The sequence below is a fragment of the Cheilinus undulatus genome, linkage group 20 (assembly GCF_018320785.1).
Source record: "Cheilinus undulatus linkage group 20, ASM1832078v1, whole genome shotgun sequence".
Lineage (NCBI taxonomy): Eukaryota > Metazoa > Chordata > Actinopteri > Labriformes > Labridae > Cheilinus > Cheilinus undulatus.
Window position 1 is genome coordinate 3,499,332 of NC_054884.1, and position 144,179 is coordinate 3,643,510.

A 144,179-nucleotide genomic window follows, 5' to 3' on the forward strand; every position below is an offset into this window, starting at 1 on the left:
TCCATGTTTGTAGTGTCAGTTTAGTTAGACTTGAGCATAAATCATCAAACAGGGATCAGTAAATGTCTTTTCAGTGTGTGACACCATGAATTACTAGAGAAGATGACCGCAGCGTGACTGCTCTGCCTCCATAAATCTGCCTGCTCTCTGCTACGCTATGAAATAAAAAAAGCTCATGACGGCTGCTGACGGCAGACAGGAAGTCACATTTCACCGGAGCTCTTCAGGAGCAACAACGGTCCCAGCAGGTTGCTGAGAGGGGATTGAAGAGCCTTCTGGTTCAGGAGTCAGAGTTATGACAAATATCCCGAGACAGGGGTCACTTTCTGAACACGCCAACACCAGGAGACACGCTAGAGACTTTTGACTTCTTATTGTCACCAAAACAAACAAGCATACATGTTTGGATGGCCTTTCTCTTAACAAAGGAAATGATCATTTAAAAGCTAAATACTCTATTTACTCTGGTTTTCTTTGGACTCTATTAAAATAGTTTCGATCATCTGAAACATTTCAGCGTGAAAAATATTCAAAAGAAAGAAAAGAGAGGAAATCAGTGAAGGGGATAATATTTTTTCACAGTACTATTATTTTACACCCAACCACCCGTCTACAGTGAAGACAAAACCACCAGAAACTGGTTTACTGACCCTGGTGTTACTGTGTTTGACTGGCCAGCCAACTGGTCTGACCTGAACCCCATAGAGGATCTCTGAGAGATACCAGACTCAACAAACCAGATGAGCTGAAGGCTGCTATCAGAGCAACCTGGTCTTCATGACACCCCAGCAGGACCACGGACTGATCGCCTCCATGACCCGAACAGAGAAGCAGGAGTTAGTGCAAAAACAGGAGCATCATTTTCCAGAAGGTCAACATTTCTGTGTAATAAACCCTTTAATGGACATTTTTTGACCTTTTAAACTCATGAGTTTAAATTCTGTCTTATATTTTCAGTTTTCAAACTCGGGATTTTTTTTTATTGTATTTTTTTTTACTTTTAAACTCAAATTTTTCTCATTTTTTGACCTCATGAGTGGTTTTGTGATCTTGTTAATTCACGATTTTGACTTTGAGTCATTTTTGATCTTTTAAAATCATTTTGAATTTTAACTCATATTTTGACCAATTGAAGTCATTATTCTCACTCTAATGTTTTTTTTTTTTTACCTTTTGACCCTTTAAACTCATGATGTTGACATTTGAGTCATTTTTTTAACCTTTAACCCTTTAGGCGCCACAGTTTTTTCAAGAAAATATTAAATTTTGATATCAAGATTTCAAAAGGCTGTAGCTTGAAAATGGTCAGAGATAAAGGCATACTGTAAATGGGAAAAATCTTCAGTATGACCTGAAGTTTGTGATGGGAGTAAATTCACTCATCTAATTTGCATATTTTGACATCAACCATGAACACCTCTGCTGCCTCCACCGGCACTGGCTGTGCGTTTTCTCCCACTGCTTCTACCATATCTGCCGCTATTCGCGGTGTTTTGACCACACCTGCTTCCCCACCACGTCCCCTCCGCGGCATTCACCGATTACTCCCACCCCGGCCACTGTGAGGCAAAGCATCGGCTGCGGTATGTGCTGCTTGTGGACTGTCATGGCGCACGGACTCGCTGTCACTGCTCACAGACGCACTGTCAGTTTCAGTCTCACTGGACGACTGAATGTCATCGTCAGAGGGTGAATATTCTTCTTCGGTGAATACGCGTCAACGGTGAACAGACTTCCCGTTACTCTGAGTATTCTTGCTACAATTTGTTGTCTTTCTCTCGTCTTGCTCCGACTAAAACCACTACTACCACTTCCTCGTCTCCTCAACTGCTTTCAAACTCTCTCCCAAACTTTGGATAGAAACACACCCACAAATGCTGCTGGGATTGAAGTTACTCATGTCCGCCATCTCCTGGTGTAAAGTAGTAACAACATTAGGCACCATATTTGCAGCAATAGCCTGTTTAATTCAGCAATGTTGCTTGTCGCAATTTTGCGACTTTGGCGCTTAAAGAGTCAAACTCATGATTTTGAATTCTATCTCATATTTTGACCTTTTAACCCTCAGGCATCATTTTCATTTAATACCCTTTAAAGCCATTAAGGACAAAAATGTCAACTTCTAAAAAACTGCTATTAAAACTTAACAGATTAATACTTTTTCTGCTTTTGTGCATAAATCTCTTAAACAACTTCAGCTGTGCTCAAAACCAAACATTCAATCATTTTGCGGATTTTAACCCTTTAAATGCCAGTTTGATTACTTAAAGTCAATGTGGTTTTTTATAAAAAATGACCTCATGTGGGGAGTTAGCCCCGCCCCCAGGAAGAAAGTCCCTCCCTCCTGTCGTGATCAGGAGAGCCACATTGATTCAGGATAAGCCACATCCATTTCTGGAGAGGGAGCATGGTCAGGGGCGGAGTCAGAGAGCTCATTAACATTTAAAGCCACACACTCAGAAACAGCTGGTTCTGAGCAGGGCTGAAACAGTTTCTAGACATGCAGAAATCCAATACTGGAGTGTTTTTCAGAAATAAACTTCACAGGCATGTTTTGGGGACCTCTGAGACCGATATAAACTTGTTTTAAGGGGTAAAATATGTGACCTTTAAACTGTCTGTCCCCTCTAAATCACAGATCAGGTAGTGAATTCTGTGCAGGATGTGTTTTATCAGCTATCATAGTGTAGCAGGATAAATATCTTTATCATGATAGGAATAATGAGGCTGTAGGAAGTACCCAGCCCTTTAACCATGGAGATGTGTGATCCACAAAGACAACCACCAGAAATATCATGGAGTCAAAGACGCATATCTGTCTGTATTTTTGTTGCAGCTCTGCAGATGTAGATTTGACATTTTAGTGGAAGTTAAAGTAAAAGTAATTCTGTGCAGTGAAATCAAACTCTCATAATAAAACTGAAATGATTATTTACCCTCTGAAGGTTTGTTTTGTATTCCAGGTGGACTGTTGTTAGTTTTCTACTAGATTTGTTTTCTTTTGGGCCAATTTAGCTGCTAATTGCTCAATTTTTCTGTCAAGAGCAGCAAATTTTTTGTAAACACATGCATTTATTCACGATGGTCCTGAAGCTCATAAAGCCGAGCTCATTTATCCTTTAGTCTTTGAAATAAGCAGTGAGAGTGTGCAGTGCATGTGTAGCATCTGGTTATGAGTGTAAGGGTGATAACTGCTGCTAATGACCCAAAAAGAACAAGTGTTCTCTCTGACTTTAACCCAGACATTTAAACCCGCTGTAACACGGATGAGTGAAGTGGTCTATAGAGGGGAAGTATGGAGTGTGTCCCAGCACAGGGGTGTGAGTTTATTCTGAGAGATCTGTGCTCTCATTTGAATTTCACAGCGAGATATGCTGCGGTTGGAATATTTGCATTGACAAGGCTGTGAGAATGAGACTTTCCCTTGTTTACCTCAGGATTATTTGTCACCACGGCGACTAGGACCAAGCAGAAACGCCAGAAGGAGAAAAAATCTTTCATGCAGGCTGAGAGATTGGCCCAACACTTCTCAGACAATTCATCTACTTTTTTAAAACCTTGAAGTCAGCCAAAACATGATTTTTTTTTTTTTTCACCTTTAGACCAGGGAGAGACTGAACCACCAGAGACAGTGGGGGTCCACAGGCTCTGGCACTCTTATTTTTAGGGCTCCAGGCTGGAAATTTAGGGGACCAGTCTCTTGAATATTGTTTTGGGGGCTTCACTGCATGTTCATGACAATCTTATTTTGTCATGAACATGCAAGTAGAAGTCCTTACTATCCACATCAGAACAAAATTCAACAAATGTGCCTTCTTTGGGTCACAGTGGCCTGTAATCCTGAAGTGTGACAGAAATTCTGCAAATTCCTATTTTTTCTAGTTTGTGACAGAGGCATGGCTGTTCCTCAGTGGGAAACTATATGAAATATAAAAAATTGGCTAAATGTGAAACATAAAATTTGAGGCCTAACCTTCAAAGTGAATGCAAAACCTGATGAAAATCTTGATTTTATCCTGCCATGGCCAAGGAATAAGAAACACTAGTTTTATGGCTTTTTATGAGTTTACAAATTTGCATATTTTCCCGTAAGGATTTCATTGTCTGTGAGTAGATTTCACACTGACACACACCTGGATTTTTTTTTTCATTTCAACCATTCTGACTGAAAGATCTTATCACTAACTACACATCAAAACCATTTTAGTTGCAAAAAGATTCTTTTTAATTGGTCTGCAGCCATGCCAATTACTTATACAGCCACCAGAAGCCAGTATGTTTTATCTGGGTGGGTGGGGTGATGTGAAAATGGGGCAATTTTGTGATTGACTTAGTTCTTACAAAACTTCAAGTAGTTTGCTACAGAGAAATGGGAAATTACAGGGAAAATATTTTTTTCACTTTGTTTTACATGAGAGGTCAAAAAACGTGTTTATAATGGAAGTCTATGGTACAAACTTTGTAGTTAACAAACCCACGTAACAGTCAAAATACAGTGGATATGGATGAAACTCAAAGATATCAAAATTTATGCAAAAACACACTCCCTGAACTAATTTTTGTGGCAAGGTCACAATCACACCAAAAGTTATTTCATGATGCACTCTGAAATACACAGATTTCCCTTAACAGGGCATAAAGGTTAACCCTTTACCCACTGACCCGGCGCTGTGTTTTATATGTCCAGAGTATTATTACCGTAACTCTGTCAAAGTTTGTCTGATCAGAAAAACTCCAATGGTGTCAGAAAGCTGAGAATTGTGGGCATGCGCACATATATGGTTCATTACGGTACTCACAACCATATGACATGGGCATTCATAGCAAAACACCGAAGTATGCTGAGACCGCTACACGGATTCTCAACACTGTAACTCCTCGAAAGTTTGCTCAATCTAAAAAATTCCAACGCTGACAGAGAGCTGAGAATCTGTGCTTTCCAGCAATATATGATGTGTGGTATATATATTATGGTAATATCGAACAGCACCGCGAAAACGACAGTTTGGGCAAAAGACGAGTGAGAAAGGAGAGTGAAGGAGGAGAGTAAAAGGAGAGTGAGTGAGAGTGGTGTTTAGTTTCCAGATAATAGTGTTAGATAGTGGCATTTGTGCATGTCTGTCATGTGCAATAACAATATGTTACTGAGAATGTTGAGAATGCATTTTTCCACCTTTATTTGCACTAATTGTCTCCTATGTATATAGTTATCTTTTGCACTGTGTTTTGCACACCCAGAGTCCTAGACTCCAAAAATGACTGCTGATTGTTCTAAACATGTATAGGTTCACATTTCAAATGTCAAATCAAAACTTCATGAGCAATAACAACATTTCTTCTCATAAAAGCCATGAAAAACAAATCTGTTTTTGTGTTTTTCTTCTTTTAAACTGCTGACAGTTCCATATAATGTCCAATAATCATTAAGCAGATGTTGAACAGTCAAGTTCAAGTACTCCTGGGAAAAGTGACCAAAGCTGTCAGACTTAGGGCATTTCCTGACTATTTTACAGCTATAATAACAAAATATGTCCAAATCGACATTTTTAGACTCAGGAGGTAAAGGGTTAACCAGTGATTGGAAATCCAGACACAGTCGTCTTTATACTACAACCACTGAGACACATTCACTGCACTCAGGTAATTGGTGATTTCACCAATAGTGATGCTATTTGAAAGGAGGTGACTTCATCAGCAGTGACTGTTTCTCCAGCTGATGAGTCTTTAGAGGCTTAGAGAGGCAGAATAAACCGACAGTGAAACAACCATAGCCTTCTGTTTCAGCTCTCCAGCTAAGTCCCTTGACCTCTTTCCTCTATAACCGATCAGAGCTAACTGATTTATCCCGGGACTGACAATATTTACAGATCATAAGACACCTGTGTGACAGCAGTCAACTGTGTGCTTAGCAAAGAGAGGGAGATAAGATCGCACCCCTGGGGGTTTTGAGTCAAGAATGATGTCAGGGACATGATTATTCCTCCTGACATTTGAAGGCTGAAGATAAGGTAATCCTGGAGACAAACAGGTTCAATACTGTGGACGGTAAACAAGACCCTCAGTGGCACTGAACCAGACCTCATTTACTTCCTGTGAGAGTGACTGCTATCTGCTGCTTCCATCTGAAGAGGTAATACCCTGGTGGAGTTCAGTCAATAGAATCTGCACACTGAAATCATGATCCTGATGTGATAGCTTTGCTTTTCAGTCATTTTGTTTTATCTTGAATTTGTGGCCTCTTCAATCTTCAGTCAAAACAAATGTAACGTCTGCTGGAACTTTCCTCTTTGTAGTCCATACATCTGTCGTCTACATCTTTCAACTTTTACCAGTGAAGCTGGGACAGACTGTGACTAGAAATCTCTAGTTTCCTTGGAAAAGGTGCTGCAGGTGAGCCTGAGAGTGAATGAGAGCTGTAGAGTATCATATTATAGGCTAATGAGCATAATTTGACTGTGGGTCTCTTTTATTTATGAAAAAACTGAGATTAAATCTGTAGCTCTTCTGTGATCTGAAGAATGAAGACATGATTAAGTCCTCTAACAACCCCATAAAAGTACTCTATTTTAAAGCAGAAGTCCTGAAGTCAGACTTTATCCCTACATAGAAGTAGGCCTGTGCCAGTATTTCTATAACATTTATGGCAGGGGTTTTAAAAATCAGCCACAGAAGGGTCCAGATTCTGGATTTAGGTTGAACCTGAGGGCCTAACAGGGTCCACATTAAACCAAACTGTCAACCTCATTTTCACCAGGAATACATCATTGGGAAAAAATTAGCACTGATGATAAATGATTTTTAGATTTTAAAAAGTCCAAATGATAAGTTAGTCATAAGTCAAAATTAATAGCGCAAAAGGTCAAAAAACAAAATCAAATGTGAATATCATGCTTTAAAAGGCAAATATATCAAAAAGAAAGTCACAATCATGTTTTTAAGGCCAAAATATAAATTGAAATTTAAAATTGTGAACCTAAAAGGTCAAAATATGAGATAAAAAGTTAATTATAAATAGAAAAAGCCAAAATATTAGACAAAAGTCAAAATATTAAATTGACAATGTCAAAATATGAGATTAAAAAAAACAAAATAATAGATTCAAAAAGCCTAAGTATTAGCTAAAAGTCCAAATGATAAATAAAAAAGGTCAAAATATGGGATAAAATATCAAAATAATAAATATTAAAAGCTCAAAACATAAGATAAAAGTCCAGATAATAGATAGAAGTTATAATTGTGCTATGGAAAATTTAAAATATGAAATGAAATCACAAATGTATTTCGCATATTTTTTAATCTTATTATTTTTACTCTTTATATTTTTCACATTTTTATGACTTAAGGGTATTTGATATAATCAAGGTTAAGTTTACATTTTTATACTGGAGGAAATCTGACCTCATATTTTAGGGCCAGTTAGAGAATATGATACACCCACAATTTATGGTCTTTAAACACTGGGTCTGCTATTTTCAGATGCGTTTTTTTATCTGTAATCTGAAACTATGTTGAAAGTGAGGTTTCGATACGAGAGAGGGAGAGAGATGGGGAGGGGCTGGGCGGGGACGAGCGACGAGAGAGAACAAAGCAACAGGCGCTGATCAGAATCATCAATCACCAATCTATCGCTTATATTTCCACGGTTGATCTCCACAAAATAAATGAGCAAACTACGGTGTTTAAAGGAGGTTTCAGTGCGAGCGAGGAGGGGTCGGGCAGGGGGTGAGCACGCAAGTAGGAAGCAGCGGGTAGCTTTGAATCATCAATCACCCATTTAGTCCAGCAGGACTTGGCACCTGCCCACACTGCCAAAGGTACTAAAATCTGGTTCAGTGACTGTGATGTTACTGTGTTTGATTCTGACCTGAACCTCACAGAGAATCTGTGGAAGATGAGAGACACCAGACCCAACGATGCAGATGACCTGAAGGCGGCTATCAAAGCAACCTGGGCTTCAGTTACACCTGAGCAGTGCCACAGGCTGATCGCCTCCATGCCAGTAATTCATGCAGAAGGAGGCCCAACCAAGTATTGAGTGCATAGAGATGAACAGAAGCCTGGCATTTCTGTTTAAAACATCCTTTTTTTATTGGTCTAATGTAACATTTTAATTTTCCAAGACACTGAATTTTGGGAATGAATGTTGAGTGAGTGTGTGCTTAAACTGGTTGGTCTGTAGAGCAGAGAGGGGAGACGCTGGCGGCTCATCTCTACATTCAGATATAAAACTAGAGAAAACTTTACAAAGCTGACAAACTTTATCTGAGTGTTGGTGCTGGGACACAGATATGCTTTCTAAATCAGAGGACCCTTTAAAAATGGACCAAGGGCCCGAGGTTTTGACGTCCCCCTTCTATGAGAAACAAGACAGCGGTGAATGTTAAACCTGCAGAGGTGGGAGTAGAGGGGAGTTTGCGTGCTTGAATGTGACAGTGTCTCAACCTCGCGCTGAACACAAACAAAACTCTCACAGTCACAAACAGACTACATCCACAAACAGCAGGCTCAGATAGGAGGAGAACAGAGTTAATGCGCTGTACACAGCGCCTGAAATCTCCAGTCTTAATTACCCTGGAGCCCAAACACCACATATGCAATATAAATGTGCAGAGGGGTGAACAGAGGGCAGCCAATCAAAACTTGTTTTTGTCGACATTTTTCACAGAAAATGAGCCAAGGCCAATGAGTATGAGTCTGGAGAATAATTTATAGCAGCATTCTTCTTTTGGTAAGCAGCTAAAAAGGGCCCCAAAGACCCAAATAGGATTAATTAATCTGATCATGTTCTTTCATGAGATCTTGTTCTTTTCCTCTCTAAGTGCATCAACGATAAACCATTAGGAATGTAAACGTGGATGATCTGGGTTTAATGTGAATAGATTACCTTCATTATGAGGCCCATTTTAGTCACACTGATACTGGTTTAGTCAGTGTCAGAGAGCTCAAATGCATACCTTAGATCAGGGGTGTCAAACTCAAGGCCTGGGGGCCAAATCTGGTCCGTGGTACAGTTATACCCGGCCCACCAGATCCTATCACATTTTCATTAGAACTGGCCCACCAGTATGAGGTCTGCAGATTTCCTCCAGTATAAAAATGTAAACTTAACCTTGATTTATAATATCCATGTTGAGTCATAAAAATGAGAACGAGTAAACAGTAAAAATAATTTGATATAAAGTCATGAACATCGGAGAAATTTGTCTTATTAATTTGTGTCTATATTTTCAATTTTTCATCTCACAGTAATGATTAAAAGTTATGGTTTTAACCAGTTATTTCATATTTTAATCTTTACATCTTACAACTTTGACTTTCTATCTCATATTTTTACCTTTTAGATGCATAATTTTAAATTTTGAATCATATTTTGATCATAAGTTTGGCTTTTATCTCACGTTTTGACCTTTTTCAACTCCAAACTTCAAATTTTATCTTATTTTTTTTACCTTTAACACTAATTATTTTAAATGATATTATATTATTTTGATCTTTAAAAATAATGGATTTGAAATTTAAACCCTAAAATTGACATATTAAACTCAAGACTTTGAGGTTTGTCTCATATTTTGATTGTTAAATATCATGATTTTGATTTTTATCTCAGTTTTGCCGACCATTTCAACTCCTAACTTTGACTTTTATCTCTTTTTTTTTCTTTTAGCTTCATAATACTAAATTTCATACTCTAGTTTGACCTTTTAAAGTCATGATTTTGAAATTAATCTCATTTTTTTGACTGTTAAAAATCATGGTGTCAGTATTCTATCTCATATTTCACCTTTTAAAAACATCATTTTGACTTTTGATGTCATTTTTTTTACCTTTAAAACTTATAAGTTTGATTTTATCTCAGATTTTGAGTTTTTAACTCATCGTGTTGACCTTTTAAACTCAACATCATGTAGGTTGACACTCAGTGGTTAAATATGGACCCTGTTAGGCCCTCAGGTTAGACCCAGATTCAGAATCCGGCCCCCGCTGTGACTGAGTTTGACACCCCCGCCTTAGACATTCAGTGTGTTGAAAAGATCTTCACCAAACCAGCTGAATCAACACAAAATGAATATGGAAAGAGGGAAAAGTGCAAGTGTTTGACTGTTTTTACGATGCATAAGCAAAACAAAGCTGAGCAGCTGAATTTACAGGACTCGTTTACGGCCCAGAGTGCCGAGTGCTCTCTCTCTCTCAGCCGTCAGCCGAGTCCCAGAGGAGCCGCTGCTGATCAGCGTTTCAGTACAACACATGCTGTCCTGGACTCTGTGCATGCATAACGACGATAAAACCATTACGCAGAGAACATCTGATGGTGTCATTTGGGCTTCAGCAGACAAACTTTCCTGGTTAATTCCCTGCTATAACACAGGAGTACTCTGCAGGGTGGCGGCGACGTGGCGGGGTGTTGACTTTAAAAATGAAGAAATGCTTTGTGAGAAGGATTTAATCTCATTATTGAGTAAAAGTTTTATTTATTGCATATTCCCAGTGGAAACAGGAAAATATTCAGCGATAGCCCTAATGAGCTGCTACCCACCCAGAGACCAGATTATCTGTGCTTTGCAGAATAAATACACCCTGGCCTAAATCTATTTCAACACACGTCTGACTGAAGTATTCTCTTAATTGTGAGCAGGATCACAGGGGGAGAAGTACAGGTACACTAAAGCACAACAACATACCCACAGTGTTTGGTTGGCAGGGAAAATAAGCGGGAGTCCTCCTCCTCCTTCAGTCTCTGCTGTCAGGATGTCTTTGATCAACACTTCTATCTCTGGAGTGTTTGGAGGAGCTGTGCCCCCCAAAATAACACACTTGTGTGGCTCTGGAAGCTTGATGTGAATGTGTTCTGCATAAAAGCAAAGACTGAATCAAAACAGAGCCGAAGAGTCGCTTTTTAAATCGTTATATTACATCAAAAATGTTGCATGACAGTGCAGCACAAAGCAATACTTGAGAGTAATTATTTCCAATAAAGGTAAATGAGAGCTGAAAAGTGGGAGCGTTAGTGATCTGGAGGCCCCAGGTAAAAACTTAAATGAGACCCGTCCCCTTTGGGAGTGGAGCCACGAGCAGAATCTTCAACTTAAGGCCATTTTTTTCCTTCATAAACCGTCAAACAGCATCCATAATTGTCACAAAAACAGCAGGGATGCCTTTTAATTCCCACAGCACTGAGATCGACCTCGCCATTGAAAGTGGACGCCACAGACAAAACGTGATGCACCCACTGCAGCCAACAGCAGGACGGACTTACACTTTCCAACCACCTGACCAGTTTGTGCTAGTCGTCTCACAGTTAGAGAAATGATGATCACCTGAGTGCAGTGACTGTGTCAGTGATTATAGTGTAAAGACACCTGTGTCTTTAGTCCAGGTCCAGTCACTGGTTCATCAGTATTCATGGCTACCATTAGACTATGAAGACAAAAGAACATTCCAAGCAGCAACTTAGAGAAGAGGTTATTGAAAAGTAGAAGTCTGGGGTTGGATACAAAAACTTCTCCAAGGCTCTGAACATCCCTCAGAGTTCAGTTAAATCCATCATGAAGAAATGAAGGAACATGTCATACGTGTAAATCTGCCAAGCTTCAGCAGCTGAGATGGAGAGACTCTGCAGACAACAACTGTTTCCTGGGTTCTTCACCAGTCAGAGCTTTATGGGAGAGTGGCAAAGAGAAAGGACACTGTTGAAGAAAACTCAGATTCAATCTGGACTAGAGTTCACCAGAGGGACTGTGGGGGACTCCGTGGTCTAGTTGGAGAAAGATCTTTGGCCTGATGAGACCAGAATGGAGCTTTTTGGACATCAGACAAGACTCTAAACCGAGGTTAGATAGTTTTGGATTTTTCATTAGTTTTAATTTTTATTTAGTTTTTATCTTTTGTTTTCATTTAAATTAGTTTTTACTGCAGTTTTTTTAGTTCAGTTCAGTTTTTTGTTTTTTTTTTTTTTTTGCAAAATTGCTTCCTTTAGTTTTTATTAGGCAATGTGGGATACCTGCCAGGGGCGACACCCAAAAAGGCTCTTCACCTTTCACTGTAATTATTCAACTCTTATGTTGGTATACAACTCAAGACCTAAAATGACCATTGTGTGAAGTTGTCTTCAATCAAATCAGGCAGTTTTACTCTCCAGGCTCGGGTGTTCATGTCAGTATGCTAGTATCAAACTACTGGAGGAGACTGCAGACCTCATACTGGTGGGCCAGTTATTGTTAAAATGTGATATGATCTTGCGGGCTGGGTATAACTGTACCACGAGCTGGATAAGGTCCCCGGGCCTTGAGTTTGACACCCCTGAGTTAAAGGGTTAGACATCTAAGGAGGTGAATACATTTATCAGCACTGTAAATAAAGGAAAGTTATGCTGCATGCCCTGGATGTCTGTTTGCTAAGTTTTTGAGTTAGGTAATGAAATGTTAAATATTTATCTCCTCATTAAATGTCGTTGAACATTGAGGTGATCAAACCTGGTGCCGGTCCTAACAGATGTCAGTCCTCTTCCTGCTGCGTCTTCACAGCCCCATTCTCCACCTCCATGTCTGCCATGATCCCATTTCTTATCCAGGCAGCTGGATTTGCTACATTCAAGTCCTTATTTTCACTTGGCATGCACTCCTGTGATGAAGAAGCTTTATGACGGCGCCTTTGCATGGTCCAGCCCTTGTGTCTTAAATTCACGTTGCTGCTGGCTGAGGGAGCTCTGTTTCTGTTCATGTGGTCCCTGCAGATGCAATGCAGCAAATTCACAGTCACTCCTGAAACAAGCTCTCATTTTACACTAAGATGCTGCTGAAAGCTAACAGACAATACTTAGTACCAGCAGCTCAAATCAATCCTTAAGCACACATCCATTCATTGAGTTCATATTTTCCTGCATTAATCAAAGTAAACACTCTAAAACGCTGCTACATTCTTTCAGCACTTCCCATCACTCATTCATTTTATTGTTCTTTATCTCAGCTGCTGTGAGAAACAAATCTGTTTACATCTGCTGCTCTGTTTCTTGTTCTTGTTCGTTTGCTGAAGAACAATGAAGAATAATTAAGAGGATGTTGTCAGACCCCCCCTCAGAGGTACAGAGTCAGTATGATTAATTAGGTTTTGATTGTCTATGAAGGACACAGAGAGATTATAATGAGAGTACACGTCGTTTACATCGCTGTCTTTAGTCAGGGAAAACACATTTAACATCAGTTTGATGCTGCATTGCTCAAAATTATATTTTAGTACAGTTTTGGTCATCACAGATCCATGGAAGAGGATTTGGGCCACTGAAAAAAAATGAGATGCATTTCTCTTTTTTTACCTGTGAGAAAACAGTCAGAATTCTGAGATTAAAGTCAGGGGTGTCCAAACTATGGCCCGCGGCCCATTTTTGATTGCCCCCCCAAATATTCTTGAAATGAAATGAAATATGGCCCTAAACAGAGCATAAAGCTTGTACTAGACTGTTTTATTATTCTTAGTTTCAGCAGAAGGCAGCGCTACAACACTAACACTGTAAACAAACATTCTGACACAAGTTTATATGCTGTTCTTTTCAGGACTAAATTGAGACAACACTTTAAATAGTAGACAAAATGGCAACCAAAATAATAAAGATATCTTGATTTATAACACCTTAATGGATTACAGCAGCAAAGTGTAGCACCAATGATGTGACAATGTTACATCGACCCCGGGTACTCTGTAGAAAGCGAGGACTTGAACTCAGTTGTAAAAAACCGTCAGTACAGTTCTCCCTTTTATCCTGGGAAGGAATTAGGAGGGAACTTCACCAACTTCAACAGCAGATTACTGCCACATACATTTGTCTTGTGGTTTGAAAATTTGCAGATGTAAAGTATGGACACCCAACATTGTGACTTTATATTTATGTTTTAAAAATCTAATCTAATCTCTAGTCTCTTGAGGATGCTCCAAAGGTTCTCAACAGGGTTAAAGGTCAAGGGAGGATGGGGGCCACACCATGAGTTTCTCTCCTTTTATGCCCATAGCAGCCAATGACACAGAGGGATTCTTTGCAGCATGAGATGGTTCATTGTCATGTATGAAGAAAATTTTACTTCAGAAGGCACGGTTCTTCTTTTGTACCATGGAAGAAAGTGGTCAGTCAGAAACTCTAGATACTTCGCAGAGGTCATTTTCACACCTTCAGGGACCCTAAAGGGTCCTACCAGCTCTCTCCTCATGAATCCGGCCCAGAACATGACTCCGCCCCCTCTTTGCTGATGTCACAGCCTTGTTGGGACATGGTGGCCATCCACCAACCATCCACTACTCCTCAGTGTGTAAAGGCCATTAGTCTAGTTTTTATCATGGAAACATGGAACATTTTTACTCATAGTTTTAGTCGATGAAATTATCATCGATCTGGAGTCCTACATGTCCTTCAGTTTAGGGAAGCTGTGGCTTGATTGAGAGCTAACATGGTGAATCATCTGGAACATGCACATTGGTGTGCATGTGTGATCAGATCTCATGCCACGAGATCTCGCAAGATCAAAACGTCACGAGATTTCTCATTTAGGTGGAAACTGCCTCGCCGGATCAATATTGCAAAGATATGAGGAGCAGAAGCTGTCAATGACAGAAAAAAAAACCAAACCGGGAATTATAAAGATCAAAAATCCAATCCATTTTATTTATTTAAAACATTTTAAAAACAGTTCACCAAAGTGCTGCACAGTGAAAACAGAAATGGAGCACAAACACTGTAGAAATAAAATCATCAGAAGAAAGGAAATAAAAGCAGGCAAGAGCACCATATAAAAAAAAAAATTATAAAATTATATGCAAACATAAAACAAAGAGATTTTTTTTTGTGTGTGCTTTTATTTTTTTTTTTGCAGTGTGTACCATATACCCCATATTCACAATAATATATATATTTCTAACATGAATGCGATGGATAAACAAATCCAAACCAAGTTTAGATTCTTGCACAAAGAAAACAAGGAACAACAACAACAACCACAAACAAAAAGCAAAAAAACAAGCAGAAAACAAACAGCAAAAACAAACAAACAAAGAAAAAAACAAAAAACATGGCATTCACACTCATCTTAGCAGCTCATGACACATTGTCTTCATATTACATTAAATTTCCTGTCCATTTATAAGCCTTTTGTAGGTATCAGTCACATGACAAGCACATTTCATTCTACTGTCTAGAAAAAGGGACAAGAGTAATGAGTGTCAAACATCTCTTTGTAACATCACTCCACGATAACCCTCACTCTCTGCAAAGTGTTTCCAGATAGGAACCCCAAATAGATCTGAGTTCCTTTACGTTGTTATTAATTCTGTATATTAACTGTTCAAATGAAGCAACCCTTGCCAACTCATCCCTCCATTCCCCAAAACTGGTTTTGTCTGTTGATTTCCAATGTCTCAAAACAATCCTGCTCCCCGTTGTTAAAGTCAGTTTCACCCAGGAACATATTTTTGGACATAATCTGGTATCTGCTGGAAAGGCACCTAGAACACATAATGCTGGACATTGAGTGAGCTCTGTATCCAGTATGTTGTTAATACATTTAACAATAGCTGTCCAAAAGTCCTGTACCTTTTCACATTTGTACAGCATATGAATCAATGAACCCCGTTCTTTCTTGCATCTCCAGCATCTATCATCACCCCTAAGTCCCAACCTTGACATTTTTGACATTTCCTATTGATTATTTTAAATAAAACTAAACGTGTCTGCATGTCTCGGGCTATGGAGTACCATGACTGTATTACTTCTTTCCAAATTTCTTCGTCAATAATTATTCCTAGATCTTTTCCCCATGCCTGTTTCACGCCCTCATAATTTGGAGGTTGGTGCTTTCTAAGTTCCTTATAAAACCTCGATGTCCCACCTTTAAGCATTCCCTTTGATCTCATCAACTCCTGAATACCACTAACAGGGGCAAGATTCTTTTTTCCTTCAACTTTTAAAATACAGCTTCTAATTTGAAGAAACTTCCAAAAATCTTTCCTTGGTAGATTATATTTAGAAACTAATTGTTCAAAAGAGAGTAGATGTTTTCCATCAAACAAATCTTCCATTAACATCACCCCTGCTCTCACCCAATTTTCCCACATGATAGATTTTTTACTGTTTTTCAGATATTTGTTCTGCCATATTGAGGACCCTTTTGTAAGATGAGGATTTAGCTTACAGGTCCGGTGTGCTCTTCTCCAGCTCTCTCTGGCAAAAGCCAGGACAGGGTTACTAAAAGGTATGTCACTTCCTGTCTGAGTGAGAAAAGCTTGTATAGAAAAGGGTTCCACCATCTGTTTTTCAATCGCAACCCAAGCAGGGGCTAAAGTTTCAGGAAGATTTGATTTACCTATTTGACTAAGTGAGAATGCATAATGGTACCAGTCTAACCTTGGGCATCCCAGTCCACCATCCTCCTCTGAGGCAAATCATTTCTTTCTGTTAAAAGATGGTTTTTTGCCCTGCCACAGAAAACTCCTGATAGCTCTGTTCAATCTAGCCAGGAGAGAAGGTGGAAACTCCAGGGGTAGCATGAAAGTTAAGTAATTAACCTGAGGTACTACTATCATTTTTAAAGTATTTATTCGTCCTGGCAGAGAGAGGCCCAGTTTTGACCAATTCAGTAAATTACTTTCAATTTTTTTAACAAGTGTCATTAAATTTAAATTCATAATGTTTTCTAAGCCTGGGGTAATTATAACTCCTAAGTACACCAATCCAGATGGAAGCCACCTAAACTTCCAGTCACTATGAAGATTGGGGTGACAAGTTTTAGACAAAGGTATAGCTTCAGACTTAGACCAATTGATTTTATACCCAGATATGCGTGAGAAGGAATTAATCAGTGACATAGTTTGTGGTACTGTTATTTCTGGGTTGCTAGACAGCATCAAAATATCATCTGCATATAGAAGTAATTTGTGTTCTTTATATCCTGAAGTTATGCCTTTAATATTTCTGTTACCTCTAATGGCCAAAGCCAGGGGCTCCAGGGCTAGAGCAAATATTAGGGGGGACAAGGGGCAACCTTGTCTGGTCCCACGTGAAAGTTTAAAAGGGCTAGATATATTACCATTTGTTAGAACAGATGCTCTGGGACATTTGTATAGCAGTTTTACCCATTTAATATATGTATTTCCGATCCCAAATTTCTCAAGTATAGCAAACAAATACTCCCATTCGACCCTGTCAAAAGCTTTCTCTGCATCCAGAGAGAAAGCTGCCACTGGTTCAGAACTATTATGTGTTTGCAAAGCAAGATGTAGTAGCCTGCGAAGATTATCTGCTGATGTCCGCCCCTTGATAAATCCCACCTGATCTGGATGGATCAGTGTAGGTACACACCTCTCTAGTCTTGTTGCCAAAATCTTGGCTAAGATCTTTGCATTGACATTTATCAAGGAAACTGGTCTGTAACTCCCACCTAACTGTGGGTCTTTACCCTTCTTGTGAATTAATATTATTACTGCATCCCACATACTTTCTGGTAAGCTTCCTCGCTGAAATGCATCTTGAAAAACAGAGAGAAGCTTTGGTGCCAACAAGTCAGAAAAAGCCTTATACAAATCTGCGGGTAACCCATCACCCCCAGGAGCTTTCCCAGCACTGAGATCTCTGATTGCTTGTTGGATCTCTGTTAGGGTGATGCATCCCCCCAGCCCATCTCCATCTGACTGAGACAACACAGGTAGATCAATCCTTGACAGGAAGCCATGAAATTCACAGCTATCCAAGGTACCCTGTGAGGTATACAATTTCTGATAGAAAAATTAAAATAAATCATTAATCTTGGTATTATCTGTTATAATTTCCCCTTCTTCATTCTTTATCCCCAGGATCAATGTTTTTGCCGCTTGTTGTTTTATCCTTTGAGCCAATAACCTTCCCGCCCTCTCTCCTTGCTCATAATATTTTTGTCTACATCTAAATAATGAGAACGCTGCCTTTTTTTTGTAATATAGAATTTAGCTCAAACTTCAACTTACTTAAATTTGCAAAGACAGTTAGATCCCTATTACAGGCATATTCATTTTCAAGGTCTTTTATTTCTATTTCTAGTTTAGAGAGTCATGCAGATGTCTGTTTCTTTAAGTAAGAAGAATGCTGTATTAATCTTCCTCTTAAATATGCCTTAAAAGCATCCCAGACCAGCCCCTGATTATCTACGGTTCCTTCATTAAACTGCCAATATTCTAGTATTTGTTGTCTAATAAAATCACCCGAGTGGCTATTTTGAAGCAGTGATGTATTGAATCTCCAATGAGAGGCACATTTCATATTCTTATTCTCAAATTGCAGTGACAAATCCACAGGTGCATGATCAGTAATTGCAATATTACCTATTGATGTCTGTTCCACTAATGCCACAAGTTGCTTTGATATCAAAAAGTAATCGATTCTGGAGTGAGATGCATGGGGATTAGAATAAAAAGTATATTCCCTTTTTTTGAGGGTGTAAAAGCCTCCAAACATCAACTAGACCAAGCTCCTCTGAAATTGTATCAATAGCTGTCTGGGATTTCTGAATGGACCTAGGTCTGCCTGCGTCCCCTGATCTGTCCAACGCCTGGTCTCTCACTTGGTTAAAATCGCCTCCAATTATTATATTAGTATGACCCATATTATATATATTTGTATGCAAATCATAAAAAAACTCAGTAGAGTCTGTGTTAGGGGCATATATATCCACCAATATGTACCTTTTTCCCATTAGTTCTATGTCAAGGGCAACCCATCTCCCCTCTGCATCAATTTTTTGATTATATATTTTTGTAATAATACTTTTACTTATTAAAATGGCAACCCCACGTTTATTAGAAGAGAATGTGCTATAAAAAACCAGACCCACCCAATCCATCTTTAACTTTTGAGATTCTTCTGAGTCCAAATGTGTCTTCTGTAAGAGAGCTATATCGGTTTTCTTTTGTTTAAGATACATTAGAAGTTTTCTTCTTTTAGTAACATTAGCCCCCTTCACATTCCAAGTGACGATTCTTAACCTTCCTGACATCAAACTTTTAATAGGATAATGCTTCCACTCAGAGGTGACCATATACCATTCTCCTTCAAGGTTATGCTGTATTCGAAACACAATATTTTCTTGTGCTGCCATATAGCCAAGAGAATAAGAATGCCCTAGACACTGGGAAAATAGAAAAAACAAGAAATTCAAAAAATAACACACAGTAAACAGCGCAGACCAGCCTATGAGTCCTGGTGAGCTACTGCTTTGAACAAAAAAGGTAAGAATAAAAACACTAACCATAATAGGTCCGTGGAACTAAGTGTGCCCGACAGCCAAACACGTCCCGCCTCTTAAGTATGAACTTATACCCCAATAATTGGGCCTATCAATTGTAATGTCTAGAATAAAAAACAAAAAAATTAAGTGAGTTGTGTGCAGCACAGTGCAATTATGATATCATCCTCATTCTCTGCCTGTATCCGATACACATACTGTACAAAAATAATTAAGCAGACAATGCTATACCTTGTGTTTTTTTCCACCTTGTTATGCTCATAATTATATAAATAAGGTTTTTTTTAAGTTGTCATGATAAATAAGACATTACAGAGATAATAGTAATATTAATAATAATAATTACATGCCCATATAATAGTGCCTGATGTGAAAAGCAGTCTTAGAGAAAATAATGCCCTTTCAAATGGGAGATTAAAAAAAAAAAGACTATCCAATAATTGTGTGTGTGTATATATATATATATACATATACATAAACAGAGAAAGTACCCAATTCTCACCAGTGTCTTTAGCAAACAAAGAGATTATAATAAACCATAATTTATCAAGTTTTTTTTAAATTCTGAATTGTTGAAGGAGGGTAAAAGCAGAGCTCTGAGGGCTGAAACTTGAGAGGATTATTGTGGTCAAGTGTCCGACCATTACTATGTTTCTACTGATTTTAAACTGATGAGTCTGTGACAACAGGAGCTGTAGTCAGCTTACCTATAAACTGAACTTTCACACATTTACCAGTGCATTAATGATGATTTTATATGAATGAAATTTGTGTCAAAAAAGATTCAAACAAAACTTTTTCAGTATCAAACAAAAATTAGCATAGGATCAAAAATTTGATCCAAGCAAAAAAAAAAAAAAAGTTCACATCAAGAGCACAAATGTGAAAAAGCAACCAAATTATTAGTCTGTGAATTTTGAACATCGACCTTTTTGTTAACAGTTCCTGTTTTTCTCTCTCAGTGATCAGACTTTTGCTCTCGCTCCTCGGTTTTGCGTTGGGTAAATCTGTCAAAAACAATGCATCTGTATCTATTCTGCCTCTCAGCTGTAGAAAGCAGGGACCCCAGGTTTGGCAGTGTTCATAGAATACACTACCATGGTTTGATCCCAGATTTAGGTAAGAGAATAAAAGCTTGGACTAAAAGTAAAGACTAAAATGTGAGGACTTTTTATGGGCTAAAACTAGACGTCAAACTGAAAAGGATAGAAATGACAAAGATGTGACTAAAACTAAAATGCATTTCATTTAAAGACTAAAACTGAGATTAAATTAAAAAAAGCTGCCAAAATGAACACTGGTCAGAACTGAGAGCAAAAACTGAAGAAATGCAAACAAAGGATCAGGCAGCACAAACGCAAAAGCGAGAGGCGAGAGCAAAAGTCTGATCACTGAGAGAGAAAAACAGGAACAGGAGACAGATGTTCAAAATTTAAAGACTAATCATTTGGTTGCTTTTTCACATTTGTACTCTTGATGTGATTTTTTTTTTTTTTTTTTTTTTGCATGGATCAAATTTTTTTGTTTGATACTGAAAAAGTTTTGTTTGAATCTTTTTGACACAAATCTTTCAATATTTTTAAAGTTGAGCACCTTTTAATTTAACAAGGTTCATACATTTATACATGAGGTCACAAATTGGGATGTTTGTCCACTTTGACTTAGAGAGTGTGACTGGGCATTTATGCACACTGCTAACTTTGATTATCTTTATTTTAAGATGCAACTATTACTCTGAAATGTCGTATTTTTATGATAATCCACTAGCTATTGGATTTGGACTGTCGATAACCTTAAATGCAGACAGTTTCCATGTTTAAAGCTTTTAAATCGTGAATGACCCAAACTTACCTCCATTCATTTAGACAGGACGTTTTCAACCAGGAAAGACTGAGACCAGCATTGTTTGGGCAAAGTACCCGTACGGGTTGAAGCTATCAGTAGGACTTGAACCCGGGTACACAGGGCACAACCTAACCACTGGGCCATCTACGCGTCCTTCTTAAAGAGGCAGTGCACACTGACCTTACCGGAGGCTAATGCCGCTACTATTGCCAACTACCTCATATGACCCAACTTCAAAAATACAGAAATATCCCTTTAATCTGGGCTCTGAGAGGGCCTGAAGGCCTTTCTCTGCTGCCTCTGAACCTTTTCTCCAAGTTCCATAGCATCCAAAAGCATTTTCCCAGCATCAACAGCAATTTGAATCCTCTTTGATTTTCTCCCAGTTTCAGCACCAGTTTATCCCCATTACTAACAGGGCTCAGACCTGGATCTGATCTGTACTCATACAGTATATTCATATCTCCTCTCAGTCTGGTTTTCCTGATCAGATGCTCTTAAAGAAGCCCACATTTCTTGGCTGAATATTTCTAATCATGATGATCTAAGTCTGATAAACACAAATAATCCTGCAGAGCCACCAGGCTTTAATCTGCAAAGTTTCGCTCTAATCATATCTTTTAGTTTTTTCTTTAACTGCCTCACTGTGACAGCAGTCTTCACTGCAGCTTTTAAATACACCGACGGTAATCTGTGTTTGGTAGATTATTTCTTTGTTTCTTCCTGGTAATACATTGGAACACCTGTTTTTTCCCCCAAATTATTATGCAAGTGATATATTTCTCTGATTTTCCTAAATAAAAGACGCAAATGACAGTTTAATTTTCAAGTCATCAACAGTTAAAGCATGATTCAGATTTTATTGAACAAACCTCCCAATGATGACTTGCACAACAGAGTTCAAAACATTTTATAGGTTGTAAAGAACTGAAAATGGTCATTAGATGAATTTGCAGCATTAGGAGGTCATATTTACTGAAATCAAAGCTATTTCAATCAAAAACATCTGAACAGGCCAAGTTCCATGTTAACACAGGAGCCCTTCTTTGATATCACCTTCACTATTCTTGCATCCATTGAACTTGTGAGTTTTTGGAGAGTTTCTGCTTGAATTTCTTTTCAAGATGTCAGAATATCCTCCCAGAGCTGCTGTTTTGATGTGAACTGCCTCCCACCCTCATAGATCTTTAGCTTGAGGATGCTCCAAAGGTTCTCAACAGGGTTAAAGGTCAAGGGAGGATGGGGCCCTCACCATGAGTTTCTCTCCTTTTATGCCCATAGCAGCCAATGACACAGAGGGATTCTTTGCAGCATGAGATGGTTCATTGTCATGCATGTAGATATTTTTGCTATGGAAGGCACGGTTCTTCTTTTTGTACCATGGAAGAAAGCAGTCAGTCAGAAACTCTATATACTTTGCCGAGGTCATTTTCTCACCTTCAGGGACCCTAAAGGGGCCTACCAGCTCTCTCCCCATGATTCCGGCCCAAAACATGACTCCGCCCCCTCTTTGCTGATGTCACAGCCTTGTTGGGACATGGTGGCCATCCACCAACCATCTACTACTCCTCCATCTGGACCATCCAGGGTTGCACGGCACTCATCAGTAAACAAGACTGTTTGAAAATTAGTCTTCATGTATTTCTGGGCCCACTGCAACCGTTTCTGCTTTTTAGGGGGGGCTGAATAGTAGGTTTATACACGACTGCAATCCTCTGGAGGATCCTACACCTTGAGGTTGGTGGGACTCCAGAGGCACCAGCAGCTTCAAATACCTGTTTTCTGCTTTGTAATGGCATTTAAGCATCTGCCCTTGTAATCCCATGAATTTGTCTGTCAGAAACCTTCCTCATTATGTCTTTATCTGCACAAACCCGTCTGTGCTCTGATTCAGACACAAATTTCTTCACAGTATGATGATCACGCTCAAGTTTTCCTGAAATATCTCATGTTTTCATACCTTGTCCAAGGCATTGCACTGTTTCAGAGAGATCCTTTTTCTTTCCCATATTGCTGAAACCTGTGGCCTGCTTAATAATGTGGAACGTCCTTCTTAAGCAGTTTTCCTTTAATTAGGCTCACCTGGCAAACTAATGATCACAGGTGTGTTGGAGAATTCTTCTAGCGTGACAGTCTTATTGACCAATCACATCTCTGGATCATGAGTGACTATGAGCTGATCATGAGATGGGAGGAGGGAGACAGACTGACCAACACTTCCCATTATAAACAAAGTACTTTCTGGATGTGAAGAATATCAGATTTCCTCTTTTTATTGTGTTTTATTGATTTGTAAAGCCCCGTACGGCTTCATATACCATCAGAGCTGCAGCTGAAATATTATAGAGTAAACATCCCTTTGGCAAAACTATGATTCAGTGTCCCTCCTGCACCTTTCAGCACCTCAGAGAAAAGTTAAAATATTCACTGTTAGTATAGAAGTCTGCAACAGAATATCATTTTCATATGAGCCATGGTAAAATACAGTTATTTATTTTGTTTATTTAATAATTCCAGCCTTCTACATGTGCAAAGATCAGAGGACCTCATCATTGGGCTTAATGGGACACAGCCTGAACCTCTACAGGGGGTCTGAGGGTTTCTTTCCCAGGATGCTTTTCAAATAAACTCGCTCTATTTTTATGCTTTTTTATGAACTCTGAAAACTGGATTTGCCATCAGAGTGGCCACTGAATATTTGAGATGTACATTTGAAGTAATATTCGTCGCTTGAATATGGAATTTTTGTGCATCTCTGTTTCTACAAGCTCACTGAGGCTGCCCTGGATTAGAAAATATTTAATTTATGGGGGTAAATGGGGGTTATATGTATATCTAGATTTATGCACCAAGTGATAATTTAAACCTTAATATGCATATACAGTCATATTTTTTTATTAACTACTTGTTTTTACATCATAGTTGACTCTGGGTTTGTAACACATGATGATTGCTGATGGCAGATTTGGTCATGATCATGAAAACCTGGTCTGTTGAATGTGGTTTGCCACGTCTCTCCCTTCAACGTCACATTCTAGCTGCGTTGTCCAGAATGGCGTCACAGACAAAGATCCAACCTTACGTCCACAACTCTCGTAGCACTGAGAGCACCCACACCTCAGTTTCAGCATTTTTATAATCAACGTTTATTTAAAGCTGGCTTTTGCTTTCTGAAATATCTAGCACTGTGTGCTTATTATCTGTTTTTCATGAAAGTCTCACCAAAAAAGCATGAAAACAACATAAAAGAGTCTTTTTCTGGCATTAGCAGCAGCTCTAATCTGAGCAACCTAGCATGAAAGAGTCGGTTCTTCTTGCTGAGCCGCGCCAAATGATCTGGATCAGTGAGAGGAGCTGCAGTTCCCATCTTTAAGATGTATTTTTCTTTTGTATTTATCGTCCCATATTTTTTAAATTTAATGACATTACTGCAGCACACATATTCTAAAAGCCCAGGTTTTCCTGAAAAAGTACGTTTACAGCTTGATTGGCTCCACAGGGTTTATGTTTTACAAGATTTTTAAAACTAGAAAAGCACTCAGAGAGCGCAGACCTCTGCCATCAGCTCTATCTCCCAATAATGAAGAATCCTTTAAAAACATTCCTGGATCCAGATGGTGATCCGGATCACTCCCAAAATCAAATACACCAATTACTCTGTCCCCGGTGGGGTGGAGACACAGTGAGGCAAAGCACTGGCTTCACTACGTGTGGACTGTTGTGGCGGAAGCACCCAACCAGACGACTGAAAGTCATGGCAGAGGGTGAATATTCCTCTATTCCTCCCAGCATTGTGAGTATTCTCGCTACAATTTGCTGTCTTTCTCTCTGTAATTCTCCGACTCGTCTCCTCGACTGGGCGTGTGTCTTTCAAACTCTATAAACTCCAAAACTTTGAATAGTAACACACCCAGAAATGCTGCTGGGATTGAAGTTAGTCAAGTCCACCATCTCCTGGTGTAAAGTGGTAACAGCGCAGACCTCCGCCATTAGCCCCATCTCCCAATTGTAAAGAATCCTTAAAAAAATTCCTGGATTAAGACAGTGATCTGGATCAGTCCCAAAATCTAATCAGTTCTTCCTTATGCCATGTCTGACATTTCCTGAAAATTAAATGAAAATCCATCCACAACTTTTTGAGTTATGTTGCTAACAATCGAACGAACAAACAAACAAACCTGCCTGATCACATGACCTCCTTGGCGGAGGTGAAAATAAGTCCAGGAGAGACACAATGGTTAAAAATAGGGGCCATCAAGTACATTTGCACAAACTCAAAGTTTTGGGGTTTATAGAGTTTGAAAGACACACGCCCGGTCGAGGAGACGAGTCAGAGTGTAACAGAGAGAAGGACAGTGAATTGTAGCGAGAGTACTCACAATGCTGGGAGGAATAGAGGAATATTCACCCTCTGACATGATAGTCCACACGTAGCGAAGCCAATGCTTTGCCTCACCATGTCTCCACCCCACCGGGGAGGGAGTAATCGGCGAATTAGATTTTGGGAGTGATCCGGATCACTGTCTGGATCCAGGAATGTTTTTAAAGGATTCTTCATTATTGGGAGATAGGGCTGATGGCGGAGGTGTGCGCTCTCTGAGTGCTTTTCTAGTTTGACATGCTCACCTTTCACCTTTCATGACTTTCTTTCCTCAAGAATTTCATTAAAAGAAGAAAAAAAAAATAATGGAATTGAAAGAAAAACAAAATTGGAACCCAGTTTTTAAAATGTTATCTATTTTTTTGTTTTTGTGACCAAAATGAAAAATGGAAAAAGTCTTGTTTTTCCTTTTTTTTCACTTTTGGTCAAAAACAGAATAACCAGGAGATGAATCTGCCAGAAAGTACACTGACCAGAGAGGGAGCGATGTGCTCTGCAGTACCATTCGTTCTATGTGGAAATCGGAGGTAAGGGTTATTCCAGTGATTTACAGCGTATGTTGAACATCCAAATGGATACAATTTTCAGCGTAAATTAAAAACTTATTTTTCCAATTTGGTGCCATAAAACTGCATGCCCCACATGGATTGAATCTTTCAAATTCCTTGCCTCTTTTATTCTGGATTTTTTTTTTACGTCTACAAGCCTTGACTAAAATGACAATGTTACCATTAGACGGAGTGGCCCTTTAATTGCTTCAGATGAAAAAGCAGACTGGCGCCGATCAGATGATGCATTTATCCGTTTCAGTGTCACATGACTGAGATCTGCTCGCAGTGGCTGAAACTTTCCTCTGCAGTCGGTGTGAATAAAGAGGCTGTGATTGGTTTGCCATAAAAACGCATTTTCTTGTTTAAATGTGCTGAAGATGAAAAATGAAATAAACATTTCAAGTGCGAGAAGTTTAATTCACAGCTTTATAAAATGAGCCTAGATGGAAAAATGGGATCTAGCACTTGAATGCAGGTTTTTGTAAGTAAGTAATCTCAGCTCAGTCAAACGGGGCTGAGAGCAACAGAACCTTTTCTTGCTTTCTGGCTGACAGACAGTTTATGTGCTGCCAGTAAATTGGTTTATTTATGACATCGGAGACTGAAGCGAGATGTGGGTATGAATTCTGGCTTCACTCGACTGCGTAAGCCTGCGTTGATTTCTCAAGAGTACACGAGTACAAAGCTAGCAAGCTACACATAAAAAACCTTCAGATCCCAAAGAGAGATGTGTGTACAAATTCCTCACATTTTCCAGGCTCCTGCGTTCAAAACCTCCCGGATCGAAGAACAATATTTCTTCTGAGGATAGTTGGGTTAAGAATGCAGCAGCAGAGCGATGTTTGCAGCCTGTCTTCTGCTGCTGTGGGAGTTTAATCAATGAAAATTTAACACATCGATTCCTACCTGAGACTCTGCTTACACACACTCTCTTTATCCTTTGTTTTTATCACAGTGGAAGCTGCGGTTTGATCCGCTGGCCACGGATGACAACGGTATCTCAGAGGAGCTGCACAATCTCAGAAAACACACAGAGAGCTTGGGCTTTTCACTGTTTTAAGTGGTAGCAGTGCACAGCATCGCAGTATTGACATGCAAATAGTATTTTTATACAGCATGAAGTTCTTTACAACACATGAAACACATCAGCAGTTTTTATGTGTGAAACAATTCTCTGTAGTTTCCTTTTTCATTATTTTCTGAGTGCCGTACATCTTTTCCATACAATAACCGTAGAATATAAAATCTAAATTTACAGAGGACTTTAAAATGTCAGTGCAAAGTTGAAGATCTATGTTACACACAATAAGGCCGAAGATTCTCTCTATTTCCTTTTCAGGTGACAAAAATGACAATATCTTTGTAAACCTCCATGATTCTGGTCTCCACAGCAGACCTCAGCCCACAAGAAATATCCATCTTTGAAACTGGGAAAGAAAAGCTGGATGTTTTAGTCATGTGTTCTTAAAAACACAAAGGGTACTGATGTTTGGGTGAGTTTATTTTATTTCAGTATTTTTTATCTTTAAATGATTTTTTTTAAACCAATCCAATATAATTTGGCTTTTTTTTAAACAAAGAAATATTTAAAAAATATTTCTTTAATGTCAAAGTGGAAACAGATTTCTACAAAGCAGTGTCAAAAAACTAAAAATATGTACTGTAAAATAAGTGACTGCATAAAAAATCGCCTCCTTCAAGTCAGTGTTTATTCCTCAAAAGTCCAGACACAAATCCTCTACTGGATTAAAGTCTGGGCTTTGACTCGCCCACACCAGAACATTCTCCTTGTTGTCTTCAGACCATCACTGTGTAGCTTTCTCTCTGTGCTTTAGGTGAGCGTTTCCCAAATGGTGGGATGGGACCCTAAAGTGGGTCGCGGAACAGTTTTCAGTGGGTTGCGAGTGTGTGTCTAGAAAGAATGGCGGTAAAAGTCCATGAAGAACATGCAACTGGACCATTTATTTTACTCTGTTTTATTGTGATAATGGGTAATTATTAGTACTGTTACTCAATTTAAAAAATTAATCAAGTTAATCACATTACTGCACTGTGATTAATCATGATTAATCACAGCATTTTTTAAAAATAGTTTAAGTATGTTTTTAGATTTTTAAAGGGGACATATTTGACCCTTTCAGACAGGTTTATATCGGTCTCAGAGGTTCCCGAAACATGCCTGTGAAGTTGGTTGCTGATGAAACACTCTTGTAAATTATTTTTGCATGTCTAACACCCCCTCTGTTTCAGCCCTGCTCAGAACAAGCCGTTTTTGTGGCTTGAAATGGTAATTAGCTGTCTGACTCCGCCCCTCTCAGGAAATGGATGTGGCATTCCTGGTGTTACAATGTTACACTTTCATCCAAAGTCAGGGACCAGACTGGGATTCGAACCATCAGCATCCAGCATCTCGGCCAATTAAAGTGCTGATCTGAGTCCTTATCGATACTTTTTATAGTTTGGTGGAAAGACAAAATGAGGGCAAATATTTAAACTAGAGTGGTCTAAGCTGAGTAGAGCTTGAGTTTAAAAGCTATGATTCAATCTGTCACATCTATCATATACTCCTCAAATATAAACACAGATTTACACTGTATTTATTCAAGTTTCTCATCAAAACTACATTTTCCCCATTTTTATGTGACATTAGAACACATCATAACATATAGAATACAATTGCCTAATTTACTGATGTAACCTGAACGCATCGTATTTTTTTTTTAACCCAAAGATGTGCTTTGCCTGAAGGTGGTATTCAGGACTCGTTGTGCTTCGGTTACTTATTTTACCTTACATTTTTCTATTTAATTGATCTTACTTTGTAGAAATCTGTTTCATTTTGATATAAAATTTATTATTTTTTGTAATTTTTGTCAGTAAAACAAATTATATTGGCCATCATTGATTTACAAATTCAATAAAAGGGTTAAACATTCAAGGGAACAGTTATAGCACCGTGCATTCAGTATGTACATCTGCTCATTAATGTAAATACCTTATCTGCCAATCTCATGACAGCAAATATATGCATTTATGCATGTTGTAGACCAGGTGATCTGCAGGGGTTAAAACTGAGCATCAGAAGGAGGAATAAAGGTGATTTAATTGACTCTGAATGTGCTTTTGTTGTCTGAGCCAGATGGGCTGGTCTGATTTTTTCACAAACTGCTGATCTACTGGGATTTAACGCACAGCCATATCAGAAAATGGTCAGGCAGGAAAACGTCCAGCTCCCTGGGCTTGAAAGCCTCGTTAATGGAGAGGTCAGAGGAGAATGGTTGACCTTTAAGCTGAGTGAAAGGCAACAGTGAGCATCTGTTACAACCAAGGCATGCAGAAATGCATCTCTGGATGGACAACACGTCAACCCTTGAATGGGGGGTGGTGATGCATCAAAGTGAAAAAACTAGACAATAGAAGATAAGAAACAACATGAGAGCATGCCTCCATCCTGCTGCTATCAGCGGTGCTGGTTGTAATGGTAGAGCAGTGGTGTTCAACAGGTCAAGCCTCAAAACCCACCATCTTTAGGATAACAAATCAGTAAAAAAGATTCAACTGCTCGTATTTTACACTAAAGAATGATGCACATTGGACCTGATATAGAACAAAACGTGGCTGCATGTCTTCTTGGTGGCTTCACAATCATTATTTATCCTAAATGTCATAGTAACGCCATACTCTGCTAAACTGACAGCACAAAATCAAACTTTACATTTCTACGTCTTTAATGGCAAAAGTAATCAGCATGAGCTACGCTACCCCCTCCCTGCTACCCCCCAAAGACAACGTAGACTTTGATTGAACTTTCTTTTTTCTAAACAGTGAAAAAGTCTCAGAACCCGACTTGTCTGCTAGACCTTCCAGTTGAGAACCATGTGAATTTTTTCTAGATCAGTCCTCTCAAAAAAAAAGTTTAAAAAATGCTACAATCTGAATTGAAGAAAGCTCTCACGCCATTGCTTGCCCTTTGACCTTTTGTTGACCTCAGAAGAAAAGACCAAGTCTGTTTTCTGTCTCAAATCTCTGTCATGGTTCTTACAATGATCCACAGACCGCTGTGGCTGATAGATTTGGTAAATTTACCTCACAATGAACAGAAAAACAGCATTTAACTGACTGTTAACTTTCAATAAAAGCAGTGACACCAGCTAACAACAGACTGGACTGAGATGAACTGCTCTGTGATTTTATATTGTTGTGTTAGAGGGGTGGGGTCATTCTCCAGTGTGGGTTCATGACATCATGAGTCCACATATTGGCCCCGCCCACATGAAACCCAGCCAGGAAAGAGGAGAAAAACTTTGTAACAGTCTAAATCCAGAATTCAGTCACATGTAGATCTCAGTGTTTTCACATTTACAGCAACCAGATTCCAACATTTCTGTTGTGTCAAGACAAAAACTTTGGATTTATTGTTTCATCAGCATCATGGAAAATGCAACAAGAGCTTTATTTGGCACCAGTAACACAGCACAAGAACTGCACTGGTGAAACACAACACATTTGTTTGGTTATGTCTGTTGTCACCAGACTGACACTCCCAGCCTGCAGCCATCAGCTGGTGTTGTTGGCATTTCCAGTCTGGGCGACTGAAAATGGACAGGTACAGTGTGTGCAAAGCACGGCAAATTCATTGCCAAGTTTTTTTTTTTGTTTGTTTGTTTTTTGAAGAATAAGTTCCAACTTTCCTGGAGCATGGCAGCTGGCCACCTGATATCAGACTGCAGGTCCTGTCAGTCCGATGAGCGCTGCTAGCTAAGCAGCAGCCACAGGACTGACGACTGACTGACATGTACGGATGAATCAGGACTGAGCTTTTGACTCTCAGCACATTAGAGATGATTTTCTATTTTCTATAAAATGGCAGCGGGAATTTCATTGATTATCATGAAAACAGACAGATTAGCTTGTCAACATGATGCACTGTTTTGATGTTTCAGTTGGTTTAAACTGGACAGGGACTGTCCGATATGGTGACTAATTAGTGTTCAGTGGTATCTGTAGGGACTCTAGACTTGGACCGTATGGTAAGCCAGCCTGGTACTCTGCAAGTGGTAGAAGAAAATCTTGGTTTGGCTCTTTTGCGACTGTCCCAGGCTTCCACTTGGTAAAGGAAAGTTTATCCTGCTCTAGTCAGTCTGCCACAGGATGGAGAGGTTGACCATGGGCCAGTTGTGACAGACTCTTTGGAGTAGTGTGACAGTCATTTCCTTAAGTTAAATGCCAGAAAAACAAAGGACGTGGTCATCAGTTTCAGTAAACCCCACAGCTACCTCTCCAACCACAGTCAAGGGCACGGGTGTGGAGATCTTAAAGGTAGCTGAGGACAGTGACTGATAAAAACTGGACCCATGACAGACTGAATTATTGTCATGTTGACCAGACTTTTCTCTTGCTCTTTTGTCCCATGTGCAATCAATGCAGTAAACTTGCACAACCCTTGAATGCACTTTCCATGAGGCGTTGATGATAAATAAGGTATTTTCTCACCTGACAGTCCAGGGTTTCAGTTTGGTTTGGGACTCAAATTGCAACCTTGTTGGAAGTTTCAGGTTACCATTGCTTAAAAGGAACCGCACCATAAGTTTGTGGTGCTGCCTTTGTTAAACAAAGAGCAGCAAAGACAAACAGAAGACGACGGCGGTCTGGAAATCCATCTCCTTCCGCCAGTCTTTTTTCCCCACATAAACAATGAAGCAACACCAAATATATGCTGTTTTAGGATTTCTGCTCTTGTTTTGGGGCGTTGTGAGCAGCCAGCAAAGCAGCGAGCTGTCTAGCATGTCATTGTTAACATGAGAAGAATGAATCGGTACCGAAGATAAAGAGCGAGAGAATACAATGAGTTGCTATGGCTACACAGACACTGCTGAGCAAGGTAGTGACATGTTAGATCACATGTATAAATCCCTAAATTTTTACGCTTTGTGCCACTTCCTGCTTTTGGTTCACAAGTTGGTCCGCTTTGTGTTCACACCTCAAACGAAATACACCAGGATTCGTTTAAAGGTGAACCAAGACCGCCTGTTTTTAGGCAGCCCATAGTCTGTACTAACCTGACACGCCAGATGGATTTGTTTCACACATCCATCTTGTAAATCTGGTTTATTGGATGAACATTCTGTCTGTCACATCTTTACGGGCCAATCAGAGCAACAAAACATGTGACATAGCCGCTACCGAGGAGTAAACTCCATAGAGAACTGTATAACGCAAACCATGGTGACTGTCGACATGCCAGTACACGACTTTTGTTGTTTTTGAAAAGAAAACAACTCACTGCTGTTCTTTGTTCTTCTTTTAACAAAGAAATGTCATGAACTTCTGATAAAACCGGCGCTTTAGCAGCATCCACGCTAATCTCTTCCACCATAATTGCACCCACCTCTTCTTGCTGCTTGCTTACGCCACGACTCCGCTGCGCCCCAAAGTACTGCCCCTCATCGCTGATTGGTCCTGTCACTTTCTAACCGGGCCCAAATGGTTCAGGCGAGGGCTTTGCAAGATTGATTCACCAGTGAGAAACACAGAAACAGGCGAATGCTTTCCTTGCTTTGCAAGGTTAGCGTTGATGATGAATAAGGTCTTTTTTCACATCTGATAGTCCTGAGGACTTGGTTCGGTTCCAGACTTAAATTGCAACCTTGTTTCACTTCCTATAGTTTGGTTTACATTGCCAATGGTCAAATGAACTGAACCATAAGTTTGTGGCGCTGTCGTCCCAAACAAAGAGCGGCGAAAACAAATAGGAGACAGCGAGTGAACTGGAATATCTGTACCCGTACCAAAGAAAACGAGGAGCCAACATGTAGGCAAGAGAATACAACATGAGGTACTGACATGTTACATCACATTTATAAATCCCTAATTTTTTACACTTTGTGCCACCTTATACCTTTGGTTCACAAGTTGGTCCGCTTGGCTTTCACACCTCAAACAAACAACACCAGGATTTGTTTGGAAGCGAACCAAGACCCCTGATTTTAGGCGGACCAGAGTCTGTGCAAGTTTGTCTGAGCTTTCTCACTACTCCAAACGAACTGGACTATCCAGGAAATTGGATCAGTTTGTTTAAAGTGGACCAAACAGCTCTGGTGTGAATGCGCCTTATGAGAATTGGAGGATTCTGTCTGAAATCAGCGTTGGTTACCTGCTTCTACGATGTACCTTGTTAATGTAAACTGAGTTCTCTGTCCTTTTACCACTATCTGCACACCAAATACCCCACCGGTCAGTCCTCGTCATTTATACACATTTTATGAAACTGTAGCCCATCATGCAAATTCTAAGTTACCATGCCAGATACTTCTCTTGTCTTGAGTGGCAGACAATGTCTTTTAAATTCATACCACTTTTTCTGAATAATGCATCCCTACATCAACAGCACTTTGTGGTGCTGATGTCTCCTTTTGATCACCATTGATGGTGCTGACAGGAGCACATGGACATAAGAGAAAGCTAACAAATGAAGGTAGAGAGATGAGTGCGTCTGCAGCGTTTCAATGAAGTCTCTGTTGTCCACACATCTGCATCCTCTGCAGAGTTCCAGCCTTCATCGTCTTCTTTGTCTCAAATGTGGTGAAGACGACGTCTGCTGCTGTTGGTTTCATCTCCTGCTTTCTCCTCCAGCAACTGCTCAGTCAAATCTGTCAGACAGACAAAGGACAGGCTATTAATACCAGGGCTTGTAAATACTCTGCACTCTCTCTCATACACACACACACACACACTCCTCACTGTTGGCATAACATGTTCCCTTTGGAAACAGCATGCTGAAAGAAATAGCAGCCACACTCATCAGTCCCTGTGTGCATTCAGAAAAAAAGGCACAGCTTTTTCTGAATGCACACAAATAAATGCAGCAGAGTCTGGACTCAGTCACAGCGTGATAAAAAGAACACATTTAAAGGGAAAGCTTGGCGGTATTAGCCTGAACAGAGACAAGAGCCTACGGTGTATTTGATTCCAGTGCCAGCATCAATCACAGTCATGTTTGTTTAAAAGCATCATGTAACGGCTCATGAAGAACCATGTCAAACTGATTTTTCCAGAGCTGTGCTTAGCCAGCGACATGCGAATGATTTAAGCCCAGTTTGGGATAAATTTGCACCCCCGTCCCACTCTAAAGGAGAGGCAACTGTAGCTGCTCACAGTGGAGGGTACTCCAGTAAAAGTCCAGTTACTCTGGTTAAGACTGAAGTAAAAGTTAAAGTACTGGTTGATAAATCTACTCACGTAAAAGTAAAAAGTATTTAATTTCGGGGTGCACAGATGGTCGAGTGGTTTAAGGTGCATCCCGTGTACTTGGTACTTGGTCTATCCACTGTCCTCCTCTATCCAATAAAGACACAAAAAGCCCAAAATAAAACTTAAAAAAAGTATTTATTTTCAAGTTTAATTTAAGTACTGAGCTGATACTAGAGCTGAACGATTTAGCAAAATAACCTAATTCCTTTTTGTTTTCCAGTATTGCATGAGTGATTTGACATGCAATCATTATTTAAGTTCCTCATCTTGTGCATTTTTCAGCAAATAAGCAATCAATTATGGATGCACGATATTGGATTTTTGCAGATATCCGATATGCCAGTGTTTACAGATTTATTTTAGCAGATACCGATATTTAAATATGCTTTTCAGACAAGAAATGTCAGTCCTTTCGGACACACTTGAAGGTTTGAGGATGACCAAGGACACAAACTTTAGTGCTTGAATAACACTTTACAGTTTAAAAGTTTAAAAAATGAGAAAGAATAAAAAATACGTCAACTGACACAGGTCAGTTGGTTCAGCCTAAAATTTATTAGAATATATGGACAAAATTTAATGTCAATATATTCTGAAAATCACAGGAAAAATGTTGGTTTTAAATTTGGGAGAGATTTTGATTTCTGCTGATACCCATATTTGCCTTTTTAAGCCAATCTCTGCCAATACCAGACTGATAATATGGTGCATCCCCAGTTCAATAAATGATTCTATATTATAGCCAATACAGTATTGAACATATTAAACAGAGCCTTCTTTCCTGTAGGCCACTATGTTAACATAACATTGTAACTATCCACACGCCGGTCTGTCATTTACCCTCCCTTTTCCTAATTGGTGAACGGAGTCCGCTCCTGCGAACGGGGACGCCCCAGAATGACGTCACGCTCGTCATGAAAGAAGCCCCCGTGTGTCTGTCTGTGGAAGCCGGTCGCTCACAACCGGACCTCGCGGTAAAATTTGAATTTGATTTGGGTAGTTTAGGCCCTCGTTTAAACACGAATTCGCCTCCGGAAAAACCACCAATTCAAGTCAACTTGTATCTGCTCAACTACTCAACTCAAGTCTGTTCAACCTCAGGAAAAGGTGCAGACAGGAGGAGACTGACACAGATGCTGCCGACTGACAGCTGACAATGAGTTAATGAAAGAGGCTGCCACTTTTTTTATTGCATGACTGCATGGATTCTTTGAACTGAACTGATTTTTTCTTGCTAAAACTGACCTCTATTACGTTTATTAAAATTAAAACAAAAGAAAACTCAAACCACTAAAAACCGTCACAACATGATGGATGAATCAATATCAATAACATTCAGAAAATATTCAGACCCCATTCAGTTTACTCAGTTTTGTTGTGTAGTACGGAGCCCCTTAAGGGACATAGGAGAAAAAAAAATTTAAGCGAGAAAAAAATGAATTTTTAAGGGACATGAAAAAAAATTTAAAATTGGGAGAATTTTTTTTTTTTTTAACAGTTTGCAAGATCTCACAAAAGTATTGCGAGATCTTGCAAAAGTAGATTGAAATGACGTAGCAGTAACTACTTCCGGGTCAAACCAATCAAAAAAACGGAGGGCGAGCATCCGTGGGGGAGATTCATTGAATTTTACTTCAAAATTGGACTAAAATTTAAAGAAATTCAATCCATGCTTAGTTGCAGGAATGCTTTTTGTCTTAGAGAAAGGCATTCGAAGGCATTTTGGGTGAAAAGGGAGTCTTTCATCATAAAACTTCTGACAAAACATCGGACAGCTGTGCGGTACAGATGGGTGTGTGCCAAACACAGAGAGCTAATATTACGAGTAAGTAAAGAAAACGTACAAATGGGTTTGAAAGAGATGGACCCGGGACGGCATTCAGTAAGACAAGTGAATGTCTCTAAATTTTAGGCCACTTTTGAACTTCAGTAAAGTTATAAAGATATTCACCAGCCAGAGTAGGGTGGGTCATACTTTTCCAAAGCCTTGAAGGGGGAAAAGTCCCTTTTGACAGGGGAAACAAAAATGGATAGTGGACTGTGATTGGCTAACTTAAAAACTGACCTAAAACACTGCATGGTGGGAGTCATATGAGAAGGGGTGAAGTGGAAACTGTAGAAATAGAAAGGTCTGGACCGGTATCTCCATTAGCATATCTACTTTGTCAGCACGTTGGCTGACTTTTCATTCCACCTCTAAATTCACTGTTTGTTTTGTTCAGTTCTGTTTTGACCACACATGTGCCCTCATGTTAATCTGTATCACACATTTTGCACACAGCACAGCATCTGCACGCTGAGCTCCGTTGGTTCTCGTCTATTTCAGATGAAAGTGGGTCAGATGCAAATGCATTCATTCAGTCAGTATTTCCCTCATTCACAAGAGTTCTTCTCTGCAGTGCAAAAGGTAGATAAACACTTCATTCAGATGCACAAACTAGAGTCCATGGTAAGGTTTCTCAGCCTCACATCAAACCATCCTTAATCTCACAAGAACTAGATTACCACAGTGATTTATAAGGGACCTGTTCGTGGACAAACAAATAGCAAGAGCTAAAGTTCAAGCAGGAGGAATGTTTCTGCTCATTCTTCGGTCACCACTCATTCACATCTCTCCCTTTTCCGTTCTTTTTCTCTTCCCGCTCTGACGATCAGCTGATTATGGGCATTCACGCCCTTCAGTTCATCAGATTCTGCCACAACCTTGTTTGACCAATCATCATGCACCTGTCAGACTTTAAATCTGTCATTCTCTCTTTCACAGTCAGCCTGTCGTTCTGTGCGGACGCTGTAACCCTCCTCCACCCCAGCCACCTGTGTTCAGTGAATCAGTGTCTAGTCCAGATCCTCACAGGTCCCCTGCTCATCCTGCATAGCTCGGTCTCCTCCTCCATGCCACCTCATTGGTTCCTGGGCAGCGTCTCAGAAGTCTACTCCCCATCTAATCCTGCATCTCTCAACACCACCACCAGAGTCTAGACTCACTTCCCCTTCAGTCATCATGGTGGAGTCTAATCACCAAGGACTTTGCACAATTCTCTTTCATTAAGTTTGTAAAATAAATTATTGTTAAAGTCTCTCCTGATTGAAATATTGTGTATAAATTTACTCCGCTGGGAATAGAGTCACATTGCCCTGACTAGCCGAGCCCACAGAATTGGCTGGGCCCCTGAAAACCCCCCAAATGGGCCCTCCAGGGTTGTGACTTATTGATGATTTTCAGTGCGTGTGTGTTTGATCAGTGGCATTGGAGCTGGCTGTTTCACTATTGTTTTGCCCATTTCTACAAATTTTTTTCCAGTTTTTACCACTTTTAACCTACTTTTGCAATTTTATTTGCATATTTTTGCCTCTTTAACCCATTGTTGCCACTTTTTTAACTGCTTTTCTGCCCAGGTTGCACAGGTGACATCCTATCACAGTACCACGCTGGAATTCACTGAGCTCCTGAGAGCGAGCCATTCTTTCACAAATGTTTGTAGAAACAGTCTGCATGCCTAGGTGATGATTTTATACACCTGTGGACATGGAAGTGATTGGAACACCTGATTTACATCATTTGGATGGGTGAGTGAATACTTTTGGCAATATAGTGTATATCAAAGTCTTCAATGCAATATAATGTATACATTAAAATGTTTGTTTTTAGTTTTAGATTCCTGAAGAAGTTGTAGGTTAAAGTTTTCTGAGTTTAGCTACATTATTTTATACTCTTATTTATGTTCCAGTCTGCTAACATGTCAGTGTATCGCTCTGCTGCTGCAGAAAGCTGTATGGTCCTGAGTGTGGTGTATGTGAATCTTGGGTAAATGCAGGTTTTCTGAGGATTGGTTGTAGGAGAGTTGGAGTTGGAGGCCTGCGTCTGCTAGCAGGGTGTTCAAACTAAAGAGCAGCAAAAAAACTCCAAGTGTTCTACTGTTAGCATTCACAGGACAGCAGAAGGCAGCAGTCAGCTACTTCATGATGAAGTCTGGGAGCAATCTAAAATTTCAGACATCCTCGTCTGTCACTGTTTTTCCACACTGCAGAAAAACAAACACGGTTTGTGCTCAACAGCTTCTCCAGATGGCGTCAGCTTTATTAAGGCTGATGAGCTAAAGAAACATTTAAGTGATAAATTTAATGTTACAGGCAGGATTCAAGCTTATTTCTGACTTCTACTCTGAGTCCCTCTGGAACAGCTTTATCAGTAAAAATGAATAAATACAGAACATCACTCAGTGTCAAGCAGATTCATTTAATTGCTTTTATACCAGCTGTCTGAGGCTCATCTTAGTTTTAGTGTAGCATCGGTAGCATCAGTCCATTCTGTCTCTCTCCTGCTCTGTCAGTCACTGTGACTGTGGATGTGCACGCAGGGACCAAGAGGATGAAGGCATCTTATGCAGCCATTCTTCTCTGCAAAAACTGCTCAAGCTCTGTCAGGTTGATCAGGGATCAGGTGTGAACAGCCCTCTTCACGTCCAGACACAAATCGTCTATTGGATTGAGGTCTGGGCACTCCAGAACATTCACATTTAAAACTGTCTGACTGGAAAATAAATCTTCTCCAAAGCTGTACTTCTCATGCAGATTGTCCACCAGGATTTTCTTATATTTTGCTACATTCATTTTGCCCTCCACCTTTACAATCATTCCAGGATCACCGGCTGAGAAGCATCCCCACATCGTGATGCTGCCACAGCAAGGATAGCGTGTTGGGGTGATGTCAGTATTTGGCGTCTTGTCTGATGTCAAAAAAGGTAAATTTTGGAACTTTCTTCCTCTTGACCATGGAGTCTCCTGCATGCCTTTTAATGAACTCTAGTCCAGATTGAAACCTGAGTTTTCTCCAACAGTGTCTTTCTCTTTGCCACTCTCCCATAAAGCTCTGACTGGTGAAGAACCCGGCCAAATTGCATAAAATATAAAGAACATAATATTTCATTGAAAATTCTTAAACATATTTTTAAGTATCTAATGAAAAATACCCAAAAATTTCTTTAGATAATCCTCACATTTCAGTGAAACTCGGGTATAAAGCCTTAACATTATGATTGAAAAAACTCCCTAAAAATTCCATGCAAATACCTGAAAGATTTCACACAAATTCCCCAAATATAAAAGCAAATTCTCCCATAAAATTTCTTGCAAATTCCAGAAATTTACTAAAACATTTTCCAAATTTCATGAACATGATGGAAACATCCAAAAGCCCCTGAAATTTTCCTGAAAATTTAAAAGGACACCTCCCCCCTCAAAAAATCACTCCATTTTCCTCTAAATTTGGTGATAAAATTTCCATATTCACATGAAAATACTAGAAAGAAAAAGAGAATTGAAATTAATTGAATTACACAAACATAACCTCTAAATTTCCATAAAACACCTGATGACTTCCAAGCAAATTCCCTGAAATATCCAAACAGCAAATGATCCCATCATTGGACATTCTGGACAATCAACTCATCTATTCTGACACCAGAAATGATTACTGTGATCACGGGAAGCCAAAATATAATGTCCTCATATGTGGACGCAGGGTCTTAGGAGGACATGGTCTCCCACAGTCCTTCTGGTGAACTCTAGTCCAGATAGAATCTGAGTTTTCTTCAACAGTGTCTTTCTCTTTGCCACTCTCCCATAAAGCTCTGACTGGTGAAGAACCAACAGTTGTTGTCTGCAGAGTCTCTCCATCTCAGCTGCTGAAGCTTGGATCTCCTTCAGAGTAGTCACAGGTGTCTTGGTGTCCTCTCTCACTAGTCTCCTTCTTGCACGCTCACTCAGTTTGTGAGGACGGTCTGATTCAGGCAGATTTACACATGTGACATAGTCCTTCATTTCTACATGATGGATTTAACTGAACTCTGGGGGATGTTCAGAGACTTGGAAATATTTCTGCACCCATCCCCTGGATTCAATGACCTGTTCTCTGAGTTGCTTGGTGTGTTCTTTTGTCTTCATGGTGTAATGGTAGCCAGGAATACTTATTAACCAGTGTGTTCACTGCACTCAGGTGTTCAACATTTCACTAATTAAAGAGGGTTTTTTCTTTCAAAAGCCATTTATATTAACCATGATTGATTTATAAATTCAAGGCCCGTGGTGCAGTTACACCCGGCCCTCGAGATCATATTTCTATTCTAACTGGCCCACCAGTATGAGGTCTGCAGATTTCCTCCTGTAGAAAATGTAAATTTTACCTTGTTGGTTTGAAATATCCTTTTTAGTCATCCACATTTGAAAAAGGAAAAAGAAAAAATATTCATTAAAAAGCCAAGAAGCCAAGAAAGTCATGAAATTAGTTTTTATTTTCGTGTCAAATTTTCAATTTTGCATCTCAAAATTAAAACTTACACTTATGATTTTGTCTTTGAATTTCTTATTTTGACCTTTTAGAATGACATTTTAAAATTTCAAGTGACCTTTTCAACTCATGATTTTGAATTTTATCCCACATTTTTGCCTTTTTAAACTCCTAACCTAGACTTTTAATCCTGTATTTCGCCCTTTAAAAACTCAGATTAAAATTTAGAACCTATGATTTGAATTTTATCTCATATTTTTACCTTTCATACTAATGATTTAAAATCCTATGTCACATATTGACCTTTAAAACGATTTTATCTCTTTTTTCCTTCTAAACTCATGATTTCAACTTTTTATCTCATATGTTTACCTTTAAAATCAGATTTTTTTAATATCTTATTTTGACCTTTGAAACTAATTATTTTAACTTTGATTTCTTATTTTTACCTTTTAAACTCATGATTTCAAATTTTATATCGTATTTTGATGTTTAAAACTTGTGTTTTTTTTATTTTATGTCATATTTTGACCTATAAAACTTATTTCAAATTTGTTTTTAATATTTTTTCCTTTTAAAAACTTAATTTTGAATTTCAATTTCATGCTTTGATATCTTAACTAACACATTTGTCTTTTTATCTCAGATTTTGAGACTTTATAAATGTATAATTAAGATTTTTTTTAATGTCAAAATCATCTATCATCAGTTATGTTTTTCCATATTTCATTATGGTTGAATGTTGACCCTGTCCCTCAGGTTAGATCTGAATTCAGAATCTGGACCCTGCTGTGATTGAGTTTGACACCCCTGGTCTAAGGGGTTAAATACACGTATGCCTGTAGCTGCAACCTCATTCTCCTTAAAGGACCCTGATTGGTCTTTTTGCTTTTAAAGGGCATGATTGTCAGAGGAGATCTGCAAGATGGATCTGCCTGCTGACACAAACACGTCGGGAATCTTTAGATATTTCTAATTTTTTAAACTCTTTTCAGTTGTTTAATCTGTCAGACAGATCTGGTGTCTAGGTTTTTTCTCAATAAAACTTGCATTGGGTTAGTAACTCTTGCCCTGTAGTAGGAAGTTATCACAAACTTAGACTGATTTTTTATCCTAAATGTATTGAACTTTTTGTTTCTGTTTTTAATAGTGAGGCTGATTTGACAGAAAAGAACCGATGGTTTTTAAATTGTGTGCAGAAATCTCTGCAGCACAGAGGTGCTATTTGTTCTGCAGAACAGCTCCACCAGCTTTTGAAACCTTGCATGTGTGTGTGTGTGTGTGTTTAGTGAATTGGTGTCTTTATGACTCATTGCTACAGTTTGAGCAGGTTTAAAAGCCAGACAACCTTTTTGTGAATCAGACCCACAGGTGGAAAAAAAAAAAATCTGTGACCAGAGACAGCAGCGACCTCGCTTTGCTTCACGCTCAGACTGACATGGGTGAAATCATCCGCCTGAATTTATAAAAGCAACGAGGCATTTCTTCCTGCTTCCCTCACGTTCTGAAGAAAATCCATCATAATATATTTATAATATATCATAATGTATTCATAATGTATGTCGGCTAAGGGTGCTGAGTTTATGAGACTGTTCTGTTGAACCTTCAGTCTGAGTGCAAATCTTTTTTAGCTTTTTTATCAACAGAAATCTCATCCAGTTCCTCCACACTGTGTTTACTAAATAAACACTGCTAAAATCAGTGCTGCAGTGTTGGAATTCACTGATAAATCTGCAGCCAGCTTGTATGACTCATTAAGCAGTGGTACCATTCATCATGCAAAGAAAAGGAAAAGAGACGATGAAGGAGGCAGCAAAAAGAACATTTTAACCACAGCAACCTTTCACATTCTTAAGAGACTCATAACTATAATGTTTAAGTTTATTCACTCTTTATAAGCAACAGATTCAACAAACATGGGTGTCCCTGTGGGCAGTTTTATTTCAGTTTCTCCCTGCCAGATCCAACTTTACAGAACAGCACCATCTTATGCTCATAACACCTCAAAATCAATACAGTTCAATAGCATTCACTCGACTGTCCCCTGGTGAAATTCATCTCAGACTTTAAAGGGGACATATTTTACCCCTTAAAGACAAGTTTATATCAGTCTCAGAGTCTCCAAAACATATCTGTAAAGTGTTGCTGAGAAAAAAACACTCCAGTATTGGATTTTTGCACATCTAAAAAGTCCTCTGTTTCAGCCCTGCTCAGAACGAGCTGTTTCTGTGTCTTTAAATGTTAATGAGTTGCCTGACTCCACCCTCTTTCCAGAAAATGGGTGTGGCTTAATGGATGTGGCTCACCCATAGACTGTGCGTTTGTCCAAAGAATTGGACAAACGCCATGTGACGTCAGTCGTCTGCTTACAAAAGGCGGAGTAAAACGGCTTTTGAAGCCAATCAGTGGAGGCTACCATATTGAAATCACGGTCTCAACCGAACTTTGGATCAACCTAACAGCCTGCCCACCAAGCGCGACTTTCACAACTTTCTTCCAAGCGGGGACAGCCAACCGAGCCTGGGGGTGGGGCTAACTCCAGGCCGGGAGCACATATTTTTGTTAAAAAGCCTGAAAAAGAGAGTTTTGCATAATATGTCCCCTTTAATCTCCCATGGCACATCAGAGGCAGTTTCATCCCGCCTGTGTGTAGCACTGAAAATACCAGTGATGGGTGAGCTACTTGAGAAAATACAGAGAGCTAAGCACCGAGATACTCTACAGATATCCAGTCAAGGTTTGCAGGACAGTTTGGCTCTTTGCCAGACGATCCAGAACAGACTGCACGCAGCCAGACTCCGGTCTCATAGGGCTGCCAGGAGGCCTAACCCTAACCAAACACCAAACAAGAGTCAATGGCAGAATCAGCTGTTTTGCATTGGCAGAGAAGATTTGGCAAATTTTTCATGGGCGCAACCCACATGCTCAGCTCTGCTGCTCATCCCACAAATGCATGTTCCTTACAATATGTGTGTATATATGTGTGGGGGTGTGTGTGTGTGTGTGTTGTGGTGGTGGTGGTGGTGGTGGTGGTGGTGGGGGTTGCTTGAATTGCTGATTGCTTTTTCTGTTTTTTTTAATCTTCTGTAAAGCACATTGAGTTTACGCCTGTATGAAATGTGCTTTACAAATAAAGTTGATTTGATTTGATTTACAAATGTAGCTCCATTTAAAATGAAAATAAACAGGCTTTCCAACATATATAATTTATCGCCAAGAAGCTCTGTTACACCAGAGAAATAATCTACCAAACACAAATTTCCTTACATTTTGTGCTAAGTTTAGATTAAGTCAGAGATCCTGGGTGCGCTGGTCTCATTTTAAAACAGGCTGCAGCCTGAAATGTTACAAGAACGTTCAACAACCACAGAGTGATCTTTTCACAGTTTACCTAAAGTAAGAAGTGGATGAATGACTAGGTACAATTCAGAGAATCAGCTGATCTAAAGCTTTGTATTCACAAAACTTCAGCATCAATTTAGTTTCACGTCCATCACAGATAGACCAGGCTGACGGAGCCTCAGGCTCTGCTTTGTGCTCTTTAAATCAGGTCCAGTTAAACATCAGGAAACTTAATTTGTGGCCAGATACCAGTATCCACAGACTAGGACACAGCCTGGATCACTGTTGAAGTATCCCTGATTGAAGCAGATATTAGTCCATTTTTTCTACCGATTTCGGTGCTCCTCACAGAGACCTACGTGTTTTGCAGCCTGGAGCCGAGCGGTCGCTGACGTGACGTCAGTGCCATCCCCTGTTGTTGTGTGTGTAGCTCCACCTATCTGGGACGGAGAGGTAAGATTGGTACTTCTACAGAAGGGTGTCCAAAACTGGGATGGTACTGGTTGGGTTTTTGGTACTCTTTCCAACTGTTGCTTTATGGAAACGGAAAAAATTGTTTGTTGAATTTGCAACATTAGGAGGTCATATTAACCAAAATCAAAGCTATTTCAATCAAAACAGGCCAAGTTCCATGTTAACATAGGAGCCCTTCTCTGATATCACCTTCACTATTCTTGCATCCATTGAACTTGTGAGTTTGGAGAGTTTCTGCTTGAATTTCTTTGCAGGATGTCAGAATATCCTCCCAGAGCTGCTGTTCTGATGTGAACTGCCTCCCACCCTCATAGATCTTTAGCTTGAGGATGCTGCAAAGGTTCTCAGTAGGGTTAAAGGTCAGGGGAGGATGGGGGCCACACCATGAGTTTCTCTCCTTTTATGCCCATAGCAGCCAATGACACAGAGGGATTCTTTGCAGCATGAGATGGTTCATTGTCATGCATGAAAATCATTTTGCTACAGAAGGCACGGTTCTTCTTTTTGTACCATGGAAGAAAGCGGTCAGTCAGAAACTCTAGATACTTTGCCGAGGTCATTTTCTCACCTTCAGGGACCCTAAAGGGGCCTACCAGCTCTCTCCCCATGATTCTGGCCCAAAACATGACTCCGCCCCCTCCTTGCTGTCGTCACAGCCTTGTTGGGACATGGTGGCCATCCACCAACCATCCACTACTCCTCCATCTGGACCATCCAGGGTTGCACGGCATTCATCAGTAAACAAGACTGTTTGAAAATGAGTCTTCATGTGTTTCTGGGCCCACTGCAACCGTTTCTGCTTGTGAGCATTGGTTAGGGGAGGCTGAATAGTAGGTTTATACACGACTGCAAGCCTCTGGAGGATCCTACACCTTGAGGTTGGTGGGACTCCAGAGGCACCAGCAGCTTCAAATACCTGTTTGCTGCTTTGTAATGACATTTTAGCAGCTGCTTTCTTAATCTGATGAATTTGTCTGTCAGAAACCTTCCTCATTATGCCTTTATCTGCAGGAACCCGTCTGTGCTCTGAATCAGACACAAATTTCTTCACAGTACGATGATCACACTGAAGTTTTCCTGAAATATTGAATGTTTTCATACCTTGTCCAAGACATTGCACTACTGAGTTACAAGACATTCAATGTTTATAACACTAAAGTTAAATTTGCATAATAATTTGGAATGCAGTCGTAGCATTAAACCATAATAGTTACTACTGCTAAATAAAGAGAGTGAGTCAAATGTAAAAACAGTAGGAATACCAGCTCACAGTCTTCAGGTCAGACTGGCTTCATCTTCATTTAATGACCCGGAGTTTAACAGGAATCTGTTTTCCATCTTAACTCTGAAAAGTTTCTTTAGTTCAGGATTAAAACAAAGTTTGAATCGGCCATCTTAGTTTCTGCTTGGATGGTCGGCTTTGTCTGCTCATCGCCTTGGATAGTGGGCTAACTCCCTCCTCCTCCTCCCTTATTTGCAGTATGAAATCTCACATAAGTCATGTCCCACTGGGCACAAAGAGAAGAAATGAGCCCTCACTTCCTGTCCTTAGTAGCAGAACGCTGAGGCTATTTCACACAGTGCTGTAAGAGAATCAATGTGTGGTTATGCTTCTCTAGAGGCTGGAGCATCTTTAAGGGCAGGGGTGTCAAACTCAGTCACAGAAGGGGCCTGATTCTGAATTATGGTCTAACCTGAAGGCCTAACAGGGTCCACATTTAACCAAACTGCCAAACTAATTTTTCACCAGTAATATATTAATTAGCTGAAAAGTCCAAATGATAAGTTAAAAGGCTCAAAATCTGATATAAAAGTCAAACTTATTTTCCTTTTTTCAAAAAGTCAAAACATGAAATTAGATGTTAAAATAATGCTCTAAAAAGGCAAATTTATAAAAACAAGAAAGTCACAATCTCCTTTTCAAGACAAAGATAAGGCTTAAAATTGAAAATGGTGCATTTAAAAGGTCAAAATATCACATAAAAAGTCAAAATAATAAATTGAAAAAATCAAAATATGAGATAAAAAATCAAAATAACCAATCAAAAATGGTCAAAATATGAAATAAAAGTCCAAATAATAAATTGGAAAGGTGAAAATATGAGATAAAATCAAAATTATAAATTAAAAAGGACAAGATATTTGATAATAATTTAAAAAAAAAAAAAATCAATTGAAAATGGTCAAAATATAAAATAAAAGTCCAAATAATAGATTGAAGTCAGAATTGTACAATGCAAAATTGAAAATATTGAAACACAAATGAATTTGTTGCCCCACATTTCTTTTTATCTAGTTTTTTTTTTTTGCTCTTTTTTTTAAACATTTTTATGACTCAAGGATATTTCATACCATCATGGCTGAGTTTACATTTTTATTCTGGGGGAAATCTGCAGACCTCATATTTTCAGCCCATTTATAATAAGAATCGGATATGATCTTGCGGACCGGTAGTAACTGTGCCACGGGCCAGATTTGGCCCCCGGGCCTTGAGTTTAACACCCCTGTTTTCGGGGATAAGATGCCGACTGTGTTTCTCGTCATGTTTAGAAAAAAGAGACCTGAATAACTTTGCTCTCCATTCCTCGGTCCAGCCGTTCATCTGTCACCTTTTGACTTGGGATTGCAATGCATCTGGCCATGAGCCCCGCCATTAACGTCTTTCTTTCATTACCCACTCCATCCCTTCTCATTTTCTCCGCTGTCTGTTCCGCCAGGCCTCCTTCGCGCTCACAGTGACAGCCAAACCACCTCACAGCCCACTTGGCAGCAGCCTCCAGGCGATGAGGTGCACATTTGCCCCTCTTTGCCAAGGCTCCATCATCAAAAGCTCATCAAAGACATGAGTGGATCTCAATATGCTGAGGAAGTAAGGGTTCATTGACTGTGAGTGGTTGCTTCCTCCATTTCCTGTAACCCCACGGACATAAATTATTCAGGCAGTTCAAAAAAAGATGCAACCTTTGCTTTCCTGCCTACATGCTGCATTCTTATATTTTTAAAGATTTTTAAGTGTTGGTGAGAGCGCTCCGCTACTACAGGGATTCCATTAGTGCAAAGTTAAGCACATGAGCAGTGCAGGGGTGTAACTCCAGCATGTCAGTGCCAGGATAAAGATTTACAAGGTAATTATTCCAGTTATCAGAGTTGTTCTTGCAACTTGCTGCACACCCTGGACCACATTTGAACATGGAGTGCAGCCAGTTTGGACTGAAACGTGTCTTTTGAGATCCAACAAGATAAATGATTGCTATTTATTCAGACATGAGTTCGATATTTGCAGAATGTCGGGGTAACAAACAGAGTTTGGCTTTAGGGCTTGTGAGTCAGTGCCGCTGGTCTTCAAGCTGTTGCGGCTCCTGCTTCTTGCCTGCTCCGTCTCTGGCAGGACAGACAGGCCTGGCTTATCCTCCCTGGCTTAACACACTGCACACTGGCTGCTTCTTATCTTAGCTTTGCAGCCCTCTGGGTCCTCATCCCCACATGCAATTACACCAGCAGACACACACCACTAATAATGACCGTATGTTGATGCTGTGTGTGCACACATCCTCTGTTGTTTGAATTGTGGATTTCTTTTCAGACGTTTGCCTTTATTGTACATTTTTAAGTTAATATTTTAAAGCACAAAAGTGGTGACAGACTTTACTCATTATAATGACCCGTACTTGCATTCATCTCAGATCTCGTCCCTCCTTGCTGATATTTGTAAATGGATGAGGGAACGTCACCTTCAGCTCAGCCAGTCCTGCTGTGAAACCTCAGATCAATATCCAGCCTGGATCAAATAAACTCCTGCCCACTAAGTCTGCCAGAAGTCAGGGTGTCATGACTGATGAGCAGCAAACCTTCCAGGTTCTTGTGGCCTTGATTGCTCGGTCCTGCCAATTTGCTCTCTATAACATCAAGAGGATCAGACCCTACCTACAGTGGCCGAGAAGGGTCACAACACATGCAAATGCCACAACACTTGCATATTCAGAAAACACCTGGATCGATGTTACAACATGTGCCCTGCAAATGCCGAAACACCCTGTAAACTCAGAAAACACCCACAAACTCAGAAAATACACGCAAACTCAAAAAAACACCTGGATCAATGTTATAACATGTGCCCTGCAAATGCCGAAACACCCTGTAAACTCAGAAAACACCAGCAAACTCAGAAAATACCAGCAAACTCAGAAAATACCAGCAAACTCAGAAAATACACGCAAACTCAGAAAACACCAGCAAACTCAGAAAATACACGCAAACTCAAAAAACACACACAAACTCAGAAAACACCAGCAAACTCAGAAAATACACGCAAACTCAAAAAACACACAAACTCAGAAAACACCAGCAAACTCAGAAAACACACACAAACTCAGAAAACACCAGCAAACTCAGAAAACACACAAACTCAGAAAATACCAGCAAACTCAGAAAATACACGCAAACTCAAAAAAACACCTGGATCAATGTTATAACATGTGCCCTGCAAATGCCGAAACACCCTGTAAACTCAGAAAATACCAGCAAACTCAGAAAATACCTGCAAACTCAGAAAACACCAGCAAACTCAGAAAACACACAAACTCAGAAAATACCTGCAAACTCAGAAAATACACGCAAACTCAGAAAATACACGCAAACTCAGAAAACACCAGCAAACTCAGAAAACACACAAACTCAGAAAATACCTGCAAACTCAGAAAATACACGCAAACTCAGAAAATACACACAAACTCAGAAAATACACGCAAACTCAGAAAACACCAGCAAACTCAGAAAACACACAAACTCAGAAAACACCAGCAAACTCAGAAAATACACGCAAACTCAAAAAACACACAAACTCAGAAAACACCAGCAAACTCAGAAAACACACACAACTCAGAAAACACCAGCAAACTCAGAAAACACACAAACTCAGAAAATACCAGCAAACTCAGAAAATACCAGCAAACTCAGAAAATACACGCAAACTCAAAAAAACACCTGGATCAATGTTATAACATGTGCCCTGCAAATGCCGAAACACCCTGTAAACTCAGAAAACACCAGCAAACTCAGAAAATACCTGCAAACTCAGAAAATACCTGCAAACTCAGAAAATACCTGCAAACTCAGAAAATACACGCAAACTCAAAAAACACACACAAACTCAGAAAACACCAGCAAACTCAGAAAATACACACAAACTCAGAAAACACCAGCAAACTCAGAAAATACACGCAAACTCAGAAAACACCAGCAAACTCAGAAAATACACGCAAACTCAGAAAACACCAGCAAACTCAGAAAATACCTGCAAACTCAGAAAATACACGCAAACTCAAAAAATACACACAAACTCAGAAAACACCAGCAAACTCAGAAAATACACGCAAACTCAAAAAACACACAAACTCAGAAAACACCAGCAAACTCAGAAAACACCAGCAAACTCAGAAAATACACGCAAACTCAAAACACACACAAACTCAGAAAACACCAGCAAACTCAGAAAACACACAAACTCAGAAAATACCAGCAAACTCAGAAAATACCAGCAAACTCAGAAAATACCAGCAAACTCAGAAAATACCAGAAAACTCAGAAAATACCAGCAAACTCAGAAAACAACTGCAAACTGCGAAAACACCTGCAAACTCAGAAAACACTCTTAAAATATCAAATTTAAAACTCTAATCATTGCTTTCAAAGCAGTTTCCAAAACTGCCCCTGTTTACCTGGACTCCGTCAGGTCTACACTCCCTCTAGCTCGCTACGCTCAGGGTCAGTGTGTTTTCTGGCAGATCCATTTCCTGGTTGAAACCAGACTCAAAAAAATGGGAGAAAATCACATTATTCTGTTTTTTGTTTTAACCAAAAATGGAAAAACGAGACATTTTTGTTTGTTTTTTCAATTCCGTTATTTTGTTTTCTTCATTAAATGAAATACTTGAGGAAAAGGAAATCATGTGACCCGTTGTTGAAAGTGAGCTTTTCAAAATAAAAGCCTCCATGTGAAACAAGAGCCATCTATTGTGTCTAAAGGACAATTGAATTCCTCCAGTGTGACATTTTTGTCAAAACTGAGTTGGTTTTGGTCCTTGATTTGAACAGTGGGTCTTCTATTTCCTACAGACTTGATGAGGAGTCAGAATCAATAGTAGCTGTTTATAGGAGTATGGACACAATGTACAACAGGGGTCAAGGCACTCTAAACAGCTGGAATGATTACCTCCAGGGGTTTGCCTGTCAGGATGTCAGTGATCCACATGCACAGTGAGGCATGAAGTCCCAGGTTCCTGAGCTTTGTAGAGAGCCTGAAAGGAACAGTGATGTTATCAGAGAGCTGTATTCACTGAACACTAATGAACAAAAGCTCCTTTTCAGATATTCCAGCATGGAGGATTGTAGCTGTATTTTTCTGCACCTCTACCCACCACACCCTATTCTAGATTATAATTTTCCAACTAATGTGTGGTCTGAAACCATGGCTTAGACATAGGAACCAACAATATAGTGATTTTTTTTTAAAATACAGTTTTTAAGACTATTAAAGTTACAGTTTAGTTGGCTTCTCTGCAGCCAATTAACACTTTGCACACAATCAATGGGATTACAACTATATCAGCCTCAGCACTATCCAGAGGTTGGGTTCAACTTTGACTGGTCGTCAGTCAGTCACAGCATTCATATAAAGAGACAGACAAGCAGCTCAGCATTCACACCTGCAGTCAATTAAGAGACAATTTTTGAATTTTTAAGCCATATTTTGACCTTTTCAATTCATAGTTTTGAATATTTATCTTATTTTGACCTTCAAGATTCACAATTTTAAATTTTTAGTAAGATTTTGACCTTTTAAACTCATGATGTTGAATTTAATCTTCCATTTTGACCTTTTTAGCTCCTTACTTTGACTTTCAATTTAGAATGTGACCTTTTCAATCTTTCAATCAATCTTCAATCTTGAAATTTGAGTCATATTTTGACCTCTGAAACTCAACAGTTAAGAATTTATACACTTTGATGTTTCAAACCTATGATTTTTAATTTTTAACTCAAGATTTGACTATCAAAAATGCTGATTTCCAATTCTATCTTATTTTCGTTTTCATTTAAAAAAATGATTTTGACTTTAAATGCCATGTTTTGACTTTTTGAGCTACTAGGTTTTACTTTTCATCTCAGATTTTGAGCTTTTAAACTTTTTTTTTTTAATAACTTTTTAAAATCTCTAAAGTATTTATCAGTGCTAAGGTTTTTTCCCCTCATAATTCATTGCTGGTGAAAATGAGGTTTGTGGTTGAATGTTGACCCTGTTTGGCCCTCAGGTTAGACCACAATTCAGAATTCGGCCCCTGCTGTGATTGAGTCTGACACCGCTGATGTAAAATAAGAACATGCTGCTCAACGCAGACAGACCCTGCCTGACTGGGATTTGAACCACAACCCTTCTTTCTAAGAGGCAGTAGCGCTCATCCCTTCACCACCATGCAGCCCTTTTAAATATATAAAACTGTACAACTGTGCAAAATGTGAATAAACAATGCAATGATTGTCAAATCTCATAAACCCATATTTTATTAACAACAGAACATAAACAAAATATCAGATGTTGAAACTGAGACATTTTAACATTTCATGACAAATATCAGCTCACTTAGAGTTTGATGGCAGCAGACTTAAAAGTAAGTGGTACCAATGAAAAACATCTGGAGGTCAGCAGGTCAGTAGCGTTTCCATTACCCGTTGAAATGCCCAAAATCTAAATAGCACAATAAAAACTGGTACTGGAAACACCTGAATCTCGAAAAACCTCTCTGATATGGCTAAAAAGTTCTTCTGCTCTGACAAGGAGGTTTTTCAGAAGTTTTGATATAGAAATAAATCACAGAAGTGCAATGGAAACACTTTTTCCACATTTACACGTCACGGGATGTAGCGTGTGGAGTCATGTGACCACTACACATACGTGTGGACAGAAGAGATGAGACTTTTCTTATCATACTTAAACCCTTAAACATGGCTTTGGCCATACATACAGACCTTTCCTCTGAACTATCATCCGTTGCCTTCGTCTTTTGTTCAAGGTTGTCATGGTAACCGCCGTAGATGTAATCATAACCGTACCAACACGCAACAGGTTTTAGCGTCCAGCTTCCTCACAGCGGAGTCACGTGAGATTTTACGAGAAATGCCCGAAACTCCCTTCAGTGGAAACACATTCAAAGCCTAATTGTACTTAGGCGAAATTAAAGAAATATCACTTTTATTTTGCGGAAAACTGTAATGGAAACCCAGCAATGACATGACTTTCTATCTGCAAAAATCTGTCTCTAAAAAAACTGGAACAAATTCAGAAAAATGTTCCTCAGTGTGAAATAGCATGGTTTATAAATATCCCTCCATCTACAGTCTGATATCAAACGATTCAGAGAATCTGGACACATTTCTGTGCTAGTGATGAGGTCAAAGGTCAATAATGGATGCTGGTGAGCTTCTGGCCCTCAGGCGGCACTGCAGTAAAACCAGTCATCATTCTGAGCTGGGAATCACTGCATGGGCTCAGGAACACTTCCAGAACCCGTCAACACAGTGTGCCATCCACAAATAACAGTTAAAGCTGGATCATGCAAAGAAGAAGCCATACGAGAACAGGAGCCGGAAATGCTGCTGTCTTCTCTGGACCAATCAAAATTTAACATTCTTTTAGGGTATCATGGACGCCGTGTCCTGCAGACTGAAGAGTGGAGGGGCCATCCAGCTTGTTATCAACACACAGGTCAAAGCCTACATCTCTGATGGTGCTGCTTTAGCAACTATGGTGAGGGGAAAAGTAGATAGATGTTTAAGAACAACATATGCTCCCATCCAGATAACGTCTCTGTCAGGAAAGGCTGACAAATCTATCACAACAGCATGGCTTCACAGGAGAAGAGTCAGCGGGCTGAACTGGCCCATTTGCAGTCCAGACCTTTCACCGATAGAGCATAGAGCATCAGAAAAGGAAAAGCACGGCAAAGACGACTGAGGACTGTTGAGCAGCTAGAACCCTACATCAGACAAGAATGGGACAACATTCCTCTCCAAAAACTCCATCAGCTGCTCCTTTCACTTCCTAGATGTTTACAGACTGTTGTTAAAAGAAGTGGGGAATTTTTTTCATGAAATTTTAAATTTTAACATCTGCTCTATGAAGGGGTGTCAAACTCAACCACAGGAGGGTGATAGGGAGGGATTCTGGATTCAGGACTAACCTGAGGGCCTAACAGGGTCACCCTCTTAACCATAAACTGTCAACCTTGTTTTACTGGTAGTAAAATATGGGAATAAAACTCACTGATGATAAACAACATTTAAAAAGTTAGATAAATAAGTTTAAGGGTTCACAATCTGAGAAAAGTAAATTTATTAGTTCAAAAATGACAAAACATGAAATTAACATTGGAAAATAATGTTTTTAAAAGGCTAATATATTAGAAAGAAGTGACAATCATGAGTTTAAAAGGTCAAAATATGGAATAAAATTTGTAATCTTGAAATTAAAACTGAAAATATGATTCAAAATTTTTTAATTGAGTCTAAAAGGTCAAACTATGGGATTATGACATCAGAGTTTGGAGTTGAAAATATGAGATAGGATACAAAATAATTGGTTAAAAAGGTCAAAAGATCACCTAAAAATTAGAATTATGAAATTAAAGCTCAAAATATTATATTAGAAATTGGCGCGCCGGTAGTCCAGTGGTTAAGGCGCATGCCATATACACAGGTGACCCGGGTTTGAATCCGGCCCGTGGCACTATTTCCTGCATGTCTCTCCCTGCTCTCTCCCCTGTCTCCGACTCTATCCACTGTCCTATCAAATAAAGGCAAAAAGGCCAAAAATAAATCTTAAAAAAAAAAAAATTATATTAGAAGTCAAAATTATGAGTTGAGATACTCAAAGTATGAAATTAAACGTCAACATCCTAAGTTTGAGTCCTAGTTGTGAGATGCTAAATTGAAAATGTGAAATTAAAACACAAATAAATTTCTTTTCCCACATTCCTGACCTCTTATCTAGATATTTTTACTCCTCACTTTTTCAGATTTTGTGAATTAACAAGGAAATCTTAAATCATCAAGGATAAGTTCACATTTTATACTTGAGGAAATGTGCAGACCTCAGACTGATGGACCAGTTAGAACAGAAACATGGGATCATCTTGGGGGCCGGATTAAACTGTTCCACGGGCCGGATTGGGCCCCCGGGCCTTGAGTTTGACACCTGTGTTCTATTGTGAATTAAATATGTCTTTATGAGATTTGACAATGCGTTTTGCTGTGTCTACATTTTACATAGCAGCCCAACTTTTCTTGGAGTTGGGTTTGAATATCTTCATATACATTTTTATGCAAGTTATAAGTCATTCTGTCTTTGTATGCTGCCCAGTTCAGCACCACAGAGTCTCCTTCCCTTACTCTGCAGGCGCCACACACACATCCCTCCCTGTGAGACCTGAGGACCAGTGAGGTCTCTCTGCTGTCAGACTGTCGGGCTGATACCAACTGCTGAAAGGCACTCTTTTATGATTTTATTGTTTTTACTGGTTTTACGGCTTTTATTTTTCTCATTCTTAGCCATCATTGTTTATTCTGTTTGTTTTTCAGGGGCCATTCTCTTGCTTTCATATAGTTGTCGTATTAATGTCATAGCTCTGAGCAGCTGTTAAGTGCATGAGCCGAGACTGACGTCATAACGCTCTCACCTCTGTCTAGAGATCAGACGAAGCGGTCTCCGTCTCACAGGATGCCCCGGCATTGTTCAGGGTTTGTTCTAGAAGAGAACAAAGAAATGTGCAAAAGGGTTTCTGGAAAAGCTTTTTAAAGTAGAATAGGAGGAAACTCATGATGCCGTCAGCACAGGAAGATGGGACAGAGCTGAGGTTTGTTCAAAGGGAAACCAAGTGCACTCCTTTATCCAGTCCCATATTTCAGAGCCACTCGGTCTAACTCTGGCACATGAGTGGAAAATCACATCACATGTCCGTGTGTAGGTGGTTCCTGCACCATTTATCCCAGGGAGATACCTCAGGGTTGTTGGTGAGACTCAGTGTAGAGCGGTTTCTGCCCCTTATCTGTTAGTTTTCATGAATCCCGGAATGACTGAACATCTCAGGTTTTACTCAAAGTTGAAGCAAGGCCTTGTTCTGTTAAAAATGTCACCACAGGTCCAGCTATGTTGCAGAGAGGTACCCAAGGGTGCCGAATCTGGATTTTAAATGCGTACAAAATATTTGACTTGTGCTTCGCCTTTCTTTCAAATATGTGCTCATGATACCGGCCTCCAGCAGTGGTCATCAACTTTGTAAGCTCCCTTAAACTATTAAAATAAAACTACTCCAAATACAACAGAGGCTGAAACAGTTTCATCAGGAATGACTTTATGTTTCATCCATTTTTAAAAATCCAGCTGTGAGCCATCATTAGAGAATAAAATTCACGTTAAACATGAATTTATCAGTTCATTCTTGATCAAAACTGACACTGTGGTAACTTTCAGCTTTCAGGAGAGTTGGGAGTGCAGTTTTTCTGCCTGGGGTTTCATTTATCACAACACAGCACCGACAACATGACAGCCACAGAAGTATTTCGCTAAAATATCTCAGTCGCCCCCTTGTGGTTGGCTGCGATATAGGAACTGATCTCACTCTGACTTGCTAAACCACTCTGGCCAATTTAGAGTGACCAGTTAACCTAACGAGCATGATTTTGGTGGTGGGAGGAAGCTGGAGTACCTGTAAAAGAACCCACACATGCACGGGGAGAACATGCAAACTCTGACCAGGAAGTGAACCGGAGACCTTCTTACGCCGTCGAAGGGCGTATGGGTCGAGTCAGAATCTGGTGCAGGCACAAAATACGTCTCCGCTGAGCCAAGTGATGGTGAAGTAAATCAACACTTTGCTGGAGAAGTACAGTTAAATTCAAAAGAGTGAGGAGTACGAACATTACACTGGTGTCGGCCATCTTTGTTTTGGGCTTCCCGTCCACGCATGTGTTATAAGTCTACTCATACATGGATATTTACTGCAGCCGCAGTGCGCATGCTCATTTTCAGACAGTGCCGTTTTCCCTGTTTACATGGAGACGGAGACGAGGGCGCTTTGAAAAACTCCCACTCTGGAGCCCGTTTCCAAAAGGTTCCGTTTTCAGGCACCAAAACACCGTTGTCGTGTGAACAGACAGCCAAAACACTACAAAACTTTTGCATTTTCACTCGAAAATGTTGTCGTGTAAATGGGGCATTATTTCATACCTATATACACACACACACACACACACACACACCTGTGTATAGATCAATAGATAGATAGATAGATAGATAGATAGATAGATAGATAGATAGATCAATAGATAGATAGATAGATAGATAGATAGATCAATAGATAGATAGATAGATAGATAGATTGATCAATAGATAGATAGATAGATAGATAGATAATACTAATATTATAAAAGTCAATGGATGGCTCTTGTTTGACAGGGAGGCTTTAATTTTGAAAAGCTCACCTTTCCTCATGGGTCACATGATTTCCGTTTCCTCAGTTATTTCATTAAATGAAGAAAACAAAATAACAGAGTGAAAAAACAATAATCAGACCCTTTTTTAAAATGTTGGTATTTGTTTTTCCGTATTTGTGACCAAAATTAAAAACCAGAAAAATGACCTTGTTTTTCCGTTTTTTTTTCCCTTTTTGGTCAAAAACGGAATAACTGAATAACGACGGATTCTCCTGATTTTCGAGTTTGGTTTCAACCTGAATCTGCCAGAAAATAACTGACCAGTTTCCCACTGTCCTCACATGAGAAGATCTGTTTTTTAAACCACTTGTTGCTGAGGTCCAGTGTTCAGTTATTATAATAATCAGGTCCTACTAACCCTAAATAACGAGGAGAAATGAGAAATGCACAAATGGAAGCTTGGGCCTCAGGAGGGAGAATGTCATATTAAAGCTCCTGACCTCCTCATAACCCCGCGTTAAACTCAGTCAAACCCTCGCTGAGCACTCGTCAAAACCATCCTCTTTAATCCCTAGATTTCTGTAACTACATTTTTTTATCATGCTCCTATATTAGGAGTAATACTACTTAATGTCAGTTCACTAAAGCCGATTAGAGGCCACAAATGTCTTCATAAATGTGGAAACAGTCGAGCTTTCCTCCTCTGTGCTCGACATACCCACTCCGTACCAGTCCTGACTTTTTCATTAACCGTGTTCAGTCTTTAAGTCCACACCTGTTGACCAACTGTTCCTTAGATTTCTGATTCCACATCGGGAAGATTACAGGCCAGGTTTACTGGTTCTCTTTGATCCTCTCTCCTCCGTGTGCGTCTTCATTTCATGGCTTTCCCCTTGGCTATTCGTGTCAAGGTGGAAGAATATAGCATGGATATCTTTATATCCACGTGTCAGGTTTCACTCCACCCCAGGCACACGAGACTCACCAGCAGACAGCTCTCCTTTCAGAATAACACGGCCCGTATTTCTAATCATCTTCCTCTCTTTATTCTAACAGGTGGCTGAACAGAACACAGACAAGTGTTGTCTTTATCTAAACACCAATGCTGTTATTTTCCTAAAAGTGTTTGTTGACTTATTTATGATGTCTAGAGCTGCAGTGATATCAGACTGAGCTGAGGTTTAGAAATGTGAGAGACGACAGACACAAGGACATAATCCTCCAGATTATGGGCTGTTTTAGACCCTTTAAACGGGGGTGGTAGCATCCCTACATCACGCCTCAGCACCCCTAAAAAGAAGGGCCCTACCCAGCCAGGTTTTTAGACTCTGACTCTTTAGACTTCAGGTATCTTTTATTCGTTTTCCCACTAAATTACAGAAAGATTCGCCATGGTCATAGCCATGTTTGTGCCTTACGGCCATATATTACACCTGAGAAAGGGGACACCCCTCCTCTCTCTACATTTGGTTTAATCCAAAAGCCATTCTTGAAACCAGTTTCAGTGCCTACACCAGAGCGCATTCAGACAGAAACCACCATGAGCAGTGGGCTGCAGATTACATTAAAACATGGAAACAGGAAGTAAATCAAACACCAGCTAAAGATTTTAGCCTCCCCTCATTCATGTGGTTTAGCCACCTTTTATCAATCAAACTTTATTCGTACAGCACTTTTCATACAAAACAATGAAGCACAAAGTGATTTACACACTGACAGATCATCGTACCTCTCCCCATCCCACTCCCCACCCCCATTAACCCACTCTAGAGTGCATGCACAGCACTGTACACAGCAAATATTATTCCCCCAGAAAACCTTAAATAAAGGGAAATTTTGACCTCAGATGTTCATTGCCAGTCACATTAATCAGTTTGTTTCCACACTTATACAGTGGGCTTTAATTGTCAACTTCTAAGTTTGTCTTTATATTACCATTGTCATTATTTGCCACTTTTAATCATTTTTTACTGCTTTTAGCCCACTTTTGTTATTTCTTTTTGCTACTTTTTTTTCAGTTTTTGACTCTTTTATCCTGCTTTTTACTACTTTGCAATTTCTTCCCCATTTTTGCCACTTTTCATCCATTAAAGCTGCCATATGCCATTAAATGCCACTTTTTTCCCCCAAATTTTTGCCACTCTTTGATGCTTTTGCCCATTCTCCTACGTTTTGCTCCCCTTTGCCCATTTTAAACAATTTCTGCTCATTTTTTGTCATGTTTTTACCACTTTTTGATAATTTTTGCCACCTGTAACTCATTTTTTGTCACTTCTCACCCAAATGTTGCCACTTTTTGCCCTTTTTTTTTGGCCCTTTTTCTGCCCCATTTTCATCACTTTTCACTCTTTTTTGCTGCTTTTTGCCCAATTTAGTCACTTTTCACTACTTTTTGTCATTTTTTTTTACCACTTTTTGACCATTTTTTTAACTCATTTTTGTCACTTCTAACCCAAATCTTGTTTTTTCACCACTTTGGATCATTTTTGCCACGTGTAACTTATTTTTGTGTCACTTCTAACCCATCTTGTTACTTTCTGCCCATTTTTGCCACTTCTCCCCCATTTTTTGTCACTTTTTATTTTGTATCCGGCTTTATATGCCAATTTTGCCCCCTTTTACCCCTTTTTGCAGCTTTTTGAACATTTTGCCCCTTTAACTTATTTTTATTGCCACTTTCACCCATTTTTGCCACTTCTCACCATTTCGATTTTTGTCTCTTGCAAAGGTATTTTTCAGTAATCTGTCTCTTTGGTTGAGCAGGGTTGAGTAACACTGATGTGGAGAAATAATGAATAGCAACAAACAGGATAAACCCCATGATCCTTTGGTGGGGGGAGGCGGGGCCTAATCAGTGTCTAGCCAGCCTTAGAGAGCAGCGGCATTAACGGGATCACCAGAAAGCATTATGGGAGATGTGATTGAGAGGATTACATCTCATCCTGCTCATATTCATAATGATTTAACAATAGCAGCTTCCTCTGAGGGCACTGGTGGACTATTTAAGTACATGTCTAAACCTCTCCTCTGACTGAGCAGCTCTTGTTTGGTAAATTCATTGACAGTTAATTTGCATCAGATTTGAGTTGAATGAGTGAAGAGTCCTCCATGAAGTGTGGAAGCACGATGTTTGCTGAAAGGAGTCTCAGCGTAAGTCAAAAAGAGTGATATCATTCACACCTCTTATTTTTTAGGTCACAGAGTTGAATAATTAGAACAAATCTGTCCAGGGCAGTAGTGCCGGTCTTCCTTCTGCTTGGTTTATGGTCCGGCTCTGTTATGTACACACTGACAGGCTTTTATCACTGTTTGCCCATGCTGCTGCCTGGAATGCATTAGAGCGCTTTAAAACTGAACTGTTTGGCTGACATCGGACATTTTCCATTAGTCTCTGTAATAAAAAAAAATACTTTAAAGAGCTTTTTGACCCCAATTATTGTTTTTTTCCCCTAGTTTTGGCATTCAGCGACAGTAAAAAACAGATTTAAGAAAAGTAAGAAGGCAAGTGTGGAGTTTATGTTTTTATATAACATTTTAATGCATGGGCTTTCAGCTGAGTAAGATACCAGAGCAGCCCTATTTTTAAAACCAACACCAACCACACGTGGGCATCGGGCCCATGGCTGGTGGCGCCGCCCCGCCTGCTCACGCTCATTGGTTGTCATGGGCGCTCTGTCAGAGGCACTATGACCTAGAATCATATAACTCTATAAAACTATATAAAATATAAAACATGTTTGATATTTTTGATTCAGGGCCTGGAAGGCTTTGACTTTGAGAAGCAAAGAATCGCGTTGACACCACACACATGAGGATTACTCAGACAAATAATCTTTTGCAATGAGGCTCCACTTGGACACGACCCCACAATCGGGGGGGGGGGGGGGCAAATCTTGCCTCAGATCAGGCTTAAAATCCTGTAGTGTGAGGCCGACCTTAATGGAAGACGACCAATACCACGTAGAGCTAAATCCATGTTTTATTAATCTGAAAATAATAATAATAATAATAATAATTGAAAAAAACTTAAATTTGAAACCAAAAGTTTATGGTTTGAGCCTGAATTTAAAAAATAAAAACACTAAACTGAAAATAAAAATAAGCATAAATGACTTAAAAAAAAAAAAAAAGAAAAAAATAACACCTCAAATGAGTAAAGAAAATAAAGTATTTAACTAAAACTACACAGCTGAATCAAAAGTATATTTAAGTTGAAAAAAAAGTCACTTGTGCCATTTCTCTAAGCAGTAGAGACACAACATCTTGCTATTGAAAGGCAGCCCCTCCCACAATGCATTGCATGTAAACATTGCCCTCAACAAATATGGTGCTACCCACCAAAAAAAGCCAAAGTACATGATAAAAATGGATTAAAAATGGACAAAAAGATGCTTATTATCGGATCTAACGCCGTGGATTTAATCTTTAAAGACCCTGAAAAGTCAGCGACGTCCTGGGCTCGCTAGAACGGCGTCCTTAACGGCTACGGAGACAGCGATGGTAGCAAATGAACGGCAAAATGACAAAATGACAAATTGACTTATGGTTCAAAAGTTATTAACGTTTTTATAAACGTGTCACTTCTCGTTATTTACGGCAACAATGTCCTCAGAGACCCCGGGAAGTCAGCCAAGTTCAGGGCTCACGAGTGCCGGCCTAAGTCCACTCTGGCTCAGACAGCGATGGATTGTGTGTTCTGACTCTGGTGCCTCTTGACTTTCTAATCTCTTTGGAAGTGGTTCAGGGCTCGTTGGTTGCCATTCCTATTATCCGTCTCTTTAATTCGTCATCAGTTTTCTTCTCGCGGCCATGTCTCGGGAGGTTGGTTCCAGGCCCATGGACCTTAAACTCCTGAATCTGGTCAGCTGTAGTCACAGGAACATGGAGCTGCTTGGAGATGGTCCTACAGCCTTTACCTTTAACATGCTGGTCTATCATGGTCTTTCTGATCTCCTGGGACAACTGTCTCCTTAGCTTTCTGTGCTCCATGTCCAGTGTGGTTCCATGATACCAGACGGCACAGTGACGACTTTTCAGCCTTTAAACAGGCAGACTGACTGATTACAAGTTTGGACACACCTGTGAGCTAACTACAGGACACACCTGAGTTTAACACATTATTTTACATCTTTTTTAGCTGTACCATCATTTTAGTCCAGGCTAGTTTCATTAGTTTGATTTTTTTTAAATGATTCAGCAAATTTGTTTTTATTATTACTTTTTTCAGATTGAAGTTATTTCAGTGGACACTGTGGGGTTTCCTTTCTCCTGCAGGAGGGTACCAGCTATTTTGTCCACTTGTGAAACCCTAATGTTTAGACATATCCACCTTTCTCCAGTCAGTTCTGTGGTAAACCTGAGATCCAGCCTTCCTGCAGCACTGATGATCAGTAGAATTAAAGAGCAGAGCTTCTGCTGAGCCCTGCCGCTCTGTGGGCTTCACTGAAATGAACAAAGCCAATGTAGTCTCTGTAATGAAACAAATAAGCTCATGCTCTTCAGTCCTTGGGGTTTCGCTTCGCCGTCAGCCCTGTAGTCAGTAATCAAAAAGGCTCTTCCTGTAATCCCCACCCCCATCCTCCAGCAACAATGTCCGTGATCAAGTGTAGTTACATGTGTCTCTGTTTAACTTAATGGTAATTGCAACCACTTGTTGACCACTTCTCCCATCAGTCCACCACAGGTTGTAATCATTTGAATGTTAAGGCACTTAAGAGCCCTAAAGAATGTTTGTACACTTGTTTAGTGGCATCCCGTCAGACTCCTTTCATTAACACATTGTGTCTCCATCTTGATTGTAGAGAGGAGAAAATAAATGTTCCGGCACTCTCTCTCCTTGTGATTTATCTCTGCAGGAGTGTTTCCTCTTAGCTGCCTGGTTTATACGACTTCAAGGTCTCTAAGTAGAGAAATGCTGCTATAGTTTGTAGTAAAAATAAAATCCATGCATGCCAAGCATGCATTAGTCTCTTGTTTAGGTTTCTATGTATGATTAGAAAATTGCACGCCAACTCTGCAAGCTCAGGGAACATGAATGGATGACACTTTCCACATAGACTGATGGCATTTGAATTATGTTTGCACAGTGGTGTAGCGTACATGTTTGTCGTCTGGTGCATCACAGGTTTGGTCTGATCAAGCTCATGTTTAACCCTCAGGCATCACTAGGGACATTTTTGTCCATTTGGGCTAATTTTTCCTCCTTCTCTGCTCATCATGTTGGCTGTTTTAGTGCTTATGGTCTAACTTTTTGCAACAAAGTTTCTTTTGAGGCAAATTTTTGAATTCAAATTTCAATTGCTTTAATAAGTCAGGGGAACACTGTGAAACAAATTTACTACCATTAAATGCCATTAAGGACAAAAATGTCCACTGTTTGGTGGTTTTGGGCAGAGCTGAAGTTATTTCAGAGATTTATGCATAAAAGCAGAAAAATATCTGTTTGGTTTTAATAGCAGTTTTTTGGAAGTGGACGTTTTTGTCCTTAATGGCTTTAAAGGGTGGTAAATTAAAGTGGTTCCTGAGGGTTGAATGTCAGGTTATAATAGCCTTCTCCCAGACAACAGTTTAGGATCTGGCAAATCAAACTCAATCAAAGCAATACAAATATTTCCTCATAAATTAAAAACCAACTCCTGATTGTTACTTGAGTTTATTTCATTTTATACCTCTGCTGCTTTAATGACCGTGATGTCAATCTTCGTAACATTTCCTTTTGCAGCTGTTTGAATAGTGTAACACAGCCATCATAACTCCCTGAGGAGGAAGGCAGTGATATAACATAAGCATGCCTTGTTAATAAAAGATAAAGCCTGCTGTCATTGAACCAAGCATCTTTGAAGTGGCTGACTGTGCCGATGATGACTGTGAGACTCAAACGATATGTTTGTGTCTTTGAACGGCCTGCACCATCTGAAGTGGTGTTACAAGTAAAAGAAGCTGTGCTGACAGGAAGCAGCTACAACCACCAGATCAACGCACAGGCACCGTGGATGACCTCGGGAAATACATGAGGAAGAGACTGCCTTTGACACTGCTTGTAGCAAAGTTCGGTGGATAAACCTCTTCATTTAAACTTTGTAAATGCAAACTGTGGCTTTTGACTGGAGGTTAGTGTCTGGCTGAGCCTGAGACTGACTCAATGGGCCAGTGGTCAGGAAGTGGGTCAGGCCTCTCAGGCCCAGGCTAGGGCAGAAATACAAAAACGTCCCATCAGACTCAGCAGCATGATAACTTCAGAGCAACTTCCCTTAGTGCAGTAGATTATCAGACTCACTAACCAGGTCTGCTTGTCACATTTCCTGAATATAGGAGTCTTAAAAACTCCACAAGCATGTTATTCACTGTTTCTGACAATGCAGAGGGACCTGGATCATCAGAGGACCTCCACTTCACTCCAGAAGTCAGACGAGCGCCGCCATATCTCGTCTTCTAATCCCGGAAGTCACTTGAACTGAACATCATCATCAACATCATCATCGCCGCCATGTTTGTCACATAGGGAAATACAAGTAGATGAAAAATATGAGACTTTTCAGACTAACAAGCACAAAACAAGAAAGTAGGTTATAATACACAATGATTTGTTGCTAGAATTTGTTGAAAATGCATAACTTGAGGAACCTAATGAGAATCACATATCAAATCACAATACCAGGGGAAAAATCGCAATTAGATTATTTTTGCAAATCGTTCAACCCCATTTTGACACTTTCTGCCCCTTATTCCCACGTTTCACCCATTTACTGACAGTCTTCAACCCCTTTTCACTACTTTTCCCGTCCGTTGTTGCCACTTTAACCCACTTTTAATTATTTTTTTCTCCTTTTTGTGCTTTTTGTCACTTTCCCCCCATTTTTTCCACGCTCTCTGGACATTTTTGCAACATTTTTGGAACTCTTAACCCATTTTCCGGTACTTTTTGCCCCTTTTAAACAAATTTGTGACACTTTTTTGCCCTTATTCTCACATTTTACCTGTTTAATCACAGTCCTCAACCCCTTTTCACTACTTTCCTGCCTGTTGTTGCCACGTTAACCCACTTTAATCATTTTTTTTTCTCTTTTTTTTATACTTTTTGTCACTTTCCCCTCATTTTTACCACTCTCTCTGGGCATTTTTGCAACATCTCTGAAACTCTTAACCCATTTTTTGATATTCTATGCCCCTTTTAAACCATTTTTGATACCTTTTGTCCCTTTTTACCAGTTCCTGACACTCTATAACCTTTATCTGTTCCTTTTTTCAACATTTTTGCCACTTTTAATCATTTATTTTTACTATTATCAAATTATTTTTCTATTTCTCAACATAACATCTCCTCACTTGCGCTGTTCTGGTCTGCATCACTCAAAAAAAATTAAAAAGCTCGTTCCATCTACTTTCTCAGGCATCTTTATGTCGGTGCACCCTTTCACATGATAACATCACCAAAAAACGCCGTTCTATTTTCAGAGAGGGGGTATAGATTTTGAAAAAGGCTGTTTTGTTCTACAGCATAAATAAATGAAACTAAGCATTACTGCTTTGATAAATGCTTCTATTCAAGATAAATATAAATAAATGGTTATCACAGATTAACTTTACAGTGGACTATGAATTTACTATGTCTCCCTATGTCACTAGAAAGCCCTGCCCTTTGACCCCCCTCAGGAGCGGCCTTGTGAAAACCCTCCTTCTAAGAGGATGGATGTGATTCTGCCTCTTACTCGGTTTAAAATGAGTTGACATTAAAAGCATTCATATGATTCCTACAGTTTTCATGAAGCCGTTCAGTCACCCTCTGAGGAGTCATTTGCATTTCTCATGCTTTTCTCTCACATTTGTTTGAGGCGCTTCCTCACCTTGTCAACCACAAATAAGCATGAAATAAAAATGTATTCATGACTTGTATTATTCCTCACTTCATTATCACTGTTTAGTACATCGTTTTAGAACAGCAGAGGAGGTGACTTGTTCGTCTCAAGCTGGGAAGACAAAATCCAGGGTCTCAGACGTTCATAGACTCACTGTACACTCTTCTGAAGATCTCTACAACTCATTTAGATAAAAATAAAAAAGAGCTTCTCTCTGGGCAAATAACAATGACATGGGAAAGATCCCTGAGTGAAGGCCCCCCTCCCTACTGCAGGGCAATGACCTGAGCGTGTTTACTGCAGCTCTAGGATAAACCCCTGACTTCCACTGGGAGGGTAACCACATCAGCGAGGATCTGTTTTTGCTTATCTTAAACATCAGCATATGCACTCAAACTCATGGGCATTCAGAAAGAATTCAGACCCTCTTTACTTTTCTCAGTTTGGTTACGTTGCAGCCTGATGATACAGTCAAACACATGAAAAGGACAGTGGATAGAGGAAGAAGACATGCAGGAAAGGAACCGGACCGCTTGAGTACATGACCCGACCACCAGTGCCCCGACCACCACTGCCCCCGACCACAACTGCCCCCGACCACCACTGACCCGACCACCACTGCCCCCGACCACCACTGACCCGACCACCACTGCCCCCGACCACAACTGCCCCCGGCCACTACTGCCCCGACCACCACTGCCCCCGACCACCACTGCCCCCGACCACCACTGACCCGACCACCACTGCCCCCGACCACCACTGCCCCCGACCACAACTGCCCCTGAGCACCAGTGCCCCCTCATAGTCTATAAGGGTTCAAAGAAAAGCTTGTCCATCACAAAACAAGGGTCACAGACTGTTAAAGGGAAGAAGCTAGCCTCCTCTAGACTCTGGACCAGTGGTTCTCAACTGGTGGGTCAGGACCCAAAGGTGGGTTGTGGAGCTGTGGGTACATTCAAATACTTTCTCGATATTTTCACACGTCTCATTTTCTTGCAGTGAGCAAATCTCTCAAGATCTCTGGAAATTTCCAGGAATGTTCAGGCTTCATCATTTTCTATCCCGCTTGTCCGTTGGGGGGTGGAGCCTAACCCTGACCAGGGATAAGGTGACTATAGTTAAAGTGTTTAAGGTGTTAAAGTGTATAAGGCAGATGGTAAAGAGCTGATTTATTCCACATGATCAGGTATGTGCTTAAGGAAGTTGCACATTTGCCCTGTGTGTATTTATTTTTTTTATTTTAAGTGCTGATAAGATTGCACACAGCCCTGTTACTCAGAATTTGCATACACAGACATGTTTGTGCGTGTATTAATGCACAGAGATAGCATGCATAATGTAATGGTCCTGAGGCTGGACCAGTTGAGAACCAATGGTCTGGACCAGTGATAATGCATGGCTCTTTTACGTTGTAATTTGAAACATTATTCCACCAGGAAATCTTAATAAAGGGAAACTTTGACCTCAGAAATGATCCTCAAGCTCATTCCTCAGCTCGTTTCCCTCACTAATACAGTAGGCTTTAACTGTCAGACTTAAAGATCCTGTAAACTGAAAATAAACCTGTTTAGGTTTGTCGTATGACAGATTACTGTGTTATGAACCCCCAGGTCAAGTTGCAGTCAAATAAAACATCTCTGAGTTAATACCTGATTTCCTTATTTTCACCATTTTTCCACTTAAAAGCCATTTCAGCCACTTTTTATTCTCCTTTTATGACTTTTTGTGCCCATTTTTGCCCCTTTTAGCCAATTTCTGCCACTTTTATGTTCTCTAAAAATTCAATTTCATCACTTTTTAACATTTTTTGCCATTATTAACCCATTTTAGCATTTTTTGAACCCATTTAATCATGTTTTTCACATAAGTTATTTTCATTAAGAGAAGGCTGTTTACTTCACAAATGAGTAAACAAAGATATTTGTTTCGTTGATAAGAGTGGTTATTTTTTCAGGTTAAAGTATGAAATGTGGACCATGGTTTTGCTGACCTCCAGGGTCCCCCAGTTTTGCAGGGTCCCAGAAAGCTCTCCCCTTTATCCTCACAGACAGCCTTGTCTCCACGTGACTATTCTTGAATGTGCATGGCTGTGTTCAGCCACCTTCAGGTACAGTGGGGGTCCCCGGTCTCTGGCACCTTTATTTTTGGGGGTCGCGGGCCGTAAAGGTTGAGAACCCCTGCTCTAGAACAGACGAGGTGATCCTCAGACATGCCAGCTGTTCACCGTAGGTTTTGGTGTGTGGCTCTAAATGTGTGCCAAATATCTGCCTTGTTTTCCTGTGTGTGTGTGGGTGTGTGTGTGTGTTTCGTTCCATGTGAAGGTAGTTTCTACCAGTGTGGCTGCAATCAGCCGTACATGTGTTCACTATCTCCCCAGGTCGTCTCCTCTCCTTCATTCTTTTCTACATGCGTGTGTGTCTCTATGTCGGTCTGCCGCTCACATGTATGCCATAGAAAAGCCTGTCAGCCGTTCACTTTCATGCCTAACAGCTTTAAAACTGACTTCAGCCCCAATGGATAATCTATTTACCTGGAGATGATGAAGACTGGCAGCATATTTATGAAATTTCTTAATTCCTGGCTTGACAGCCCGAAACATTAAGTTATAATGTAGCATCTGGACCAGTGTAATTGAGACGCAGCATGCTGTGCATCGACACGTTAGTCAGAACCTGAATGCAAAACCTGAGGCTCATGGCGTGAGTCCTATTTAGAGTAATCCACAGTGTCAGGGAGCTATTGCTGTAATCAGACTTTATAAAGACGTTTAATCTCTGGAGGACTTGAACTCTGAAGAGTCCTGCTGGCTCAGCAGGGGTGGGGATGGATGAGTTCTTGAAACGTCCTCTCACTTTTGGATCAAAGTTTGTGCCCAAAGTCTTTTGCTGCTATTTACTGTGGTAGAGAGCTCCAGACAGCAGAAAGCTGAAATTTGGTAACAGATTTAGAGATTGTCATTATATTAGCATCAAGAGCCACCTACATGAGCCCAGTTTCAAAACATAATAGTTTGAAAAGGTCTAATAAAGAGTGTGTTAACAGGGTTGATCTGACCTCCAGTGGGAGATGGGTTAAAGGTACAACCCCGTTTGTGATTCTCATGGACAGGATCTCGAGGTGCTGGAAACCCTCTCCTCTGGGAGAGGGTTTCCAGTTCAGGGACCTCAGAATCTCATCTCTGCTTTTTGCAAATGATGTGGTTCTGTTTGCATCCTCAGCTGCAGACCTCCAGCGGGCACTGATACAGATTAGAGCTGAGCAGCAGTCAGGATGAGGGTCGGCACCTAAGTCCAAGGCCGTGATTCTCGGTGAGTCTTTGCCCCAAGTGAAGGAGTTCAGGCATCTCCGGGTCTTGTTCGTTAGTGAGGTTAGAGAGGGCCGTGACTTTGACAGGCGGATTGGTGCAGCATCAGCAGTGTTGCATGTGTTGTACAGAAGCTTCTGATTTACGGGTCGATCTTCATTCCAGCCCTCACCTTTGGCCATGAACTCTGGGTAATGACCTCGAGCAGTGGTTCTCAAACGGTGTGGCAAGGCACACTAGTGTGCCTTTTGGAAAGTCAAGGTGTGCCTTGGGAATATGTACAACTATACGTTATTAATACGACTTTATGACAAGTACTGTAACCAGACCTGACCACATCTGGGCCCCTGAAAAGGAAACAGAGAACAGGCCCTGCCCAGGTTTGTTGAAATTAGTGCATGTGTGTTGGATCAAACACATTTTAGGCCATTTTTTCATCACTTTTAACCACTTTGTACAAATTTCTTGCATCTTTAAACCATTTTTTAAAAACTGTTTTGCCAGTTTTAACTCATTTTTGCCACAATTTGTCAATTTTCGCCTTTGTTTGGGCACTTTTTAGTCCTATTTGCCCTCATTGTTTCATCAATTTTAACCCATTTTTACTACATTTTTTGTAACATTTATCCCTTTTATGCCACTTGTCACCCATATTTGCCAACTTTTTGAAAATTTTTAACAAATTTTTGCCACTTTTAACCCATTGTTTGGCCATTTTTTGCCAATTTTTTCATGACTTTTAATCCCTTTTTGCTATCTTTTTGCAACTTTTAACCCATTATTGCGACATTTTACCAATTGAGCCCATTTTTGCCTTTGTTTGGCCAATTTTTTCCCATTTTGCCAAATTTTTTCATCACTTTAACCAATTTTTACTACTTTTGCCAAGTCTTTACACCTTATTGACACTTTCAGTTTTTGTGACTGTTAACCCATTGTTTGGCCAATTTTTTACTTTGATTCACCACTTTTAGCCCATTTCTGCCATGTTTTTGCATCACTTTTATACCATTTCGCCACCTTTTAGCCATCTTTACCCACTTTTGCCCCTTGCCTAAATTTGCCACATAAAAAAATGACCCTTTTGCCACGTTTTGGCCACGTTTGGCCACTGTTTGCCCAATCTTGTCATGTCAGCCTATTTGTTGTCTCTTTTTAGTTCTTGTCAATTAAAGTTGCCTCAGTATTTCCAACTTTATTTTCTAGCACCCTGATGTTTCTGCACATTATGACCTCACCATGAAGCTGGCGTTACTTTCTGAATCATTTCCATGATGGAGACAATCGTCTCCATCAACGTTGGTAACATTATCAATAAAAAGGTACAAACACATTTTTGTTGCTTTGATAAGATTGTTTATTATTCAGGTTAAATATACTGGATATCACGGTTCAACTTAACAATAGATCATGGTTTTGCTGACCTCCATGACCCCCCAGTTAGCTGAGCCCCAGAAAGCTCTCCGCTTTTTACCCCTTTTGGGCCACCTTGACATTAACATTGTTTAAAGAGTCTATTCTGTATCAATATGAATATGGTGTGCCTTGAGATTTTGGCTTCACCTTTGGTGTGACTAGGGCAAAAGAAGCTTGAAAACCGTTGACCTAGAGCACTGATCATCAACTGGTGGCCCGGGGGCCAGATCAGGCCCCCAAAGCGTCTTGTCCATCCCCCAGAAAGATCATTAAATTTAGAAAAGGAGGAAAAGAAAATGTTGTGGTTTTAAGAGTATCCTTTGGCTTTGAATGTCTGCAGCTGTTAAATCCATCCCATGAACAATTAACATTGAAATAGTTTTAGAATGACTTACATTTGATCTGTTTTACTGAAATTAAATGTCATAATTAGTAGACATTAAGGAAACAGTTAGGGTTGGCAGAAGTGCTGCAACAATGACCAGATAAAGTGGTGAAATGGGGATACAGAGTGTGGCACAATAGACGGAAATTGGCAGAAAAAAGGTTAAAATGCGGCAAAAAATGGTAAAAGAGGAAAAAAGGGGCGAAAGGTATCAAAAAATGGTTACAAATGACAAAAAAATAGTGCAAAAAAGGGATGAAAAGGGGTCAAAAGTTGCAAAAATAGAAGAATAGTGCCAAAAATTGATAAATGTGGCACAAAGGGGGTAAAACATGTAGGAAAAGTGGTTTCAGTGGGTTAAAGAATGGCAAGAATTGGGTTAAAGAGGCATCAAGTATCAAAAATGGGTTAAAAGTGGCAAAAACTGTTTTTAAAGTTGCAAAAATTGTTGAAAAAATGTCATGAAAAGTGGCAAAAATGGATATGAGTGGCACAAAGGGGATAAAACATGCAGGACAAGTGGTTTAAAAGGGGTTAAAATCTTGCCAAAAATTTACATTAAAGAGGCAAAAAGGTGCAAAAAGTATCAAAAAAGGGTTTAAAGTGTAAAAAAATTGTTACTACTGGTGCTAAATCCCATTTGGAGAGGGCCCATTCTCTGGGATTTTTTAGGCACCCAACCAATTCTGTTGTCAGGCCTGTCTCCTTGTGGCCTGCTGCATTATAGATAATAGGGATAGATCTCACTGGTGATTCTTAAAAATGTCCTCTTTTGAAAGAAAATACAAATACTACTACAATAATATTTCAATCAGACCAAAATATTTATTTAATTTTTGTTTATGTGAAAGTCCGGCCCACAGAGTTTCTGTTGAAACTACGTAAATCTGGCCCTTGTGCAAATGTACTTGATGATCCCTGACCCAGAGAATGAGATCGTGGATCAAGCAGAATATTGAGTTGAGATTTCTCAGGGTGGTTGGGCTCGGCCTTAAAGATGGGGTGAGGATTTCAGACATCTGGAAGGGTCAAAGCTACAGAAAGAAGCCAGCTGAGGTGGTTCAGGCATCTGAATAGGATGCCTCCTGCATGCTTCCCTTTGATGGTCTTCTGGGCACAAGACCTCAGGGAAGACCTAGAATGCACTGGAGGAGTCTGGGAATGCTTGGGGGGATCCCCTCAAGCGGATGGATTGTAAAATGTTGCTGGAAAGAGGGAGAACTTATATGGATGAAGGATAGTTCAATCAGGGGAGGAGGGCCTTAGTAAGAGAGGTGACCAAGACCCTGAAGGTCACTCTGAGTGAGCTCCAGAGATCATGTGTGGGGAGGGGACAAAGTTCCCGAAGCACAACCATCACTAGAGCCCTCCGCTGATCTGGACTTCATGGTAGAGGTTAGACAGAAGCTTCTTCTCGCTGCAAATCCCATGAAACCTACTTGGCTTTTATTTGGGGTTTGTTCAAAACTCCAAGCAGGCGCTCTTGTGTTTTGCACTGACCATGTCTTGGCTACAATAGAACATGGTTCACTCTATACAGTTCTCTATGGAGTTTAGTCCTCGGTAGCGGCTACGACGTCACGTGTTTTGTTGCTGTGATTGGCCCATAAAGACATGACAGACAAAATGTTCATCCAATGACCTTCTACGTTTTATTTCAAAGGCTCTGCCCTTTCCCAAACGCTGTCTATGAGAGGTTTACCAGATGGATTGTGTCAGGTTACAGCCTGATGACAGCCTCGCCGGAGCGGACACGCAGCGAAACGCTCCACCAGTGTGGCAGAGCCCATCCATCTTTCAGAGGAAACTCATCCTAGCGGCCAGTATCAGTGATCTCAGGTGGGGGCTGGGATGTAGATCGACTGATAAACTAAAAGCTTTGCATTCGTTGGACCCTGCATCCCTGCTGACGCTGCACAGATTTGTCTGTCGATCTCACGCTCCATTTTAACCTCCATCATGAACACAGACCCTGAGCTACTTCAGCTGCTTTACTTGAGGTTACTGCTGCACTGGTCGATGAATATGAGTGAACTGAGGACAAATTCCTCATATCTGGGGGGAGACGTATCCTTAGAATTGGCTTTGCGAATGTTCCAAACAATTTTACAGCGGTTTAGGATTTTTTTACTCATACATTTCATCAAAAACCAAACGTATATGAAGGAGAGCTCTTTTACTGGCTGAAGTTTAACTATTTCAAACTAGAAATGATTTTGAAACAGCTCCGATGCTCTCTGGGACATTAATTAAAGTTGTTTCCTGTTTTCATGTCATGTAAATGTGGTAATGATGGGATTTAGGATTAGCCTGAGCACGTTTGGGATTTCTGTTTTGTTTGTGCATTTGTGTGTGTATTTGTTCCCAGAGGAACCCAAAGTGTGTGTGACCATATAAGCCTTAGACTCTTGTCCCTGGAAACCCTTCCACTTGTATTTATAGCCATGGCATACTAATTGAAGTCTCACGGTACAATTAGACTGTGAGAACCATAAAGTGTATTCTAATGGATGCCAAACGTGGGAATATTCAGCCTGATTCATCATCTAAATTGCCCTTAGGGGATAAATAAAGTTGTCTGATTTGAAAACTTAATCATTTGGATGATTCCCGTCTTTGTTTTCAATCGCTGTTTTGTATTTCTCAGAGTTACAGGTTCAAGGCTCTCTGCCAAATCTCCTCTAAGCCTCGTCAATATAAATGTCACAATCACTTTTGTCCTGCCTCTGTTATATCCTCCATCTGTCTCGCTCTGCCCTTTTTGCTGGCTAGTTTGGAGTTTTATGAGGTTAAAAGGGCCACACATAAGGGCCGTTTTCCCCTCGTTTGTCTTCCCCCAGATTCACCAAAACCACATCAATCATGGTCTCATTTCTGGAGCCCCTGAAGTGGAAAACCCCTGAGAAAGGTTCAGTCTGAGTGTCGTTCCTGTGTGTTTCACCGTCCCTCCAGCATAAAAACAACTTCAGGATTTTTCTCTTTTAGCAGGAAGAAACACAAAAACCTTAAACGTTCCTGTCCATAAGGGGGCCCGCTGTTCTGCCCTTCAGAGCCCCGACCCCTATAAATTATTTTCTTCCATTTTTCCAGTGAACTCACATCCACCTTGGTAAAAGTTCAAACCTTGTTATAACTTTTTGCAGCAGGGATGAGTGAGGCAATGTCAAATCTGGCAAGTATTACATGGGCTGCCAACGTACTTACTGACTGTGATTACATACTTCATTAAAGATCTATAGATACATTTTCAGTACTCAATCACAGTTAGTCACTTTTTTAATTCTGTGATTTCAGTTCAGTTATTTTTAACCGAACACACAGATAGACTGTCTCAGTTGTATTTCACATTCATCTGGACACCTCCCATGCAGTGTTTGGGAAGGACAGGATCTTTCAAAAAAGATGACTGGGTGAACGTTCATCCTTAGCCAATCAGAGCATCAGTTGGCTGAGCAGCTCTGGTTGTGACTCCAGCCTGGTAGGCAGGTGCTGTCATGGTTTATTAAAAGTGGAGTTTGTTTGAGGCTAAAGCTCACACTGAGGGTGGTTGCAGGGAGTGCACAAATACACTATATTGCCAAAAGTATTCACTCACCCATCCAAATAATTGAGGTGTTCCAATCACTTCCATGGCCACAGGTGTATAAAATCATCACCTAGGCATGCAGACTGTTTTTACAAACATCTGTGAAAGAATGGCTCGCTCTCAGGAGCTCAGTGAATTCCAGCGTGGTACTGTGATAGGATGCCACTTGTGCAACAAGTCCAGTGGTGAAATTTCCTCGCTCCTAAATATTCCACAGTCAACTGTCAGTGGTATTATAACAAAGTAGAAGTGATTGGGAACAACAGCAACTCAGCCACCAAGTGGTAGGCCACGTAAAATGACAGAGCGGGGTCAGTGGATGCTAAGGCGCATAGTGCACAGAGGTGGCCAACTTTCTGCAGAGTCAATGGCTACAGACCTCCAAACTTCATGTGGCCTTCAGATTAGCTCAAGAACAGTGGTAGAGAGCTTCATGAATGGGTTTCCATAGCCAAGCAGCTGCATCCAAGCCATACATCACCAAGTGCAATGCAAAGCGTCAGATGCAGTGGTGTAAAGCACGCCGCCACTGGACTCTAGAGCAGTGGAGACGCCTTCTCTGGAGTGACCAATCGTGCTTCTCCATCTGGCAATCTGATGGATGAGTCTGGGTCTGGTGGTTGCCAGGAGAACGGTACTTGTCTGACTGCATTGTGCCAAGTGTAAAGTTTGGTGGAGGGGGGATTATGGTGTGGGCTTGTTCTTCAGGAGCTGGGCTTGGCCCCTTAGTTCCAGTCAAAGGAACTCTGAATGCTTCAGCATACCAAGAGATTTTGGACAATTCCATGCTCCCAACTTTGTGGAACAGTTTGGGGATGGCCCCTTCCTGTTCCAACATGACTGTGCACCAGTGCACAAAGCAAGGTCCATAAAGACATGGATGAGAGAGTTTGGTGTGGATCAACTTGACTGGCCTGCACAGAGTCCTGACCTCAACCCCATAGAACACCTTTGGGATGAATTAGAGCGGAGACTGAGAGCCAGGCCTTCTGGTCCAACATCAGTGTGTGACCTCACAAATGCGCTTCTGGAAGAATCCTGAACCTTGTGGAAAGCCTTCCCAGAAGAGTTGAAGCTGTTATAGCTGCAAAGGGTGGACCCACTTCGTATTAAACCCTATGGATTAAGAATGGGATGTCACTGAAGTTCACATGAAAGTCAGGGCAGGTGAGCGAATACTTTTGGCAATATCGTGTACTTTAATGAGAGTTTTGGTCAACAAGGATCCATTTTTAGGTAGTTTAGTTTTGTCTTCCTCAAGGAAAAAGGCAGTCGATACACATTTCGAGTTCTAGTTTTAGTGAACAAAATCAACAGCGCTCTGACAGGCCAGATATTAGGAGGTATTCCAGTATTTTTGAAGATGGGCTGTATGAGGTGCCCTGCAATAATAATAGCAATAGCCTACAGGTGGTCAGGAAGTGTCACACCAACACCAATATCCAAGATCCTTTGCAGTAACAGAAAACACAAATGCACACAGCTTTAACCAAAATCCGTGTAGCTGCAACACAAACACAAGCAAGGTAAAGACGACTGCTGAACGCTGCAACACAAGTTACTGAAGATCTCTCTCAGAGAGACTGAGGGCGAGAGATAAAAGTTAATGCAATATCCTCAACCAGAGTTTAGATCGCAGTGACTACTGATGGTGTTGTGGGGGACTCTAGCTGTGTTTCCATCACTCTCACAAATGTGCAAAATTGAAACAGCGCAATAAAAAACTGGTAATGGAAACACCTGAATTTCAAAAAACTCTAAAATATCGCAAAAAGAATTATACGCTCTCATGAGGTGGTTTTCTAACCTTGCAAAGCAGATGGATACGCCCATTTCTGTGTTTTTCACTGGCGAATCCATCTTGCAAAGCTCCCATCTGAACCGTTTTTGCCCGGTTAGAAAGTGACAGGACCAATCAGCGATGAGGGGCAGTACTTTCAGGTGCAGCAGAGTCGTGATGTAGGCAAGCAGCAAAAAGAGGCCAGCACATCTGTGGCGGAAGACATTAGCATGGATGCTGCTAAAGCACCAGTTTTATCAGAACTTGATGACATTTCTACATTAAAAGAAGAACAAAGAACAGCAGTGAGTTGTTTTCTTTTCAAAAATAACAAAAGTCGTATACTGACATGTCTACAGTCGCCATGGTTTGCGTTAATTTGGTAGCTGCGCACGCACACCTCTGTAGCGGCTATATCACGTGTTTTGTTGCTCTGACTGGCCCGTAAAGATGTGGCAGATGTTCAAAATTATCAAGGCAACCGCTGCAGATGCACTGACGTCAGGTTTTGAGGGTCCAGCTTCCTTGCAGCAGACTCTCGCAAGTTGAGACTTTAAAAGAATAACGAGGCTCATGCCCAAAACTCCCTTCAATGGAAACACATTCAAAGTGCAATTTTACTTAGTGGAAATTTTAGAAATGTCGCTTTTATCATAGTTTACCCTTTTAAAACAAGCTTATATTGTTCTCAGAGGTCCCCAAAACATGCCTGTGAAGTTTGTTGCTGAAAAAACACCAGTATTGGGTGTTTGCATGTCTAAAACCCCCTCTGTGTCAGCCCTGCTCAGGACGAGCTCTTTCTGTGTCTGTGGCTTTAAATGTTACTGAGCTGTCTGACTCCGCCCCTGACCATATCCCTCTAAGGGAATGGATGGGGCTTAATAGATGTGGCCACAGGGCAGAACTTTGTTCCAAGCAGGTTGGGCCAACTGAACCTGGGGGTGGGGCTAACTCCCCTCATGACATCATGAGGGGAAAATCTGAGAACAGCTTGTTTCAGCACACATTTTCTGAAGGGTGGAGAAAGAGAGGAGGGAGGGAATTGATTCTCTGGTACTTGAGGGGATTGGGTAACCTGACACCTCACACATCCATCTGGGAAAGCTTCAATAGGAAACGTTTGGGAAAAGGCAGAGCCTTTGATAAAATCTCAGTGTGATTGGACAGCCATTATGTCTGTCACATCTCTACAGGCCAATCAGAGCAACAAAACACGTGAAGTAGCTGCTATCCAGGTGTGCGTGCGCAGCTACCGAGTAATAATGCGAAACATGGTGACTATATACATGTCAGACTTTTGTTGTTTTTGAAAAGACAACAACTCACTGCTGTTCTTTGTTCTTCTTTTAACAAAGAAATGTCGTCAAGTTCTGATAAAACTGGCGCTTTAGCAGCATCCACGCTAATCTCTTCTGCCATATCTGCACCAGCCTCTTGTTGCTGCTTGCATACATCACGACTCTGCTGCGCCTGAAAGTACTGCCCCTCATCGCTGATTGGTCCTGTCACTTTCTAACCGGGCTCAAACGGTTCAGACGGGAGCTTTGCAAGATGGATTCGCCAGTGAAAACACAGAAATGGGCGTATCCATCTGCTTTGCAAGGTTAGGGACTGGGGGCACATGTTTTTACTGGAAAAACCTGAAAAAGTGTATTTTGTATATGTCCCCTTTAAAGCCTCTTCACTTCTCTGCCAGATAACTCTGTCCTGTTTAGTATTTCTCTGCACCAACTTTTTAGTGATTTGCTTCGTGGTAAATTTCTGATATTGATCAATCTTGCTATTTGTTTTTAGTCCTCCGTGTGCCTCACTGCTGGTGAAGTCTATACTTGTGTTATGTTTGCTATTGAGTTCGTCTCCTCCCTCGGGATCCTCACTGACCAAAACCTCAGAATAACATTTCTCCCAAAGCAATATCTATTATCACTGGTCATATCTGCATTTATTTTTTAGATTCAAATGAGCTCTATTTCTGTTTATCTGACTCTCTTAAGAGCTAAGAGTCAACTTTTCCATCTTAGCGGCTATGAGAAGCGACTTTATCTGTCAGACCGTTGAGACAGTTGAATAAAAACAATAATAAAGAGGGAATGTTATCCTCTGTCATTTTCCCACTCTCCCCTCTTGGACTGCTCTCCCCTCAGTGATCTGGTGGTTTTATTGGGTCAGGAGTGCACATAGCGCTGCGGTACTCTCATTTTCACTAATTAGACACGTATACTGGACTAATTTATTCAAACCTTGGATGCTCAAACCATGACTCATCCATTAATGAGGCATGAGACATGCAGGAGCAGAGAGAGTGGGAGATTCTACAGGACGGAAAGTCTCCATTGATTTTGGCAGGTTCACAAATTGAGATGGGATTCAGCAAGAACAGTTTCAGAGATTTTTTCTTGACTGAGAATCTCTTTTACAAGGACGTGAAAGAAGATCAGAGGACCAAAATCAGCTTTATTTTCTGATATGGTTCCTGCAGCTTTCACCTCCTTCATGTCTGCATCTTGTGAAGCTCCTCCAGCAACCGGGTGAGAAGAAGCTTTAGCACAGTTATGATGTTCCAAGTGAAAGGCAGATGTTTTAGCACCTAGGTATGAATGTAATCACGCTTATATGTCAATATCATCCATCACTTCTAGTACCTGCAGTGTTATTAAATACCTTATGCACCCAGAGATTCATAGATAAACGATAAAATTCCTCTTCAAACATTATTCATGTGTACAGAATCGGCCTGTAATGATAAAGGATCTCTGCTGCTGAAAAGCGCCAAATAGTGCAATGCCTTGGACAAGGTATGAAAACATTTAATATTTTAGGAAAACTTCAGCATGATCATCGTACTGTGAAGAAATTAGTGTCTGATTCAGAGCACAGACGGGTTCCTGCAGATAAAGACATAATGAGGAAGGTTTCTGACAGACAAATTCATGGGATTAAGAGAGCAGATGCTAAAATGCCATTACAAAGCAGCAAACAGGTATTTGAAGCTGCTGGTGCCTCTGGAGTCCCACCAACCTCAAGGTGTAGGATCCTCCAGAGGCTTGCAGTCGTACATAAACCTACTATTCAGCCCCCCCTAACCAATGCTCACAAGCAGAAACGGTTGCAGTGGGTCCAGAAATACATGAAGACTCATTTTCAAACAGTCCTGTTGACTGATGAGTGCCGTGCAACCCAAATGGTCCAGATGGAGGAGTAGTGGATGGTTGGTGGATGGCCACCATGTCCCAACAAGGCTGTGATGTCAGCAAGGAGGGGGCGGAGTCATGTTTTGGGCCAGGATCATGAGGAGAGAGCTGGTAGGCCCCTTTAGGGTCCCTGAAGGTGTGAAAATGACCTCGGCAAAGTATCTAGAGTTTCTGACTGACCACTTTCTTCCATGGTACAAAAAGAAGAACCGTGCCTTCTGTAGCAAAATGATCTTCATGCATGACAATGAACCATCTCATGCTGCAAAGAATCCCTCTGTGACATTGGCTGCTATGGGCATGAAAGGAGAGAAACGCATGGTGTGGCCCCCATCCTCCCCTGACCTCAACCCTACTGAGAACCTTTGGAGCAGTGTTACTCAACCCTACTCAGCCAATGAGCCAAATTGGTGAAAAACACATTTGCAAAAACCACAATCTAGGTGGTGAAAAGTGGCAATCAAAATAAGTCCAAGGTGGCAGAAGTTGTCAAAAAGTGGTAAACACTGGGAGAAAAGTTGCGAAAAAGGGCAGAATGTGGCAAAAATGGGTGGGAATCTGCCAAAAAAAAGTTAAAAGTGGCAAAAAAAAGTGGCAAAAATCAGAAAAAAGGTGGGAAAATGGGCAAAAGTGGCATTTAATTGCAAAAGGCAGCTTACATGGGCAAGAAGTGGCAAAAAAAAAGGCAAAAAGGGTCAAACACTGGGGGAAAAGTTGCAGAAAGGGCAAAATGTGGCAGAAACGTAACCAAAAAAGAGTGAAAAGTTACCAACATTGGCAAAAAAAGCAAATAGGTGGAAAATGGGAATTAAGTAGAATTTAACAGCAAAATTCAGCTTAATGTGTGAGAAGTGGCAAAGATAGGCAAAAGGTGGCAAAAAATTGCAAAAAGCAGGATAAAAGTGTCAAAAATGGGTTGAAAAGTGACAAAAAGAAGTGGCAAAGATGGCCCAAAAGTAGCAAACACGGGGAGAAAAGTGGCAAAATTGGTGAGAAGTGGGAAAAATGAGAAGCAGGTGGCAAAACTGGTCCAAAAGTGGCAAGACTGTGGCAAAAAAATGAGCTAAAATCAGCAAAAAGGTGAAAAAATGGGCACAAAGCATCAAAGAGTGGCAAAATGGGAAATAAGTGGCATTATATTGCAACAGGAAGTTTAAATGGGTGAAAAGTGTAAAAAAAAGGGGCAATATATTGCAAAAAGTCAGATAAAGTGTCAAAAAGAAGTGGCAACAATGGGAATAATATTTCAAATCAAGACATAAGAGAGCCACAAATCACCACTAAAGGGCCACATGTGGCTCCAGAGCCACACGTTGAGAACCACTGCTCTAGAGCATCCTCAACCTAAAGATCTATGAGGGTGGGAGGCAGTTCACATCAAAACAGCAGCTCTGGGAGGATATTCTGACATCCTGCAAAGAAATTCAAGCAGAAACTCTCCAAAAACTCACAAGTTCAATGGATGCAAGAATAGTGAAGGTCATGTTTGAAAAAAAAAAATAGTTATAATTGAGAGGTTTGTTCGATAAAATCTGAATTATGCTCTAATGTTGATGACTTGAAAATTATACTGACTGTCTTTTGCATCAAACACTTTGGAAAATCAGAGGAAAATATAACTTGCATAATAATTAGGAACACGATGTATACATATTTGGAAAACTGTAGCAGGCTACTTGCTTATCATAAATTCGTAGCATGAAGATTAAAACTGACATGAAACTAGATGACTTGTAGACGTGGAGTAGCAGGACGTTGCTGATACTGTCAGTGTTATTGACTCAGCATGGTCCGAGGCCCCTGTGTTACTCCTGTCTGCTTCCAGGTTGTCAAAGGAATCCACCATGTGACTTCTTCAAGGTAACCTTGTTGGCTGTAGCCTGTTGGCTCGTAACCAAACGCTTCATCCAACAGCATCCAAGCATCAGCAGAGCGCTTCAGCACAAAAACTCTCTTTTTCATCTTTAAATACCAAGTCTAAACAGAGTGATGTGTAAATATTTTAATTTAACGCTTGGTACCGATTATATTGAATGCTTGTGGCTAATAGAATACGTGTTGACTTTTGGTGACACGACAAGGGCGAAGCCATATTTGTATTCAGTCCCAGTGGAAGACACACAAACAAACTCCAGGATTAAGGCACAGAGGACCGCTAAAGATAGCAGCATGATGTGAAGGATGTCAGTAAGACAGGGAGACGGGGCAAAACAAAGCTGTAATGTGCAAAGTGACAGGAAAGAGGATTTTAGTAGTTTTTTAAATGCAGATTTAATCTTGTGTTGTGAAAAGAAAACTACATTTGAAATATGAAATTAGTGATCACATTAACATATGAAGTTATGGTCTTTACGTCTGATTTTTCAGTGATTTCCAGAACATTTTATAGTTTATAGGCATTAGGAGGTCATATTTACTGAAATCAAAGCTATTTCAATCAAAAACATCTTAACAGGCCAAGTTCCATGTTAACATAGGAGCCCTTCTTTGGTATCACCTTCACTATTCTTGCATCCATTGAACTTGTGAGTTTTTGGAGAGTTTCTGCTTGAATTTCTTTGCAAGATGTCAGAATATCCTCCCGGAGCCGCTGTTTTGATGTGAACTGCCTCCCACCCTCATAGATCTTTAGCTTGAGGATGCTCCAAAGGTTCTCAGAAGGGTTAAAGGTCAGGGGAGGATGGGGGCCACACCATGAGTTTCTCTCCTTTCATGCCCATAGCAGCCAATGACACAGAGGGATTCTTTGCAGCATGAGGTGGTTCATTGTCATGCATGAAGATCATTTTGCTACAGAAGGCACTGTTCTTCTTTTTGTACCATGGAAGAAAGTGGTCAGTCAGAAACTCTAGATACTTTGCCGAGGTCATTTTCACACCTTCAGGGACCCTAAAGGGGCCTACCAGCTCTCTTCACATGATTCCAGCCAAAACATGACTCCGCCCCCTCCTTGCTGACATCACAGCCTTGTTGGGACATGGTGGCCATCCACCAACTGTGCTTGAAACCTGTGGCCTGCTTAATAATGTGGAACGTCCTTCTTCAGTAGTTTTCCTTTCATTGGGCTCACCTGGCAAACTAATGATCACAGGTGTCTGAGATTGATTTCTGTGATCCAGAGAGTCCTGAGACACAAAACCATCCATGAGTTTAACTGAAAAACTAAAGGTACCAACCGAATACCATCGGTAATCCCGAGTACCGATTCACGTAAAATCAAATGGTACCATGTTTCGGTACCTAAACGCATCCTTGTGACTGCAAGAGACTGGAAGAGTAGTCAATTTTTCATGCCGGACACGAATGCAGCATTGCACACATGAGAGTAACGACGTCGGCAGCAGCTCACTGAAAGAACAAAACAAGCATGGCTGATAGGAGGCGGTTGAAGGTAGTGCTCCACTTTTCGAAATACGATGCAGGTTACGTTGCAATGTCATGGCATCCTACACTGACAACGAGGAAGAGGAGCTGCTCTGCCTGCTGGCTTTGCAAAGCAATAAATTAAGAGACCGTGGTATGTATGGCCATTAAACCCTACAAGAGACGAGGAAGGGGAGTATGCCATGTTGGTGAAGGACATGTGTACAAGTATTAACGTGGAAAAACAAGTGCAAAATGCAGGGTGGTGTCACATTTAATGCGGGTCGATGTGAAAAATACATGCTGAGCAGTGTTTAGTGTGAAACCAGTATGTGGAGCGGAGTCCGCACGGTCGTAAAATTTGAACTTTGCGCTCATGGGCCTTGCGGACCTCCGCAGAGTCCATTCCATGTACGTTCAGCCCGAGTATGTTTGGGCCTTAAAGGTATGTTTGTTCACTTACTCACCTAACAGACACAGGACTAAATGTTAAATTTTATACCTTTATTTAGTCATGTTGACTCCATACTCCATTGTTCATTTGTTTTAAACCTATTCTCCCTCCATGGACCCCAACACACATTTTTTTAAGAGGGGAAATTAGAGGAATGGGGGCAGTGGGGCTGGGTTTTAATTTGTGCAACATAAAGAAAAACCACTGGGTAGTTATAAGCCGTGTTTCCATCAGGGGGTCCGGTTTGATTCTGTTTGGTATGGTTTGGTACACTAAACCCCCAAATAGTGTTTCCACAGACACCTGTGCCCTCACTTGGTGGATGGGCTGTGAGAGCATGAAAGTAAAGTCACAGTCAGCGTGAGTCAGCTGGTCCAGCCACAGAGTTATAGAAAGGATGACAGAAATCAGTAGGGAATCAGCAGTAAACAGCTTTATTTCAGCTGAAAGTGCTTTTTTAAAAAATAACTACATTGTAATGATGTTAACCGCTGTCGGTACAGATCCTCAGCTGATACGTGTACAGAGACGGTTTGAGTTGTAACACTACATTAATATATGAATATACCTAGAACAGTTTATACAACATAATATGAAAGTTTAGAGCTGTACTGTGAGAATTCACCGCTTTAAAAATAAAGTTCAGCTGGTGTTAAAATCAAGCTAGATAAAGTCAGAAATCCTGAGTGTGCTGATCTCATTTTAAAATAGTCTGCAGCCTGAAGTTTCACAAAAGCGATCAACAACCACAGAGCGATGTTTTCAGAAGCTAAAGTAAGAAGTAGAATAATAACTAGTTACAGAAGAGAATGAACTGTTCTAAGGCTTCATATTCACAAAACTTCAGCATTTATTTAGTTTCTCATCCATTGCAGATGGATCAGGCTGATGTGAACGTTTGGGCTCTGCTTTGTGTTCTTAAAATCATCCAGATAAACGTCAGGAAACTTGATTTGTGTCCAGATACCAATATCCATAGACTAGGAGACAATTTGGATCTCCGTCAAGTCCAAATATTTCCCATCTAAGCAGATATTAGTCAATTTTCTCCCGTTTTCGCCACTTCTCACAGCGCACACTTCCATGTTTTGAAGCCCGGAGGCGAGCAACTGAGTCACGCGCTGATGTGACATCAGTACAACCCCCTATTGTTGTGTGTGTAGCTCCACCTTTTTGGTACGGGTCGATAAGATTGGCACCCCTACGGAAGGGTGCCAAAAAGTGGGACGGTACGGGTCGGTTTTCTGTTACTCTTTCCAACCTTTGCTCTATGGAAACGCAAAAAAAAGAGCACCGTTCTGAATGGAACTGAGCTGGACCGCTTGGTGGAAATGACCTAATAGTAGTTCAGGTTTTCTAAAATATCTATATCTAAAATATCTAATATCTAACATTTCAAGGTTTTGAGGTTATAAAACATTTTTATTGCATATTATTCACACAAAAAAAGCACCAAATAAAGGTACCGCTGTGTACCGGTACCGGTTCACAGGTACCAGGAATCTGTACCATACCGGTTAAAAAGTGAAAGGTACCCATGTGTATTTGTGACACTAAAATCCAATTTGCATAATAATTTGGAACATGGTGGTTAATATTACTTCAGTTTAAAAAAGTTTTTTAACTTTGACAACTGGTGAACACAAACCATGCATTTAAAACGTGTTTTATTATAATTATCTATTGAAGTGTTTCATAAAATAGATTTTTAGAAATGACTGTGTGACAGCCCTCGTTGAAGAGAAGTTGGTTTTTGTTCGTGCTCATTGTTTTCACGTTTCATTTCTTTGTTATTTCTAGTTCTACATTCAGCTCCTCATTTCCATCGATTCCCATCATTTTTCATATTGTTCTTGTAAAAAAGTCATTGTATTTCTATTTGATTCGGCTTTTCAACAATCAGAGACATAAACGAAAATCGTCGATGATGTTTTCTTTCCCACATGCCTGGTTAAACATTTAATCAGCCAATGAATAAAAAGGTTATTTACTAGACAATAGCTTTAAGAAAGTTGTTATTTCTCTGCAGAGTCTTGTGAAGATGTCCACATTTTTGACAGGGTATAGTTTGACAAAGAAAGCTGCAGACTTCCAGACTTAGCATTGATTGTTACAGCCTGGTATGACTCCTATATGACTCCTATATGATGGTGATTTATTGCAGCAGATTAGCTCATGCAGAGTGGATCCCCAGCAAACAGGCGTGCACATATAAATGCAAATACATCCTAGTTCACACTAATGGAAAGCCTCTATGTTACCATGTGTACTGTTCAATCTCCCACTAGTGATTAGGACAAGAGCTACAGCATGAGTGGAGCTTCTGGGTATCCGTGTTCACCCATCCTTAAATGAGCCTGATTGATTTTCTGTGTTTGGACAGGAAGATAGAGCACACAAAATAGGCAGCTGAACCACAAAGGAGACCGAAAGGAAAGCAGAGATTTAAAATCATCCCTGCAGTGGGGGAAAGAATCCTTTGGTGTCTGCAGAAGGAAACAGGGAGCACCTTGTTTCCAGCCTGTTTAAATAATGCATCCTCCTCATTTAAAGTCTTCCTGGTCTCATGATCAAACACGCTCCTGCAGCCGGGGAAAAGAGCGCTGAGGGATGAAGGTGTCAGGTAGTCGCCCTGCCTGGCCTTGGGGAGGCCATTACAGCAGAATGCACTTGATTCAGAAGAATCCTTTTTCCATAATAAATAATGTATTCATTTGGACATGATCTCTGAGAAACTTCGATATCTTTGTCCTTCTCCAAACATGCAGGGTCTCAGGGACCAGCAGCAGACTCTCCTGAGGAATTGTTCCCCCTGGACAATGCTGCAGTCAATTTATTCTCAAGGACAAGGACGTATTTCCTCGGCCTTTCACTGTCAAAGCAGGGAAAGCACAGGTATAAACAATCATATTAATACTGGTGTTACAGGAGTAAAACCAGGTGAAACTGCTCCAGGGTCCTTGTGATGGAAGACATAAATGTCACAGAGCTAGCATCACTGTTTCAGATTTAGACCAGATCCCTTATAGATATTTATCCTCAGTGAAATCAGCCAGCACAGACACAGTCACATTTTATGTTCTGACATAGCAGACTGTGTTGGAGTACTCGAGTCCTGATTCAGAGGACTCCAGGCTCGACTTGGACTCTAATGTTGATGGCTCAAGTTTAAAGGGGACAGATTGTTCCCTTTTAAGACGAGTTTATTTTGGACTCAGAGGTCTCAAAAACCTCAATGTCAGGTTTGTTGCTGAAAAAAACACTCCAGTATTGGATTTATGCATGTCTAAAAACCGCTCTGTTTCAGCCCTGCTCAGAACAAGCTGTTTCTGTGTCTGTGGCTTTAAATATTAATGAGCTGTCTGACTCCGCCCCTGACCACAACCTCTCAGGAAATGGATGTGGTACTCCAGCTTCCTCCCACCACCAAAACATGCTCGTTAGGTTAATTGGTGACCCTAAATTGCCCGTAGGTGTGAATGTGAGCGTGACCAGTCCAAGGTGTACCCCACCTCTCGCCCAATGACAGCTGGGATAGGCTCCGCCCCCCCCGCGACCCCAAACGGGTTAAGCAGTATAGAAAATGGGTGGATGGATGGGCGCCAGCATCCTTTAGAATCATAAGTCCAGGGGTATCTGCTGCAGAGGGCTTCAGACTGATGGAGCTGGAGCAGCGGAGCTGGTGGAAGCGGTCTTATTGACTAAAACTAAAACATATCTGCTCTGTTACCGTACTTGAGCAAAGACAGACCGCCGAAAACGTATTTGGTGTATTTTGGGGGGTAAGGATCGAAACGTGCTTTCATGTCAGTCTCAAAAAGTCTCCAGCAATGCCAGAAAAAGTTGTTAGATCTGTCGCTGATTGCTTTATTGATTAAGAGTCACTAGAGGGGTCTGAAAAGTCTCTAAATACAGTGACAAAGTCTCTAAGTTTGCAGCACTGTTTGTTTTACTCTTTATTTCATACAGACGTGGTCCAGTTCTGATAAAACTGACGTTATGCAAAAATAAACCCCACCCATAGCTACTGCCTCATTCTCCTCAAATGACGCTGATTGGCACAAACATTGTGGGTTGGAACTTTTCAAGATGGATTTGCCTGATGACGGACATGGAGATGGGCAGATTCATCAGCTTTACTGAAGACCTGCTCTAACAGTTCTCAATGAATCTACTTTCAAATTCAAACTTCTTCACCCATAAGGGCCCACAGGTGTCACATGACCTTTGAATGTCTCTAAGAGACCTTGCATAGCGTTTTTCTTGACTTAAACTAATAAAGTCCCTGACTGACACACACTGAACTTTCTGATGTGGTCATGTGATTGGCTGAATAATTTAAAAGTGGAGAAAATAAAAATAGGTGTTGAAAAAAGTGGTATAACTTGTGACATAACAACAGTGAAAAGGGTTCAAAAGAGGCAATAATGGGATTAAAATAGCAAAAACATTGTTATAGAAACCCAACAAGAGAAAAAGTGTGAAGAAAGTTTTGATAGGTGGTTATAAAATAGGTTGAAGAGGCAAAAACAGGTAAAAAACCAGAAAAGCACTCAGAGAGCACAGACCTCCGCCATTAGCCCTACCTCCCAATAGAGAAGAATCCTGTAATAAATTCCTAGATCCGTCCCCATGTGCCCCCCACCATGGCATTCGGTGATTACTCCCACCCCGGTGGGGTGGAAACACAGTGAGGCAAAGCATTGGCTTCACAACGGGTGGACTGTCATGGTGGAAGCATTGCCTGCTGGTGCCAACAGATGCACTGACAGTCTCACCCATGGTCTCACCAGACAACTGGAAGTCATGGCAGAGGGTGAATATTCCTCTATTCCTCCCAGCATTATGCATATTCTTGCTACAATTCGCTGTCTTTCTCTCTGTTACGCTCCGACTCGTCTCCTCGACCGGGCATGCGTCTTTCAAACTCTCTAAACTCCAAAACTTTGAATGGAAATGCACCCAAAAATGCTGCTAGGATTGAAGTTACTCATGTTCGCCATCTCCTGGTGTAAAGTGGTAACAGCACAGACCTCCGCCATTAGCCCTATCTCCCAATAGTAAAGAATCCTTTAAAAAATTCCTGGATCCAGACGGTGATCCGGATCACTCGTAAAATCTAATCAGTTCTTCCTTATGCCATTTCTGACATTTCCTGAAAATTTCATAAAAATCTGTCCACAACTTATTGAGTTATTTTGCTAACAAACAAACAAACAAACTAACAAACCCACCCAATCACATAACCTCCTCGGCGGAGGTAAAAAAAAAAAAAAAGCCAGATAAACTTGTAAAAACAGGTCCAAAGGGGAAAAATATTTAAAAGTGAAATACAGTTGCAGATTTTTTTTAATAGGTAAAAATGGGGGAAAAGTGGCAAAAATGACTTACAGAAATGCAAAAGGGGGGCCAAAATGGTGGAAAATGGTGAAAAGCTGTTTAAAAGTGGCAAAAGGGTAAAAAGTGGAAAAAAAATCTGCAAAAATTGAATAGATGAAGTAGGAAAACGGGGTTCAAAAGTGAATAAAAAGTGGAAAAAATGGAAATAGAGTGGGGAAAAAGTGGCATAAATGAACAGAAAACAGTGGTGAAAAGGGGTTCGCTGATCCAGCACACATGCATTGATGTCATCAATAAATCATGACTTTGGAGGACCCATTCACCGCGTTTTTGTGTTGAAAAAGGCCCTGAAAATGATTTTTGTTGTTAAATCTAATTGACTCTGACTTATGTTGCATTATTTTAGAATAAGAGATGATAATAAATTAACCTCAAAAGCCAAACGTGACATATAAGGAACATTTCCTATCCTTGATATCAGAGATAGGTGTATTTTTTCTTGAGCTTACTAACTTGTTTCAATCACACATTTTAGAGACTTTTCTAACATTTTTCTACCCTTTGTGTTTTCCCTCTCAGGTCTTTATAGAGTTAAATCATTTTGGGCTGTGCAGCATCGTCCTGGTCTAACCTTGTCTTTGGCCGTTAGGCTGAGAAAAGAGACTGAGAGTGTTTATGGTCAGGGGACATCACCACCACCCAATCAATCAGACTCAGTTGTTTTAAAAGGTATATCGCTCATATCACAAGGTCAGCATCCATCTGAGGATGCCAGCCCTAACATGGAAAACTGATGGCTCTGCACTTCCATTTCCTGCTGCTCTAGGTGCAACATCATTCATGCTGATGGACAACGCTGCAGCAAAGAGCTTCACAGTAACTCTCACAAATTTAGTTTTAACATCAGGGAGCAAGGAAATGCAAGGGAAATGAATATTTAAAGATGGTGTTCTGTCAGTTTTCTGTATTCTCCTGTTCTGAGGAAACACATTTCCATTATCAGTATAGGAACAGAGCTGCAGGACCTGGACCTGTCAGATGCAGTTCACCTAGACTGAAACCAGAACAGGATCAGTTTTGGTGCTGCTTGTGTAGTAAGTCACTAATGCCCCTCCTCCAGACTGGGGTGCCAAATTGTTAACAGATGCCAGACTCCTCAGTCCAGGGTCAGCAGTTAAGTATTTACAAGCAAGTGTGCAGGCGAGGACGATGTGGTCTATAAACACACACACCTGTCCTGGGTCAGTCACATCACTCTGCACACAGAAAGAGATCATAAATAGAAAGGTGATACATTATTCCACCTCTTAAGATAGCCTCCCTGGTCTAGATGAAACATCTGTGCTGTCTTTGCTCAAATTTATATTAGGGATCAAGCACCAGAGGAGGTGTTTGACCCTGTATGAACCAGCTCCTAAGAGCTTTTCTCAGGACAGTTGGTTGGAGCAGGTCGGTCCTTCTCACCTCTCCGCCTACATGAGTACAGCTGGTCCAACTGTATGTGTTTGAATCAGACTCTGAAAAAGGCGTTTCTCCTGATGAAGCATTAACCAAGAATATAACACAAAAAAAACGAGCAAAAGCTAATATCAATGAGGCGAATACTTTAAGGTTGATAAAGTGATGATTTACTGGAAGTCTTGCACATCATTCCTGCTGTTTGAATTCTCTATGGAGCTATTATTGTTGCAAAAGTATTTGCAAATGCATACAAAGATCTGCGCTCAAATCCACAAATGTGTGTACAGATCTGCAAATACATGCACAAATACACAAATGCGTGCACTAATCTGCAAATATGTAGAGCAATTTGTTAATGTGGACTTAGTTCATTTTGGTTCCGAATCTGCCTCTCAATTGGCTGTCATACACACGTGACTTTTGCAACACTTGTACCATGCACGATTTGTACTCAGATCTGTAAGTGTGTACTTAGATCTGTAAGCGTAAAGACTGGGTCTGTTGCCCTTAGCGCAGGCTCACAGGCAAGGCTGCCTTTCTTATCACACAGGAGGCAGCAGTTAAGACTTTTTAACGGCTCTATATAACTTCAGTGTGGAAGGAGATGTTATCGTATTATACTGCTATTGTTATTATTCATATTTTCATAGCAGTAAGATCGATGGAGTGGTCTATAACATTTATATTTATATAAATAACAGGGGAAGAGAAAGATTATCAGTTTTGCATGGAGCTAAATGGCACCAACCAATGTTGACATCTAAATTACATTACTCCGCCGATGGGGGTGTGTTGATTAGTGCCAGAGTAGTGCACGCATTTGTGGATCTTTGTACAAATTTGCAAAACTTTGCACACATTTGCAAGTCTTTATGCGGATTTGAAGATCTGTACACACATTTGTAGATTTGTGCACGCACTTGCAGATCTGTACACAAATTTGTAGATTTGTGCGCAGATCTTTGTATGCATTTGCAAATACTTTTGCAACAATAACAGCTCTATAGATCTCTTCATGACCTGAAGTGGTTTAGCCTTATAATTGTACCTAGAGTGTATACTTAGTGAGCAGAGTGGGGCGGCATTTCTGGCAGTCGCTGGGGCAGTTGCAGTGGAATTGCAAAGATTGTAAAAAATGGGAAAAATTGCAAAAAAGCAGGATGAGTCAAAAACTGGTGAAAATGGGCAAAAACTTGATAAAAGTGGCAAAAGTTGACTTAAAGCAGTAAAAAATTGATTAAAAATGGCAAAAATTGCAAATGGGGCAATGAAAAAATACAGGCGAAGTTATTGGTTGACAATATTGATTGTCTTATGGAAAACAAACTGATTAATGTGGCTAACAATAGATCATTTCTGAGGTCAAAGAGTCCCTTTTTATGGTTTTCTGGGAGAAAAGTAGATCAGATTAAGACATTAAAGAGCCTCATGTGGCTCCGGAGCCAGGCATTGAGTATCACTGGTCTAAAGTGTAAATACATGTTGGTCTCTGCAGCAAACAGAGGAGTGTCTGTGCTGAACTCTTCACATTTACATTCATCTAGCACACCAAGACTCAACAGAGGCTCCTGATCCACATGTGGCTCTTTTGTGATGATTTGTGGCTCTTTTATGTCTTCATTTGATCTTCTATTCCCCCAGACACCATAAAAAAGGGAAACTTTGACTTCAGAAATGATCATTGCAGGTCACATTAATAAGCTTGTTACCTCAATTATACAGCAGGCTTTAATTGGAAAACTTGTCAACCTTTATTTCTTGTCTGTATATTTCCATTGCTTTCTGCTAGTTTTTCCTCTACTTTTTCTGCTTTTAGCCTATTTTTGGCACTTGCATCTTGTTTTTTGCTATTTGTAGTTTTACCCCTATTTGGCCATTTTTTGCCCACTTTAGCGTCCTTTTGCCATTAAATGCTTGTTTTTGACATTTTACCACTTTTTGCTGGTTTTTCCCATTTTAGCCACTTTTCACTCATTTTTTGCCACTTTTTTGAGCATTTATGCCACCTATAACTAATTTTTTCTTCACTTCTCACCCTTTTTGCCACGTTTTGCCCTTCTGTATCTTATTTTCTCCTCATTTTTGCCAATTTTGACCCATTTTTTTGCCATTCCATGCCTATATTACCCTTTTCACTCACTTTTGCCACTTCTTGAACATTTTTGCCACCTTAAGCTTATTTTTATTGCCACTTTAACCTATTTTTTCCACCTTTTACTTATTTTTATTGACACTTTAACCCATTTTTGCCACATATCAGCTCTTAGATTGTGGCTCTTGTCAAGGTATTTTTCAGTCATTTGGCTCTTGGCTGAGCAGGGTTGACTAACGCTGATCTTGCAGCTCCTACTTGCTGAAAACAAAGGCTGACCTTCACAAAACTTAGTGAGTCAGAAGCAGGTGTTATTAAATTGACTGTAAATCGTCCACAAAGAGAACAGATTCTGATTGGACTGTCAGATCTTGTTAATACAGACATAGGCGGACCACAAACACAGGGCTGGCTAGGATTAATTCACATTTTGAGGTTTTGAAGAAACCAGAACAGCAGCTAAAATACTGAAAATGTGTGTTTTTCTTTTCCTCTTTTTAAAAGAATAATTTATCCCCTTTAACACAAGTATGATCAATATTTTCCTTAGCTTCGTCTATCCTGACATGTCTCCTTTATCCATGTGTAACATTAGCTTTTGTTTTCTACCATAAATACTTAATCAGCTTCCTTGATTTTTCTCTCTTATCTTTGGTTTGTGTAATCTTTTCTCTTTATTCCATCCTTTCCCTTAAGAACAGTGAAAAAGCACCTCTCATCTTCAATCATACCAGTCCCTCACCTCTCTGACTTCCACCCAGATCTCTGCTTTTTCGTCTCGCTTTGATCCAAATCTGATACTCAGAAAGCTGGTACAAGAAGCTTTCCATGTGCCCACAGGTATGTAGGAATTGTTATACAGCTGTAGCATAAAGGCTTAAAGTAGTGACTTATGAGCCACAATGCAATGTGAAGAAAACAAGAAAGCAGCTAGACGGCTGACGCTTTGAACCCACTGTACGGTTACACTGCAGCAGGTCTTTACATTAAGTTTCAGCATGGTCTGTAGAGCAGTGACCATTTACAGCAGCAGCAGCCATACATGATTGATAGAAACTCTGAATTAACATCAGTGTGATGTGACTAACTTCCCCTGGCAGGTCCAGAAAGAACTGCTCAGCATGTTATCATTTTGCTGTTTATAGACAAATTAAATGTGAATGTGACCTATAACGGGCCAGGGTCAGAGAGAGATGGTGTCTCAGATGAACAGTCTTTAAGGGTGCTTTCACATTAGGGGTCCGGTCCCGGATCCGAGTGCACTTGAGACCAAAGTCTGGTTCATTTTGGTTAGTGTGAATGCAAACAAACCGCATCCGGGCGCCAGGCCTAGGCCCACTTGGGGAGGTGGTCTCGGGCGCGATTCAAGTGGACTCTGGCTCGGTTCTGATGAGATGTGAATGCAACTGCGCCCAGATACAGGACAGAGTGTCCTATCAGCTTTATGATGTCACTGGAAAAACTAAACTTCTTTCCACAGTTTGTTCACATTTTTCCTCAATAAAAGGCGGAAATAATCAGAACCCAGTCAATAAACGGTCTGTTGTGACTCACCTTATGGATGAACACAAGTTGGAGTCAGTGAGAGGAGGTGCAAAGACAATAAAAGCCTCCTGTCACCTCAAAAACCGCTGTATCTGCGATCCTCTGAGCTGTAGTAGATGTGCAGATACGAAGAGCAAAGTTGCTGGCAAATTAAAAAGTGATTTTAATCATCCAAGGCTGCAGGATGGACTTTTTTGCTGGGTCAAAACAAAAACAATCTTCGCTCAGGTCATGACCTGAATGGTTGCCATGGTAGCTTCTTCTTCTCTCTCCTCCTTGGCGGGGTTGTAAACCAGCTACGTGCATACCGCCACCTGCTGTTTCAGACTGAGTAAATGCACAAGTGTGCCCAGGTATGGATTGATATTGTTAGTGTGAACGCAAGCAAGCAGGGGAAAGGAAGGAATCGCGCCGCGGCGTGGTTCGAAACACCTGGGCCTAATGTGAAAGCACCCTTAGTGAAAAAGTTCACCGTGCATTTGCATTGCTGCAGGCGTGCAGCAGCTTTATGTCTTTCTTCAGAAATGTCTGTAAATTTGAGTACATCACAGATCTCACTGTGACTGCCAGGCTTTGATTGTGAATAAAGTTGAATTTTTAAAAAAAAGTGTACGGGGAAGTTACAGCTCTTCTGCTCTGAGAGAGATGGTGTTCAGATGAACAGTCTGTCAGAGTCAGGGCTAATTTTGACAGCTATTTTTAGTTTTAGTCACATTTTAGTCATTTCTTCTCTATGTTTTAGTCCAGCCTTACCATTTTAGTCTTAACTTTTAGTCCAAGCATGTATTCTCTTGCCCTAATCTGGTATCAAGTCATGGTAGTGGGTCACTCTTCCAAACCCGAGTTCCCTGATTTGCACAGTTGAGAGGCAGAAGAGATACAGATGCTTTGTGTTTGACAGATTTAACTACAGTGGAGAAATATCATGGATTTTTAATGTCCTCCCTATCCTATCCTCCAAATGTGCTGCTCTCCTTAAAATGCCGTGATATTTGCGAGCTGATGAGCTCTGTGCACAACAAGGTAACTGAAAATAAACGTCGTCACTTGCTGTCACAACCTCAGGTGTATTATCATCACTTCTGCCTGCTTACTGTGCTAAACTGCAGAAAAACCTCATTTATTACTTATTTAGAGGGGTTGTCAGGATGGGAGGAAGAACAAAAGCAGAGTCAAGCGCTGACGTGTGTTCTAATCCAGCGAGGAGACTGGAGTGTGACCAGGGAAGGAGGGAATATGTCCTCTTTTCATGTCCATTAAATCATAGAAAAAAACATTCCTGATGTGGAGACCTCTGAGCGAGGGTTAAAAGGAAGCATGAACCCTGGTTAGGGGCGCTCTCCATCAATCCCAGCTTCTATGTAATCTTGTTCTACACTGGTTTAGAGTGAGTGCAGGGCCTTATTGATCAGACCGGGGCATTTTCAGACAATACAGTCTAGAGTTATTACAGCCTTTCTATCACCTTTGAAAGGATGGAAGGAGAACAGCAATTCCAGTTTCCAATTCCCAAAATAAGCCAAGTCAATGTAATCAGCTTTTAGTTATTAGGCTGCCAGATCAATAGTCCTTTCACTATCCTGACTGAATGAGGATGACTTAGTGCCTGTCTCTGGATGACCTTTGCAGAAGTGACCTTTGTCTCACTCTGCCAAGAGACCCTCGGCTGAGATGGGAGCGCTACAGGAAAAAAAAAAGCTATAAAATGATAACCAAGTTAATGAATCCTCCATAAATATTGCTGCAGCATACATGGACAGGCTGTGACAGATTAGGATGGCTTTAAAGTGGGGCTACCATGACGTGGAATTAAAGCAATTCTAATTAAAGATGGAGCCCTTCTGGTCCTGGAGGGGATGATCATTTCACACAGGCACTAATAGCAGTCAAAGCCTCTTTTCATTTGATCTTTATGGAGGTTAGGGGGCAAGATTTGTGCATTTCTGCTTGTAAACACTCTGAATTCACAAAGCGGTAGATCTGATAGCCTGGATGATGCGTGTCCAACTCCAAACATTCATACTTCTTAGATTTAACTTTAACATCAGACATGATTATGATTCATGACCTCTGCGATGTGGGCTGAACTTTGGCACAGTGCTAATGTGTTCTCAATGACGACATTTATCAAGATTCACTCCTTCACACACATGTGCATTAATGGTGTGCCTGCGATGCAATGCACCAACCCGCCAATCGGGATCTAATCTAATTCATTAATAAACAGCCACACACACCAACGGCCATGCCTTCAGGAGGAATATGCAGGTCAGTGTCATGCAGAAGGACATTTAGCATGAACTCTGTAGGAGCTGAGGGTCCAGCTGCCAGTCTTTTGATTAGAGGCAGACCTGCTCTGAGTCACAGCAGTCCTTATGTGTATGTATATATGGATGTATATGGACAGTGCTGTGAAAAATTATGATTTCATTTATTAAGGGGAAAAAGTTATCCGAACCTACAGAACCTGGCTCTGTGCAAAAAAGTCATTGCCCCCTAAATATAATCTCTGGCAGTGAGTCTTTCACATCACTGTGGAGGAATGTTGTCATAACGTGAACCATGGCGACTGTAGACATGTCAGTACTCGACTTTTGTGGTTTTTGAAAAGAAAACAACTCACTGCTGTTCTTTGTTCTTCTTTTAACAAAGAAATGTCATCAACTGCTGATAAAACTGGCGCTTTAGCAGCATCCACACTAACGTCTTCCGCCATATTTGCACAGGCCTCTTGTTGCTGCTTGCTTATGTCACGACTCCGCCGTGCCTGAAAGTACTGCCCCTCGTCGCTGATTGGTCCTGTCACCTTCTAACCGGGCCCAAACGGTTCAGATGGGAGCTTTGCAAGATGGATTCACCAGTGAGAAACATGGAAACGGGCGTATCCATCTGTTTTGCAAGGTTACCGACACACTGATATCATCAGTAATCACAGCTGTGGAGGACCCGTTCTCCGGGTTGTTAAGGGTCCAGTGCACACCTTCCAAAAAGTTCAACTTTGGTCTCGTTCACTCCAAACATTTGTGCACAAGCAGGTTTTATCCACCGGGAAACTTCAGTTCTGTTTTTCACTGGGACCCGTGTGTGTCACCTGTGTGTTAGACTGAAACGCTCACAGTCAGTAATTATGCTGCTGACAGAACTCCTAAAACAGTTGTTGTTATTCACATTTGACTGTGACCGTTGCTTTTAGCTTTGCTTTTTTGTTTTTATGGGTGAATTTTTACTTACTACTTCTCTTTTCCTTTTCTCTCCTCTCTTTACTTAGAAACCCCCGGCAACAAAAAGCACAATCAATATTTTTTTTCCATAAAAACTCTGAAATAATATTAAGTAGATGAATAATACATAAATGTACAAGTGTTGATATCTTGAGAGGTTTTTTAGTTTCTCATATGAATTATGAATCCAATCAGGAAGTACCACAATTATGCTATAAATTTTCTCTTATTTCACGCTTCCTCTGCTGACTTATTTCCTCCGTATCTGGAAGGAAAGGGCATTTAGAGCATGCCACGATAACAATGGCAATGCATAATAGATTACATGCTGAGAATATGGTGAAACAGAATAAATATTAAGGCATGAATGTAATTTTCTATGTCGAGGCTGTTTTTTTCTTAGATAGTGTGCTCAAAGTTTCCAAGGATGGAAACAGGCGTTTCTAAGTCCAGGGCACAGATGTCCTCATCGCTTATCCAATTTATTCTCCCGGGACTCTAACAACATATTTAAGGGAAAACTCAGACCTGTGTGTGAGGGGAATAATCTATCCTCTCAATGCATGGAATAATTGATCTTGTTCCATATGCCCTTGCTGATGTGGTGAATATTAAAACTACAGCTCTCCCTAACTGTACCAGGCGCTATGTTTTTCCATTATGGCTGCAAAAACGGCCTTGTTCCCACCGTTTCCTGTCTCCACTGGCTGTTTCCTGATAAAGCCGTGGCTGCGGTAAACATTTATAGCTGTCATAATACATAAAGACTTAAGGTACATTCCAGTAGCTTAACGGGCAGTTACTTATTTATTTATATGTGGGTCATTTTACTGTTGAGCTTTAAAGGCTTTTCAGCTAGGACTGGTGCTTTGTCAGGGGATTCCTCTGCTAACAGCCGCTGTGGCTCTATAGACGTAAAGGGAAACCCATAAAAAGGAATAAAATATTTAAATACATAAATATTACTCACTGATTTTCTCTCTGTCCATTGCATCCTAAAAAGATGAGTAAAAAGGAGCTGTGGTTAAATGTGGGCTTCTTTCTCTCTCCGTTTGTTGGTACTCCTGTTCAACAGTCACTTCAGGCTGGCTACAGGCAGAGCAATTTCAACATACACTATGTTGCCAAAAGTATTCACTCACCCATCAAAATAATTGAAACCAGGTGTTCCAATCATTTCCATGGCCACAGGTGTATAAAATCAAGCACCCAGGGATGCAGACTGTTTCTACAAACATTTGTGAAAGAATGGGGTGCATAGTTTGCAAAGGTCACCAACTTTCTGCAGAGTCAATGGCTACAGACCTCCAAACTTCATGTGGCCTTCAGATTAGCTCAAGAACAGTGGTACAGAGCTTCATGAACGGGTTTTCATGGCCGAGCAGCTGCATCCAAGCCATACATCACCAAGCGCAATGCAAAGTGTCGGATGCAGTGGTGTAAAGCACGCCACCACTGGACTCTAGAGCAGTGGAGACGCCTTCTCTGGAGTGACCAATCGTGCTTCTCCATCTGGCAATCTGATGGAGGAGTCTGGGTCTGGTGGTTGCCAGGAGAACGGTACTTGTCTGACTGCATTGTGCCAAGTGTAAAGTTTGGTGGAGGGGGGATTATGGTGTGGGCTTGTTCTTCAGGAGCTGGGCTTGGCCCCTTAGTTCCAGTCAAAGGAACTCTGAATGCTTCAGCATACCAAGAGATTTTGGACAATTCCATGCTCCCAACTTTGTGGGAACAGTTTGGGGATGGCCCCTTCCTGTTCCAACATGACTGTGCACCAGTGCACAAAGCAAGGTCCATAAAGACATGGATGAGAGAGTTTGGTGTGGATCAACTTGACTGACCTGCACAGAGTACTGACCTCAACCCCATAGAACACCTTTGGGATGAATTAGAGCAGAGACTGAGAGCCAGGCCTTCTGGTCCATTATCAGTGTGTGACCTCACAAATGCACGTCTGGAAGAATGATCAAAAATTCCCATAACCACACTCCTAAACCTTGTGGAAAGCCTTCCCAGAAGAGTTGAAGCTGTTATAGGTGCAAAGGGTGGACCGTCGTCATATTAAACCCTATGGATTAATAATGGGATGTCACTTAAGTTCCTATGCGAGTCAAGGCAGGTGAGCGAATACTTTTGGCAATCTACTGTATTTTATCTTTGAGGAGAAAACCAGTTATTTGAGAGTTTCATGCTCAGAAACCTCAGCCTCTTCTTTGCTGCTGTCCCCTCGGGTCATTTATCTGCACTGGCTGTGATGTTAAGATGATATAAAATCAATAGATCTTCTCATTCTGATAATGCTTTTCTCGTTTTGCCTCTCGTCTCTCGGTGTGAAAGGAAATAAGAGTGTTTTCCAGCTCAGCAGGTTGTCAGGTTTGTGATAGCTGTAAAATCAAAGTGCATTCCTCCAGGGCATAAAAACAGTTTATGTGTCAGAGTAATTAAACGCTTGTACAGGAAATTGCTTCATGTTCATTTAAACAGCGATTGAGGACGATCCCCTCCTTAATGGTTTCAATGAAAGCACATTAGAGCAGACTGTTACTCCCAAAAGGACACAAAGAGCTGAGCAATGACCTTCAGAGGGGCTCAGAGCTAAACATAGCCGGACCTCTGTGTGCACCACATTTATGAGGCAGATTTAGTTTAGACGGAGTCTGTGCTGTCTTACAAAATCACAGACATATTTCAATTATAATACCCACAACACCTGGGACAGGCTCACAGAGGCGTCATGCTTCGGTACAGATTAGGTTCATCAGAAAAAAAAGCAACGACTCTCCTGGATGTAGAGTTTTATTTTATTAGGTAATATTTAAATGACAATGGTGCAATTTTGAATTTGTTTCATCCTGTGTCAGAAGAACTTCCTGTGGTAGTTTGTACATTCAGTGGTTCTCATGTGATGTAGTTTCAGGACCCACCGGTCTCCTAAGTACAAATCATCATTTATTTTTATTTCATCAAAAATTGATGGAACAAAAACACGACTGCACAAAGATACAGGACAAAAGAAAACACGTTTTATAGCAGTAACACATTTTCAGCAATTTTCCAAAGATTTTGAGGAATTACCTCATTATCATGAAGATAGCAGCTTTGTTATCCCCGCAGTGGAGATTATTAAGTTAAGATATTGATAAAACATTGAAATTTACCCATAATCACTGCAAAACAGAGCAATATAAAAGAGGGGTTCTAAATTAATTGTCAGGACCAATCGCCACCACTTCATGAGAAATTGTGACCAAGATTTTATAAAGATTTCAACCACATGAACCTATTATGGAGATTTTTTTTTTTTTTTTTTTTTTTACCTTAAAAAGAACAAAACATGATTAAATGTGACAAACTTTGTGAGTTTGTTCAGGCAGGGTGTGTTTTTTTAGACAGACACAGTTCTGGTTCTGGAGTCTCAGAACCCACAGAGCTTTCTGGTGAAAAAGCAACGTTCATTTTGGTCGACAGACGTTTTTTCCATGACAAAAACTAGACTAAAACTAACAAGAATAGATCTATGATGACTAACACTGACAAAAACTTAGTTTGGTTACTTTTAATCTTAGTCTTAGTTTTAGTCTTTAAATGAAATGCGTTTTAGTTTTTGTCTAGTTTTAGTCGACGAAAACTCAAAACTTTTTAATCTAGTTTTAAAAAGTCCACACATTTTAGTCTTTACTTTTAGCCTAAGCATTTATTTTCATGTCTAAATCTGGTACCAAACCACGGTAGTGTGTTCTCTGCACTCTGCTAAACCTGGGGTCCCTGCTTCCTACAGCTGAGAGGCAGAATAGATACAGCTCCACTGTTTTTTGACAGATTTACCCACAGTAGAGAAATATCACAGATTTTGAATGTCCAATGAAATCTAAAATATATTTTAGTCTAGTTTTAGTCATCTTGATGAAAACTAAACTTATTTTTTGCTATTTTTAGTCATCACAGATCTATTTTGGTTAGGTTTAGTCTAGGTTTTGTCACGGAAAAAGGCTATCGACGAATAGTTTTAGTCAAAGTTTTACTCGACCAAATTAACACTGATTTGTCATGAGACTTCCTGCAGCGAATTGTGACCCCTGAACCGTGATGGTTCGGGATGAACAAAAACCATTGCACCCCTATGGGTACAGTGTTACCTGGAGTGAGTCCCACTGTCTTTACCCAGCATGCCTCAGTTAAATGCAAATAAATCTCAATGTCACTGAAACTTTGTAGAAACACAAATAAATGCAAACAATTAACCTGCCTAATGAAAATACACACATAAGCACTCTCTCTCTCTCTCTGCAGCTCTTTGGCCGACGTTGCTGGTAATATAGAGAATATTAAAGAAACACTGTGCATGTAGTGTTTGTGTGTCTCCATGTGACTGTATGTGATCATATTGTCTGTCCTTGTGCCTTACTGCAGCTGCCACTCAGCACATTTCTTTACAGAAGTAATAAATGACTCTCTCTCTCTCAGCCTTAGACAAACACCACCCAGAAACCAAGGCTTACACTGCCAATACATTAGCTGAGTGCAAAGTTATGAACCCAACTGTAAACACTGGAATATATTTATTTTTTATTTGTAGGATAGAATGGAATTGAATTCATGTATCATTATACTTCCAAAGTTTATTTGCTTTTTTCTAAGTACCATATCCAAAGCAGTCTTAGTCGCTATCTTCAGTCTTTATCTTCAGTTATTAATTTAGCTGACATCTCTGGCCTCAAAAGAACATTTCTGAGCTCTGTGAAAGCAGCCTTTTGACAGCATGGCATTTCTATTACTCTGCTGCCAAACTATATAAGTGGCACTGGCACCATCGCCCTTCTCCAGCTCCCTTTCTCTGCTCCATGATTCAGAGCTCCTGGCGCTTTTGTGTGGAATATTTGTGACCTACATGTAAAGCCTATTTTTATATCAAAGCCTGACGTAGAAATACACATACATAGATCTACACAATATGATTGTGTATTGAGAGGTGGGGGCGTTGGCAATCCTGAACTATAATCACGTTTGTCTGATTCCAAACTGCAGCTGCCATAAATTCAAACCATTAAAGGAAGACTAAAAGCAATTCAATTTCTATTGGGAGGTAAACGTGAATGGGAAAGTGGTAAAAAACTACAGATCTGAATACTCAGCTTTTCCTCCATAGTCACATTTACCCATTTACACCTATTCACTCCACATTCACACTCTGATGGTGTAGAGGGGCCTTTAGTGTTAATGTGTAACATTAATATGCATCTATATATATTCACACCACACTGACACACTAATGGGACCAAACTGGGGTTAAAAGTTTAGCCTAAAGACACATCAACATGTGACTGCAGCTGCAGGGATCAAACCCCTCTGCCTTTAGATTGAGACACAGCCAACTCTCTACTGAAGTGTTACTCAACCCTGCTTAACCAAAGAGCCAAATCGTTGGAAATTTCCTTTGCAAAAGCCATAATCTAAGTGGTGAAAAGTGGCAAAAAAGGGTAAAAGTGGCAATACAATTAAGTTAAGGTGGCAAAAATGGCCAAAAAGGGACAAAATAGCTATAACATGGCTAAAAGTGGGTGAAAAGTGGCAAAATGTGGAGAAAAGGTGGCAAAAATGGGTGAGAACTAATAATAAGTAAGATACGGGGGGCAAAACTTGTCAAAAATCAGGAAAAACTAAGCAAAAAATTAGTGAAACATGACTAAAATGAGCCAAAAAAGCAGCAAAAAGTTAGAAAAATTTGCAAAATGTGGCATTTAATGGCAAAAGGCAGCTTAAATGGGTGAAAAGTGGCAGGAGATGGCAAAAAGGGGGAAAATGCAAATAAAAAGGAGGGCAAAAAGCAGCAAAATCTAAATAAAAGTAGCAGAAATGATTAAAACCAGCAAATATAGGGGAAAAAAGGGCAAAAAGTGCAAATGAGGGCAACGTAAATATACAGAAAAATAAAGGTTGACATTTAAGTTGACAGCTAAAGCCTACTGTATAAGTGAGGGAAATAAACTGACTTTTGACTTGCAATGGATAATTTCTGAAGTCAAAGTTTCCCTTTTTTACGGCTTTCTGGGGTAATAATTTTTCAAATTAAGATACAAAAGAGCCACATGTGAGTAACACTGCTCTAATGTCTGTGTATAAAAAATGATCTGATGCCGATAAAAAGCAAAGATGAAAGTAAAGATGATGCTGAAAACAACCTATGAGCAGGTCAGGATCAACGCCTACTTCACAGGTGGCTTATTAAAGCAGCTACAGAGGTACTATCACCTGCCCATGACTACTGCAAACACATCAGCTGAGGCTGCTTCTGAAACCCCCCACCAAGGCTGCCCATAAGGACGAGGAACGCCTTCTGAGGCCCAGCTGGAGATTTGCAAACATATGGTCCCCCCTGAATTGAGGATATGGTGACAAATATTATTTAAAAGCCAAATACTGTCATTACTTCATCATTACTTCTGTTGGAGGAACAAAACTGGACAGCCCCATTAAACTTAACTAGAGGGCATGTAATGTCAGACTGTGTACAGCCATGCCTTGACCTCAAAAAGCTGATCTGAGTGAAGCTGAATCTGAATATTGAACAGGCTAGTACTAACACTGCAGATCCCACATGCATGCATTCTCATGACATTTGCTGAGGGTCCAATTACTGGACTTTCCAGGGGCCCAGTCATTTCTGTGGGCAGGCCTGCCACCCACTATAACAGGAGTACAGAGTGGTTAAGCCAAAATGCAGTATGCATGCACATCTACAACATGCACTGGACCAGTCTTACACATGTACTGTTTCCCACAATGCAAAGCCAGACTGGCATAGCAGACAGCAACGACATAGGCTTTAAAAATAGCATCAACAAAAATAAAATGATAAAAGACATGAAGGGGTTTTGGGGTATTGTGGCTACCTTAGCAGGGAGCATGTTCACAAAAAGACCAAACTGCACAAAGATGCCAACAATTATGTTTTATAAAAAAGTGCCTAGGTTGAAGTAGGATAATGTAGAGCTGTTCAAACTTTTTCCTCTGAGGGCCACATATGGAAATATATAAAGATGTAGGGGCCACTTTGATATCCACAAATCAAGGTGTATGACATTAATTAAGACAGAAGCAGAATAAAGGAGGAGCTGGGGTGGAGGAGGGTGCCAAGAGCAGCTTGCAGAGAGAGTTACACAGCGTGGCCAGGCAAGAGCAGTTTAAATGAGAGCATGAGAGCGATCGGCCAATAGCGTACTTGGAGCAAAGCAGCCGCCGTCAGCTGATAAGGGCTTTTTATTAGATCAGCTGACCTTGACTCCGTGGCTCGCCTGAACTGATGCTGAACGGCTGACAAGGAAAACAGTCCATCAGTTTCAGGTTTTTGGGGATGCCAATTAGATCCCAGAGGGCCCTGTTTGGCCCTAGCCACCACTGGCTCCGCCCCTGGAATATTATTGGTCCTGCTATTTGCTGTGGAAACTCATCAGAGAGTTGGAAAACCAGATATTATTTTGATTGCCGATATTTTTACCATGTACACAGATGTCCCAGTTTAGTCACTAAAACACACATCAGGAAGTTCTTCCTGTTGAGGTGTTTGTTTCTAGAATTTGCTGCGGGCCGATCAAAATTGGACCGCGGGCCATAGTTTGACCAAAACCAAATGAATGCAGGGGGAATCAGCCCCAACACACATTTACAGTGCAGTAATGGCAATCAAATGAAATCGATGTCCAACTCATTTGAACAACCAATAAATAAGTAAATAAATAAATACAATAACTTACTTCTGACAAACATTTCTAGTCTTAGTAATACCTTTGGGTCTAGCCAAATATTCTGAAATACAAAACATAGTTTGACAAATACATAACTGGCTTTAAAAAAAGCTCCAATGTAGCATCAAGTCAGGTCAGGTCAGGTATGGGGGTGGATGCCGGTTTGGCACTTTGCTGCATCAGCCTTGGCCCTGTACAGCTTGGCCTCCTGATGGCCATCCTCCAGGCCTGTGCCCCAACTCTTCATGTATCTTCTCCCTTGACAACACATGTGGCCGCCCCTGGCATCTGGACCAGCCCAGGTCCCAGGCACTGATGGGATGAGCTGGATTAGGCCTAGGAAATTGCACCAAAGTGCTAAAGTGCAGCTGCCATTCCCTTAACAAGCGATCGACCCTTCCCATCCCTTCCCTCCTGAGCACATCTGCGTTAGACACACGGTCATGCCAACAATACCAAAGATGCGCCAAAGAAAAGTCGTTCAGCCAGCGCCTCTGGCCATCAGTCAACATCCAGGTCTCACCAGAGTACAGTAACACCTGCAGGACCGCATGCTCAGATAACAGAAACGACACACTGTCTTGCTCAGTGAACCGATCGCCACAAGTTTGGGGTTGATCTCAACCTCATAGTCAGCGGATCAATGGATTATGCTGCCAAAGTAGAAGAACTTCTCTACAACTTCGGCATTTGAAGACACAGATTTGTGGCAGCATCCAAGGCATCCTTAGATGCCGGGAACTTTGTTTTTGGCCCAGGAGACGCACATCCCCAATGCTTCAGCTCCTCCCTCAGCAGGCAAAGAGCCCCAACAAGGACATCTTCAGTCTTGTGCTGACCACTTAAACATGACAACCTTAGAGTCTTTCTTAGCCAATGAAATTGTAGCTACACCACTCATTTCTTAAACTTTAGCTATTTTCTGTGATAACATTTAAGTAGAACGGCCCCATAAACATTTGACACTACCAAAAGACCTGTCTATGAACCATTCAGTAAAGCCGGGTATACTCTGTGCGATTTCAAGCTGACCATAAGACAGTTGTAGCAGAATGTCATCTCTTACTGTGTGACTGAATCATTTATGACGCATGACCATCACACACGAGTTGTGTGCTCACACTCTGTGACTGAATTGTTCACAAAGCACGAGTGCACACTGTGCGACTGAAGTCAGGACTGACTGTGACAGAAACCCGCAGTTTCATTTTTAAAAAGTCTCACACACTCAGGGCGAAGTGTCTCCAGTCATATCCCCCCCATCTCTCCCCTCTCTCTCGCTCTCTCTGTCCAAAACACACAAACAGCACCACGTCTGTGTCAGCTGCACGTCTGCAGATAGGAATGTTTCCTGCTCGTTTATTTCCTTTTTCATAGCATGGTGGAACAGACTGAAAGTTGGCCTGACTTCGGAGTGAGTCATCGACTCTAATTTCTTTGCTGAATCACAGGACAATGGCACAGTGTACACCCGGCTTAAGTGTGTTACATTAATTTTAGGTAATATATGCCAACCTAATTTTAACAACCTCAACAACCTTGAAATCTTTGGCATCCCCTTAACGGGGGGCCCAGACCCCAGATTGGGAACCAATGCTCTAAATTAGAATGATTTTATTGGCTTCGGTTGATGAATATAGTTTGTGTGTCTTCATCAGTGAGGTGGCTCTTTCGTTTCATCAAAGATCTAATGTGTTCCATTCTCTAGGTTTGTGTTTGCATTGTCGAGGTTCCAGTGTAGCTGGAATCCAGAGCTGCAGACCCTGAAAGCCCCAAAATGCTATGTTTCACCTGGCCTTGGGCCCTGCTGTGTGGGCACTGGTGCATCATCGATACTTGAGTTTCTCCATTACATGGTCACTGGACCTCCTGGCATTTTGAAATCAGGTAAAACAAAATAGAAATGTAAATAAGCCTAAGCCATTCCTTTTCCTGAAAGAGGACTTTTCCCTCTTCTGTGAACCCTGCCAACTTCTACGAAGTTGAAGCTTGATTGGTTCATACATTTATGCTCCTTACTGAAGAAGACTCTTAATCTTCTATTCACAAAAACATTAAAATTGCTGTTACAAAACTCCTAGAATTTCAGATGCAATGCAGTATTTATTGTTTTAAAACATGTTTAACCAGCTCACCCAGTTACATACATAAACACGGCAGCAGCAGTCCCATTTGGACACGCTCGCCTCACATACCAGGACATTTGAATCCTGAACACACACACATTCAGAGGGACAGCAATCACAACCATCCGAACTCATGCAACTTTTACAAATCTTTGCTCTGCTATTTTTTATTATTCAACATATTGGTCACAGCCGTTAGGCATGCTGTTGTTAAAAAATTAAATAATTATACAATAAATGCTGTTTAAAGCAGTGTTTCTGGAATTTGACAGTGTTGCTTAGAGATTGTTCTTTCCGTTGTTTTTGCCTCCAGCATCAACAAATTCCTAAACCAGATGAAAAGACCAGCTCGTACCTTACAAACTGCTGTTATGTGCTCGCAGCGAGGCTGTGTGTGTGAGCATAAAGCTCTCAGTGCACTGCTGACTGCTGGACGATGGCGACCTGCGTGGCGAGCGCTGAAAGCGGTTCCTCCTGCTGAAGTAGCTGCCAGCTGACCAGGACCGCTTGTGCTTCCTCAGGTAGTCCTTGTAGTTCTTCGTCAGCAGTGTGTAGAGAAAAGGATTGATGCAGCTGTTGGAGTACGTCAAACATGTCGTCAGATAGTTGATGTTGCGTTTGACTTTGGTGGACAGAGGCATTGAAGGGTGGAACTGGCTGAGCAGCTGCCAGATCCAGAATGGCAGGAAGCACGCCCAGAAGAGGAGCACAATGGTGAATATCAGGTACAGCACCTTGAGGGATTGGAGACCAAAGAGAAAAACAAACATTAGGAGCATCTTAAATCAGCAGCACTGCCAAAAGTTAAGCACCATAGTGATGAACAGACAATTCACATTAGGGACGATCATTTTCAAGTAAGTCCCCATAGGGTAAAAATCACTGGCATCCCTTTTGTTTGAAGTTTGAAGGAACAAGACATATTAGAAATTTAACAATTTATTCATTTAACAAACAGGCCTTAGTAGAAGAACCATACACAGCCACAACAGCCTGGCTCCTCCTCCTCATGCCCAAGCTGATCCCACAAGTGTTTAATGGGGTTGAGGGTCAGGACTGTTGGCAGGCCATTCCATCCTCTCCACTCCCAGATTCTGGAGGTAGTCTCTGATAAATCCCGCTCTGTGAGGGCGAGTGTTTTCATCTTGGAGGATAGAGTTTGGTGCCAGAATGTGGAGATATGGGATTGCCACTGATTGCAGAATCTCATCTCCATATCTCTCTGTACTGAAATTTACCCCCAATGATGACAAGCCTTGTTCTTCCAGTGAGGGAGATGCCGCCCCAACACCATCACACTGCCTTTTACAAAAGATGCTCCTCTATCAGTGCAGTAATCGACATAGCATTCGCCACATATTCCGCCCACTTTGACCCTACGATCCAACTGGCAGAATCTGGACTCATTGCTGAACATAACAGGTGCCAATCAGGCACCTGACTCTCGGCACCTGGAAGTACCAGAGGCCAGACACAGGAGCCAATAGTAACAGCAGAATAAGCTGTACCTATATTGGCAGAGATTTGGCGAACCCACATACTCAGCTCTGCTGCTCATCCCACAAATGCATGTTCCGTACAAATGTGGTGCAGTTTAAAAGGGAAATAAACAGTAAGTCTGTTATGTTTTGGTAATGTCCCCTGACATTAATTATTCCTTATTCTTTATTTGTTTATTTCCAGCAAGCAAATATTATTTACAGCCACCACCTGATGGTTGTACTGCATCACACCCAGGCGCCAGTGCAAATGTAATAGAAAAAAAAACAAAATAAGATATGTTTAGGTTTTCATTTTTAAAAAACAAATTACTTTTTGAATATTTGAAAATCCCATCCACAATCTACATGTTTCAATGAACCACCAATAGTTGGCGTTAATCCCCTTTTAACTGGTTTTAACAGACGACATCACATCACCACAATTTTAGCATCTGTACAGTGGCTTCCAGTTAGTTTTAGAATTGACTTTAAAATTTGACTTGTTACTTTTAAGGCTCTGACGGGTCCAGCTCTGGAGTATATATTGGAACTTCTAATCCCCCATGTCCCAGGCAGGTTGGAACCTCCTGGTCATTCCAAAGTTGAGACTTAAAATTAAAGGTGATAGAGTGTTTTGCCATCGGGGCTCCTCGACTTTGGAATGACCTACCTGAGGAGATAAGGTGTGCAGAATCAGTCACTTCCTTTTAAATCACTTCTGGAAACATTTTTACTATTTTTACTCTTCTTTTCATTTTGTTTACCTCAACCTTGTAACGCTTCTTTCCATTTTATTGCTTGCTTTCTTTCTGCTTTTGCTCTTAAATCTATCAGTTTTAACTGCTTTTCATTTTTACTGTTTACTCCCTTGCTTTTCTGTCCATTTCTGATTGCTTAGCTTTCTCTATGCTTTATGCTCTTTAACTCTCACTCTTTTCACATTTGGCCCAGTTGTAAACTGTTGATTTCCCCTTTATTGGCTTGCTTTCACAACTGCTCCTGCACTGCTTTTCTGATCAGTCTGCATTGCTTTTACGCTGACCTGACCTGAGCGAAGATTGTTTTTGTTATGACCCGGCAAAACTCCATCCTGCAGCCATGGATGATTTAAAATCACTTTTTAAGATGCCAGCAACATCGCTCTTCGTATCTGCACATCTACTACAGCTCAGAGGATTAAATGGGCTCATGCTGTGCAGATACAGCGGTGAGGTGACAGGAGACTTTTATTGCCTTTGCTCCTCCTCTCACTGACTCCAACTTGTGTTCATCTGCAAGGTGAGTCACAACAGACTGTTTATTGGCTGGATTCTGATGATTTCCATCCTTTATTGAAGGAAAATGTGAACAAACTGCCGCGATGTGGAAAGAAGTTTAGTTTTTCCGATGACTTCATAAAGCTGGTTTCCGATGACTTCATAAAGCTGAATCGCGCCTAGAACCCAGGGCCCAGTGTTTGCATTCACTACCTTTGGGCTCAAGTGCACTCAGATCCGGGGCCGAGCCACCTTACATTTTGGTCCTCTTGGTCTCAGCCTGTGTAGCTGGGTTCCTATGTTATTTATTGTTTTCATGGTACTGTGAGGTCTGAACTCTACTGATGTCACTGATGTCTTAGTTTGTATGGTTTCTTGCGATGCCTGCAGCTAATTTGAGTATGACATCAGGGTTTACTTGGTATCTGTGACATCTAGGTTCTGATGCTGTTAATTTATTATCTTGATCATGTTTTCTGCACTTAAACTGTTTGGGTTCTGTTGATGTTTCTGGGTGTCATTGTTCTGTTGTCTGTCTTGTTGGTTGCTTTATTCTTGCTGCTAACCATGTCAAAGCACTTTGTAAACCCTTGTTGTTGAAAGTGCTCTTTAGATTTAAAGTTGATATTATTACAGTTATTATTCATTGTCAGTATCAGTCAGGTTTTCATCTTTAGGCCCATACAACACAACAAGAGATCTGCTCTTGTAAAGCCATAAAGAGACCCTCTGGTACGGATGTTCATGTAACCTGTCTTTATCTATGAACAAGGCTTAACCTTTTAGTGCAGCACCAATGGTTTCCAGCTCTTGTCTTGCACTGTTAGTTTGCTAGATACTCCTCATTATACCAGGTCCAGCTTGGTCACATCTAATGAGCTCTCTTAGGTTGTGGGTTGAGCCCTGATCATTTTTCTGCAGTGGCTTGTATCAGGAAAAGGAGCCAAGGAGAGCGACACAGACCCTGCTGTGTTGGATTAAATGTAATCCCAGAAAGGTCTCACTTATCGTATGAGATGATAAATTATTCGATCAGGATTTTTAAAAAATATCCTCATGTATTTATCCTTCTTTTCCCTTGCTGCTACACGTATATCCTCTGTTCAGGATTGAACAGAAGTGAAGAGCAGCATTCGTGATAAAGTTTATCATACTGATAAGAAGAAAATTACATTCTCTCTTAATCCCTTCTTTGAAGCAAATTGGAAAAGCGTTTTCCCCCAGCATGACCAGGAAGCATGAGGGGAACGGGATAAAAAAAAGACCTGCAGCAACAGGGAGAGGATTTCAAAATGGAGTGCTTCATGCCAAGAGTGCGTACTACACTTCGAACACTCTTAAATAGAAAATACTCATCTTTATTGTAACTGTGAAAACTGCAAAGCTTGTTGGAATAAGAGTCACACTCTAGTTTTAAAGGTAAGAATGTCACGCCTGTGAGTCACTGAATTAGACCCTTACCCTCAGGTGTCGGCACACTCAGCGAGGAGTGTGACTCAATCAACAGCACTGGAGGTCAAATGAATATGAATAATAACTCCATGTCTATTCATGAGCTACTTCCATATACGTAGACGTGTGTGAATCATTCACTAGCTGGGCTGCAGTCTTGGTAAAATGAGAGGGATATAGTGTAGGTTATTTGCAGTCAGGAGAAGTAAAGAATACGGGTTAGGAATGAATTCAGAAAATTCTGTTATCAAAAATGTTGTACATATGCTTTAACCATGGTTTGGCTGATTAGCCTGGCATGGAGGTGACTGATATCAAGAATGACTTAGTCTTCAGTCTTGCCAGAAGAAGAGGAACGAGTTTGAGGAGTTTTGTACTGAGCTAAGGGCTAGATGTGCCCCTTTAACAGCTTTTCACCCTCATTTTGCTTGTAATGGAAACTCTGACATAAACAGCCTTGTTCAGTAAGAGATTAAAGAGGGGGTATTATATTATGCCTATTTTTCAAGGCTTTTTACACCATCTCCCTGATACCCATGTAGTAGCTTCACATGGTTTACAGCTCAAAAAACTCCTCATGTTTCTCACACTGGCGTCCTGAAAAACCCTTATTTTAACCTCCGTCTGAAACGCCTCGGAGGCTGGCTGGCGGCAGGACTCGATGGTTTGTGCCCGCCCCTTCCAATGTGGCTAATTTGCTATGCTAGTATTTGTAAACTTTGAATGAACCGGTCCGACTGAGTAAAATATGGTGAATTTTGATATACTTCCGTACGTGTTAGACCTGGAGCCTGACGCTGATAGTTCGGAGAGAGAGGGGGAAGAAAACCAGCAGCAGCAGCGAAGGATAGAGCAGGACGTATCTGTTTGGTAAGTGTTGCTGTGTTGCTAAATGGCTAAAAGGCCTTGTGAGGGCGGTCTGTTCCACTTTGCCGGCGGCACGGACGAACCAGTCAGGAGATCTTATTGTGATGACCTCGTCAGTTTGCTCCCTGTTCGCTCCATCGAAATCTTGTCTCGGGACGATCTCGGAGAGATTCCCAAAGAACCGTTTTCATCAGTTTACACTCTAATTCCAAGATTTCTGCCACATATGTTTATCTTGCAGTTTGAAAATTTGCCTACATTAAGTATGGACACCCAAGATTGTGACTATATATTTATGTTTTAAAAATTGGAAAAGTATGATACCCCCTCTTTAAGGAAGGATGTGTCTTTCCTGAATAAATGAAATAGTTCCTATATGTGAAAGACAGAATCTGGCTCCCGTTTGAGAGCCTGTTAACTTCCTTTACATTATTGTTTTTATTTATTACACATTTAAAAAGTCACATAAGTACCAAAGGTGCCTAAACGATGATAAACTGTTCTGAACCAAACCAGACTGCTTTGTTGAAACTGACCATGCATGGATGTTGTCGACACTGCTTTTGCATGTCAGCATTTTCATCTTTTTTTTTCTCAGAATTTTGGAATTGGGTTCTGCCATATACATGCCAACAGTAGCACCAACAGTCTTCAGTGAGCATTACTCCTTCAAACAGGATGTGCTTGGAAAGGCTAGGCTATACAGCACCACGGATGGTTATAGCTGCTCTGCATCATTAAACAAGTTTGAGGTAAAAATGGGCCAGAAAACATTGCTAGCTTGGTTGCACACTACACTGAACTGAGCTTTTCATTTTTCTTTTCACTCAGAAAGCTTCTGTGGCACTATTTTGTAGTGCAAGCCTTGGCTACCAGCTACGTGTTCTTCCACCTCTGAATAGCTATGTGGACTTTTCAAGCCTTTATTTCAAGTTGGCTGGACGTAAACCCAAGCCCCCCGTGTACACTGGGCACAACCTAACCACAAGGCTATCTTCCCCTTAAAACAAGCGATATTGACTCAAGTGACGATGACGTGCAGTTTACTGTGGATAAGAGGGAATACCTTCATGAGCTGGAGTACACAGAGGAACTTTACAGATGGAGACTCAGTGGAAAGAAAGACCAGGAGGGAAACTTTAGTTGAGACTGGTTAGCAGGAGAGATCATGAGTTTCCTGATGGTGTAGATGTGGTGTAGATGTTAATGGGACTTCACAACACTTCTTCAATACATTTCTTATCAGAGGATAGCCGTTCACAGATGCCTGCAGCCTGCATCACTCCCCATCTAGAGTTTCCTGCCTTACTGAACGCTGATGTTTTCTCAACCTTCTTCAACTTCTTGAAGATAAAAAATGGAGAAATTGACCCGACCAGAAGATCTGAATGTCACTTACGAATAGCTGTTGCTACATCATTCTAGTGGCTGATAATTAAACAAGCTGCAGTCAGCACAATATGTTATCAGTGTGAAAAAATGCTGTTGAGGTGGAAACTGAGCTAAATGACTAGCTTGAGCTAAATTGAGCAAAAATGTTCAATATAGGGTACAATGGAGCTAGCATTGTTTTTGGCCCATTTTTACTCAGAACTTGCTAAATTACATGGAGCAGCCATATCCATCTGTCCCTCTGTAAAGCTATGCTCTAACCTTGTAAAGCAGATGGATACACCCATTTCCATGTTTCTCACTGGCAAATCCATCTTGCAAAGCTCCCAGCTGAACAGTTTGGGCCAAAGTGACAGGACCAATCAGTGTCGAGGGGCAGTACTCTCGGGCACGACGTAAACAAGCAGAAACAAGAGGCCGGGGGAATTATGGCGGAAGACATTGCTGCTAAAGCGCCAGTTTTTTCAGAATGTGACGACATTACTTTGTTTAAAGAAGAACAAAGAACAGCAGTGAGTTGTTTTCTTTTCAGAAATGACAAAAGTCGTGTACTGAAATGTCTACAGTCACCATGGTTCGCGTTATTCCACATGTAGTTGCTCTGATTGGCCCATACAGACGTGACAGACAGTACATTGATTCAATTACCCTCCAAGTTTTTTTCAAAGCCTCTGCCCTTTCCCAAACACTGAGTATTGAAGGTTTTACAGATGGATGTTTGAAACAAATCGAGGAGTAAACTCCATAGAGATCTGCATAATGCAAACACAGCAACTGTAGACATGTCAGTACACGACTTTTGTCGTTTTTGAAAAGAAAACAACTCACTGCAGTTTTTTGTTCTTCTTTTAAAGAAGAAATGTCGTCAAGTTCTGATAAAACTGGTGCTTTAGCAGCATCCACGCTAATCTCTTCCGCTATAATTGCACTGGCCTCTCGTCGCTGCTTGCTTACGTCACGACTCTGCTGTGCTTGAAAGTACTGCCCCTCATTGCCGATTGTTGCTGTCACTTTCTAACCAGGCCAAATGGTTCAGACAGGAGTTTTGCAAGATGGATTCACCAGCGAGAAACATGGAAATGGGTTTATCTTTCTGCTTAGCAAGGTTAGACCTGGTCCTGACCCTTGGCTTTCTGTTCTAGAGACCTGGAAGAAGCAACTTCACCTGTGTCACACAGGCTCTCCTTGCATGCTTGACCCCTTGGGCCTTCAGTAGCTGTCTGGTCTGGAACAATTCATTTCTTTTTTTAATAGCCAAGCATCAATAACTGTGACTTCAGCTCTTTTGCCATCCAGTGGCTGGTAAGGTCTTGTGTTGTTTATGGTGGTGGTAATTTCGATCAGAAGGTATCGCCCAGTTTGAATATAAAGTATAGTGCAGACATAAATGTCCCATTAAAACTGTAGCAAATAAATACTGAACACTCATTTGGTGCTCATGAGGTAATGTCCTGTGACCCAACTGTGGGTCTAATGACTCCAACTCTGGGAATGAGCGGGCTAGCTTCCTAAGCATTTCCTGTTTGAAGTGGCAATGCATGCTGGGATCTCTGGAGGCCTATGGCACCACCATCACCAAATACCTCATACAATCTGACTTCAAACCCCCTCCAAAACAAAATGATTCATATCAAAGAGTCATCATGCCAATAGTAGAATTTCAATTTCAAAAATTTGGTTTCAAAAACCTAAAGGATAACATAAAAGGTACTCAAAATATTGTGTAGTTGTAGAAATGATGACATAACTGGTTAACTGGCAGTCACTTGTTACTTATGCCAGTTTGTTATAGGTCAACAAGTTAGCCACTCATTTAATGCTATGCTAGTGTTCGTACACCCATTGCTTTTGTATTGCACTGTAAAATACCCATCATTGCTGTGCACTGACCTTTTGATTGGGGAGTTTCTTGGTCTGTTTGAATGTCTCTGTCTGTGAAACCCAATAGGTCCGTGCAAGTTGGATGTAGAGATAACAAATGATCAGTCCCGGAGCAACAATGCTCGTGCAAAACAGGAAAGATATGTAAATTTTGTAGGAGAGCGGGGACAAGGTGGTTTGACACATGGCCTTGTTGTTCATCGTCTTCAACTGAATCCTCACGATCATCGGTAGGGTGAGGATGAAAGATGCGACCCAAACCAGCAGAGCGATGGCCTTCCGGTAACTCTTAGACCGCTTGACTGTGTCGAGTGGCTTGAGCACAGCGAAATAGCGCTCAGTGCTCATGATTGTCAGCGTGAAGATACTAGCATGCATCGTCAGGAAGTCCATGCTGATGAGAATCCGACAACCTGCATCTCCAAAGTACCATCCCTGGACGAAGTGAGTGCAGACCACGAAGGGAATGGTTAACAGGTAGAGCAGATCTGCCAGAGCTAGGTTTATGATGTAGATGTACATAGAGGCAGCAGGTCTCATGGAATGGCACATGACCACGAAGGTGTAGATGTTTCCTGACACGCCAACAAAGCACATGATGGAGAGGATTGTGCCGATGGTAAAGGTGGCGGCGGTGTCCTCGTGCACGCTCATCGGGGGATCTGTTGCATTTGCCCCCCTTTCTGCAAGGGCTCCTACAGGCTCCATGGACACTGTCGTCATATCTGTGTGGAAACAGAAATAGAAAGGGTTAGGGTTGTTTTGTAAAGACATTTAGCTTCATCCTTTGACTTTGAGATTGGACTGGCTGCTGCATCTTTCTGCTGTAAAAGACACAGAAACTAAACAGGTCTTTTTAATTTCATTCACAAGCTTCATTGTCATCTATGAAGTCACAAAGACGAGCATAATTAACTCGCTTTCAATGCAAAGCTTCTTTTCAGGCACTATTTCAAGTTTAGCTGAATCTGCCATTTGAAGTGGCTTTGATGACTTACATGTGAGCAACTTTCTCAACAGGATTTAAAATCCCTGATAATTCATGGCTTAGAAAGATGCTCGTGTCATTTAGTTTCTTTGTTACGTTTTGGTGCCAACTTCTAAAACATCAGTAGGTTACAGCAGAACTCTGAACGCTGCACAATCTCCACATAAATGGTGCAGGATGAGTAAACAAAGGAGTCTCAGGAGGAGTGCTGCACATTTATGTCATTGCCAGCTTATGGATAAAGCTTCTGATTTAAAATGAGTCCTGTCCAGGAACAGTATGCCATAAAGACAGGTAGGTACATCCTGTCACAGTCAAGCTAAGCACTCATTCAGTACTTTCAAACTAAATATTTGGACACCTCTATCTTATATCAGATTAATGACAACTTTAAATTGATTCTTCTCATGTAAACAAACATCAGAAAACACTTGACAATAACACCAAGCAAAAACATCATTATTAAAAGGTCACAAGTGAGTAACAAGCTGCAAGGTAACCAAAAAAGTGCACTACCTGTGATTTTCAATTCAAGTCATCAGTTATCTTTTAGAACTTGATGAAGGGTTACTCTTCTCTCTTTAAACTTATGGTTAAAGCATCTAGCTCCTCATTTATTCTCCAATAAATGCACAAAATTTTAACAACGTTCTCTAACAGCAGGGACGGTATTAGGATCAAACCTTTAGTTCAGCTCCTTAACAGTTTCTGACATGTAAATTTCTCCTTCATCCTCCTCATTGGATGAGCAACAGTTCAGTTTTAATTTTGGCATCAATTTTTAATTGAAGCTTAGTTTCAATCTTTAAATGAAATGCATTTTAGTTTGAGTTCTATTTTAGTCATTTCTGTTCTTTTAAGTTTAAGTCTAGTTTTAGTCGACAAAAACTTAAAACATTTTGGTCTTTACTAAGAAAGTGACAGGAGGACCAATCAGTGACGAGGGGTGGTACTTTCGGACATGGCAGAGTGGTGACGTAAACAAGCAGCAACAAGAGGCCGGTACAATTATGGCAGAAGAGATTAGCATGGATGCTGCTAAAGCACCAGTTTTATCAGAACTTGACGACATTTCTTTGCTAAAAATAAGAGCAAAGAACAGCAGTGAGTTGTTTTGCTTTTAAAAATGACAAAAGTCGTGTACTGACATGTCTACAGTCACCATGGTTCGTGTTATGCAGTTCTCTATGGAGTTTACTACTCGCTAGCGGCTATGTCACGTGTTTTGTTGCTCTGATTGGCCCGTAAAGATGGGACAGACAGAACATTCATCCAATCACCCTTCAAATGTTTTTTTTAAGCCTCTGCCCTTTCCCAAACGCTGTGTATGAGTGGTTTTCCAGTGCCAGGTTAAATACGACCTGCTGCAATTTTCAAATTGCTGAGGGTGCAATATTTTTATAACTGAAATTTGTGTCAAACTACCAGTTTAAAACTTTTTTGTTTCCAGTTGTGTATTATATGTGCAATCATTCTAGTGGCATATTTTTAGAATTTCATACAAAAAATCCTATTTTCTTCATTATCTCTGCCAAGGAGGTTATGGGATTGGTGGGTTGGTTAGTTTGTTTGTTTGTTTGTTGGTTAGTTTGTTTGTTTGTTGGTTAGTTTGTTAGCAACATAACTCAAAAAGTCAAGGACGGATTTTGATGAAATTTTTAGGAAATATCAGAAATGGCATAAGGAAGGACTGATTAGATTTTGGGGATGATCTGGATCACCATATGGATCCAGGAATTTTTTAAAGGATTCCATACCATTGGGAGATAGGGCAAATGGCAGAAGTCTGTGCTGTTACCACTTTACACCATGAGATGGCGAACATGACTAACTTCAATCCCAGCAGCATTTTTGGGTGTGTTTCTATTCAAATTTTTGGAGTTTATAGAGTTTGAAAGATGCACGCCCGGTCGAGGAGACGAGTCGTAGCATAACAGAGAAAAAGACAGCAAATTGTAGGGAGAATACTCACAATGCTGGGAGGAATAGAGGAATATTCACCCTCTGCCATGACTTCCAGTCGTCCGGTGAGACCATGGGTGAGACTGTCAGTGCATCTGTTGGCACCAGCAGGCAATGCTTCCACCATGACAGTCCACCCGTTGTGAAGCCAATGCTTTGCCCCACTGTGTTTGCACCCCAGCGGGGAGGGATTAATCGGTGAATGCCATGGTGGGAGGCACATGGGGGCGGATCCGGGAATTTTTTTAAAGGATTCTTCACTGTTGGGAGATAGGGCTAATGGCAGAGGTCTGCGCTCTCCGAGTGCTTTTTTAGTTTTTGTGTTTTTCTTGTTAAATATGAGAATTATATTAAAATTATTATTCCCTTTAATACAACAGTTCTTATCTATTTGCAAAATGAGTCGAAATCTTCACAATTAGATGTTTTTTCAAAACTGTCCGGCACTAGTTTAATCTAATAGTGTGCTGATTACAGTAAATAATGAATTATTGCTTGTATTTATTGGAAAATACATGAGATGAGGAACTTAAGAAATATTTGCATATTAAAATGTGCTATAGGGGAAAAAAAAACAAAAACAAAATCGCAATTAGTTTATTTTCCCAAATCATTCAGCCCTAGTTTGACTGATGTTTTGTGATATTGTAATAATTTGAGGGAGTGGATTTTGGATTTTTGTGAGCAGTCAGATGAACCTAGAATGTATGGGAATTTAACATTTATTGATGTAAATCACAGGAAAAGAATGAACTCTTACATACTACTATAAATTTTTAGATGCACCTATATAAATAAATAAATAAATATGACAATGACATCACATGTTGCTCTGATTGGCCTGTAAAGATGTGACAGACAGAACGTTCATCCAATCACCCTCCAAGTTTTTTTCAAAGGCTCTGCCCTTTCCCAAATGCTGTATATGGAAGGTTTTCCATCTGGCGTGTCAGTTTTCACTCAACTAAAACAAGCTGGTACTCAGACCAGACACATGCATCATGGTGTTTATCCTGCTTAGAGTCATGCAGGCTGTAATAAGGTAAAAAACTGCAGAAACACCAGTCTTCATGGACAACTACACCAGGCTGTTCAGCTCACTGGGCTAATCTGTGCCGTCCAGACTAGAACTGAATGACTCTGAAAACTCCAAGTTTCCCTCTTCTGATCAGGAGATATGAAGCAGTACTTTATACTTCATTTAATAAATAAATAAATAAATAAATAAATAAGTAAAATAATAATCAAAATAATGAATAAAAATAATTAAAATAATAACTAGAATTATAAGTAAACAATAAATAACCAGCCTTCAGTTTTAAGTAAACGTATGTGTTGTATTAGTAATAGCAAATCCAGAAAGCACCTTCCTGTGTAAATTGACAAAGGAACATTTCATCTCTAAAGCTGACTGAACCCAGTCTGGACAGGACTACCACAATCTGAGTCCAAACACAAATCAGGCATTAAAGGAAGAAAATGACTGCTGGATGTTCTGATGTTTGTTTGTTTTTTTATTGTTGGCATTTTTAAAAATCTGACAGTAATATGTTTCTAAGAGGAACTGGAGTAGTGGCTGCTGGTTGATATTTTCTCTGAGTTATACGTCATCTTAATTTAGGAGTGCTGATGACGACATGTTTCCAGAATCCACTGAGTGTACAAACAAAATGGTGATGTACAAAAAGATCCAACATGATGTGACAGAAGTTTAAGGTAGAACAAGAAGACACTGCTGTATCCACCTGTCCACTTTGTTACTAAGCTTTTTAAATGAGTGATTAATTGAGACAGTAATTTTCCTTTGACTCATCCTATTGGTTCTCCAAAGACAGATGTTACATTACTCTAAGGAAGCAGATCTGTTCTCTATGCTGGGTGAGGAACCAGAGCCCTCAGTGCATTGCTGCTAAATGAATCTAAGTGGACAATGACAGATGTACGTGGACATGCAGATGAATCAGAAGGTATAGTCTTACCTGGACTGAAGCGTTCAGCACGCAGCAGGAGCTCCACCAGCCATGTTTTGTTTCACTTTGCTCCCCCAAACTTCACACTTGCTGAAAAAATTTCACACTCCATAAAGTCCCAACAGTCTTATGGAGTATCAAGAGGTGAAGCTAGCAGGTGGAACAAAGAACAAAAAAATCTATATCCAGTGGTCTCAAGGGGGAAATAGCCTAAATGAGTCGTCCACTACAACAAAAGTCCAGACCTCTCTTTGAAGAGAAATCTAAAGTGATTGGAAACACAGGAGGTCCTCTCACAGCAGCTTAAAAGTTCCCTTCCATTACCTTTAACCCTTTTACTCCTCAGTGGCTGCAAAACACTGGATTTTAGCTGTGACATGAAGAGCAGTGCTGTTTAAACTCAGCAGGAAAAAAGAGAAGATCAGTGAAATGATGATGAAAGATGTCGACCAGGTGAAGCTACAGCTGGTTACGTAGAACCCCCTCTCTGACTGAGGGAGCGTAGAAGACCGAGAGACTGAGCTGGAGAGGGGAGGTGAGAGAGAGAGAGAGAGAGAGAGAGAGACCGGAGCATACGGCGAGTGAGGCACTCTCATTTAGAAGCTTTAAGTGGGAGAGAGAGGAGGGAACAGGCAAGAGAGGTATGCAGGAAATGTGTGACGCTCTCTCTCTCTCTCTATCTTCTCTACCTCTGTGCCATCTATTTCCATCTGGGTGTGTGCCACAGACTTGAACACATGACACACTAACAGCAGCAGGACTATGCACAGGCACAAATGCAATATAAATTAGCAGATCAACAGTCAACACTGCCTGTTTGTTCCATATGTAGAGGCTGGAGGACGTAGTCTACAGTGTCAGTTATCATTGCAGCCGTTCACTTCAGCACAGCTGTCAAACATCATCTTTTTAAGGTTGTGATGGCAGGGTGGAGGGAATTAGAGCTTTTTTCAGCAATGTTTGATGTTAAAAGGTGCAGCAGAACACATCCTGAGTTGATGAAGCAGAGATGTGCTAAGATTAGAGATGCTCAGATCGATCAGCAACCAAAAAAAGCACAGTCAGTAGATCAGAATTAATGCTTGAACCACCGATCTGATCACCTTGAAGCACTGTGTATATATTGTAGTGTGATTATACAGTCTAATTAAATTACCATCCAATGGATATCGAGCACATCAGCACTGATAATCAAGTTAGACTGAAATGAAGCTTGAAAACTGTCAGCTCGTCTCTAGAGGCCGATGATGTTTGCTGTGGATCAGAAATCCTTGTCCAACAACCACAGACAAGGTGAGCTCAAAGTTTTAGCCACGTTAGTTTAAAAATAGTGTTCTAACATTTAAATCCTTGTTGGAATCTGTGTCTAAATTTGAGCTGAAACTAGACAGATTAAAGCAAGTTACTAACTCAGCCCCTTCTATGTTTTATTCTTTTATATAAATTTAATTTGGCTTTTTTGACAAAAAAACAACAACAAACTATTAATAATAAAAAATGATATAGCAATGTATCATCATGTGCTTCTTGCTGGTACACATGTCAATACAGATTTTACAGAATCAATTTTTATTTGTATTTATTTAAATGTTTTTTTAATTTTATTTCTTTGCACACATGAAATATATGGTTTTTGTGACATTGATGCATCTTTCACACGGAAAGAGCAAAGTGAAAAAAGAATCGATCTGGCTATTTACGCTGTGATGGTAGTTTTATAACATAAATCCTCCATGGTGCAGTTGATAACAAAGCCAGCAGATGGCAGCAGTCATAGAACTGCACAATGCAGCCCAAGCTTAACCTTGCAAAGCAGATGGATGCGCCAGTTTCCGTGTTTCTTACTGGCAAAGCAAAGCTCCTGTTTGAACCATTTGGGCCAGGTTAGAAAGTGACAGGACCAATCAGTGACGAGGGGCAGTACTTTCAGGCACGGCAGAGTCGTGACGTAAGCAAGCAGCAACAAGAGACCAGTGCAATTCTGGCGGAAGACATTAGCGTGGATGCTGCTAAAGCGGCAGTTTTATCAGAACTTGACGACATTTCTTCGCTTAAAGAAGAACAAAGAACAGCAATGAGTTGTTTTGCTTTTAATAAACGACAAAAGTCATGTACTGACATGTCTACAGTCGCCATGGTTCACGTTCTGCAGTTCTATATGGAGTTTGCTCCTCGGTAGCGGCAATAACGTCACGTGTTTTGTTGCTCTGATTGGCCCGTAAAGATGTGACAGACAGAATGTTCATCCAATCACCCTTCAAGTTTTTTTTTTCAAAGACTCTGCCCTTCCCCATTGCCGTATATCAAAGGTTTTCCAGATGGATGTGAAACAAATCCATTTGGCGTGTCAGGTTACCTCAAGCACATGTCTCACTCAACTAAAACAAGCTGGTACTCAGACCAGAAATACGCGTCATAGTGTTCATCCATAGCCAGCAGGCTGAAAGCAAACACACTGGATTATTGCTGGTTTCTTCAAACAGCAGAAAGTCATGAGTCATGCAGGCTGTAATAAGGTAAAACACTGCAGAAACATCAGTCTTCATGGACAACCACACCAGGCTGTTCAGCTTACTGGGCTAATCTGTGCCGTCCAGACTAGCACTGAATGACACTGCAAACTCCAAGTTTCCCTCAACTTCTGATCAAGAGATCTGAAGCAGCACTTTATACTTCATTTGTAATGACACGAACAAAAAAGCAGAGCTGGTAACGACTTCAGCAGTATTAGCAATGATGTTTTATCCTCACTGTCTGTCTATTAAAGAGACAGCTAAGCTGTTTTTTCCACAATTAAAAAAAAAAAGTCATTCTTACAAATTAAGAATGACTTAGGCGAGGGAGCTCGCCTGGATGGAGCAAAGTGGAAAACTGTGCAGGCGGGATATGTGGATGTGGGGTTAAAGACTGCTGTTGTGTCTCTTTTTAAGGCCATGCTGCCACCCGGTTTGACTCCTGACCTGTCTTTTTATATATTAACTCCGCATTGGTAGTTTTGTGCCATTCATGTGTGTAGGTGGGAGCTTACTATTATCATCGTTTCTATTGTCATCGTCTCAAGAGCAGATGAGTATACTCTAGGACTGAAAATTCACAGAGTAAGGATTGTTACACCCCTCTGGTGTTTGCTCACAATGATCACGTCTTATTGGATGGAACAGAGGCAATATTGGTGAATGAAGCCTTCATCTTTTTTACTGATTTATCATGTGCACGCACAAGAAATGCAAGAAAAGAAAATATGAGTAAATAAATCTTAAACATTCAGGCAAATATGGAAAATCTTTAGCTGCTGTTATTTACATAATAATGACTAGGATCAACATTTTTTGTCCTGCAGTGTAGAGAGGCTGAAAGCACTTTCAGCCCTTGACTGTTACTTTTTCCCATAGGAAGCATAAATGTAATGTACACCAGCTGAACTATATCTCATGTTTGGCAGAGCAGGAGCTTAAATCTTTTGCTGCAGATTTTTAAAGGTGTGGATGCTGCCTGCAGTCACTATGGAGGAGGTGATGTGGAATAAAGAGTGAAATCAGGAGGTGGTTTGGGTGGATCGATTGCTCAAACAAAGCAGACTTTCACCCTGGCAACTGAGGACCGGCGTCACAAAAAGCATTGCAGAAACATTTGATCAGTTATCTAACCAAAATTCAAGTTGAGAGAATTTTACCAACATGTAAAACCTTTCAAAAAGGACGGATTTGCCCAACTCCAAGTCTGTCATCAGGTCTCACTGGTTAAAAAAGTAATCCAGTGCTGAAGTCTGTGTTGAAATCAGCAGGATAGACGTTCATTAGCATACTTAACAAGCTAACAGCTGTAGAATGATGTGTTCAAGTTGGCTGGGAAATTTTAGTGTTTGAAGAATAAGTATAAATATGTCAGTGTTCACTGAACTTTTGAAAGGAGGTAGCAGCAATATTAATGGTTTAAATGTAATTTATTTAGCCTAATTTGTCCAGTAATTTTTTTTTAAGTTTGAGTATGTGACATTGTAGAATCAACTCTACTCCCCCTCTCTTCCTGTTCTTCTCCCTGTTTGAGCTCCATAGCTCCGCCCCTCTTCTCACATACCTCCTCGGGAATGTGCATGTCCCCTGAATCGAATACTGACGTTGGCAAAGCTCTCATGGAGTGATTTTGCTCCGCTTTTCCACCGAAATCAACAGCCAGATTACAGGTTAGAAAACATTTCATCTCAGCATGAACAAATTCTACTAAGGACCGAACAACGCTGGTAACTGTGCCATTGTATCAACATCTCATTGAGCTGAGAGGCACAAGCGCACCTACTACAGCGGCCAATAGGAACAATCCATCTGACCTGAGCACTGATTGGCTGCGAGCGCTAGCCTCCTCATTGGCTGGGGTGTCATCCCTTGCTGGTTTTTTGGAAGCCAAAATAAGTCCACACATTTGCATCAAATGCAGCAGAAGCCAATCTGCTGGATAGGCATGCTGGAAGGATAAAAGAGGCAAAAGAGGTGCAAAACGAGCCAAACTGATGAGTGAGAAACAGTGAAAAAATTGAGAGGAAACATTGGCACAATTAAACTACAATATTAGAACCCAAAGATGGGAGGGCCCAGTCTTTGGTTTGTCAGGGGTCTAGCTAAATCTGTTAGCAGGCCTGTCAGCAGACTTAAATTTTACAGGTTTTTAAACATTACTTTGATTTCAACATAAATCTCATGAAGTGACAATGTTTTCTCTTTACATTTAACTAATTTTATGCACATATTTTCATAAAAATTGATAAAACATACTATTTGAAATAATTTTGAAAAAATTCTTACTTATTTTTAAGGCATCTGGCGACCACTCTCGGTGTCTCCTGACTCCCAAGGGGGTCCTGACTAAGGTTATTATAGTTAACTAAAACTAACTAAATAACTAAAACTAACAATGAAAATCATTGTAGTTAACTGAAACTAAATAACAACTATGCTTTACAAAAAAAAAGAAAAAAGAGAACTAACTTAAACTGTATAGTGTGCTTACATAACTCACTAAAATTTAAAAAAAAAAAAAAAACAGAGAGAAAATATCCTTAGTTTTACTCTTTGACACAACCAGACTATCTGACACCTACATCCAAGCCAAAGAACAGCAGTGAGTTGTTTTCTTTTCAAAAACGACAAAAGTCGAGTACTTACATGTCTATAGTCGCCATGTTTCGTGTTATTCCTCAGTAGCTGCGCACGCACAGCTCGATAGCGGCTATGTCACGTGTTTTGTTGCTCTGATCGGCCCGTAGAGATGTGACAGACAGAACGTTCATCCAATCACACTCGGAAGTTTTTTTTCAAAGCCTCTGCCTTTTCTCAAACGTTTCCTATTGAAGCTTTCCCATCCATATGTGTGAAACACATCCATCTGGCGTGTCAGATTAGCCCCGACATCTATCCGAAAAAACTAAAACTAACACTGAAACTAATAAAAAAACTAAACTAAAACAAAAAATTTTTGCAAAATCAAAACTAAACTAACAAACCAGCAGTCAAAACTATTAAAAACTAAACTGAAAATAAACACAGAAAGCGAAAATGAAATTGAAATGAAAACTAATGTAAAAAATTCAAAACAATTGCAACCGTGGTCCCGACCCCCATCTTGTGAACTACTGGTCATAACAGAGGAGAAGTGGGAAGGGTCAAGGTGATCAATGTCTGCTGCCAACTAGTGGTCGGAGATGGAAAAAAAACATCACAGAACTACAGCACCAACAAAGTGAATTATTACTTAATAAAATATCCTTACAATATCACGGCACAAAATATCTACATATATCAGTGTAGTGATATTTTCTAACAGCCCTTGTTTAATGTGTGTTATTGTTTCCATCATGACAGAGCTAAATAGAAAAGTACAATACAAAGCCACATAGACTGATGGACCGCTAAACACAAAGTACAAGTGGTATCAGCTTTGGTTTTAGTGTAGTCTAATTTCACTCATGGATGATCACCATCAGACATCACTAACTCATCTGGTCAGGGAAAAACAAATCCACACACATTTCCTATAGCCTCTTGGAGTGTTAAACACACAGTCTGACTCTGTCAGCAATTATAGTCTATTCAGCGTGATGTGACTGCAGCTTTATCTCCTGCTCTGTCTGTCATTTGCCACTTATCTAATCAGAGCTTGCCTGAGGCAGCGCCACACACTCAGATGGACCTTTTATGCTGCTGTATTTACTGCTGTGACCTTTTCACCTCACAGGTCACAGCCCCAGTTGTAACAATAGAAGCTTTCTTTGTTGGAAGTCAATGCACTCAAGTCACTCCACGAGCCAATAAGGTAGTGCTGCTTTAACCCCTTGGAGAGCAGAACCTATGTCGTATTCATGAAACCAAAAATGACTGGCTGCAGGATTGAAATGATAAATGGCTGCTGCAAATGACAGAGACATTAATCTTTCAGACATGTGTGCATTCACGTTTATGACCGTAATAAATGTCAACAGTTTTCCCAGCTGGATGTAAATATGTCATTGCACAGACAAGAAAGTTTCTGCGCTGCATTCTTTAAGAGCATTTTAAGAATTAGCTGCTGTCATTTAATACCGTTTGTGGCCTTGTGTGTTTGCATGTCTGAGGGTTAGCTGTGACTGAAGCTGGAGTTTATAGGGTTGTCACTGGGATCTTATCACAGCAGCAGTCACATTGGCTCGACATGATATGCATGTGTGTGCTTGGAGGTCATCCTCATAAAATTAGAGACAGTCTGTAAAGGGATTAGGGGGCACTGATGAGCAGCTCCAAGAGTCACATCAGGGATGGAAAACTGCTGCTTACACATTAAATGATGCAGGGCAAACACCTGTCACTGATTTCTGCAATCACAAGAGACGCAACGAGATGACATCCACCTCCACCTCATTAGCCATCTAAGAGTCAGGAAAACAGAAACACAAACAGAGGACAGCTGAAAAAACTCACAAAAGCAGCCATGTGTCAGTGCTTTTATAAATTTAAATTTTAAATTTTTTGACCCCTTCCTGATGTCTTTTTTCGGCACATTTGTCAAACTTTAATGTTTCAGAGAACTATGCCCGCTGACTTCTCTAGTCTCAGAAATACACCTCACTATGCCCGCTGACTTCTCTAGTCTTAGGACTACACCTCACTATGCCCGCTGACTTCTCTAGTCTTAGGACTACACCTCACTATGCCCGCTGACTTCTCTAGTCTTAGGACTACACCTCACTATGCCTGCTGACTTCTCTAGTCTTAGGACTACACCTCACTATGCCTGCTGACTTCTCTAGTCTCAGGACTACACCTCACTATGCCTGCTGACTTCTCTAGTCTCAGGACTACACCTCACTATACCCTCTGACTTCTCTAGTCTCAGGACTACACCTCACTATGCCCGCTGACTTCTCTAGTCTTAGGACTACACCTCACTATGCCTGCTGACTTCTCTAGTCTTAGGACTACACCTCACTATGCCTGCTGACTTCTCTAGTCTTAGGACTACACCTCACTATGCCTGCTGACTTCTCTAGTCTCAGGACTACACCTCACTATGCCTGCTGACTTCTCTAGTCTCAGGACTACACCTCACTATGCCTGCTGACTTCTCTAGTCTCAGGACTACACCTCACTATACCCTCTGACTTCTCTAGTCTCAGGACTACACCTCACTATGCCCGCTGACTTCAACAGGGAGTTTTGCAAGTCAAACATATAGACAGCTCTCCAATTATAGTAGCAAGATGATCATTTGTTTAGTTATTGAGCCATCCAGATGTACCTGGCTGTATGTGATCCTCTTCCTTGTAACTGTATGTTCTATCCTTGGCAGCTACAACTGCAATGGCAGTACCTTGAACATCTCTGTGGAGGAATTTTGTCCCACTCTTTTAATCCAGCCACAGTGGAGGGTTTTCCTGCAAGAACGGCCTGTTAAAGGTTGAGCCACAGCATCTGACCTGGATCCAAGTCCAGATTTGCCACTCCAACATCCCGCTGCTTGGACCAAGTGTGCTCGAGCTTGAGGTCACAAACTGATGACCAGACATTCTCCTTCAGGATTTCCTGGTAGAGAACAGAATTTACTGTTTCATTAATTATGAAGGCCATCCAGGTCCTGAAGCAGCAAAGCAACCCCAGACCATCACACCCACCACCATGTTTGACAGTTGTGATGGTGTTCTGATGAAACGCTGTGTTAGTTTTACTCCAGATGTAACAGGACACACACCTTCCAAAAAGTCCAACTTTTCTCTGGTCAGTCCACAGAATATTTCCCCCCAGTTTTGGGGATCATCAGGACATTTTTAGTCAAGTGAGACGAGCCTTTGTGTTCTTTTTGCTCAGCAGTGGTTTTGGCCTTGGAACTCTCCCATGATGCCATTTTGCCCAGTCTCCTTCTTATAGTTGAATCATGAACTCTGACCTTAACTGAGTCAGGTGAGGCCTGCAGGTCTTTAGATGTTGTTCTTGGTACTTCTGGGACCTCCTAGATGTGCTCTTGCAATCATTTTGGTTGACCAGCCGCTGTTCCAGTTTTTCTCCATTTGTGGTTAATGGCTCATCATGGTTGTCTGGAGTCCCCCAGCCATAGAAATGTCTTCATTTCCCTTTCCAGACTGACTAATGGCAGTGACTTTCTCATCTGTTCTTGAATTTCTTTAGATGGCACCATGATGAGTTGCTTTATCAGATCTTTTAGCCTACTTCACTTTGTCAGACAGGTTCTGTTCAAAGGTTTTCAGGTAACTATAAGGCCTGTGTGTTGCTAGTGAAACTGAACTCAGCTTTCCATGATCTGAAACATTAAGGTGTGACATACATGCAAAAGAAAAAGGAAGAAATCAGGAAGGGGGGTTAATACTTTGTCACAGTACTGTATATGTATGCTCATGTCTGGATGGTGTGTTGATCCTTGATTAGCATACCAAATGCCAGGCGAGTTGCTAAGGGGCAGCTGCACCAGTCAGCTGCCCAGAAATTCACATTCCACATTATAACAGCCTTAAGCTGGTGGTAAACACCAAATGACTGAAAGCATAAATGCACCTATTAAGTTCACATGCACTGTGTAAATTCTGTGTGTGTGTTAGATGTCAGGTGTCTGTGGCATAGGATGCTGTGTTAAATGAGCAAACGTACACAATGCATTCTCATTCTGAAGCAGCTTGTACTGCCTGGTGCTGTGGCGACTGCTCATCTTTTGTTCTGTGACTGAAAGAATGAGGTTTAGATGCAGACAGAGACGAGAATGAAATAATTTAATAATGGCAGAACACAGAATGTAATTAAGGTAGAGCCCACATGAATCAACAAAAAGAAACTTAAGCAAAGGAAAGGCAGAAGACATTCCTGAGGAAACTAAGATCACTGAGAGCATTCATAAATATTGGATGTTTTTATGTTCCCTCCCAGGGCTAGAGGGTTCAGATCAATGAGTTACATCAGCTGTGACTCAGCAGTGGCGTCTGTTGTCTTTCACTCAGAAGTTTAGGGGTTTAATCCTCAGCTCCTGCAGCCATATGTCACAGTGTCCTTGGGTTTCTCCCACTATGTCAATGGCATGTCAATGTATTCTACTGGGATTAGTTGATACTGATGGACACTTGACATAGCAGGCTCCATAACTGTGAATGAGTATGAGTGAGTAAGTGTGGTCTGATGTGCAGAAGAGCCTTTATGACAAAGTAATAATGTCATAGAAGTCAGGGTCTCGGGCCTCCAGATGGTCATTGCTCAGGCCTGCTCCAGGCTCCTGTGCCATCTCTCCAGATCAAGGCTCTTTCTGAAGAGAAGTTCTAGGTACTAGCTTGGATAAACTGCCTCAGGTTGAGCCACAACAGCCGAGAACCGGTCAACAACACCTCAGCATAAAGTTAACTCCCATATTAGCCGGGGCGTCTCGTATTTTAAACTTCATTAGTTTGTCCTGTATTTTGATATTACTTCTCCATAATCATGAGATGAAACTTCACAGATCCCAGCTCAGATCATCTGACACAGCAAGAGGCTCTGTCTGCTGCACATCAGCGATACATACAACTTTAAAAGCCTCAAATCCACAGAAACAATAATCCGGTTCATGAGAGATTTTGGTCTTGGCAATAGTTGGCGCATACAAAATCCTACTGCAAGACAATACTCATTTTCTTTACCAGTTCACCACTCAGACTCACACTGTGATCATTAAGGAGTATTAACAAGACCATCAATATCACTAAAAATCAGTGACCCTCATCCTGGACTGGAATGATTTTCAGTTTTCATTAGCTGCGTTTACATGGACACTTCTAATCGGGTGAAACCCGATTAGAAGTGTGTGATATAGTTCTGGCTCAATATAAATCAAAAAAGGGCCCAACATGAAAGCCATTGCAACAGTTATGTTTCACAGTATTAATGGTCTCCTGGAGTTTAGAGGGGTTTTTTTCATCCAAGAGGGCAGTTTAGTGTGTTTTGCCAATAAGGAGGGTACTTAAACACGCCTTTTGGTTCCCAAGAGGGCACTTTAGTGTGCATTTTTCAACAACTGGGCCATGGGGGGGGGAAATGACCCCCCCCCCCCCCCATGCACACCACTGCTGCTAGGAATTGATGGGGTCTCGTCTAAGACTTGAACATGGGTAACGAGGACTCGTCTAGGACTTGAACATGGCTAATGGGGTCTTGTCTAGGACTTGAACGTGGGTAATGGGGACTCGTCTAGGACTTGAACATGGGTAATGGGGACTCATCTAGGACTTGAACATGGGTAATGGGGTCTCGTCTAAGACTTGAACATGGGTAACAAGGACTCGTCTAGGACTTGAACATGGCTAATGGGGTCTCGTCTAAGACTTGAACATGGGTAACGAGGACTCGTCTAGGACTTGAACATGGGTAATGGGGACTCGTCTAGGACTTGAACATGGGTAATGGGGTCTCTTCTAAGACTTGAACATGGGTAACGAGGACTCATCTAGGACTTGAACATGGCTAATGGGGTCTCGTCTAACACTTGAACATGGGTAACGAGGACTTGTCTAGGACTTGAACATGGGTAATGGGGCCTCGTCTAAGACTTGAACATGGCTAACGGGGACTCGTCTAGGACTTGAACATGGGTAACGGGGACTCATCTAGGACTTGAACATGGGTAATGGGGTCTCGTCTAAGACTTGAACATGGGTAACGGGGACTCGTCTAGAACTTGAACATGGGTAACGAGGACTTGTCTAGGACTTGAACATGGCTAATGGGGTCTTGTCTAGGACTTGAACATGGGTAATGGGGTCTCGTCTAAGAGTTGAACATGGGTAATGGGGTCTCGTCTAAGAGTTGAACATGGGTAATGGGGTCTCGTCTAAGAGTTGAACATGGGTAATGGGGTCTCGTCTAAGACTTGAACATGGGTAATGGGGTCTCGTCTAGGACTTGAATGGGGTAATGATGATTGAATTCTTCTTTGGTGACTCCTACATGACCTGGACTTGAACACTAGGGACTCTACTCAGACTTGAGGTTTGGTGACTCGACTACAACACTGGTTGATACTATTAATAAATTACAACTTTGGAGGCCGTTCTCTGGGTTTGTCTGGTACCTAAAAATGACTTTGATTGCAGCATAAGTCACACTGAATGACCACATCTTTATTTGACATTTAACTAATTGTATACATATTTTTTTTTTAAAATAAAAATTCCTAAAATACAACGTTTGAAATAATTTCAGACAAAAGCTCAATTTTTTCTAAGGTATCTTGCGACCCCATCTCAATGTCCTGATCCCCAAGGGGGTCCTGTATCTAAGCTTTTTCCTGTCCACTGTAAAGTATACTTTTTGAATGTTTTGCAATGGAAAATATCAATGAAATAAAAATCTTATTATGCAAGGTCTGGTGCCTTTTATCGGTGGAATAAACTTTCTTATCTGCACCAGAGAAAGTTGTAAATTGTCTTTGACTGCAGTAGACGTCCCACTGAGAACGCTTCACAGATTTAAAGTCTGAGTGTTCTCAGGTGATGGAGGGCTGAACCAGCAGGGGGAGCTGGCAGGGATCCGTTGTTTTGAACCCGCCGACTTTCACCACTAATAGTCCCGAACACTGCGTGGAATCCAACGGGCGAGTTAAACCGACCCATGAGGTGGCTGTACATCTGTGTGAGAGAGAGGTGCCATTGATTCCTGTCTGATGTCAAGCTGAGATTACATTACAGCCCCGGCTGGTGTCTGGCTTTGTTTGTGCGTGCATGTGCAGACAGATGTGACCACAGTATAATAAGCATTTACTAGACTCAAGCTGTTTTCAATGGCTCTGTGTATGACATTAATATACACCGACACCGTCCTAACCAGAGTTAAACAGGCCTCTCTGATATTCAGGTATCGCTACGAAATCAAACACCCAGAAGTTTCCGTTTTTCTTTTAATTTCCTCAGTTTTATCTACAGCTCACACATTGTGTTTCTCAGAACACAAGGACTTCCTGAGAGTGACAGGAGAAGCAGGGCCATGGTGGTGAAATCAGACCAAAGAACAGGAAGTCACGTCTGAAAACTTTTCTCCTGGAAGACTAAACCATCTCAGGCAGACTTTATTTTCATGAGCAACCTCAGAATACTTTCCAAAATCTGTCAACACAACTTTATTTCACTGAGATGGGTGCATAGATAGTATGTAAGGGCTGAAATGTTTACATCACCCCCCAGCACCTCATCACCTCAGAGCACAGTCAGGAAACTACACCCACAATAGTACACAGGGGTTTTTCTGCAACAGAGGATCAGGTTTCATGTTTTGCAAAACCCTCAGAGGATGATGCACATTCATTAAAGGCCAATCAGAGCACCAGAACAGAGCTGTGAACCAGCACAGAGGAGGACATGAGCCCGACTGGCAGACGTTTTCATGTCAATTCATGATTCCTCACCAGCAGCTGAGACAGTTGGTAAATGTAACTCTAGCTGAAGCTGATCAGCAGAAGAGCGAAGCAAATCTTTTCCACTATGGAAAGCTTTCATTGCAGATCTTTACTCTTTTATAAAATACAGAAATGTACTTCAGTTCTGATAAAACTGCTGCAAAAGCTGCATCTATACTGGCCTCTTCACCGCCCAGCATTACAGGCAGGAAGTCACTTTAAATGAACCACGACCATAGCTGCCCCCTCTCCTTAGACGACTCTCTGGACACAGGAAATTTGAACTATTCACCTCAGATTTACTCTGCAAGTTGCTGCAATCAGACAAGTAATGTTAAAATGTGGAATCTCTGCTCATCCTTCTTTACACACTGCTACAGTATCTTACCTAAAAAAGCTGATCATATTTGTGGTTTAAAGACCCTGTCAAGTGAAAAAAAAAATTGTAATTAACTTTATTGTATGACAGCTCAGTGTGTTCTGAACCCCCAGATCAAATTTCAGTCAAAGAAAGCATCTCTAAGTTTATGAAATTAAGCTTCAAAATCATGAAAATGAGGCAGTAAAATCTGCTCAAAGATGGTGTGGGCGTGTCTGTTAAATGAGCTGAAGCCACACCCACTCAGGAGAAATACGATCCTCTCAGATTTTAAAATGTTACAATCTGAATTGAGGAGAGCTCTCACGCCATTACATTGTAGAGTAAGGGGGGGCGGCATTCCCAAGCGGCGACCTCCGGTCCTGAAAAATGAAGCCAACGTGGAAGTGCAAAAATTGCAATACCTCGAGTGTCCACTTGAGGCTGGCTGCAGGAACATCAGAAGTCCTGTCTGGACACCTGTTAAACAGCCGGTTTGGACACTAGAAATAAACTGGTTTACAGCCTGGTTCAGAACACCAAACGTGTCTCATTAGCTAGTGTCTTACTGTGCTCCCACTGTACGGGGGGTGAGTTTTTTTGTACCACGATTGTTTGGATTATATTTAGGAAGAAAACTGATTGGCCCGTCTCATTTGATTGACAGATAGCTCGGCAGACAGAGGCTCCGTTTCTGTCAACCAGAATGCTAGCTAGCAGGCTGACAGGAAGTTGCGCTCAGTGGGCGGGCCGTTAGGTTGATCCAAACTTCAGTTGAGACCACGATTTCAATTTGGAAGCCTCCACGGATTGACTTCAAGAGCCGTTTGAGCCCGCCTATTGTAAGCAGACGACTGACGTCACACGGGGTTTGTCCGATTCTTTCTACAGTCTATGGTCATTCCCCACTGTGGGCTTGTGACATCATGAGCCCACATGTTGGCCCCGCCCACATAAAAACCCAGCCAGGACAGAGGTGAAAAACGTTCTAACAGTCTAAATCCAGAATTCAGTCTCATGTAGATCTCAGTGTTTTCACATGTTTACAGCAACCATAGTCCAACATTTCTAGTGTTAAGACAAAACTTTGGATTTCACTTTACCGGGTCTTTAATTCATGTATTAGTTATCGGACTGTTCTCTTTTCACTAATATGTCAGTTTTCAACAAAAACACATTTTTGCTTGCAACCCATTTAGTAAAATTACCTTTAACAATTTTAGTTTTTTTTTTTCCAACAATTTACTGTGAAAAGTTAACCATTTAAAACCCAATGAGTTCGCTAACGACGCGCTGTTAAGCACACTTGCATTACCATAAGTACACAATTATTTGCGTTATTGGAAAAATGAAGAACATGTGGTTATTACTGTAATTTCACCATTTCTTGCTAAATATCGAGCACAAAGTTCCCCTTTTTTGTATTTCTTTATTTTTAGCTTTTAAAACGCTCTTAACATGCAGTAAAATGTCAATAACTGCCATATATTAAAAGTTCTAAGTACTGTGGAAAAATGGGCAAAAGCTCGTACTCACAGGACATTTTCTGGACCTTTTATGGTTAAAATAAGAAAAAGAGTCCAGAAACTCAGGAGTTAAAGGATTAAACTTTTATAAACTCTAGATTCATCTCATACAGTGTGAAAAATCTAAGCTTTTTTTTCTAAATCTTGATGATTATGGCTTATATCTCACAAAAATCTAAAAAGAAAAAAAACCTCAGTATCTGAAAATATTAGAAGATTGAGGAAAAGAACAACTTTCAAAGGTCCCCTGAGCCTGTATGTCCAGAAGACAATCACTGTTCCCATCCCATCCAGAACTACCAGCAACTGGTTTACTGACCATGGTGTTACTGTGTTTGATTGGCCAACCAACTGGTCTGACCTGAACCCTAGTGTTGTAGTACTGGAGAATGGTCTTGGTCTTGAAAGTGGTCTCAAGACCACATTTTGAATGCCTTGGTCTTGTCTTGGACTCAAGAGCATTTTAAACAGCCTTATCTCAGACTCTGGATTTTTCATCAAGACCGGTCTAGACCAGCACTGATCTGCTATTCTTTGACCTCATTAATGTGATAATAAGGAGAAGCTCTTGCTAAAACAACAAACAGCTACACCTGCAAAAACTCAGACATCAGTCCATCTTATTTCTAGTCAGAAATACCTCTGAACACTTACTTTAGGCCTCATTCACCTGATAAATCTAGACAAACATCTCATTTTCAAATATCTGAAGTAATTCCAGACTTGTCAGTGGCTTTTAAATACACTCAAGGATTTATTTTTCACAAGTTAGTTGAACTAGTTTGTTAAGATTTGAGATTTTGCATGTTGTGCTTTGAAAGAGTTGGAGACGCCTTGTTTTTATCAGTCAGATTTAAAAAAAAAAAAACTAAAATTCAAGAGAGAGTGCTCTTTAACTGTTCAACCTTGTCATCGTTTTTTAAAATTAATTTTTATGGTATTGGTCTTGCCTCATTGTGGTTTTAGCCCCTAAAAGTCTTGGTCTTGTCTCGGCTTGTCTTGGTCTCTGTTTTGACTAGGTCTCGACCACCACAACCTTTGCTCTTGTCTTGGTCTCGGTGCACTCTGGTCTCAGGCAAGTCTTGGTCTGGGATAGAGTGGTCTTGAGTACAACACTATTGAACCCCATAGGGAACCTCTGAGGAAGATAAGAGACACCAGACTCAACAATCCAGGTGAGCTGAAGGCCATCAGAGCAACCTGGGCTTCATAACACCCCAGCAGGACCATGGACTGATCAGCTCCATGACCCGAGCATAGATGCAGGAATTCATGCAGAGGAGCTCCAGCCAAGAACTGAGTGCATAAATGAGCATATTTTTCAGAAGGCCAACATTTCTGTATTATAAATCATTTTAACTGTCTTATCTAATATTCTAGTTTTTGTTAGACACTGAATGTTGGGTTTCTATGAACTGTAAGCCGTAATCATCAAAATGTAAAGAAACAAGCACTTTATTTTTTTCCCCCTGTTTGAAATGAACGTATAAAATATGAGTTTCACTTTATGAAATAAACTACCAAAACAACTTAACCCTTTCCACAATTTTGTAATCTATTGATCTGCCGCTGTGTTATTATAATGACCCTGTGTAAATCACCATGAGCTCTAGAAATATCAGCAGAGTCTGAGCTGATGAACCGGGATCTGTTTACTCTGATATCCTCTCTCTGCTCAGTCATGAGAACAGACACACACACACACAGGAGAGGGGAAGTAGACAATCATTTATTTACATTTTTTAGGTTCATTCTAAATGTTGGAGTTTCATCCCACCCCCCCTTAAGCTCCCTAGATGACCGCTTACAGTGCCTGTGCCCAGAACCAGCCCTGATGTGAGCGCTGTTTGCACCGGGACCTCTGCATATTTGTTATGATTACAGAGGACCTCCGTCAGACATGGTTGATTTACAGGAATTTCAAATCTCCTGTGAATCAGCCGTGTCTGTAAATTGTAAAGTCAAAGCAGCAGCAAATGACCATCCATGTATGAGACAAACAGAGGTCCTCTGCTGTAATCCAGTCTGATGGTCTTCTCAGGCAGTGCCACAGTTTTCTGCACTCAGAGTAGTGCTGTAGCAGCAGAGGGAACACCGGTGGCTCAGTCTGCTTCCTTTGTTGCCCTGGCAGCACTCGTCAATATTACAACAGAGCAGTTAAAGGTTTTTCTCGTTCCACGTCCTCCCCCTGCATGTTTGCAAACTTCCAGTAAACAACAGATGAAGAACAAGCGAGCACAATGAAACACACAAAGAAGAACATGTACATGCAGTAGCTGCTCTTCTCTGCTTCTGTTTTTATGTGAAAGCAGAGAAAACATTTCTCCAGGATGCTCATATTTATATAACTTTTTCTCCATTACATTTATATTTATATCAGATTTTTATATCCAGAGTCGTCATTCATTTGTTTTTATTTTGTATCATTTTGTTTCAGTCTTTATTTTCTCTCTTTAATGATCAATACACCACAGACTTAGGCCAGGCTGCTATGTCAGGTACACAACACCAGATAAAATAAACTGTAGCTGTCACTACTGCTTGTACAGAATAATACAACACAAGCCCAAAAAAGTTGGGGCACCGTCTCAAATGTAAATAGAACCAGAATGCATGATTGTTAGATTTGATAAACCAGTGATACTCAAAGTGTGGCTCTTTTGTGATGATTTGCGGCTCTTTTATGTCTTAATTTGAAACATTATTCCCCCAGAAAACCTTAAAAAAGAGGAAACTTGGACCTCAGAAATTATCCATTGCAGGTTAATCAGTTGGTTTCCCACACTTATGAAGTTGGCTTTAATTGTCAACCTTTTTTTTTGTCTGTATATTTCCATTGCCCTTATTCACATTTTTTTTTATAACTTTTAATCCATTTTTACTGCTTTAAGCCCACTTTTTTCGCTTCTTGTTGCCACTTGTTTCCCATTTTTTGCCACTTTTAGTGGCTTTTTGTCCATTCTCCCACCTTTTGCTGCCTGTTGCCCATTTTTGTCTATTGTCACTCATTTTTTTGTCATGTTTTTGCTAATTTTTGTCCATTTTTGCCACCTGGAACTCATTATTGTATCACTTCTTTCCCAACTTTTGCCACTTTTCTGCCCTTTTGCCATTTTTTCCTCCACATTTTTGTCACCTTTCACCCAGTTTTTGACATTTTATGCTTACTTTGCCCCCTTTTTGCCCCCTTTAACTTAATAATGCCACTTTAACCCATTTTTGCCACTTTTCACCACTTAGATTGTGGCTCTTGCAAATGTATTTTTCAACAATTTGGCTCCCTTGGTTGAGCAGGGTTGAGTAACACTGTCACAAACCCATATTTTATTAACAATAGAAATAAAACAACAGCTCAGTTGTAACATTACCTGCGCTATCATACATGTGCCCCGCCCCCTTTCAGAAAAATTTAGAGCAAACCCATCTGATCACATAGAGTCTACTACAATTGTTGTAATTACGTTTCTGCAAAGCATATTTACTTTGTATTTAGTTATTAATAATGAACGACATTTAGCTGTTACACTTTACCCCAAAATAAAGCAGGATTGATATTACGTTCACTCAGCTTGTTTTAATTGAGTACATGTGAAGCATATTTACATTTTGTTCAGCTATAATGATTAAATAGCTTTAAATTTAGGTACAGTCATGGGCGAAAGTATTGGCACCCCTGGATTTTTTCCAGAAAATACACCATTTCTCCCAGAAATTGTTGCAATTACAAATGTTTTTGGTATACATGTTTATTTCCTTTAGGTGCATTGGAACAACACAAAAAAGCAGAAGAAAAAAAAATTAGATAATTTTACACAAAACTAAAAGAATTTACCGGACAAAATTGTTGGCACCCTCAACTTCATATTTGGTTTCACATCCTTGGGAAAAAATAACTGAAACCAATCTCTTCCTATAACCATCAACAAGCTTCTTACACCTCTCAACTGGAATTTTGGACCACTCTTCTTTTGCAAACTGCTCCAGGTCTCTCAGATTTGAAGGATGCTTCTTACAACAGCAGTTTTGAGATCTCTCCATAGGTGTTCAATGGGATTTAGATCCGGACTCATTGCTGGCCACTTCAGAACTCTCCAGCTTTGTCTCCAACCATTTCTTGGTGCTTTTTGAGGTATGTTTGGGGTCATTGTCCTGCTGGAACACCCATGACCTCTGACCCAGACCCAGCTTTCTGACACTAGGCCCTATATTGCGGCCCAAAATTTTTTGATAGTCTCCAGATTTCATGATTCCTTGCACACAGTCAAGGCACCCAGTGCCAGAGGCAGCAAAACAACCCCAAAACATCCTTGAACCTCCACCATGTTTGACTGTAGGTACTGTGTTCTTTTCTTTGTAGGCCTCATTCTGTTTTCTGTAAACAGTAGAATGACCTGCTTTTCCAAAAAGTTCTACCTTAGTCTCATCTGTCCACAAAATGTTCTCCCAGAAGGATTGAGGCTTACTCAGGTACATTTTTGTAAACTCCAGTCTGGCTTTTTTATGTCTCTTTGTCAGCAGTGGGGTTCTCCTCGGTCTCCTGCCATAGCGCTTCATCTCATTCAGATGACCACGTACCTGAGTCTGCAGGACAGCCTGAATTTGTGTGGAAGTTGACTGAGGATGTTTATCCACCATTCCAACTATCCTGCGTTGCATTCTTTTGTCAGTTTTTCTCTTCCGTCCACGTCCAGGGAGATTAGCCACAGCTCCATGGGTTATAAACTTCTTGATTATATTACACACAGTAGACAAAGGAACTTCAAGATCTCTGGAGATGGTCTTGAAACCTTGAGATTGTTCATATTTTTCCACACTTTGGCTTCTTCAGTCCTCAGACAATTCTGGGCTCTTCTTTCTCTTCTCCATGCTTGGTGTGACACACACAGGCACACAACACAAAGGTTGAGTCAACTTTAGACATTTTAACTGGCTTCAGCTGTGATTTCTAGATTGCCAGCACCTGTTACTGCCACAGGTGAGTTTAAATGAGCATCACATGCTTGAAATGAAATGATTTACCCACAGTTTTAAAAGGGCGACAATCATTTTGTCCAGCCCATTTTTGAGTTTTGTGTAAAATTATGTCAATTTAAATGTGTATACCAAAACATTTGAAATTGCAACAATTTCTGGGAGAAAAGGTGTATTTTTCACACCTGGAAAAATTCCAGGGGTGCCAATACTTTCGTTCATGACTGTACATAATAAAGCTTAATTATGATGAAGGCCTAGAATCATTTTTAGTGTATTTAAGATCCAGTAAAGCAGTAAGAGAGTGCCTGATATTTTAAATAAAGCAGGGCTAAGGTGCTTGTTAAATTACAGTTTATTTTCTGGCACCTTGTGACTGTTGAGTGGTCTTCTTTTTTTACATTCCATTTTCATTTCATATAAATTGATAAGATCTGAAATGCTCTTTGGGATTTTGGGACTGGGCTTGATTTAAAGACCTGGCCATGAGCAGTGCAGAGATCTCTAGACATTCCTGTTTGATATTCAGCTCATGTTCATCACTCTCTTGCAAAACTTAATGCTCCAGCATCATCCTTAATCTATTTATAAGAGGTTAAATTGATAATGATTAATCAAATTTAAATGAGGTTTGACTGGTTAAACTTAGTTTGGACTGTTGATGTAGCTATAAAGTCACTGCTCTGCCAAATGCACATTTAGAAATACAAAGATAAGATCAGCATGTGGACGATCCTCGTTTAATTTGGTTGCAAACCTCTGATAAATTAATGAATATAAATGGGGAGCTTACAAAAACAAACACCAGAGTTCTGATAGATGACAGCAGGTTTATCAGCATTACTATGATGAATGTTAGAACCAGTGTTCTCTGGTTAACTATCACTGTGCATTCTGTCTTTTATGGCATTGGCAGAACATCATCAGCTTTTAAAGTGGAAAACCTGGACTCATTTAGTTCATATTGTAAAACTGCTTGGATGAAACTATAATGAAATGAAGGAATGACTCAGGATAAGAAAACATTTTGTTGATGATGCAAAAGTACAAACATCCACTGAAAAGCAGAAATGAAAAAGGGACATGGCTTTCCATGTCTTTTATCAGGATCATGTCATGAATTTTTTTCCAAACATTTTCATCATTAAAGAAGAAAAACTTTATTTAAAACAAGCATGATATGTCTTTCTCTTTTACGGTGTAGTAAACTTGGTTTTGGGTAAAAAGAAGAGCTTGTGGAAACTGGTTGGAAAATTTCTACCGGTCAGAAGGACTTCCAAATTAGAAATGTATACAGTATATGCAGCAGCATCTACAAAGGAAAACAAAAAAATATGTAAAGTTCTTTGTTTTTCCGTAATTTACTTAAGAAATATTCTAGATTCATCTCATAGAAGTGAAACATTTCTAGGTTTTTTGTTTTAATCTTGATGATTACAGCTTACAGCTCGTGAAAATCAAAGATCCACTATCTGAAGATATTAGAACATTGTGGAAAAGTCCTAACGTGGCACACCAGATGAATTTGTTTCACACATCCATCTGGGAAACCTCTCATAGACAGCGTTTGGGAGGGGCAGAGCCTTTGAAGAAAAACTCGGAGGGTGACTGGATGATGTACTGTCTGTCACATCTTAACGGGCCAATCAGAGCAACAAAACAAGTGACGTAGCCGCTATTGAGCTGCTCGCCTGCGCCCCCACTGAAGGCATGAGCAGAGATGCACGAATTTGTGGAAAAGGAGCTCCAACCAATCACTGCACATAAATGAGTGCTCAACATTTCTCTGTTATAAATCCTTTTTTTTCTTTGGACTGGTGTTTGTGATACTGTAAGATTTTGCTACAGAAGTGAATCACGAGGAGTGTGTGATGCAGTGTCCGGCTCAGCTTGAATGTGTGCACCTGTCTGACCAGTGTAGCTGTGTGGAAAACAGAATAGCACTGTCACCTTGACCAGTGCAGGAGGGCAAACTCTAAGCCTCACTGCCACACAGGCAAGAATAACTTTACCCTCTAAACACAACCAGTGTCCTCATCATCAAAGTCATAAATCACAGAGTCACCGCTAGCTTCACTATCACAGAGTAAAGCTGAGGACACAAGTCAGATTTTACCCATGATGCCCCGTTAGGCAGAGTCAGCACCAGTCTGCACTAGTCAGTATGGCTAGTCGGCAAAAAATGTGTTATTGTGTGAGGGGAACAGACCCGACCAGAGTCAAACAAGTGACTGTATAATGACCGGTCCCCGTCATTGTCCAGCCAGCCAATCTGCCGTCACGTTATGTCTGTTCTCAGTGAAACATTTAAATTAATGTAATGTAATCGCTGTGCTTTTTAGTCTAAAAACTCACATATTTTTCTACTCTTCCTTATGTGGCAGACCTGCTTCTATAAATATGGTGGCGACACACGAAGAAAACAACGAAGAAGACATTCAGTGAGTGACTTCTGGTATTAGAAAACGAGACACGGCGGCGCTTCTCCAACTTCCAGTGTAAAGTCGAGGTCCTCGGCACGCATCCAGTTACTCTTGAATAAAACAGCCACGTTTGGACAAGTTTCACTAGATGTTACGTTATCTAAACATGTGATCCACGTTTGAGGCTCGTTGATGGTCAGTGTATTTTCTGGCAGATCCAGCTCCTGCTTGAAACCAGACTAAAAAAAATGGGAGAAACTCTCGTTATTCTGTTTTTGACCAAAAATGGAAAAAAGTCTCCAGTCTTTGGTTTGTCAGGGGCTCAGACAAATCCGTTAACATGCCGGTGTGCGGACCTTATCAGATTTTTTAAACATTACTTTGATATCAGCATAAATCTCATCTAATGACTGTTTAATTTTACATTTAAATTCTATACATATGTTTCCATAAGAAATGCTAAAATATACCATTTGAAATCATTAAAAACATTCTTGATTTTTTAAGGCTGCTGGCTCCTCTCAGTGTCTCGTGTCCCCTACATTGAGAACCCCTGCTATAGGTAGTCCTGATGTTGATCCCCTTCTTTACAGTCACATGTTGATCTGCTTGGCCAAGGAGCCCCACTAGCTTACGCTGCTCCACATGGGGCAGAGGCGGGGGAGTATTGACGAGTCCTTTAGCCTTTTCTATCTGTGTTTGAAGGTGGATTTACCCTGAATAGAAAATCTTGTTGCTTCTCTTCATTGTGAGGAAAAAGGAGTTGGGGCACAGTGGCAGATAACGGGGCTTCTTAAAGTTATCCTATAAGGATAATCACTGAAATCCCAACCAATCACTAGGCAGAAGCGAAAGAAAATAAAAACTATGTTAGAAAGTAATAACTCAAAGACTCCTGAGCTCAGCACACCTCACAATGATCCATGAGTGACTGGCGGTACAGAAGTTTGCCACTCCTCCAATCAGGATCAATCATCACTCACACCTGGCAACACACTGACTCCTTTATCATGTTTGTCTGATTTCTGTTCTGAATTAAGCCAAGAATTAAGTGTCAAAATTATTAGAGAAAATAAAGCATATTAGATTTTAGTTTATTTAAACAGCATGTCTGCTGCTGACCTTTTGTTATTGCTGAACAACCATAAGTACCATCATTAGAACAAAGTGTTAAAGGTGGCTTTACATGCAGAAGGTGCTCTTTCAGGAAGAGTGATTATGCTCCAAGAAGCTTATAAAAGCATCCTGAAAGCGTCCAGAGAGGGTGGTAGTCATTAACTGAAATGTCATGAAGCAGTTTTAAAAGACAAAACTTCAAATATTGTGATTTTGAAGAAAACTGTTGATATTGGTGGGGTCTAAATAGCTGCACCCATGGCAGTTTTCATGAAAATGGCTCCATTAGTTTGACATGCCTGCTATAAGCTGATGAATGCTCATTAAACTGTCTCATTCTGTATGTACTGGTGTGCAAACAGGATCGATATACAAGCCTGTATTTAGTTTAAGTGTCACAGAGGAAACGCTGCTTGTGTAAGCAGGGACAGTTTAAACTGTAAACACAGAGCACTTGAACAGTACTTCGGAAGTCTTCTGACCACTCAGAGGGTTTTAACACATGCTTTGTCACACCTCCAGAGGGAAACTGCTGTTAGTGACGTACATGAAGGCAAGGCACGTCTGCTGGAGGGGTGGCAGTCACAGACAAAGGGCTGAACAACAAAGAACTGAAAGGTTCCAGTTACCTGTGAAACCTGGAGGTTAATACTGAGGTAAACTCTTTACTTTTCCCTACTTATATACGTCACCTCAAAACCTGGAGCCTCCTGTGGACAAAGCAGTAAGTTTAAACGCCTTTTTAAAAAGGTGCTTACTGTTAGAAAATCTAATCCCACCATCTTTAATCAGTTTAATCATTTTACTGCAATCTCTTCTGTGAAAAAAGTCAAAAGTCTTGCTTCACCAATCTGATCATATCATTTAGGTTTTAAAATTCTACCAAGTATAATATTTACTTGAAGAGACGAGTCATTGTTGGTCT

At 40.6% G+C, this 144,179-nt stretch overlaps 1 protein-coding gene across 2 annotated transcripts; it reads right to left on the reverse strand.

Annotated features, from left to right (window-relative positions):
- Positions 1 to 33,043: 33,043 nt before the first annotated feature.
- Positions 33,044 to 120,487, reverse strand: LOC121528246 (urotensin-2 receptor). Of its 2 annotated transcripts, XM_041815577.1 has the most exons (4): positions 119,985 to 120,487; positions 115,065 to 115,780; positions 107,082 to 107,460; positions 33,044 to 33,676 (listed from the first exon to the last, which is right to left on the reverse strand). In XM_041815577.1, exons 2-3 carry the CDS (start codon positions 115,776 to 115,778, stop codon positions 107,083 to 107,085), a joined length of 1,092 nt encoding a protein of 363 aa, XP_041671511.1. In that variant the 5' UTR covers positions 115,779 to 115,780; positions 119,985 to 120,487; the 3' UTR covers positions 33,044 to 33,676; position 107,082. The 2 variants fall into 2 exon arrangements, with proteins under 2 accessions (XP_041671511.1, XP_041671510.1); XM_041815576.1 differs by lacking the exon at positions 33,044 to 33,676 and having other exon boundaries at positions 102,716 to 107,460; positions 119,985 to 120,486.
- Between the last annotated feature and the right edge of the window lie 23,692 nt (positions 120,488 to 144,179).

Excerpts from the sequence above, each read along its gene's own strand:
- LOC121528246 (XM_041815577.1), bottom strand. The coding sequence starts at position 115,778 with ATGACGACAGTGTCCATGGAGCCTGTAGGAGCCCTTGCAGAAAGGGGG. Across the intron at positions 107,461-115,064 it reads AGAAACTCCCCAATCAAAAG|GTGCTGTACCTGATATTCAC; the intron begins GTCAGTGCACAG and ends CAATCCCTCAAG.